This window comes from Tachysurus fulvidraco, chromosome 21 (assembly GCF_022655615.1).
Source record: "Tachysurus fulvidraco isolate hzauxx_2018 chromosome 21, HZAU_PFXX_2.0, whole genome shotgun sequence".
Classification (NCBI taxonomy): Eukaryota; Metazoa; Chordata; class Actinopteri; order Siluriformes; family Bagridae; genus Tachysurus; species Tachysurus fulvidraco.
Window position 1 is genome coordinate 18999087 of NC_062538.1, and position 144179 is coordinate 19143265.

At 36.5% G+C, this 144179-nt stretch overlaps 8 protein-coding genes, 2 long non-coding RNA genes and 3 pseudogenes across 11 annotated transcripts in view; 12 read left to right on the plus strand and 1 right to left on the minus strand.

Moving 5' to 3' along the window:
* Positions 1-5567, plus strand: part of zgc:64106 (uncharacterized protein LOC393348 homolog) — a 6680-nt gene extending 1113 nt beyond the window's left edge. Inside the window, exons 2-6 of the mRNA XM_027176209.2 lie at positions 1-64; positions 194-283; positions 380-568; positions 2455-2564; positions 2719-5567. The exon at positions 1-64 is cut by the window's left edge and continues 176 nt beyond it. Coding sequence (XP_027032010.2) covers positions 1-64; positions 194-283; positions 380-568; positions 2455-2564; positions 2719-2898 — 633 coding nt within the window. The 3' untranslated portion in view covers positions 2899-5567. The remainder of the gene's footprint in view (positions 65-193; positions 284-379; positions 569-2454; positions 2565-2718) is intronic.
* A 2396-nt stretch (positions 5568-7963) lies between these two features.
* LOC113661726 lies at positions 7964-15082 on the plus strand (annotated as a pseudogene).
* A 5347-nt stretch (positions 15083-20429) lies between these two features.
* Positions 20430-25232, plus strand: LOC125139891 (C-type mannose receptor 2-like). The gene is made up of 11 exons (XM_047805911.1): positions 20430-20454; positions 20557-20907; positions 20993-21367; positions 21448-21813; positions 22377-22760; positions 23075-23473; positions 23622-23987; positions 24127-24489; positions 24649-24660; positions 24787-24875; positions 25110-25232. The coding sequence occupies exons 1-11, from the start codon at positions 20430-20432 to the stop codon at positions 25158-25160; spliced, it is 2781 nt and encodes a 926-aa protein (XP_047661867.1). The 3' UTR covers positions 25161-25232.
* Positions 25233-27661: 2429 nt separating this feature from the next.
* On the plus strand, positions 27662-34067 carry LOC113661772 (annotated as a pseudogene).
* Positions 34068-38649: 4582 nt separating this feature from the next.
* On the plus strand, positions 38650-45353 carry LOC125139840 (C-type mannose receptor 2-like). Its single transcript, XM_047805569.1, has 13 exons — positions 38650-38688; positions 38833-38861; positions 39457-39846; positions 39959-40309; positions 40401-40775; positions 40857-41222; positions 42161-42544; positions 42746-43168; positions 43305-43679; positions 43808-44170; positions 44380-44391; positions 44541-44623; positions 44851-45353. The coding sequence occupies exons 1-13, from the start codon at positions 38684-38686 to the stop codon at positions 44929-44931; spliced, it is 3237 nt and encodes a 1078-aa protein (XP_047661525.1). The 5' UTR covers positions 38650-38683; the 3' UTR covers positions 44932-45353.
* Positions 45354-46231: 878 nt separating this feature from the next.
* LOC113646463 (E-selectin-like) lies at positions 46232-57996 on the plus strand. Its single transcript, XM_047805912.1, has 7 exons — positions 46232-46348; positions 53189-53253; positions 53436-53782; positions 53874-56164; positions 56350-56361; positions 57102-57184; positions 57448-57996. The coding sequence occupies exons 1-4, from the start codon at positions 46232-46234 to the stop codon at positions 54182-54184; spliced, it is 840 nt and encodes a 279-aa protein (XP_047661868.1). The 3' UTR covers positions 54185-56164; positions 56350-56361; positions 57102-57184; positions 57448-57996.
* A 9621-nt stretch (positions 57997-67617) lies between these two features.
* On the plus strand, positions 67618-75822 carry LOC125139892 (macrophage mannose receptor 1-like). Its single transcript, XM_047805913.1, has 9 exons — positions 67618-67976; positions 68673-69056; positions 69148-69579; positions 69872-70282; positions 70383-70745; positions 74234-74623; positions 74725-75075; positions 75167-75542; positions 75678-75822. Exons 1-9 carry the CDS (start codon positions 67652-67654, stop codon positions 75820-75822), a joined length of 3177 nt encoding a protein of 1058 aa, XP_047661869.1. The 5' UTR covers positions 67618-67651.
* A 374-nt stretch (positions 75823-76196) lies between these two features.
* LOC113661731 lies at positions 76197-76903 on the plus strand. Its single transcript, XR_007138961.1, has 3 exons — positions 76197-76211; positions 76338-76426; positions 76683-76903. It is a non-coding gene; the product is annotated as an uncharacterized LOC113661731 (long non-coding RNA).
* Positions 76904-78433: 1530 nt separating this feature from the next.
* On the plus strand, positions 78434-105802 carry LOC113661728 (macrophage mannose receptor 1-like). The gene is given in 12 exon segments (XM_047805558.1): positions 78434-78589; positions 92518-92546; positions 99881-100270; positions 100383-100757; positions 100887-101717; positions 102088-102483; positions 102657-103031; positions 103213-103587; positions 103735-104094; positions 104304-104315; positions 104781-104863; positions 105133-105802. Coding segments are annotated over 12 exon segments (3312 nt in total). The 5' UTR covers positions 78434-78584; the 3' UTR covers positions 105214-105802.
* Positions 86400-90322, plus strand: LOC113661730 (L-selectin-like). 2 transcript variants are annotated; one of them, XM_027176164.2, is made up of 8 exons: positions 86400-86453; positions 86688-86733; positions 87541-87660; positions 87752-87811; positions 88267-89415; positions 89550-89561; positions 89878-89960; positions 90185-90322. In XM_027176164.2, exons 5-8 carry the CDS (start codon positions 89040-89042, stop codon positions 90263-90265), a joined length of 552 nt encoding a protein of 183 aa, XP_027031965.1. In that variant the 5' UTR covers positions 86400-86453; positions 86688-86733; positions 87541-87660; positions 87752-87811; positions 88267-89039; the 3' UTR covers positions 90266-90322. The 2 variants fall into 2 exon arrangements, with proteins under 2 accessions (XP_027031965.1, XP_027031964.1); XM_027176163.2 differs by lacking the exons at positions 86400-86453; positions 86688-86733; positions 87541-87660; positions 87752-87811 and adding an exon at positions 87945-88005.
* Positions 105803-111924: 6122 nt separating the features above from the next.
* Positions 111925-112615, minus strand: LOC125139843. Its single transcript, XR_007138962.1, has 2 exons — positions 112418-112615; positions 111925-112337 (listed from the first exon to the last, which is right to left on the minus strand). It is a non-coding gene; the product is annotated as an uncharacterized LOC125139843 (long non-coding RNA).
* A 7624-nt stretch (positions 112616-120239) lies between these two features.
* Positions 120240-130706, plus strand: LOC113661727 (annotated as a pseudogene).
* Positions 130707-130817: 111 nt separating this feature from the next.
* On the plus strand, positions 130818-137969 carry LOC125138483 (macrophage mannose receptor 1-like). The gene is made up of 13 exons (XM_047805560.1): positions 130818-131312; positions 131460-131488; positions 132111-132500; positions 132610-132987; positions 133129-133503; positions 133584-133958; positions 134340-134735; positions 134909-135277; positions 135459-135833; positions 135977-136342; positions 136552-136563; positions 137044-137126; positions 137390-137969. The coding sequence occupies exons 1-13, from the start codon at positions 131308-131310 to the stop codon at positions 137468-137470; spliced, it is 3234 nt and encodes a 1077-aa protein (XP_047661516.1). The 5' UTR covers positions 130818-131307; the 3' UTR covers positions 137471-137969.
* The last annotated feature ends 6210 nt before the right edge of the window (positions 137970-144179 follow it).

Below are 144179 nucleotides of genomic sequence, written 5' to 3' on the forward strand. Positions count from 1 at the left end.
GCTGCTCGGATCCTTGAAGAGGAGAAAGAGCTTCATATACTAGTTAATAACGCCGGGGCTTCAGGTAATCAGTGAACAATATATGTTATTTCCATCCTGGAAATCTGTATGTATTTTATCTGTTTTAGCTCCTGGATAATCGTGTGTGTGTGTGTGTGTGTGTAATACACAACTGACACTGACTTGTATGAAGGTCTACCACAGGGAATCACTGCCGATGGGCTGGAATTGTCCTTCGCCACCAACCATATCGGGCCCTTCTTGCTCACCAATCTGCTTCTAGGTCAGACCTCACATCTGTCTCACCTCTGTTTCAGGACCTGGCTTCTGCCAACTCAGGTTTTCTAAAATATTCTTTTTCTCTTTAACTCTTTGGCAGATCTACTGAAGAAATCGGCCCCAGCTCGCATTGTGAACGTCTCCTCAGCTAACCACAAGAAAGGCAAGGTTGATTTCTCGCATTTCCGTGGTGAGAATTTGTCATACGAGATGGACACCACATACAACCACACAAAGCTTCACAATGTTATCTGGACCAATGAGCTGGCGCGAAGGTTACGAGGAACAGGTAAAATTCAACACTACATTATATTCATTAGTCATGCAGCTCAAGACCACTCAGATCACTTTTGATTGACTGATGGATGTGCCTTTAATAAAATGCATTTATTAATGGCACATCCTTTTTTTCTCCATTAAATATATATATATATATATATATATATATATATATATATATATATATATATATATATATATATATTATTTATTTATTTATTTATTTCATAAAATATGCGATTAAGAGAATATATGTTTGCTGATTGTGATAGGAAAATATCAGCCAGGATCAAGGGGAAGGTGTACAGTACAGTGGTGAGACTGGCCATGCTGTATGGTTTAGAGACAGTGTCACTGAAGAAGAGACAGGAGTCAGAGCTAGAGGTAGCCGAGGTGAAGATGTAGAGGTTCTCTTTGTGAGTGACAAGATTGGACAGGATTAGGAACGAGTACAGCAGAGGGACAGCTCATGTTGGACGTTTTGGGGACAAAGTTAGGAAGGCCAGATTAAGATGGTTTGGACATGTTCAGAGGAGGGAGAGTGAGTATACTGGTAGGAGAATGTTGGACATGAAGCTGCCAGGCATGAGACAAAGAGAAAGGCCAAAGAGGAGGTATATGGATGTAATTAATGAGGATATGAAGCTAGTGGGTGCAAGTGTTGAGGATGTAGAAGATAGGGATAGGTGGAGAGAGATGATGCACTGCGGCGACCCCTGAAGGGAAAAGCCGAAATAAGAAGAAGAATTATATGTATGCAGATATGTTTGCTTCTTCATAGACATAAAGAATGAAATGAAAGAAATCGGCATATAGAACAAGACGACAGTAGTGAAGATAGTAGAAATGTCCAGAAATAGTTTTAATAGTCATATCTATGGCTTATTCTATTTCCATCTAAATATATATATATATATATATATATATATATATATATATATATATATATATATATATATATATATAATATGATAGAAATATTTATAAATTTCCTTGAAAGGTTTATTTATCTGTAAGTTTATACATTTCTAAATTTACCATCAGGCAAACTCTCTTTATATATATATATATATATATATATATATATATATATATATATATATATATATATATATATATATATATATATATATATATATATATAGTAAACTTTCTTAATATAATGACTTCCTTTATAGATAATGTGTAAATTGAAATAAATGTTGTCCATAAAGAGTTTACACAAAAGGACTACGTATTTACAGCGGATTAAATGTGATTTTACGTGAATAATTAACATTTTTGTCAGCTTGAGCAGAATTTCAAGCAGGTACACCGTAAATGTGAGAAACAACTGTAAGCTTGTTCTATGCATGAAAAAACTACATTCAGCTTCAAAATATAACTGAGACATAATCCAGATCTTGTGGCACTTTCCCTGGATCCTTTATTATTTAAATATATTAAAGGGAAATAGGAAAGCTGGTTCTCAAAGTGTTCAAATCCAGAAAGACAGAAAGTATGCAAATATTTTAAACGAAAGCAAACGGGTTGAACCACATTTTTCAAAACCAGCAAGTTACGCATTTTATTAAACTGGTTTTCTAACAGTCATCACTATCACAGTTATCACTAACGTATATCTCTTTTTTCTTTTACACACACTTTTACAAAACATATTGGAAAGTGAAATTATATTGAATATCACCAAGCTGATCTAGCATTTATATTATAATAACTTAACTGTTTAATTTAATTTCAAGCTTGATATCATCTTCCTATAGTTCTAACGGCAGATTATTTGGCAAACAATTTAGCTAATATTTTCAGACTTTTGCAAATGTTTAATTAGTAAACAAGTCTTTCCTGTCACTCTAAATATTCTCTTAAATGTAAACTAAGCCTTGTTGTTTTTAGGAGTGACAGCAAACTCACTGCACCCGGGTATTGTTATGACAGAAGTTATGAGACACTATAACTGGATTATACGATTAATCTTCAACCTAGTGGGAATATTCTTCTTTAAGGTACAGTATAAACAGCTTCAGCATGTAACACTCACATAAGCCAGGGAAGAAAGCATCATATGTAGCAAAAGAAACATTTCTTCATGGTACATTAAATCAGATCAAGTAGGCATTTGAGAAGTATATTCAGTCAGATGCTGTGTGTTTGTGTTAGTCTTCTAAAGAAGGTGCAGTCAGCACAATATATTGTGCCGTGGCGGAGGAGACCGAGGGAATCTCAGGGAAATATTTTGACAGCGACTGCTCCCTTGTCCTACCAGCTCCAGAGGCTCGGGACCCAGCCATTGGAGAAAAAGAATTTGAATACTGCGAGAGGCTGACAGCTAAGCCCTAAGCCGCATAAACATGACTTCATGACAAAGTTATTATCATGAATTAGTGCTTTGTAAATACACTTAATAACTTAAGTAATAAGGAATAACTTCCTTTTTTATGCATTGTTTTTCCATTTTTAAGGTAGGGTCTACGAAGTTTGATGAATGCTTCAGAAAACTGTCAGAACGAAAAACTAAACAAAAATCAAAACAAACGTGTAGCCAATGAGCAGAAAGGAGCGTGTCTTGTCAATATGGGCGGAGAGAGTGTTCAGTGCGGATGTGTGACATTAGCAGAAAGCGGTTTTAACATTGACATGGAGGAAAAAAACAAAGAAAGCGAAGAAAGGCTTACGATAAGCCAAGAAGTAGGACCCGTGTTAATATAGGATCAGCGGGAAGGAGCGGGAAGTTGGCCGCATATTCACAGATTCGAGTTTCCCAAGTCAGAAACTCCTGAGCTAAACGCTGTTACTACACAAAACGCGGTTGTAGCTGCCTCTCTACATTACTTTGATAGAAAAGAGGTGTTATTTGTGTAGTAACAGCGTTTAGCTCAGGAGTTTTTATCCTCCATGTCAATGCTAAAAACACTTTCTGCTAATGTCACACATGCACACTATCCTTGAAACAACAAGCTTATTATGGTTATTCATCAGTGAATGTTTTAGCGAGGTTTTAAAATTGGGAAGTTGGACCTGAAGAACAACTAACTGCTCCAAGTTACATTGTGAGTTCACAGAATGGAAAACTGGGCTAATGGAAATTTTTCAGTAATCCAACAGAAAGGAAACAACATGGGGAACAATGACAAAACAAAAATCTTAGTGTAGATAACTATAACTATTGTTGCATATTAGATTAAATAGTTCAATCATTTAATATATTATTATAAAAATCCAACATAATTAATTAAAGGACAATGTTATTTGCCCCTGCTTTGGGTGTGTTTCAGATTTAAATTTCTTTGTCGTGTCACATTCCACAGAAGTGGTTAATGTTTCGTATAAAAGTGGACACTCAGGATTTTAAGAACCTGTAGTTGTTCATGAGTATTTCTTTTTAATATAAGTAATAACAGTAAACGAATATACTAAATAATTTGTAATAACAAAATGCACACAAATGCAATCTATACAAAAATATAAATAAAGATAAGATTTAAATAGCTATACAGTTAAAGCTATATTGTTGAACTGAGGAATTATACAGTCTGATGGACACAGGTAGGAAGGGTTTCCTTTGGTGACAAGGAAAAAGGAATTTTGAAACAAGAACTTGAACTTGAACCAAATGTAAGAATGTAATTTCTACAACAGTTTATAATTGTGTAACCAAGAGCTCCTGAGGAACCAATGTGTCAGGGCAAACTGTGAGTTCACCATGGACCCAACACTAATTCCTTCCAGCCTTCAAGTCTTCAAATGATTGCTGATAAAGTCCAGATCATACAGCTGACTAATGCTACACTGGATAGAAGAAGGCATGACAGTCTCCGGGTGGCCCCATCCACAACAATCCCATGAATCCTCCACTATGTCCACAGAGACACCATGGATGGAAACAGGGGTCACAGCCGTCTCTGTGCTTTTCTGATCCGGTTCATGTCTATGACCATTGTTTCTGTTTATCTCAGATTTCACACTTTTTGGATCATGTACTTTCATATTTGTTTGCTTTGCTGACTGTATATCCATTTTCTTATCTGAATCTAGATTGTTTGCTTTTTTTTTAATAAACACTGGGCCGCTTTAATAAACCCTTATTTTAATAAGGTGGTTTCGCGAGTGGTGCAACAGGATCAAAGTGTTTCTCAAGTTTCCGTGAGAAACTGTTTGTCTAAAAATAATTAGGAAAGTTAGCTACAGTGAGGTCTCCAGGTGGAATAACGTTTCAAAGATACCTGATGTTTTCTAATCCTAGCCATAGTGTTAAATTAATAGCAATACCTATGGTTGTATTGTAATTATTATTATTATTATTATTATTATTATTATTATTATTATTATTATTATTATTATTATTATTGATTGATTGATTGATTGATTGATTGATTAAATAAATACTAATTCGAATACTCAGTGAATGTTTTTTTACTATAAATTTATTTCCAAATTTAACCGTAGGGAAACTCTCAGATATAAGGGGTTGTTGCAGTAAGTAAACTTTCTTAATTCAATGGCTTCCTTTGTTTTTAATTATTATATAATATTCCTTATGTTACTTTTGTAGATAATGTGTTAATTGTTTATGTAGCGATCAAAATGTTGTCCAAAACGAGTTTACACAAAAAGATTATACATTTACAATGGATGAGATGTGGCTTTTTTTTTTTTTTTTTTTTTTTTTTAGGGGGGGGGGTGTAAATGAGTTTTTCAGTACATGATTATTTAACATTTTTGTTAGCTTCAGCAAGAATTGAGCAGGGTGGAAATTTCAAGAATCTACACTTTGAATGTAAGAAACATCTGTAAGCTCAGTCTACAAAGAAAAAAATACATTCAGGTTCAAAATATCAACTGAGACATGTTCCAGATTTTGTGGTGATTTATCTTTTATTTACTCACTGTATTTATTGTACTCATTTATTTACTCGCTGTTATGTAAAACAAGAATATAAATATTAAAATGCAGATATAAATGTCAAATGATTAAAAACATATATTAAAGATCTTTTTTTTAAAACAAATTGACTTTTTTGTGACAGAAATTACAATCAAATTTTGGTTTTGACACAAAAAATATTATACTGTTTTGTGAATTATTTGTGCTTTTCCTAGGTATAATATTCTATTGGGAAGAAAGTAAATCTTATGAATGGTATTCTCGAAATGAATTAAATAAACCACTGCATTTATTTATACAGAAGCTTGTATAGGGAAGTGTGATTTATAAGATTTTCTGATTTAAAGTATTCATATCAACAGTTTTCTTAGTGTGTTAATAATCTTGTGTTTTGTAACCTAATGTATAAAAAGGGCAAAAGAGGAATTTATATTGTTAGATTATTTTTCTGATTGAGAATTTAGGTCCCAAATCCTAAAAACACCAAAGTATGCTTGTAAAATGTACATCATGTTATATTACTTTAATACTGTAGTTGAAAACATAATTAGTAAGAAGCAGAACAGCAGAATTGGACCAGTTGATAAATTAGCCATATGCCACTGTATATTGTAATGGCTGGTTACAACTGCTGCAATAACTGCTTAAATATTGAACATTTTTTAGATAAAATAAGGCTCTAGATGTCAGTTTACTGAGTATGCAGTGAGTTTTGCAACATTTTGATCCATATAATGAATTAAAAAATAATACATTTTAGGTATTAAGTATACTGAAGATAAAGGCTTCAAGGCTTTAGGGCATCGTTGACCTTAAGAACAACCCAAACAACACAGCAGTGGAATCCAGTGTCATACTCATCATTATGAAATGATGTTTATCCAGTTTTTCTTGCTGTAGGTTAATTAACTCTCTTGTTTAAATGAACACAACAATAATAGGTACATGAACTATTTTTTTTAAATACCCACAAAGAAAAACATCAGGACTGTGCACATTTTGTCGCATACATAAGTACTACGTATAGTATATTATTACCACTGTGGCCTGTGTTTAAAAAGCAACTTATTAACCTTTCTATGTTACCAAGTGTAAACTTCAAAATAGTCTGCAGGCCCCACCCTAACAATGTCTATCGCCACTCATACATGGTAGTGATCGTTGAAACAGTAATGACTGTCAAATGTTAGGCAAACAGCAGAGATGAACGTATTTGTCATCATTCACAATCCTGCTGTCCACACTGAGCATGAATAGAACAGCAGAATAGCAGGAGAGTCCTGTGAATAAATTTCAATGCAGTCTACATGACTTTATGTGCATATATTATATTTAACATTATAGACTATCATACAAATTACAATATAAGTAGTACTGATCTGAAGAAACTTTCACATAGTGTGACAATTCAAAATCTCAACGACACGAACAAACTTAGATGCTTCATATCCCAGAACTGCCTGTATGTATATGTGTTGTGAAAACAAGGGTAATTGTGACTCGTCGTTAGTTGAAGTCATTATTTAAGTTAAAATTGTTAAAATAGTTCAAATTGTTTATGTCCTGTGTTCTGTATTGTGGTATTAAGTCCACGTTCCACACAGTCTTAGTATTAAGACAAAATAATGTTTTCTTTTTTGTGGGAAGAAAATAATAAACCATATTTTCATAGGTTTCTATCTGTTAAATTTAAGGTCTTACTCTGTGAAACAAATTACAGGGTTTTACCGTAAATTCTATGGTTAGTGCATATTTCGTGAAATACGGTTTTATACTGTATCATTTCTATGGTATTTTAAATCTACACATTTTTTTTACAGTGTGACCTAATACCAGTATATTTATTTCATATGCCTATTACGATATCACAGTATTACAAGGTACTCTCTCTGTCTTGCTCTCTCCCTCTCTCTTTCTTTCTGTCTCTGTCTCTGTCTCTGTCTCTCTCTCTCTCTCTCTCTCTCTCTCTCTCTCTCTCTCTCTCTCTCTCTCTCTCTCTCTAAAGTTGATTACAGCACAGTAATCAAATTGCATACTTACATACTCTTTTACTACTCACTCAAAATTGTGTATTTTTTTTTAAATAACATGCAACATTGACAAGCATTCTCAGTAAAGATTCTGCCATTTCAAAACTGTTCAGTGACAAAAACAGAACTTGATTTTGTCTCTGTATTTTGTCTGTTTTGTTTGTGTGGAGTTTTTGTTTTTTGTTTGTATTTAGATTGGCGTGAAGCATAACCTGTGTGTTCATTTGCCTTGATGGTGAGTATGCAGATATATATATATATATATATATATATGTATATATATATATATACGTATATATATATATATATATATATATATATATATATATATATATATATATATATATATATATATTGTGTGTGTGTGTGTGTGTGTGTGTGTGTGAGAGAGAGAGAGAGAGAGAGAAAGAGAGAAAGAGGGTGAGAGTGAGTGTTTGGTGTTTGTATGTGTATATTATGTAAATAGCTTTAAGTTCAGTTCACACTATTTGTAAAAGTACATCTCTTTTAGGCAAAGGGACTGGCAGTGAATAAATATGTAAATATGTAACCTGGCAACATTGCATAGACTCCTATTAACATATAATTAAGCCCTTCCCATAGGCTTTCTTTCATAATCTCTCATAGCTGCGCTGAAGTGTCAGTCAGGAGCAAACAGCAGACATCACAAATCCATGAGGTAAAATACTTAATTAGATACTATTTTGACTAATTTTGACTATTTTAATAATATAATTATGTTAATCATACTTTTTTTCTACTAGAGCCATGATTCAACTTCTGCTGCTATTGGGTAAGTTTTTTTTTTATTGTGTGTGTGTGTGTGTGTGTGTGTGTGTGTGTGTGTGTGTGTGTGTGTGTGTGTGTGTGTGTGCGTGCGTGCGTGTGTGTATATAAATGCCACAAGAATAAAACCTGTAAATATTCATGAAAATTAGACACTTCAACTTTTATTGGTCTTAATGTCTACCAAACCAAAATAGAATATGTCAGTACTGATGAAGGTCACGCCTATTTTTTAATAAAAGCTGTTAATGATGTAGTACATTTATCACCAGGAAAAGTGCTATTGAAAAAAATCATGATGATCCGGTTTTCTTACTGCAGATTAATGTACTGTCTGCTGTTGTTTTAATGAACACCACATGAATAGAACCTGTAAATATTCTGGTTTAACCAAAGTATATCAGAAGCGTCAGGACAAGTCTAATGTGCACATTTTGTTATTACACAATAATCTTTAGAAATTTGAAAGTACAAACAGAAGAGTGCTGATTTTCATGAAGGCAAATAAATTAAATTAACTAACAAATGTGAGTAAATGTGTATCAGTAGCTTGGCCTAATACCAGTATACTTATTTACTGGTATGTACATTAGAGTCTCACAGTATTAAGACCGGCAATGGCCGAGTCAAATCAGTGAGGTTAACACCTTTAATTATTCCGGATCGTTCATTGTATGATATCTGAATATTTTAATTCTGTCCAGAGACTTAAAAACAGTTCTTACAAAGAATTAATTTGCAAATGAATTTACTTGCATAAAAAAGAAATGTAAAAAATTAATAGAGTGGATATAAAAGATAGAACAAATACAAACCATATGTGGAATAATGTCAACATGTGCATTAGTGTATGTATTATGTGTATGTAATGAATTTCTATAAATTCATCGTAAATCACAACCAATTAGCTTGATGACCTTAGAGAAAAAGCGCTTTAGTGGTATATTCGTTATCTAAAACTGTTTTATGTCTTTTTCAGGGTGTTTCAGCCTAGGGATCTGTCTGCCTCGTCAGTACCACTTCATTAATGAGAATAAGACCTGGTCTGAAGCACAGAGATACTGCAGAGAGAATTATGTTGATTTAGCCTCTATTACTAACACAGAAGAGGACTTGGCCCTTACAAACATAATAGACATCTGGAACAGCAAGCGAAGCTGGATTGGACTGTATGATGATCTGAACAGCTGGAAATGGTCTCTGGGTGATGATTCTTTCTACAAGGAGGGAGAAAGAAGCTTTAGAAACTGGTATATAGAGAAGCCAAGAGACTGGTATGAAATCAGTTTGTGTGTGTATTTATCTAATTATGATGGAGCTTGGTGGGAGACATCTTGTTCCACAATGCTTCATTTCATTTGCTTTGATGGTGAGGATTGCAAATGTATATATGCTTTATGTATTAGCTTTAAATTCAGTACATATTTTCTGTAAAAGAACAGGTTTCCTATATTTTTATTGTCTTTTTTAGGCAGAGTGAATGCCAGTGAAAGATATGTCCCAGTTTATCAGTACATGAATTGGACTGAAGCTCAGAGATACTGCAGAGAACATTACACAGACCTGACCAGCGTGAGGAACGAGACTGAGAACCAGGAGATTAAATCGATGTTTAATAATACGTATTTTTCAAGTTTTTGGATCGGCCTGTACAGAACCAGATCTTGGTCAGATAAAAGCAACTCTTCATTCAGCAACTGGAAACCTGGACAACCAGATAATTACAGACAGAATGAATCCTGTACTGCTGTGTCATTTAATGATTCTGGGAAATGGACAGATGAAAACTGTAGCCATGCTTTTCCATTCGTTTGTTACAGCAGTGAGTAGATATCTGTATTGCAATTTTATGGCAAAAATTGTATTTCAATTTTCAGTAGAAAATGAGCACAGTAACTAACATTTTTGTTATTCCACTCTAGCAATGCCATCATTACCCTCTCATCAGTATCACTTTGTGAATGAGAATAAGACCTGGACTGAAGCACAGAGATACTGCAGAGAGAATTACACCGACCTGGCTACTATTGATAACATGGAGGAAATGAACACACTCCTTAACACAGTAAATGGCAGCTACTCAGGTTTAGCCTGGATTGGACTGTATGGTGATGAGGACAATTGGAGATGGTCTCTGGATGATGATGCTTTCTACCAGGAGGGAGAGAGAGACTTCAGAGGATGGGAACATCAACCTGATAACTACTTTGGAAACGAGCTGTGTGTTTATATTACATCTGATGGAACCTGGTCTGATGGAGACTGTAGAGGATATTTTCATTTTATTTGTTATGATGGTGAGAATGTTTAATCATTTTATAGGAATAAACTGAGTAAATTTCGGTTTATGTGTTACTGAGCCCATTTATTTTACCAGGAAAGAATGGAACAGAAAATTACACACGGATAAACCAGCCAATGCCTTGGACAAAAGCTCAGAATTACTGCAGAGAGCATTATACTGATTTGGCCAGTGTGAGAAATCCAACAGATAATCAAAGAATCTCAAACCTTACAGTTGGCACTGTGGCTTGGATTGGTTTATACAGGACCAGACTCTGGTCAGACAAACAGGTATCCACATATGAAAATTGGAAACCAGCCACCTATCAACAGCCAGACAATGGTATTAATAATCCCTGGGAATACGGAAATCAGCACTGCACTGCTGTCTCATTCAGAGACTCAGGTCATTGGACAGATGAGGACTGCTTATCCACCTTCCCCTTTATCTGCTATAACAGTGAGTTCTTCTAATCATACTTTATTCTTTTATTATTGTACAATATGAACCTTTATCCACTTGAACTATATAAATATCAGATTGTTTTTTTGCCTTCTCTGAACTCTTGCCACAAAGTTGTGCAGAGATTTCCCTTCACCATAGCTAAGACTTATTGTCCAAACCTGTTTCAGCCTGGCAATGCCTTTATTAATGTAGAATGTTCCATGAAGGGATGTTTTGCCGAAGTTTGTGTGGAAGAAATCTAGTGGCCTTCACAGAACCCTGAGCTCAACGCACCAGATGAATTAGAAACCTCTTTGCATATAAGACCTATTTACTAATCATCACTGCCTGATCTCACTCATGTCCTGGTGCCTGAATAGGTTCAAATCGCCATAGCCATGTTTCAAAGTTTAGTATTCGCTTTAAAATGGAGACTGCTTGGAGTTTTGAACTGGGATCATCAGTGAGGACACATTGGTGTGATGTCAGAATATACTTTTATGGTTAAAAAATAAGATTTAAAGGTTTAATGTCATTTAAATTAACAGTTTAATTCCACCCCAGTAAAACATCACTAATTTCATAAGTTTCATGAGAATACTTATCATTGCGAGTGCTTAGCCATTTTCAGTTGTGCATCTGTATGTACATCATAGGATTTTCATGAATATAAATATTCGTATATCATCTTTATAGTTAAAGAAATTAAAATACATGGAATATATATATATATATATATATATATATATATATATATATATATATATATATATATATATATATATATATATATATATATATATTTGGATTTTTGTAATTCACATCAATATTTACAAAAAACAAATTTTGTTTGTCTGCAAAATATTATATTATGGTGTTTTTCCTTTAAAGAATTCTGCACAGGATCATCATGCTCTTTCCATCAGTATCACTTTGTTAATGAGAAAAAGACCTGGACTGAAGCACAGAGATACTGCAGAGAGAATTACACTGACCTGGCAACCATTAATAACATGGAGGAAATGAACACACTCCTTATCACAGTAAATGGAATCTACTTAGGTTTAGCCTGGATTGGACTTTATGATGATCTGAAGAGCTGGAAATGGTCTCTGGATGATGATGCTTTGTACAATAACGGAAAAATAAACTTTAGTAATTGGTATATAGACAAACCAAGCTATTGGAATGGAAACAATTTATGTGTATATTTTGGTTATTCTGCCCTTTGGTGGGTATATTCATGTTCTACAACACTTCCATTCATTTGTTTTGATGGTGAGCACTGTAGTCTACACACACACACACACACACACACACACACACACACACACACACACACACACACACACACACACACACACACACATAAATATATATATTCTAAAAAAATTTACTTTAAATGAAAAGATTCTAGCATAAATATTCTACACAAATTCTATTTCCTTCTCTTTTAGGCAGAGTGAATGCCAGTGAGAGATATGTTCCGGTTTATCAGCACATGAACTGGACTGAAGCTCAGAGATACTGCAGAGAACATTACACAGACCTGGCTAGCGTGAGGAACGAGACTGAGAACCAGAAGATCAGATTATTATTAGCTAATGATAAGGATGACAATCATTATACCTCCAGTTATTACTATAGTAATTATTACGCTTTTTGGATCGGCCTGTACAGAACCAGTTTATGGTCGGACCAAAGCAACTCTTCTTTTAGCAACTGGAAACCTGGACAACCAGATAATTATGGACAAATTATATCATGTACTGCTGTGTCATTTAATGATGATTATTATTATGGGAAATGGGAAGATGAAAACTGTGGTCAAGCTTTTCCATTCCTCTGTCACAGCAGTGAGTGAAGAACAGAGTTTTCTGTTCTTAGTCTATTTATAGTTGCAATTTTTAGTAGAATTACTTGCTCTTAATGAACACAAACAAATATAATTTTTCAAAATAATGAGCACAGTAACCAACATTGGTGTTATTCTACTCTAGCAATGCCCTCAAACTCCTCTCATCAGTATCACTTTGTGAATGAGAATAAGACCTGGACTGAAGCACAGAGATACTGCAGAGAGAAATACACTGACCTGGCTACTATTGATAACATGGAGGAAATGAACACACTCCTTAACACAATAAATGGCAGCTACTCAGGTTTAGCCTGGATTGGAATGTATGATGACAGCTGGAGATGGTCTCTGGATGATGATGCTTTCTACCAGGAGGGAGAGAGAGACTTCAGAGGATGGGAACATCAACCTGATAATGATGGAAATGAGATGTGTGTTTCCATGGGTTATGGTGGTTGGTGGTTTGACAGACCTTGTACTGACAGAAGTTCATTTGTTTGCTATAATGGTAAGGTCTGACAGAAATGGAAACATTAACCATTAAATTATTTTAATCTGATATTGCAGCTTATACAATTAATAATGGATATTTATCATACAGATAATTACAGCTATTGTATGTATCTTTGTAATTCTCTCAACCTTAGGTATGAACAACACATATGTAATGATTTATGATCAAAAGACTTGGGAAGAAGCTCAGAGCTTTTGCAGAGTGAATTACACAGACCTGGCAAGTGTGAGAAATCAGACCGAACTTCAGCAAATACTGAGCATCACAAACAGTTCTGATGTATGGATAGGTTTGTATAGAAACCGATTATGGTCAGATCAGAGCAACTCAACCTTTACATATTGGAGACCAGAGATTCCAGAACCAACACCAGAACCTGATAATGGTTTGTATTTACCTGGAAAAAGTAGAAATCAACACTGTACAGCTGTGGACCATCTTGGCCGATGGACAGATGAAAACTGTTTCGCCAGATTCCCTTTTATCTGCTACAATGGTGAGTTGATCTCCACTTTGAATTCATTTAAAATATAAAAAAACATAAAGGAAGCTGGATGTCTAAATATGATTATGAACATTAGCAATAGCAATGTTTACAGATGGAATAAGATTACCAGATGTTTTCTAATCCTAACATGTCTTCCTTGTGCTCTGGCAGCATTCACTCCAGGTAAGCAAAAACACTATTTATGTGTAGATGAAAAATAAATAGAGATATTTATGATCCTTAGTTAACTAAGAGAATGCTTATTGAATGTCTGTTTTTTATTGGTTTAATTAACACTTTTATACAGGTGCTTTGATGGGACCGCATATGAAAATCACCGCTAATGAAAATCTGTTAAAGTCTCAGATTAAAAGACTGATGGAAAAGGTGATGGAAGTAAGTTAACGTTCCTATAATGTCTATCTTTATCTGTCCTTTTAATTCTTTAATTTAAAACTTTAATTTATATTAATACAATTTATTACATTGAGTTTATTTTGTAAATAATGTGTAAAAGTGTATTTAGCAAAATAAATAATGTTGTCCAAAATAAGTAAAAATTAAAGCATTATAAATTCATAATGGATGAGATGTGGCTTAAAGGATTTTACAATATTTACTGTAGTTGTATAATTATTAATATTTTTGTCAGCTTCAGCAAGAATTGAGCAAAGTGGCAGACTTTCAAGCAACTAAACTGTGAATGAGAGAAACATCCGTAAGCTCAATCCATGAAGGAAAAAGACTACAATCGGGTTCTAAATATAACTGAGGGAAATTCCAGGTTTTGTGGTGATTTATTTTTTATTTACTCATTTACTCAGCAATCTTTCTCTTCCAGAGCAGTTGGAAATTCTGTAAAGCTTTATTAAAAAGAGAATATAGGTATTAAAATGTTTGAACAAATTTAATAGTTTTATGTCAATGATTTTACAAATATTGAAATGCCTTCTGTAATGTTTCATTATTTATAACATTGACTGTACTTATAATGATATCTGAATGAGTCTGATTTCTTCAGTGTAATATTTTATTGGGTGTATTGCTTATTAATGGTATTCTTGAAATTAATTTCAGATGAATAAAAGAATCACTGAACTTGCTTATGAAAAATATTGCTATAAGCGTTAAGAGATACTATGTGATTTTCATTTATTAATTGTTTTCAGTATTTGGTTTCATGTAGTTTTGGTTGTGCTGATTAAATGTCAATCTAATAATAAACAGTAAATTAAGGCACGTGTGAAATGTTTTGTGTTGGGTGAAAGTAATGCTATTCAAAGAGAAAAATATATTTTATAATGTTTGAACAGATATTACATAGATCTGCACTCAAATTTATTTTCAAAGAGTCAAAATAATTGTCTAGAACTGTCTGGGACTTTCAAGCAACTATACACTGAATGTGAAAAAGCATCCATAAGATGCATTATTTTAAAATATTTATTTTTTTCAACAAAACAAATAATGTATACTGTATTGTATATTAAAGATGAAAGTATTTTATTGAAAACGGTTTCTAGTCTCCTTTACACACCTATCGCTATAGGGAACCAACAGCACAATCAAATACTGTATATGAAGCACCAATCATAAGTTTCCTGAGGCCATTCTGATATAATTTTACGTTTAAAAGTAAATATAAATTTGCATATGAATCTTGTATTTGTAAATAGCTTTATGTTCAGTTCACACTATCTCCAAAAGTTTTTGTTTCTATATTTCAATCATATCTTTTACGCAAAGGGACTGGCAGTGAAAGATACTGTAAATATGTACAGTAACCTGTCAAAATTGCATATAATCCTATTAACATATAATTAAGCCCGTCCCATAGGCTTTCTTTCATAATCGCTCATAGCTGCACTGAAGTGGCAGTCAGGAGCAAACAGCAGACATCACAAATCCATGAGGTAAAATACTTAATTAGATTTTATTTTGACTGATTTTGATTATTTTAATAATATAATTAATACAATCATGCTTTTTATTATACTAGAGCCATGATTCAAATTCTGCTGCTATTGGGTAAGTTGCTTGTGTGTGTGTGTGTGTGTGTGTGTGTGTGTGTGTGTGTGTGTGTGTGTGTGTGTGTGTGAATGCCACCAGAATAAAACCTGTAAATATTCATGTAATATTCATGAAAACTAGACACTTTATCTTTTATTGGTCTTAATGTCTACCAAACCAAAATAGAATATGTCAGTACTGATGAAGGTCACACCTATTGTTTAATAAAAGCTGTTACTGATGCAGTACATTCACCACCATGAAAAGTGCTATTAGGAAATGATGATGATCCGGTTTTCTTACTGCAGCTTAATGTACTGTCTTCTATTGTTTTAATGAACAACACATGAATAGAACCTGTAAATATTCCGGTTTAACCAAAGTATACTGTATCAGAAGCGTCGGGGCGAGTCTAATGTGCACATTTTGTTATTACACAATAATCTTTAGAAATTTGAAAGTACAAACAAAAGAGTGCTGATTTTCATGAAGGCAAATAAATTAAATCAGATAACAAATGTGAGTAAATGTGTATCAGTAGCTTGGCCTAATACCAGTATACTTATTTACTGGTATGTACATTAGAGTCTCACAGTATTAAGACCGGCAATGGCCGAGTCAAATCAGTGAGGTTAACACCTTTAATTATTCCGGATCATTTATTGTATGATATCTGAATATTTGAATTCTGTCCAGAGACATAAAAACAGAACTTACAAAGAAATAATTTGCAAATGAATTTACTTGAATAGAAAAGAAATGTCCCCTCCTTGAACCGCCACCTTATTGTGGTGGAGGGGTTTGCGTGCCTGAATGATCCTTGGAGCTATGTTGTCTGCGGCTTTCTGCCCCTGGTAGGGTCTCCCAAGGCAAACAGGTACTAGGTGACAGGCCAGACAAAGAGCGGTTCAAAAACCTCTTATGAAGAATATTAAAGCAAGGTCCGTGACGTCGCCCGGTATGGCTCAACCGGGGCCCCACCCTGGAACCAGGCCCGGGGTTGGGGCTCGCATGCGAGCGCCTGGTGGCCGGGTCTTACCCCACGGGGCCCGGCCGGGCTCAGCCCGAAGGAGCGACGTGAGCCGATCTCCTGTGGGCCCACCACCTGCAGGAGAAATCGTAAGGGGCGGGTGCAATGTGGATTGGGTGGCAGTCGAAGGCGGGAGCCTCGGCGACCGAATCTCTGGACACGGAATCTGACTCTAGGGACATGGAATGTCACCTCGCTGGGGGGGAAGGAGCCTGAGCTGGTGCAGGAGGTTGAGAGATACCGACTAGAGATAGTTGGGCTCACCTCCACGCACAGCTTGGGCTCTGGAACCCAACTCCTCGAGAGAGGCTGGACTCTCTACTACTCTGGAGTTGCCCACGGTGAGAGGCGGCGGGCTGGTGTGGGCTTGCTCATAGCCCCCCAGCTCAGCAGCCATGTGTTGGAGTTTACCCCGGTGAATGAGAGGGTCGTTTCCCTGCGCCTTTGGGTCGGGGAGAGGTCTCTCACTGTTATTTGTGCTTATGGGCCAAATGGCAGTGTGGAGTACCCAACCTTCTTGGCGTCTCTGGGAGGGGTGCTAGAAAGTGCCCCGACCGGGGACTCCGTCGTTCTACTGGGGGACTTCAATGCTCACGTGGGCAGCGACAGTGACACCTGGAGGGGCGTGATTGGGAGGAACGGCCCCCCCAACCTGAACCCGAGTGGTGTTCTGTTATTGGACTTCTGTGCTAGTCACAGTTTGTCCATAACGAACACCATGTTCAAGCATAAGGGTGTCCATCAGTACACATGGCACCAGGACACCCTAGGTCGGAGGTCAATGATCGACTTTGTGGTTGTTTCATCTGACCTCCGGCCGTATGTCTTGGACACTCGGTTAAAGAGAGGGGCAGAGCTGTCAACTGATCACCACCTGGTGGTGAGTTGGGTTCGATGGTAGTGGAGGAAGTTGGACAGACTTGGCAGACCCAAACGTACTGTGAGGGTCTGCTGGGAACGTTTGGCAGAGTCTCCTGTCAGAGAGATATTCAACCCTTACCTCCGGCAGAGCTTCAACCAGATCCCGAGGGAGGCTGGAGACATTGAGTCCGAGTGGCAATCCCCGAACCCGGTGGTGGACCCCAGAAGTAAGGGATGCCGTCAAGCTGAAGAAGGAGTCCTATCGAGCCTGGCTGGCTCGGGGGACTCCGGAGGCAGCTGATAGGTACCAGAGGGCAAAGTGAGCTTCAGCCCGGGTGGTTGCAGAGGCAAAAATCGTGCCTGGGAGGAGTTCGGTGAGGCCATTGAGAAGGACTATCGGTTGGCCTCGAAGAAATTCTGGCAAACCGTCCGGCATCTCAGGAGGGGGAAGCAATGCCCTGTTTACAGTGGGAGTGGGAATCTGCTGACTTCGACTGGTGACATTCTCGGACGGTGGAAAGAGGACTTTGAGGATCTCCTCAACCCCACCAACATGTCTTCCAGTGAGGAAGCAGAGGCAGAGGGCTCGGTTGTGGACTCGTCGATCCCCCAAGCTGAGGTCCATGAGGTAGTTGAGAAGCTCCTTGGTGGCAAGGCACCGGGGGTGGATGAGATCCGCCCTGAGTACCTTAAGTCTCTGGATGTTGTGGGGCTGTCTTGGTTGACATGACTCTGCAACATCACGTGGCGGTTGGGGACAGTGCCTCTGGACTGGCAGACTGGGGTGGTGGTCCCTCTGTTTAAGAAGGGGGACCAGAGGGTGTGTTCCAACTACAGGGGGATCACACTCCTCAGCCTCCCCGGAAAAGTCTATGCCAGGGTACTGGAGAGGATAATTCGGCCGATAGTCGAACCTCGGATTCAGGAGGAACAATGCGGATTTTGTCCTGGTCGTGGAACACTGGACCATTTCTATACCCTCACCAGGTTTGCCCAACCAGTCCACATGTGTTTTGTGGATCTGGAGAAGGCATTCGACTGTGTCCCTCGTGGTGACCTGTGGGAGGTGCTCTGGAAATATGGGGTGCGTGTCCCTCTGCTAAGGACTGTCCGGTCCCTATATGACCGGAGCAGGAGTTTGGTTCACATTGTCGGCAGTAAGTCAGACTTGTTTCCAGTGCATGCTGGACTCCGACAGGGCTGCCCTTTGTCACCGGTCCTGTTCATTATTTATATGGACAGGATTTCTAGGTGCAGTCGGGGACCGGAGGGAGTCCGGTTTGGGGACCACAGGATTTCGTCTCTGCTTTTTGCAGATGATGTTGTCCTGTAGGCTTCTTCAAATTAGGACCTTCAGCGTGCACTGGGATGGTTTGCAGCTGAGTGTGAAGCGGCAGGGATGAGAATCAGCACCTCCAAGTCCGAGGCCCTGGTTCTCAGCCGGAAAAGGGTGGCTTGCCCCCTTCAGGTTGGTGGAGAGCTCCTGCCTCATGTGGAGGAGTTTAAGTATCTTGGGGTCCTGTTCACGAGTGAGGGAAGGATGGAGCAGGAGATCGACAGGCGGATCGGTGTATCTTCTGCAGTGATGTGGTCGATATACCGATCTGTTGAGGTGAAGAGAGAGCTGAGCCGTAAGGCGCAGCTCTCTATTTACCAGTCAATTTACGTTCCTACCCTCACCTATGGTCATGAGCTTAGGGTCATGACTGAAAGGACAAGATCCCGGATACAGGCGGCAAAAATGAGTTCCTCCGTAGGGTGGCTGGGCACTCCCTTAGAGATAGGGTGATGAGCTCAGAGTAGAACCGCTGCTCCTCCACATTGAGAGGGGTCAGCTGAGGTGGCTCGGGCATCTGTTTCGGATGCCTCCTGGACGCCTCCCTGGGGAGGTGTTCCGGGCATGTCCAACCTGGAGGAGGCCCCGGGGAAGACCTAGGACACGCTGGAGGAACTATGTCTCTCGGCTGGCCTGGGAACACCTCGGTATTCCCCCGGAAGAGCTGGAGGAAGTGTCTGGGGAGAGGGGAGTCTGGGTGTCCCTGCTTAGACTGCTGCCCCCGCGACCCGGCCCCGGAAAATGGATGGATGGATGGATGGAAAAGAAATGTAAAAAAAATGATAGAATGTCTATAAAATATAGAACAAAAACAAACCATATGTGGAATAATGTCAACATGTGCATTAGTGTATGTATTATGTGTATGTAATGAATTTCTATAAATTCATTGTAAATCACAACCAATTAGCTTGATGACCTTAGTGAAAAAGCGCTTTAGTGGTATATTCGTTGTCTAAAACTGTTTTATGTCTTTTTCAGGGTGTTTCAGCCTAGGGATCTGTCTGCCATGTCAGTATCACTTCATTAATGAGAATAAGACCTGGTCTGAAGCACAGAGATACTGCAGAGAGAATTATGTTGATTTAGCCTCTATTACTAACACAGAAGAGGACTTGGCCCTTACAAACATAATAGACATTTGGAACAGCAAGCGAGCATGGATTGGTCTGTATGATGATCTGAACAGCTGGAAATGGTCTCTGGATGATGATTCTTTCTACAAGGAGGGAGAGAGAAGCTTTAGAAACTGGTATATAGAGAAGCCAATAGACTGGTATGGAATCAGTTTGTGTGTGTATTTATCTAATTATGATGGAGCTTGGTGGGAGACATCTTGTTCCACAATGCTTCATTTCATTTGCTTTGATGGTAAGGAATGCAAATTTGTATATGCTTTATGTATTAGCTTTAAATTCAGTACATATTTCCTGTAAAAGTACAGGTTTCCTATATTTCTATTGTCTCTTTTAGGCAGAGTGAATGCAAGTGAGAGATATGTCCTGGTTTATCAGAACATGAACTGGACTGAAGCTCAGAGATACTGCAGAGAACATTACACAGACCTGACCAGCGTGAGGAATGAGACTGAGAACCAGGAGATTAAATCAATGTTTAATAATACGGATTATTCAAGTTTTTGGATCGGCCTGTACAGAACCAGATCTTGGTCAGATAAAAGCAACTCTTCATTCAGCAACTGGAAACCTGGACAACCAGATAATTACAGACAGAATGAATCCTGTACTGCTGTGTCATTTAATGATTCTGGGAAATGGACAGATGAAAACTGTAGCCATGCTTTTCCATTCGTTTGTTATAGCAGTGAGTAGATATCTGTATTGCAATTTTATGGCAAAAAAAGTAGAAAATGAGCACATTAACTAACATTTTTGTTATCCCACTCTAGCAATGCCATCATTACCCTCTCATCATTATCACTTTGTGAATGAGAATAAGACCTGGACTGAAGCACAGAGATACTGCAGAGAGAATTACACTGACCTGGCTACTATTGATAACATGGAGGAAATGAACACACTCCTTAACACAGTAAATGGCAGCTACTCAGGTTTAGCCTGGATTGGACTGTATGGTGATGAGGACAGCTGGAGATGGTCTCTGGATGATGATGCTTTCTACCAGGAGGGCGAGAGAGACTTCAGAGGATGGGAACATCAACCTGATAACTACTTTGGAAACGAGCTGTGTGTTTATATTACATCTGATGGAACCTGGTCTGATGGAGACTGTAGAGGATATTTTCATTTTATTTGTTATGATGGTGAGAATGTTTAATGATCTTATAGGAATAAACTGTGTAACTTTTGGTGTATGTGTTACTGAGCCCATTTATTTTACCAGGAAAGAATGGAACAGAAAATTACAGATGGATAAACCAGCCAATGCCTTGGACAAAAGCTCAGCAGTACTGCAGAGAGCATTATACTGATTTGGCCAGTGTGAGAAATCCAACAGATAATCAAAGAATCTTAAACCTTACAGTTGGCACTGTGGCTTGGATCGGTTTATACAGGACAAGACTCTGGTCAGACAAACAGGTATCCACATATGAAAATTGGAGACCAGCCACCTATAAACGGCCAGACAATGGTATTAATAATCCCTGGGAATACAGAAATCAGCACTGCACTGCTGTCTCATTCAGAGACTCAGGTCATTGGACAGATGAGGACTGCTTATCCACCTTCCCCTTTATCTGCTATAACAGTGAGTTCTTCTTTATTCTTTTATTATTGTACAATATGGACCTTTATCCACTCAAACTATATAAATATCACTTTTTTTTGCGTTCTCTGAACTCTTGCCACAAAGTTGTGCAGAGATTTCCCGTCACGATAGCTAAAGGTTTTTGTCCAAACCTGTTTCAGCCTGGCAATGCCTTTATTAATGTAGAATGTTCCATGAAGATTTAAAGGTTTAATGTCATTTAATTAACAGTTTAATTCCACCCCAGTCAAACATTACTAATTTCATAACTTTCATGAGGATTCTTAGCATTGCATATTCTTAGCCATTTTCGGTTGTCCATCTGTGTGTACATCATCATTTTCATGAATATAAATATTTGTATATCATCTTCATGATTTTTTTTTTTTTTTTGTGATTTCTGAGTTGTATAACATTTTTCAACCTTTGATGCACTGTCTTTAAAAATGATATTATGACATTATATACACTTTAACATTTGTATTTTTGGTAATTCACATCAATATTTACAAAAAAATATGTTTGACTGGAAAATATTATATTATGGTCTTTTTCCTTTAAAGAATTCTGCACAGGATCGTCATGCACCTTCCATCAGTATCACTTTGTTAATGAGAAAAAGACCTGGACTGAAGCACAGAGATACTGCAGAGATAATTACACTGACCTGGCAACCATTAATAACATGGAGGAAATGAACACACTCCTTAACACAGTAAATGGAATCTACTTAGGTTTAGCATGGATTGGACTGTATGATGATCTGAACAGCTGGAAATGGTCCCTGGATGATTCTTTCTACAGTTACGGAAAAATAAACTTTAGTAATTGGTATATAAACAAACCAAGCTACTGGAATGGAAACAATTTATGTGTATATTTTGGTTATTCTGCTCTTTGGTGGGTGTATTCATGTTCTACAACACTTCCATTCATTTGTTTTGATGGTGAGTGGCACAGTGCATACACACACACACACACACACACACACACACACACACACACACACACACACACACACACACACACACACACACACACACACACATATGCTATGTATATATGTGTGTGTATATATATATATATATATATATATATATATATATATATATATATATATATATATATATATATATATATACACATATATATATATATATACACACATATATATATATATATACATATATATATATGATAAAATAATTACTTTAAACAAAGAGATTCTAGCATAAATATTCTACATAAATTCTATTTTTAGGCAGAGTGAATTCCAGTAAGAGGTATGTTCCAGTTTATCAGCACTTGAACTGGACTGAAGCTCAGAGATACTGCAGAGAACATTACACAGACCTGACCAGCGTGAGGAGCGAGACTGAGAACCAGAAGATCAGATTATTATTAGCTAATGATAAGGATGACAATCATTATACCTTCAGTTATAACTATAGTAATTATTACGCTTTTTGGATCGGCCTGTACAGAACCAGTTTATGGTCGGATCAAAGCAACTCTTCTTTTAGCAACTGGAAACCCGGACAACCAGATAATCATGTACAAACTGGATCCTGTACTGCTGTGTCATTTAATGATGATTATTATTATGGGAAATGGTCAGATGAAAACTGTGGTCAAGCTTTTCCATTCCTATGTTACAGCAGTGAGTGAAGATCAGAGTTTTCTGGGCTTAGTCTACAGTATTTATAGGGACAATTTTTAGTAGAATTACTTGCTCTTAATGAACACAAACAAATATCATTTTTAAAAACATGAGCACAGTAACCAACATTTGTGTTATTCTACTCTAGCAATGCCCTCAAATTCCTCTCATCAGTATCACTTTGTTAATGAGAATAAGACCTGGACTGAAGCACAGATATACTGCAGAGAGAATTACACTGACCTGGCTACTATTGATAACATGGAGGAAATGAACACACTCCTTAACACAGTAAATGGCAGCTACTCAGGTTTAGCCTGGATTGGAATGTATGATGACAGCTGGAGATGGTCTCTGGAAGATGATGTTTTCTACCAGGAGGGAGAGAGAGACTTCAGAGGATGGGAACATCAACCTGATAATGATGGAAATGAGATGTGTGTTTCAATGGGTTATGGAGGGTGGTGGTTTGACAGACCTTGTACTGACAGAAGTTCATTTGTTTGCTATAATGGTAAGGTCTGACAGAAATGGAAACATTTGGCCTAAATTATTTTAATCTGCTACTGCAGCTGATAAAAAATAATAATTGATATTTATCATACAGCTAATTACAGCTATTGTATGCATCTTTGTAATTCTCTCAACCATAGGTATGAACAACACATATGTAATGATTTATGTTCAAAAGACTTGGGAAGAAGCTCAGAGCTTTTGCAGAGTGAATTACACAGACCTGGCAAGTGTGAGAAATCAGACCGAACTTCAGCAAATAATGAGCATCGTGAACAGTTCTGATGTATGGATAGGTTTGTATAGAAACCGATTATGGTCAGATCAGAGCAACTCAACCTTTACATTTTGGACATCGGAGAGTCCAGAACCAACACCAGAACCTGATAATGGTTTGTATTCACCTGGACAAAGTAGAAATCAACACTGTACAGCTGTGGATCATCTTGGTCGATGGACAGATGAAAACTGTTTCGCCAGATTCCCTTTTATCTGCTACAATGGTGAGTTGATCTCCACTTTGAATTCATTTAAAATATAATAAATAAAGGAAGCTGGATGTCTAAATATGATTATGAACATTAGCAATAGCAATGTTTACAGATGGAATAAGATTACCAGATGTTTTCTAATCCTAACATGTCTTCCTTGTGCTCTGGCAGCATTCACTCCAGGTAAGCAAAAACACTATTTATGTGTAGATGAAAAATAAATAGAGATATCTATGATCCTTAGTTTACTAAGAGAATGCTTATTGAATGTCTGTTTCTTTATTGGTTTTAATTAACACTTTTATACAGGTGCTTTGATGGGACCGCATATGAAAATCACTGCTAATGAAAATCTGTTAAAGTCTCAGATTAAAAGACTGATGGAAGAGGTGATGGAAGTAAGTTAACGTTCCTATAATGTCTATCTTTTCTGTAACTTTAATTTATATTAATACAATTTATTACATTGAGTTTATTTTGTAAATAATGTGTAAAAGTGTATTTAGCAAAATAAATAATGTTGTCCAAAATAAGTAAAAATTAAAGCATTATAAATTCATAATGTATTAGATGTGGCTTAAAGGATTTTACAGTATTTACTGTAGTTATATAATTATTAATATTTTTGTCAGCTTCAGCAAGAATTGAGCAAACTGGCAGACTTTCAAGCAAATAAACTGTGAATGAGAGAAACATCCGTAAGCTCGATCCATGAAGGAAAAATACTACAATCGGGTTCTAAATATAACTGAGTGAAATTCCAGGTTTTGTAGTGATTTATATTTTATTTACTTATTTACTCAGCAATCTTTCTCTTCCACAGCAGTTAGGAATTCTGTAGATCTTTATTAAAAAGAGAATATAGGTATTTTAAGGCTTGAACAAATTTAATAGTTTTATGTAAACATATTTACAAACCTTGAAATGCCTTCTGTAATGACACATTATTAATAACAATGACTGTAATTGTTATGATCTGTGATTGAGCCTGATTTCTTCAGTGTAATATTTTATTGGGTGTATTGCTTATTAATGGTATTCTTGAAATGAATTTCAGATGAATAAAAGAATAATTGAACTTGCTTATGAAAAATATTGCTATAAGCGTTAAGAGAAACTATGTGATTTTCATTTATAAATTGTTTTCAGTATTGGGTTCCATGTAGTTTTGGTTGTGCTTATTAAATGTCAATCTAATAATAAACAGTAAATGAAGGCATGTGTGAAATGTTTTTTGTTGGGTGAAAGTTATTTAAAGAGTAAAATATATTTCATAATGTTTGAATATAAAGTATGTCTTCACTGGATGTCACATTGTTTTGTTTAAACATTCTGTCAAAATAGCTTTATATAATAAAGATTATACAGGTCTCACAAAAGTCTCCATACATGAGAGAAGTTAACATTTGTTAGTAAAAGGTAACTGAACCTCCTCTACATGATTACCATTTTTTTAAACACCCACACCTGAGAGTTATTATAACTTTGGCTCCTTGCCAGATCTTCACAATCCATCCATAACATTTCTATATTATGATTTCTACAAAATTGTCCATCAGACCACCTTAACAGTTGCCTGTACTGTATGTTTTAGGAATACTATGGGACTATTTAGTATTTAGTAATTCAATACATTTATTACTGAGATTTATGGATGCATTGGTTAAACTTTGACTAAATAACATGCTAATAAATAAATAAAACAAAAAAAAACTAAATAAAACTAAATAAACTAAATAAAGAATTGTGTCATTTGTTTTGTGATTGTGTTCAAACATAATGGATTTGAAATGAAATTTTAACTTTAATTTACACCTAAAATTCTGGCTCATATTTCAGTGTAGTGTTATTGATGTGAGCTCAACCCCACTGATGAATTAGAAATCTATCTGCATCGCAGATCTGTCTACAAATTGTCACTTCCTCGCTCATGTTTTTGTAGCCAAATTAGTTCAAATCCCCATAGCCATGTTTGCAAATTTAGTATTCCCTTTAAAATTGACACAGGAAATGGTGGTCAACTGTATATTAATGGGGGGGGGGGGGGGGGACACACTCCTCAACATGGTAAATGGAATCTATTCATGTTTAGCATTTATTATGCTATTTATTTAATAAATGTAGCATTTATTACAAATGTAGCACATAGTACTTGTAGCACATAGCACAGAGCACATGCTACAGTTGCTCTGTGCTGTGTGCGACATGTGCTATGTGTGACATGTGCTATGTGCTACATGTGCTATGTAGCTATTGCTAATGCTACTACAGTACGTTGATTACCTTTGGCATATATAAATTATATAGAATATTATATAACTTGTATAGACATTATCTTCTATTTTATATGTTGAAACTGGTTATATCTCTCCATGGAATTAGTTCTTTTTCTGTTAGATGGTAAACTGTACAATGTGCATAATGGCATGCATTCATTGCGTATTTACAGAAATGTGCAACAAATGAAGACTAATATGTTGTATTTTGTGCAAATTCAGGGGTTCTTCTAAAATATATTGGAGCATCTTATGGTACCAGTCAGGATGAAGAGACATCCATGTCTTTATGAGCCACTCACTGTCTGAACCTGAGGAAGAGGATCAGCATTCCACTTCTCCCCAGCAGCATTCCTGTGTGTGTGTGTGTGTGTGTGTGTGTGTGTGTGTGTGTGTGTGTGTGTGTGTGTGTGTGTGTGTGTGTGTGTGTGCGTGCGTGCGTGTGCGTGCGTGTGTGTGTGTGCACACGCGTGTGTGTGTGTGTGTGTGTGTGTGTGTGCGCACGTGTGTGTGTGTGTGTGTGTGTGTGTGTGTGTGTGTGTGTGTGTGTGTAATTTTATTTTGCAGATTTTGTTTACATATTGTAAGTAATATAACTAATCTATAGTACATGTAAATGAATGCCCATATGCTTTTTATTTAGATACTGATGCCAGTTTAATTGCTACATTATTTACTATTAATTTATTATTTTAGAATTTTTTCTTATTTTATTATTGTTATTTATTTTATAATATTTATTTGTATTGTATCAATTTCAAATAGTGTAATAAAAGTTAAATTGTGTAGCGGGTGGGGGGTCATCCTAGCTAGAACTACCACTGGGACTAAGTTCAGCGCAGGTCACAAATAATTAAAAGCTTTCAGCCCAAGAAAAAATATAGAAATCAGCTAAAACAAAACCGCAGATGGCCACCGGTTAGCTATATTGTACGAACAAGTGGCATGGAAATAAAAGTGCTGTCAGTGCAATCAAGATTACAGCATTCACAATGGAAACCTATAGAAAAGGAAAACAATGAATAAGTCAACAAACACAACGTCAACCACAGTCTCTTTCATAACGTATGACAAACAAACACACAAATATGTGACCTGGCAGTATCTCATAGAACCTTATTGTAGTTTCAGTTATTTTAATTAGCACCTTCATTTTGAATTGAATAATGGTGCATTCAGTAACCAGTTTTTTTCTTCCAGTTTTTTATTTCTAAGTCCTTCCCATATGCTTTTCTTCAGAATCTTTATTTAGTGTTGAAATTAAATCAAGTGGCAGACAGAAGCAAACAGCAGAAAGCACAGCTCCATGAGGTAAATATATTTAAATAGAAAGCTTCACTAATATTATTAATAATATGACACTTTTGAATATAAAAACATTTAATATTATTTAGCTAATGTTTTAAAATTCAATCACACTTTCTTTCTGTTTATTCTACCACAGCCATGTTTCGACTTCTGCTGCTTTAGGGTGAGTGTTATGTGTTATGTGTGTGTTATAAAATATATCTAATTTTTATAATGTGGATATTTCTATATACAATATAATGATGATTAGTTTATTTATGTAAAAGAAAAAAGATTTAATGAAATGATGAAGAGAGCACATTGTAACATTACAGAAGATTATTTTAAGATTATTGGCTTATTGAGTTTAACAGTCATTTTTAATAGGCGGTGATTCTTTATCCAACTCAGTTATTCAGATTTTTTATTTGAATTTCTTTTTTCTGACCTTTTACTGTTAGTTCTTTAACCTCGATGTTAAAAGTTGTATTGTGTTAATACAGATGGATAAAACAAAAGTTGTGTTTGTCATCATTTCACATTTCAAAGCTACAAATTGTGATTGTTTTGAAGGGGTGATTATATTTCATACCCACTGTATATGCATTAGTCGTATCTAATAACTTACAGATCAGTAAATTCATCTTAAATCACTACCAAGATGTCCAATAAGTACAAACGAGAAATTTATCTAATTGCAGATGCAAATTTGTTCACTTTATTGTTGATCTTAGTAAATCAGAGCTATATTCATTATGTAAAAACTGGTATTATGTATTTTACAGGGTTTTTCAGCCTTGGTGTCTGTCTTCCTCGTCAGTATCAGTTTATTAATGAGAATAAGACCTGGTCTGAAGCACAGAGATACTGCCGAGAGAATTATGTCGATTTAGCCTGGAAAAGCAGGCGAACCTGGATTGGACTGTATGATGATCTGAACGGCTGGAAATGGTCTCTGGATGATGATTCTTTCTACAAGGAGGGAGAGAGAAGCTTTAGAAACTGGTTTATACAGAAGCCAATAGGCTGGTATGGAATGAGTATGTGTGTGTATTTATCTACTTATGATGGAGCTTGGTACGATACATATTGTTCCACAATGCTTTATTTCATGTGCTTTGATGGTGAGTACCCATATTATGTAAATATCTTTAAATTCAATACACATTGAATCTGTAAAAGTATGCTGATCCTTTATGTCAATAATTTATTTTAGGCAGAGTGAATGCCAGTGAAAGATTTGTCCCGGTTTATCAGAGAATGGGCTGGACTGAAGCTCAGAGATACTGCAGACAACATTACACAGACCTGGCCAGCGTGAGGAACGACACTGAGAACCAGAAGATTAGATCAATGTTTAATAATACGTATTATTCAGGTCTTTGGATCGGCCTGTACAGAACCATGTCTTGGTCAGATACAGAACCATGTCTTGGTCAGATACAGAACCATGTCTTGGCTTCATTCAGCAACTGGAAACCTGGACAACCAAATGGTTATGGACAGATTAAAACCTGTACTGCTGTGTCATTTAACTATATTGATTATTATTCCTATTTTGATTATTATTATTATGGTAAATGGACTGATGAAAACTGTGGTGATGCTTTTCCATTCTTCTGTTACAGCAGTGAGTAGATTTCTGTTCTGTGTCTAACTATAGTGCAATTTTCAGTAGTATTATTTGCCCTTAATGAACACAAACCAGTTATAATGTACTTTGTCAAAATAATAAGCACAGTAACCGACATTTGTGTTATCGTACTCTAGCAATGTCATCATTACCCTCTCATCAGTATCACTTTGTGAATGAGAGTAAGACCTGGACTGAAGCACAGAGATACTGCAGAGAGAATTACACTGACCTGGCTACTACGATGGCCCCACGAACCTGATAACTATAATGGAAATGAGATGTGTGTTTATGTTAAATCTGATGGAACCTGGTCTGATGTAAACTGTAACAATAATTTTCAATTTGTTTGCTCCAGTGGTGAGAATATATAATAAGTTTAACAAAGGATTAAACTGTCATTTTTTGTTGATGTGTTACTGAGTACAATTATCATTTCAGGATGGAATGGAACAAAAAGTTTCACATTGATTAATCAGCGCATGTCTTGGACACAGGCTCAGCATTACTGCAGAGTGTATTATACAGACCTGGCCAGTGTGAAGAACCAAGCAGATAATGAACAAATCCTTAATCTCACAGGTGGCTATGACACTTGGATTGGTCTATACAGAACCAGACTCTGGTCAGACAAACAGGAATATGTGTATGAAAACTGGAGACCAGCCACTCAGTTTATACCTGAACAGCCAGACAATGGTTTATATGTTTATTGGGAATATGGTTTTCAGCACTGCACTGCTATATCTCTCACAGATTCAGGCTACTGGACAGATGAGAGCTGCATAACCACAATCCCTTTTTTCTGCTATAAGAGTGAGTTTATTTAATCAGCATCTAATTATTGATTATTGCACAATATGAAGATTACTTACAGCCAACATCACATTTGGGCAATTATTTAGGAATTCACATCTTTCAACAAATCATAGGATGTTCAGTGAGGTAACTGTTTAAAAAACACAGAAGTATAAATTTTATATGTAAATCTCTCTTATAAATAATATAAAGTAATTACTTTCTTGGTTTCTAAAACACTGCCTAAGCTTTAAAGCTTCGTCCCAAAAGCATATTTAAAGCAGTGAAACTTTATGGCCATTTGATGTTTTTATCATGTCACAATATTTAAATATTAAACATATATACACAACACTGCACCTTTATTAATTTGAGACTTTATGTTATTCTGTCTTTTAAAGAATCTTGCACAGCATCCTCATGTTCCCTCTACCAGTATCACTTTATTAATCAGTATAAGACCTGGATTGAAGCTCAGAGATACTGCCGAGACAAATACACTGACTTGGCTACCATTAACGGTATAGAAGATGTGACAAGACTCCTTAATACAGCCACAGCATATGAGATCTACTCAGGTTTAGCCTGGATTGGACTGTATGATGATCTAAAGAGCTGGAAATGGTCTCTGGGTGATGATTCTTTCTACAAGAATGGAGAGAGAAACTTTAGAAACTGGTATATAAACAAACCAACGAACTGGAATGGGAACAGTTTATGTGTAGTTTTTTCGATTTACTCTACACAATGGAGTGAGGAGCCTTGTGATCTTGAAGTTCCATTTATTTGTTTTGATGGTAAGCAAAGCAGCTCTGTATTTTTTAATTATAGTTTTATCATAGTTAATATAAAATATAATAACCAATAGCTTTGGATTTAAAGCTAGATTTAGATCTAAACAATTACATAGCACATATTCCATGTAAAGGTTTTTCAGTTATAAATATTGCATCCATCTCTTTTAGGTAGAGTGAATGCCAGTCAAAGCTATGTTTTGGTTAAACAGAACATGAACTGGACTGAAGCTCAGAGCTACTGCAGAGAACATTACACAGATCTGGTCAGCGTGAGGAACGAGACAGAGAATTACAGGATCAGATTATTATTAAGTCAATCTGATTATTATTATAATTATTATTATTATTCTTATTACCTTGTTTGGATCGGCCTGTACAGAACCAGGTCTTGGTCAGATCAAAGCAACTCTTCATTCAGCAACTGGAAACCTGGACAACCAGATAATTATGCACAGAATGAATACTGTACTGCTGTGTCATTTAATGATTCTGGGAAATGGACAGATGAAAATTGTAGTAAAGGTTTTCCATTCCTTTGTTACAACAGTGAGTAAATTTTTGTTTGCTGCTTTAAAAGTTTTCGGATTATGATCTGAACACTGTCTGATCATAACACTAATATTAACATTATTATAATGTTATATATATTCAAAGAATTCCCACTGCTATAAATATTTAAGTGAACAAATGTTTATTACATTTTTGTTACCTTTTTTAGCAATGTCCTCAAACCTTTCTCATCTGTATCACTTTGTTAATGGCAAGACCTGGACTGAAGCACAGAGATACTGCAGAGAGAATTACACTGACCTGGCTACTATTGATAACATGGAGGAAATGATCACACTGCTTAACACAGTAAATGGTAGCTACTCAGGTTTAGCCTGGATTGGACTGTATGATGATCTGAACAGTTGGAGATGGTCTCTGGATGATGATGCTTTCTACCAGGAGGGAGAGAGAGAGACTTCAGAGGATGGTACCATCAACCTGATAACTATAATGGACAAGAGCTGTGTGTTTCCATGAACAACAAAGGGGAATGGTTTGACAAGTCTTGTAATGACAGAAATCTATTTGTTTGTTGTATTGGTAAGAATCATAAACTATGTGTGTGGGAAAATTTGTGCAGTGTTTAAAGTTGCTATTATAGCTGATATTGGCTTATGAATATTAATAATAACACATAATTTGCCTATAGGTGACTATCACAATGTTTTCAATCTTAGGTACAAACATATATGTTCAGATTTATAACAGCATGACCTGGGAAGACGCTCAGAGATTCTGCAGAGAAAATTACATAGACCTGGCCAATGTGAGGAACGAGAATGAACTTCAGCAGATACTGAGCATTATGTATGGCTATGAGGTATGGATAGGTCTGTATAGGAACCGATTATGGTCAGATCAGAGCAACTCAAACTTTACATATTGGAGACCAGCATTTCCAGTACAGGGACCAGAACCTGATAATGGTTTGAATGTATATGGTCAATATGGAAATCAACAGGTGAGTAAACACTCTGTGACTGTCCTTAAACTTTAATAATATATTTGTGATTCACATCAGATTTAATAGTTCATTAAGTCAATGATAAAAACTATTAATTTCAGTAAAAACTGTTTTTATACACTATATGGCCATACTGTAAGTATGTGGAGACTTGAGCATCACCATCATATCAGCTACTCAGACATCCAAGAAAATTATTAGAGAGTTCAGGGACACTGATCTCCAAACTTCAAATTTATTTTAAAGTTTAGTTGGATTCTTTTCAGAGAAGTCATTTTACATTAACATTTACTTTATGAATATGTATAAGAGTGCTAGTGGAGAAAAGTACACAGAATAGAGGTTTCCGAGCTAGTGTAAATGAAGGTCAGCAAGCACCACTCCTTAGTTGGTTCGGAGATTGCTGGAGGGAACATAAACCTCTAGGAGAGTGTTGAGGACCAGACAAGGATGCTGTACCCGACAAGGTCTTGTATGTGAGTATCAAGGCCTTGAACTTAATGTGGGGAGCTACAGGAGCTGATATAGAGTCATTGTCATGCTATAGCATTTTTATACACCTTAGTTCCAGTAAAGTTAAATCTGTTAAATCAATGCTGTATACAAAGACATTCTAAACAATTATGTTTCCAACTTCGGTAAAAGTTTGTGAAAGGCTCATGAGTTTGTTGGTCAGGTATACTCCATATACTTTTGGCCACACAGTATATAAATACATTTCCATATGAGAAACAAACATGCTGCATAACACTTCGCATGTAAATTTGCATATGGAAAGAATACAAGTGTATGTGTTTATTGATCTTCATGCAAAATCTACATCGCAGCTGCTGTTATGGGAGTGCGACTAAAAACCAGATCTAATGACAATCTCTTATACTCTGAGGTTGCAGGATCTGTGCTGATGGCAGTGAGTAAACATTCCTGATCCTTAATCTGAAACAGATAGATGTTTATCCAGTTTTACTAAACATTAAAAGTTATTAAATATTATCATTAAATATCAATATTGACCATTAAACTTTACATTATGCTTATCTTGTAGAGGTGTCGCAATTTAGGTAACAACAGAAGTCTTTGTTGTCTATCATAATGAAGAAGTATACAGTACATTTTTATTTGATTAGTTGTGGTTTATTTACATATAAAAGACTTTGACAGAACTTACAGGATTTATTTCAGATATTATTACATTTTTTCAGCTTGAAGAACAAGTTAGCAGACTGGGACTTTCAAAGAACTGCACTGTGACCGTGAGACGCATCCGTAAGCTTGATCCATGAGGGAGAAAATCCACATTCAATGCATCCAGATTCAAAATATGATTTTATATATATATATATATATATATACATACACATATATATATATATATATATATATATATATATATGTGTATATATAAAGCATGTATGTATATATATATATATATATATATATATATATATATATATATATATATATATATATATATATATATATAAAACCCCACTGATGAATGATGATCTATCCCAGATCTGTTCACCAATCATCACTGCCTGAACTCATTCATGTTTTTGTAGCCAAATAAGTTCAAATCACCATAGCCATGTTCAAAAATTTATGAGCTATGTGCTACATGTGCTATGTCCTATGTGCTACATGTGCTATGTGCTATATGTACTATGTACTACATGTGCAATGTGCTATGTTTTACATGCTAAATGTGCTATGTGCTACATGTGCTATGCTCGAAGGAAGCTAAGATCATCAGAGAGAAAGAGGAAGAAATCACAACTTGCAGATCTTGATTCTTACCGTGCACTCCTGGCCAAGTTCTCCTCAGATGTCTCCTCCTTCTCTTTCCCACCCTCAGATACCACAGCTTCTGATCAGATCTCAGCATGTCTGGCAGAAATATCATCATGGATGACTGCTCATCAGTTAAAGCTCAATCCGAGCAAAACTGAGCTGCTGTTCATCCCAGGTGATTCATCCCCAGGTCATGACCTTGCTATATCCCTGCACAACAATCTGATCTCCCCTTCAGCCACAGCTCACAATCTTGGGGTAACCATGGACAATCAACTCTCCTTTTCCTCTCATGTTGCTAATGTGACTCGCTCATGTCGCTTTCTTCTCTACAACATTAGAAGGATTTGGCCATTTTTGTCCACACAGGCTGCTCAGGGACTTGTTCAGTCTCTTGTCATTGCTAGACTGGATTACTGCAACGGTCTACCTATGAACGCAATTCGTCCTCTGCAAATGTTCCAAAATGTAGCTCCACGGCTTGTTTTCAACCCTTGCATATCCCTCCACTGTTTTCCAGTAGCTGCACGCATCAGATTCAAAACACTGATGCTGGCCTACAAAGCCAAAAACGGACCAGCTTCTTCTTACCTCAAAGCCCTCATCACTCCTTGCACTGCACTCCACACCCTCCGATCTACCAGCACTGCTGACTGGTCCCACAATCTCTCAGGGTAAAAGGCAAGTATACTACAAGACTCTTTTCTGTTCTGGCACCAAGCTGAGTGACTGGCTATTTTTGAACGGCGGTTGAAAACCTACTTATTCAGTAAACACTTCAACTACCACTTCTTTCCGTATCTTTTGCCTTTCTATAAAAAAATAAAAAAATAAAATAAATAAAATTAAAAAATTAAAAAACATTTGAAACATTTTCATTGTAATTTTGAACAATTTTTGAACAGATTTATTCTCATTGTATCTTAAGTATGTAACCTAGTGAAACAGCATTAATGTATCCAATGTTAGAGGTTCACAATGCAAACCTACAGAAAGTGAAACCAAAGCATAAAGAAACCAAACCACCTCACAATCCCAACCATCTCACCAACGCCATCCACACAGTGAGGACACCCAAATTACAATCTGGAGACAGAGGCCAAGCCTAATATATCAAATGCCTTTTATAAGCCTATAAATTATAAAAATAATATATATATAAGTCCAAAGTATGTGGACACTTGACCATCACACCCACACTATAAAAATAATATTTAAAGGTTTAATTTCATTTAAATTAACAGTTTAGTTTCACCCCTAGTCAAAAATCATTAATTTCATAAATTTCATCAGGAAACTTTAAACTGAGCTGTGTGACCTCTTAGCCATATTAGTTGTGCATCTGTGTGGACATCATAGGATTTTCATGAAAAACATACTTACTGCATTTATATAAATATTTCACATTTTTGTCAGCTTCAGCAAGAATTGAGCGGACTGGGACTTTCAAGCAACTACACTGTGATCCTGAGAAACATTTGTAAGCTTGGTCTATAAAGGAAAACAATACACTCGGGTTTAAACTATATCTGAGTCATTTTCTAGATTTTGTGGATGATTTCTTTGGTGCAATTTTTTTTAATTTAGTTTATTACATTTTTTTAGAAACACTGTACTTGTTTGTGCAAAATAATGCTATGGGCGATAAAAGAGACAGTGTGTGGTTTTGTCCAAACATCCTGTCAAGTCGGTGTTGGGTGAACTGTCGGTTGCCCGCCACTAGGTGGCAGGCTGGTCGCTTTAGATGTTGTCTGAGGTCTTCTGTAGATTCTGTGGAATTCTTTCATCTGTTCCTGATCCTGAATCCTTTTCAATTCAGTTCAATTCAATTCAAGTTCATTTGTATAGCACTTTTTACGATTGACATTGTCTCAAAGCAGCTTTACAGAACATAAACATAGAAAAAATGTTATTATAAAGAATAATATAAAGATTAATATAATAGAAAATACAAGATTAATATTAGATATATTTAAATGTGTTTGTATTTATCTCCAATGAGCAAGTCTGAGGTGACTCAGGCAGCAGTGGCAAGGAAAAACTCCCTGAAATGGAAGGAAGAAACCTTGAAAGGAACCAGACTCAAAGGGGAACCCATCCTCATAAGGGTGTCACTGGAGGGTCTGATTATAAATATACATATTTATATCTGACAAATGTTGTATTTAGTATCACAGAGTCTAATTGGAGCTGGTAGATCTTTATGCCTCAGGATTCATGTACCTTCAAGAGAGGAAGGATTATTCCAGGGGCGGTTTTAGGCCTTTTTTAGGGTGGCTCCAGCCCTCCTGTCTGTGATCTCAGCCACCCTAAAACTATAAGTATAATTTTTACTTTCATAAATAAACAATAAAAATTACGTTAAATGCAGGACATGTCGTCGATGGGAAAGAAAATTATTTATCAGTTTGATCCAAGTTTTGTGACAGAACTTTCATTCATAAATTCACCCCGCTCTGCGTTGCGAACACAGACTGTGTTTGCGATTGCGAATCACTAACGTTGTTGGATTATTGGGGCTTCCGTGGCCTGTGACCTGATCTGACGTCACCTACCAAGGAGGAAAATCAGTTGCATGGCGGTCTTTTTTGGCGCAAATTTGAAATGAACTACCTAATGTAAAAGATATAAGATATAAAACGAAAGCAGACTCAAACTACACTCTGAGTGTTTTCGGAAGCCTGCGCCTAAAGCTACAGCAGCGTAGGGTGACATTTCACCCACAGCCCAAGTACAAATGTATTTGGAAAGCTTTGTAAACTACCAGTTCATTCAGTTCATAATATTCTGCAATGAAAGAGTGTTGGTGATAGAACTGAACAAATGTTTATTGTTCACTCTTAAACAGTGGTGTAGTCTAGTTTTTTGTAGTGAGTATACTGTGCCCCCCCCCCCCCCCCGCCTCTCAGAAAAAAATATAGACTATGAAAGTCAGTGGGTGCTGCCAACTGTCTGATTACCAACATTTTTCAAAATATTCTCTTTTGTGTTAAACAGAAGAAAGAAACTCATACAGTTTTGGAACAAATTGAGGGTGAGGAAATAACACAATTTTCATTTTTGGGTGAACTATACCTTTAAGAGCTACATTTAGCCTTAAATGTTATATGAATATAGGACATGTGTACATTTACAATATGGAGACAGAGGCTCAGTCTAATGTATCAAATGCTTTTTCTATATAGAGTTCATATGATGGGTGAAAATTCAGGATAGAAGAAAGGAGATAAATTTGGAAAGAGAAGGAGTGGTAAATTTGACAGACATGCACGGTCAGTGATGCCTGATTGAGCTGAGCAAGGTTACACTGAGGTGAAAGAAAGAGATAGGATTTCTTCCTGTTCAGGATTAAATGCCTTTGTCATGTCATGCTCCACAGTCATGGTTAATATGAAGCTCAAATGAAAGTACACACATAAGACTTGTAAGAATTTGTAGTTTTTCATAAGTATTTCTGTTTTTATCTAGCCTACTAGGAACATTACTTTCTTAGAAAAGTAAAAAAAAAATCTTACTTTTTTCACAAAATTTGATATCATCAATGCAAATGGTGATATCAAACCCAAGTGCTTGTCCATAAGGATGTAAATATTTAATCTTCAACCACGAAAACTGTGTAGGGTAAATAATGTCTCATACTGAAAACCATCAGTCATTCTGATTAATTTTATATCAGACTTTTGGAGATCAAATAACTTTTGTCCGTACTGATTGAAAATGCCCTATATGTCGATGCTAGATACTGTTAATGGCACTTATATTTGATTCTAACTCTGTTTCTTATAAAGCAGGACAAATGCTTATGCACTAAAAATTCCAAAAAATTATTCATGCACTTGAACAGTCCCAGTCATATGACAAACAAACATACAAATATGTGACCTGGCAGTATCTCAAAGAATCTTATTGGTTGAAAAGTTCACAATTTTTTTTCAGTTTCAGTTATTTCAGCTGGTGCCTTCATTTTGATATGGATCATGGTACATTCAGTAACCAGTTTTTCTACATATTTCTAAGTCCTTCACTTATGCTTTTCTTCCTTGTCTTTGTTTAATGTTGAAATAAGATGAATTGGCTGACAGAGGCAAACAGCAGAAAGCACAGATCCATGAGGTAAATATATTTAAATAGAAAGCTTCACAAATTTTCCATCATATAACTCTTTTGACTACAGAAACATTTAATGTTATTTGGTTATATTATTATTTTTTTAATTGATATAAATAGCTTAATCACACTTTCTCTGTATTCTACCAGAGCCATGTTTCGACTTCTGCTGCTTTTCGGTGAGTGGTACAGTATGTGTTATGTGTGTGTTATAAAAGATATCTAATTGTTATAATGTGTATATTTCTATATACAATATAATGATGATGATTAGTTTATTTACGTAATAGATAAATATTTGATATTTATGTAAGTGAAAAGACATTTTAATGAAATGATGAAGAGAGCACATTGTACCATTATGTAGGTTATTTCAAGCTTATTGGCTTATTGAGTTTACCAGTCATTTAAATTAGGTGGTGATCCTTTATCCAACTCACTGATTTTTTTATTTTTTCTGACCTGTTACTGTTAAATATTTTAAAGTTGCATTGTGTAAATATTTATGTTTACAATATTTGTTTCTCATCATTTTATGTTGCAAAGCTACAAATTGTGATTGATTTGAAGGGGGTGATTATTTTTCATACCCACTGTATATGTATTAGTCATATGTAATAACTTACAGACTTACAAGATGTCCAATGAATACAAAGAATACATTTATCTAATTGTACATGTAAATTAGTTCACTGTTTTGATCTTAGTAAATCAGAGCTTCAGTGATCTCAAGTTATATTCATTATGTAAAAACTGGTATTATGTATTTTACAGGGTTTTTCAGCCTTGGTGTCTGTTCTCCTCGTCAGTATCACTTTATTAATGAGAATAAGACCTGGTCTGAAGCACAGAGATACTGCAGAGAGAATTATGTTGATTTAGCCTCTATTAATAACACTGAAGAGGACTTGGCTCTTACAAACATAAATGACATCTGGAACAGCAGGCGAACCTGGATTGGACTGTATGATGATCTGAACAGCTGGAAATGGTCTCTGGATGATGATTCTTTCTACAAGGAGGGAGAGAGAAGCTTTAGAAACTGGTATATAGAGAAGCCAATAGACTGGTATGGAATCAGTTTGTGTGTGTATGTATCTACTTATAATGGAGCTTGGTGGGAGACGTCTTGTTCCTCAATGCTTTATTTCATTTGCTTTGATGGTGAGTAATGCAGATTTGAATATGCTTTATGAAGAAAAACAAGTTAGTTTTAAATTCAGTACATATTTTCTGTAAAAGTACAGGTCTCCTATATTTATATTGTCTCTTTTAGGCAGAGTGAATGCCAGTGAGAGATTTGTCCCAGTTTATCAGTACATGAATTGGACTGACGCTCAGAGATACTGCAGACAACATTACACAGACCTGGCCGTTGTAAGGAATGAGACTGAGAACCAGGAGATTAAATCAATGTTTAATAATACGTATTATTCATTTTTTTGGATCGGCTTGTACAGAACCAGATCTTGGTCAGATAAAAGCAACTCTTCATTCAGCAACTGGAAACCTGGACAACCAGATAATTACAGACAGAATGAATCCTGTACTGCTGTGTCATTTAATGATTCTGGGAAATGGACAGATGAAAAATGTAGCCAAGCTTTTCCATTCCTTTGTTACAGCAGTGAGCAGATTTTTGTATTGAATCTATCTTTTATGGCAATTTTCAGTAGAAAATGAGCACAGTAACTAACATTTGTGTTATTCTACTCTAGCAATGCTGCCATTAAACTCTCATCAGTATCACTTTGTTAATGAGAATAAGACCTGGACTGAAGCACAGGGATACTGCAGAGAGAATTACACTGACCTGGCTACTATTGATAACATGGAGGAAATGAACACACTCCTTAACACAGTAAATGGCAGCTACTCAGGTTTAGCCTGGATTGGACTGTATGGTGATGAGGACAGCTGGAGATGGTCTCTGGATGATGATGCTTTCTACCAGGAGGGAGAGAGAGACTTCAGAGGATGGCCCCATCAACCTGATAACTACTATGGAAACGAGCTGTGTGTTTATATTTTATCTAATGGAACCTGGTTTGATGGAGACTGTAGAGCATATTTAACTTTTATTTGTTATGATGGTGAGAATGTTTAATCGTTTTATAGGAATAAACTGTGTAATTTTTTGGTGTATTTGTTACTGAGCCCATTTATTTTACCAGGAAATAATGGAACAGAAAATTACACATGGATAAACCAGACAATGCCTTGGACAAAAGCTCAACATTACTGCAGAGAGCATTATACTGACTTGGCCAGTGTGAGAAATCCAACAGATAATCAAAGAATCTCAAACCTTACAGTTGGCACTGTGGCTTGGATTGGTTTATACAGGACCAGAGTCTGGTCAGACAAACAGGTATCCACATATGAAAATTGGAGACCAGCCACCTATCAACAGCCAGACAATGGTATTTATAATTCCTGGGAATCCGGGAATCAGCACTGCACTGCTGTCTCATTCAGAGACTCAGGTCATTGGACAGATGAGGACTGCTTATCCACCTTCCCTTTTATCTGCTACAACAGTGAGTTCTTCTAATCAGACTTTATTTTTTCATTATTGAAAAAATACAATATGAATCGGCTTGAACTATATAAATATCACAAACATTTTTAATCATTTTCTTTTATAATCCATGTGCTATAAGTCCAAAGTATGTGGACACTTGACCATCACACCGACATGTGGGCCTTCTCGAAACTGTTGCCACAAAGTTCTGCAGAGATTTCCATTCACCATAGCTAAGGGTTATTGTCCAAACCTGTTTCAGCCTGGCAATGCCTTTATTAATGTAGAATGGATACTGTTATAGCAGGAAATGGTGGTCAACTCTATATTAATGCTGGGAGTTTTGAAGTGGGATCATCAGTGAGGACACATTGGTGTGATGTCAGAATTTAATTTTATGTTTAAAACATAAGATTTAAAGGTTTAATTCCACCCCTAGTCAGACATCAGTAATTTCATAACTTTTGTAGCAGCAACCAGTAGCCGCTAAGAGGCTGAGTAGAGGGAGTTAAAGATGACGCGTTTCAGTTAACCTGCATCCACACGAAAACTCCCAGATTATATGCACCTGTGGACACTAAGTGACGTAACAAACAAAAAGTGGCAATTTCAAAATAAAATACATCAAATCCTTACAACTTTCATCAGGAAACTTTAAACTGAGCTGTGCAAGCTCTTAGCCATTTTCAGTTGTGCATCTCTGTGGACATTATAGGATTTTCATGAATATAAATATTCATATATAATCTGTATGATTAAAGAAAAGAAAACACTAGGAAATTTATTGTGATTTCTGTTTTATAAAATGTTTCAACCTTCGATGCAATGTCTTTAAAAAATCATAAAACATTATATGTACTTTAACATTTGTATTTTTGGTAATTCACATTAATATTTTCAAAAAATTGTTGTTTGTCTGCAAAATATTATATTATGGTGTTTTTCCCTTTAAAGAATTCTGCACAGGATCATCATGCACCTTTCATCAGTATCACTTTGTTAATGAGAAAAAGACCTGGACTGAAGCACAGAGATACTGCAGAGAGAAATACACTGACCTGGCAACCATTAATAACATGGAAGAAATGAACACACTCCTTAACACAGTAAATGGCATCTACTTAGGTTTAGCCTGGATTGGACTGTATGATGATCTGAACAGCTGGAGATGGTCTCTGGATGATGATGCTTTCTACAATAATGGAAACATAAACTTTAGTAATTGGTATATAGACAAACCAAGATACTGGAGTAGAAATGTATGCGTAGTTTTTGGTTATTCTGCACTTTGGTGGGTGTATTCATGTTCTACAACACTTCCATTCATTTGTTTTGATGGTGAGTGGTGCAGTTTATATATACACACACACACACACACACATATATATATATATATATATATATATATATATATATATATATATATATATATATATATATATATATATATATATATATATATATGCTAAAAAAAATTACTTTGAACAAAAAGATTCTAGCATAAATATTCTACCCAAATTCCATTTCCTTCTCTTTTAGGCAGAGTGAATGCCAGTCAGAGATATGTCCCAGTTTATCAGAAAATGAACTGGACTGAAGCTCAGAGATACTGCAGAGAACATTACACAGACCTGACCAGCGTGAGGAATGACACTGAGAACCAGAAGATCAGATCATTATTAGCTAATAATAGCAACAGGGATGATAATCCTTATACCTACAGTTATTACCATTACTATAACGGTTATTACTATAATAATTATTCCGCTTTTTGGATCGGCCTGTACAGAACCAGTTTTTGGTCGGATCAAAGCAACTCTTCTTTTAGCAACTGGAAACCTGGACAACCAGATAATTATGGACAGAATGAATCCTGTACCGCTGTGTCATTTAATGATGATTATTATGGGAAATGGTCAGATGAAAACTGTGGTCAAGCTTTTCCATTCCTCTGTTACAGCAGTGAGTGAAGAACAGAGATTTCTATATTATCTATAGTGGCAATTTTTAGTAGAATTTCTTGCTCTTAATTAACAAACAAATATAATTTTTCAAAAACATGAGCATAGTAACCAACATTTGTGTTATTCTACTCTAGCAATGCCCACAAACTCCTCTCGTCAGTATCACTTTGTTAGTGAGAATAAGACCTGGACTGAAGCACAGAGATACTGCAGAGAGAATTACACTGACCTGGCTACTATTGATAACATGGAGGAAATGAACACACTCCTTAACACAGTAAATGGCAGCTACTCAGGTTTAGCCTGGATTGGACTGTATGATGATTTGGGCCCTTGGAGATGGTCTCTGGAAGATGATGCTTTCTACCAGGAGGGAGAGAGAGACTTCAGAGGATGGTACCATCAACCTGATAACTACAATGGAAATGAGATGTGTGTTACCATGGGTTATGGAGGGTGGTGGTTTGACAGGCCTTGTACTGACAGAAGATCATTTGTTTGCAATAATGGTAAGCTCTGCCAGACAAATGAATAATTTGGGCTGAGTTATTTTAGCCCACATTTTTATGTACTAAAAACAATGTGGATAATTATTATACAGCTTTTGTGTGTAACTTTATAATTCTCTCAATCGTAGGTATGAACAACTCATATGTAATGATTTATGATCAGAAGACTTGGGAAGAAGCTCAGAGCTTTTGCAGAGTGAGATACACAGACCTGGCAAGTGTGAGAAATCAGACTGAACTTCAGAAAATACTGAGCATCATAAACAGCTCTGAGGTATGGATAGGTCTGTATAGGAACCGATTATGGTCAGATCAGAGCAACTCAAACTTTACATATTGGAGACCAGTGAGTCCAGAACCAACACCAGAGCCTGATAATGGTTTATATTCATTTGGACAAAGAGGAAGCCAACACTGTACAGCTGTGGATCATCTTGGCCGATGGACAGATGAAAACTGTTTCTCTAGATTCCCTTTTATCTGCTACACTGGTGAGTTGATCTCCATTTTTAATTATTTTAAAGAATAATACATAAAAACAATAATACTAATACAATATATTAGACTAATATAAGAATAAATCTACTGGAATCTCGATGTCTAAACATGATTATGAATGTTAGCGATAGTAATGTTTGCAGCTGGAATAAGATTACCAGATGTTTTCTAATCCTAACATGTCTTCCTTGTGCTCTGGCAGCATTCACTCCAGGTAAGCAAAAACACTAATTATATGTAGATGAACAATTAATAGAGATATCTATGATCCTTATTTTACTAACTGAATACTTTTTTGTTTTGTTTGAAGTTGAAGTTTTGTTTATTTCTTTTTTATTGGTTATAATGAACAATTTTATACAGGTGCTGTGATGGGATTGCGAATGAAAGTCACTGCTAATGAAAATCTGTTAAACTCTCAGATTAAAGGGCTGGTGCTGATTGAAGTAAGTAAACATTTCTATTATATCTTCCTTTATCTGTCCATTTAATTTATATTAATACATTTTATTACATTGAGTTTATTTTGTAGATAAATGTGTTTAGCAAAATAAATATTGTTGTCCAAAATGATTATACATTAAAACATTATAAATTCATAATGGATAAGATGTGGCTTAAAGGATTTTACAGTATTTACTGCAGTTACATAATTATTTCATATTTTTGTCAGCTTCGACAAGAATTGAGCAAACTGGGACTTTCGAGCAACTACACTGTGAATGTGAGAAACATCCGTAAGCTCGATCCATGAAGGAAAAAGTCTACATTCACATTCAAAATATAACTGAGAGAAATTCCATGTTTTGTGATGATTTATCTGTTATTTACTCATTTACTCAGCAAACTTTCTCTTCCAGAGCAGTTGGAAATTCTGCAGAGCTTTATTAAAAAGAGAATATAGTTATTAAAATGTTTGAACAGATTTAAAAATATTTACAAACCTTGAAATGCCTTCTGTAATGTCTCATTATTAATAACAATGACTAATTATACTGATCTGTGATCGAGCATGATTTATTCAGTGTAATATTTTATTGGGTTTATTGCTTATTAATGGTATTCATGAAATGAATTTCAAATGAATAAAAGAATCACTGAACTTGATTATGAAAAATATTTCTATGAACTTTAATGGATACTCTGTGATTTTCATTTATTAATTGTTTACAGTATTGGGTTCCATGTAGTTTTGGTTGTGCTTATTAAATCTAATAATAAACAGTAAATGAAGGAACATGTGAAATGTTTTGTGTTGGGTGAAAGTTATTCAAAGAGAAAAATATGTTTTATATTGTTTGAAAATAGAGTATATATTATTTTTTATTTAGAAACCAAGAAGGTCTGTTAGATCCAGCTCCTTATTGCTGTGTGACATTACACTGTGGATGTGAAGAACCACATTGTTTTGTTTAAACATCCTGTCAAAATAGCTTTATATAATAAAGATTATACAGGTCTCACAAAAGTCTCCATACATGAGGGAAGTTAACATTTGTTAGTAAAATGTAACTGAACCTCCTCTACATGATTACCTTTTTTTATACATCCACATCAGTGGTGTAGTCCTTAAAAAAAAGTGCCCTTAAACACCCTGTTCCCTGCCACACTGCCAAAACAAAAAAAGCAAAAACAACACACAGAACTCAATGTTTGCATTTACATGACATTAGCATTAATGCCTCCAGCACACTTCTTTTATCCAAATAAACTCACAGTGCATTTGAGTTACATACATTTTATCAGTATCTGTGTTCACTGGGAATCGAACCCACAACCATTGCGATGCTAATGTAAAGCTCTACTATAATGCACTCATACTATAATGCACTCTTATATAAAAACTATTTTGTCATTCAATTATATATTGTTTGTTCAGTTACAGTATGTTCCAAACATTTTTTCTATCTATTGTAACATGGACTTTGCAAAAGGGGCATAAGGTTAATTTTTTTATGAATCATCTATTGAACTGCATCCCAATCGTTGCAAATAATGCAGAAGACTTATTGGAACCCGCTTGGACCCAAGATTCACACATTTAACCAAAAATCATGGTTTGGGGTTACATTGAGTATGGGGGCGTGCGAGAGATCTGCAGAGTAGATGGCAACATCAACAGCCTGAGGTATCAAGACATTCTTGCTGCCCATTACATACCACAGGAGAGGGCAAATTCTCATACTTCAGCCTCCACCTTTCTGTCTTAATTAAGTAATTATAAATCATGGCTTGATAAGAATTTATTTTGGTATAATAAGCTTAATCTAAAGGCCTTTGCCTTTCATCTATGCCACTTCTGATTCCAAATGATCAACTGGAAGTCAAGTTATTATCTGTTGTTCCTACAACTTAGATAGGCGACAAGACTTTTGTTAGGGAGTGTATGGATAAATTTGAAGTAATTAAATATTTCAATTCAGAAGCACAAATACCGAGCGGACATATCCCTTGGTATTGTGCATTGTGCATTGATCTAAAGCAAGAACAGAGACCATAGAGTTTAAAAATATCTGTAATAGCACTTATATAAGCAGCAGGATTGCATATGTTTGACAAAAACTGATTTACAAATTGAAGTTTACATCACAGTGAAATGTATATTGTTGTATATTGTGTATAATGCAAACAATAAAAATAATCAGAAAGCACGGTTTCTCAAAATAAGTGTTGTAGTATACCTTTCAGGACATCAGTGGTGTGTGAGCTGAATTTGGTGACAGTAAAGTGTATTACAGGCAAGTCATTGTTTTTTTATGAAAAAGTCATAAAAATGATACAAAAGGACATTTCTCCCAAGTAAGTGTTGTAGTATAACTTTCAGTGATGTGTGAGCTGGTGACAGTACAGTGTATTACAGGCAAGTTATTGACTGTTTTTTAGTATTCGCCTTTCGGGTTTTGCACTTTGCAGACGGTCCCTTGGAATCTGTTTCTCAGTCGTCTGCACATAGAGACTTATGTACAGTATTTTGTCCACCAGAGGTGGGAAGTAACGGAGTAAAAATACTTCGTTACTGTACTTAAGTAAATTTTTCTGGTATCAGTACTTTACTACACTATTTATTTTCCAGACAACTTTTTACTTTTACTCATTACATTTGTACACAAATATATGTACTTTTTACTTCTTACAATTTCAAACCGACTCGTTACTTTTAGTATTATTTCTTCTCATTGCGCACTGTTTCTAGCCTATCATCCTATCATTGTGCGGCTTTTCCCCCATGTGACTGGTGTACTGTATTATTTACTGGCTATCAGACATAGACTAAGGATAGCGGAGCTAATGAGCAGCACGCCTAAAGGAATGGCTAATGTTAATTCAGAGGGAGTCACCGATGTTAAAATAACTAACAACGAGGACATTCCTGAACACACATAGCCATATATGAGTGAGATGTTTGAAATAATCGGCGTCAAAAAGGATTCCTGGCGAATGCGTTGCGAATTGTGTCAACCAGGGGCGGTTCTAGACCTTTTTTAGGGTGTCTTCAGCCCCCTGTCTGTAATCTCAGCCACCCTAAAACTATAAGGATAATTTTTACTTTCATGAATAAACAATAAAAAATTCCGTTAAAATGCAGCACATGTCATCGTTCGGAAAGAAAATTATTTATCAGTTTGATCCAAGAGCGTTTTTTTTTTTTATTTTGCTTTTACACGCGTGTTGTAGTCTTTGAGTGCGTAATCAGCTGTCTGCTTTATTTGAACGGAAAAGCACAGGTATGCGCAGCGTGCACGCGCAGTCAGAGCTGGAGGCGTTTATCTATAACGTTAATCGGCGGAAAAACGCAAAGACGGCAACCAAAAGCAGTGAAATTTCACTATTCTTATTACCAGAGTTGTAATATGATATATAATATGAAACTCTTCTTGTTTTAAATTCTCACTGAGGGCTAAAACCCCTAAAGATGAAATCCTAGAACCGCCCCTGGTGTCAACCCAAAAAAAACGAAGTGCTTAATTTAATTAACATTACTTTTGTCATTTGTAAAACATCACAATAATTTTAAGTTGTTTTCAAGGACAGAGCTGGAATCTCCCTACAGTTTGGGATATGGCCTTGGTGATACACGGTATACATTATATTTCCAAAAGTATTGGGTCACCTGACCTTTCCTGCTATATGTGGTTGTTTTCTGATCTCATCCCTACTGAACACCTTTGGGATGAATGTGAACGCTGACTCCACCCTACCTCACCTACATCAGTGCCTGCCTTTGGTAACACTCTTGTGGCTGATGAACACAAATATCCATCAGCACTCTCCAAAATTATCACGTTTCAATACGCGCTTGTGAATTGCGTTTTTTTCGGTTTTACGTTTAAATAATTTGTGCTTTTTATTTCTCTCCGAACTGACTGTGTGTGCCTCAAGGGCGTCGATTTGGGTAGGGACGGTAGGGACATGTCCCTACCAATATCCAGGGAACACTCAATTGTCCCTAGCAATAATTCGACCGATTTATACATAACCACTGATATCCGCCTGTGTCTTGTGCTTTTTTACTTATTTCATTTAACATTTATCCAGGAATCATTAAATAAGATGAAAATATTTTACAACGGCGTTCTGTAAAAAATTGCGCAACTTGTGGAACACAATCACGTTGCATATTGCTTCATACAACGGAATATAGCTGCAGCTGTCCTCAACACATTAGCGAGAAAGACAAAGCCAATCAAACAGCGACGTGGGTTTGAGAGGCAGGACTCAAAAAAGGCAAAGGCCAATCATTTTAGAGAGGTATTTTACAGAGGCGGGATTCATTGTAGGGGGTAAATCTGTTAACCGTTTGTGTTCCACAAGTTGCGCAATTTTTTACAGAACGCCGTTGTAAAATATTTTCATCTTATTGAATGATTCCTGGATAAATGTTAAATGAAATAAGTAAAAAAGCACAAGACACAGGCGGATATCAGTGGTTATGTATAAATATATATATAGGCTTGGTCGAAGTATTGCTAGGGACAATTGAGTGTTCCCTGGATATTGGTAGGGACATGTCCCTACCGTCCCTACCCAAATCGACGCCCTTGCTGATATTATATTTAAGCAGCTGCACAGGACTATTTTAATTCAATTAAATTTTATTTATATAGCACTTTTAACAATGGATATGGAATAAAAACACTGTCAATAATAATCGTACGTAATTCAAAGCATTTGTGTGTAAATTTTAATTTTGCGGAGTTGGATCATAAAATTTACGGCCACGACAGTTTACAGATACAAGATTTTGTGTGTTTGTTCAAATACAACTCCAAAATGTACGACTATGACAGTTTACACAAACAACGCTTGTTTTCACAACACCTATTTTTCACACACGATCACAAACGGTCTGCGAAACAACTGTCAAAAATACGTCATCACGTTCACAGACATTACTATCCGAGGGAAGATGAATCGATTCCACGAAATGCGCATGCGCCTCGCCCTCTTTTAAACCACTGGCGCCGAAAAGGCGGATCAGCAGCCAAGCGCTCACTCATCGTCAGTGTTGTATAAAGTATTAGAAAGCAATACTTGAGTAAAAGTACAAGTATCATACTAGAAAAAGACTTTGGTAGAAGTGAAAGTCACCTTTTAGAATACTACTCAAGTAAAAGTCTTAAAGTATCTGATATTTACTGTACTTAAGTATCAAAAGTCATTTTCTGATATTCAATGTACTTAAGTATTTGAAGTAAAAGTAAAATTTCAGTGATTCTCGGTAGGTATTTGAACAAACACACAAAATCTCGTATCTGTAAACTGTCGTGGCCGTAAATTTTGGGATCCAACTCCGCAAAATTAAAATTTACACACAAATGCTTTGAATTACGTAAGATTATTATTGACAGTGTTTTTATTTCATAATTATGCAGGTTACCGGTATGTGAAGAAGAAAGTATTCTTATAACAACAGTTTTATGCACAAAATACGGGGAATGTTGTCCCCACCAATGTCAAATAAATTATGTCCCCACCAATGTCAAATAAATTATGTCCCCACCAATGTCAAAATCAAACTTTTGCCATTGTATTATATACTGTAAATAGTATAGAAATAATCTTTTGTTTTGTATGTTGAGACTTTGTTTTATATTTATGACCCTTTAGCCACAAAGTTTGCCCATCCCTGTTATACATTTTTATTGATTAAATAACTTTTTTCTTTCCAGCAGATGGCGCTGAAGTCACAGCATTAACGTGAGTGAAGCGCTCAGTAACTCATTATAAAATGAACTTACTATTTATCATATATTTAATATGACTCAGCCCCCAAAATGTATCTGTCCGCACCTCTGTCTCTATGGAACCGGGCAGGAATTAAGCGCGTCTCAGTACTTAGTCGAGCCTGACACTTATCAGCCAATCAAAAATGAAGCTACAGAATAGCCAATCAGAAAATAGCACTATTGTTTTACAGCCTGTTCACTGACAAGACCTGCTCTGAACAAGTAGTCTAGTGCCAGTGGTTCTCAAACTGGAGGCCCTGAGATGGTGCCAGGGGACCCCAGCTTTATGACATTTTATAAAATAACGAATTTATCATAAATTCTGTGTAATTAAATCTCAGAAAAATAAGGCTACTAACCAACAACACTACATTGTATACTATAATATGTTCTGTTTAATTCAAATATTAAGTTTTGGAATGTTTATGTCATAAATTTTTTTTTTCGGGAGGGGCCCGAAGTGGGACCAAGTTAAGCATAGGTCACAATTAAGAGCTCAAGAAAAAAATATAGAAATAAACTAAAACAAATACGCAGATGGCCAAGATTACAGCATTCACAATGCAAACCTACAGAAAGGGAAACCAAAGCATAAAGGGACCAAACCCCGTTGGGATTGTGAGTATTTGTTTTAGTTTATTTCTATATTTTTTCTTCAGCTCTTAATTAATTGTGACCTATGCTTAACTTGGTCCCAGCATATTCACACGGTGAGGACACCCCGGCAGCCACTGCTGGTTAGAATGAAATCCCTATAAAACCTAAATGAATAAAAGTCAAATACACAGTAAGTAGTGCCCCAAACACATTCCATTACAATCTGGAGACAGAGGCCCAGCCTAATACAGTATATCAAATGCCTTTTCGATATAGAGTTCATACGATGAATGAAAATTCACGATAGAAGAAAGGAGATAAATGTGGAGAGGAAAGGAGTGGTAAATTTGACAGTCATGCACGGTCAGTGATGCCTGATTGAACTGAGCAAGGTTACACTCAGGTGAAAGAAAGAGATAAAAAAGCAGGCTCAGTGGCTTAGTGTTTAGCAAGTGTTGTAGTGATAAGAACAACCAGACCAGGGGTGAACAATCTAAATCAGAGATGATTAAGATCAATTCTTTATCTCTTTTTACCAGAAATGATCTCTTGTAATTATATGAAACTCGTATGAAAATACACACTTTTAAGAATTTGTAGTTTTTCATAAGTATTTCTGTTTTTTATCTAGCCTACTAGGAACATTGCTTTCTAAGAAAAGTAAAAAAGAAAATCTTACATTTTTTTTCACAGAATTTTATATCATCAAAGTAAATGGTGATATCAAACCCAAGTGCTTGTCAATAAGCATCTAAAAATTTAATCTTCAACCACTAAAACTGTGTAAGATAGCAAATAATGTACACTGAAAAGCAACAGTGTTCTGATTAATTTTATATCAGACTTTTGGAGATCAAATAATTTGTTTGTCCATACTATCCATACGTCGCTCTGGATAAGGACATCTGCCAAATGCTGTAAATGATTGAAAATGCCCTATATGTCGATGCTAGATAATGCTCATAGCACCTACAGTATATTTGATTCTAACTCTGTTTTTTTATAAAGCAGGACAAATGCTTATGCACTGAAAATTCAAAAATCTTTCATGCACTTGAACAGTCCCAGTCATAACATATGACAAACAAACGCACAAATATGTGACCTGGCAGTATCTCATAGAATCTTATTGGTTGAAAAGTTCACAAATTTTTTCAGTTCTTTTCTTCCTTGTCTTTGTTTAGTGTTGAAATAAGATGAATTGGCTGACAGAGGCAAACAGCAGAAAGCACAGATCCATGAGGTAAATATATTTAAATAGAAAGCTTCACAAATATTCCATCATATGACTCTTTTGACTATTGAAACATTTAATGTTATTTAGTTATATTATTATTTTTTTAAATGATATAAATATCTTAATCACACTTTCTCTGTATTCTACCAGAGCCATGTTTCGACTTCTGCTGCTTTTGGGTGAGTGGTACAGTATGTGTTATGTGTGTGTTATAAAAGATATCTAATTGTTATAATGTGTATATTTCTATATACAATATAATGATGATGATTAGTTTATTTATGTAAGTGAAAAGACATTTTAATGAAATGATGAAGAGAGCACATTGTACCATTATGTAGGTTATTTCAAGATTATTGGCTTATTAAGTTTACCAGTCATTTAAATTAGGTGGTGATCCTTTATCCAACTCACTGATTTTTTATTTATTTATTTTTTCTGACATGTTACTGTTAGATCTTTTAAAGTTGCATTGTGTAAATATTTGTGTTTACAATATTTGTTTCTCATCATTTTATGTTGCAAAGCTACAAATTGTGATTGATTTGAAGAAGGTGATTATTTTTCATAACCATGATGTCCAATGAGTACAAAGAATACTGTTTTGATCTTAGTAAATCAGAGCTTCAGTGACCTCAAGTTATATTCATTATGTAAAAACTGGTATTATGTATTTTACAGGGTTTTTCAGCCTTGGTGTCTGTCTTCCTCGTCAGTACCACTTCAGGAGCTTCTCGCCAGCATACTGACTACACACACCTGACACTCATTTGCACACTCATTACTCCACCTATATATACACTCCCGTCACACACTCTCCTCGTCCTTTATTATCCGTACTGCTCCGGAGTGTTACTGTGTGGATTACGTTCTCCCGTTTCCAGCACCGTGCCGCGATTCTTCTACGCGCCCGTGTGCTTTCTTTTACGGACTGCCTCTTGTCTTCTCAGGACATAGTGGGCACACCAGAGCACTACAGAGCGCACCACCGGATTATCCCTGCATTGCTCCGCAGGTATTTGTTTTGGCTCCACCTTTAGTTTGTATTAAACTGTTTTCACTGCTACTTCTGCTTCCGCATAACAGTAAAGCAGATTTGAATATGCTTTTATGAAGGAAAAACAAGTTAGTTTTAAGTTCAGCACATTTTCTGTAAAAGTACAGGTCTCCTATATTTCTATTGTCTCTTTTAGGCAGAGTGAATGCCAGTGAGAGATATGTCACGGTTTATCAGTACATGAATTGGACTGAAGCTCAGGGATACTGCAGACAACATTACACAGACCTGGCCATTGTGAGGAATGAGACTGAGAACCAGGAGATTAAATCAGTGTTTAATAATGCGTATTATTCCATGTTTTGGATCGGCCTGTACAGAACCAGATCTTGGTCAGATAAAAGCAACTCTTCATTCAGCAACTGGAAACCTGGACAACCAGATAATTACAGACAGAATGAATCCTGTACTGCTGTGTCATTTAATGATTCTGGGAAATGGACAGATGAAAAATGTAGCCAAGTTTTTCCATTCCTTTGTTACAGCAGTGAGTAGATTTCTGTACTGAATTTATCTTTTATGGCAATTTTCAGTAGAAAATGAGCACAGTAACTAACATTTATGTTATCGTACTCTAGCAATGCCATCATTACCCTCTCATCAGTATCACTTTGTGAATGAGAATAAGACCTGGACTGAAGCACAGAGATACTGCAGAGAGAATTACACTGACCTGGCTACTATTGATAACATGGAGGAAATGAACACACTCCTTAACACAGTAAATGGCAGCTACTCAGGTTTAGCCTGGATTGGACTGTATGATTATGAGGACAGCTGGAGATGGTCTCTGGATGATGATGCTTTCTACCAGGAGGGAGAGAGAGACTTCAGAGGATGGGAACATCAACCTGATGACTATAATGGAAAAGAGCGTGTATTTCCATGAACAACAAATGGTTTGACAGTCTTGTAATGACAGAAATCTATTTGTTATAATGGTAAGAATGATAAACTGTGTGTGGGGAGATTTGTGCAGTGTTTAAAGTTGCTGTTACAAACCCTTTTTGTACATTATATCTAACCTCATATCCCCCTTGGAACCAGAGGAAACAGGTGAAAATGGATCAGACGGCGGAAGGACGGTCCTAACCACATACTCTGCGCCAGTTCCGGAGAACGGCTCACCTTGCACATTCTCTCTATCAGTTATATCAGGACTAGAAATGCCTTCCGCACCAACTAACACCGAGTCTCAATCCGAAGCAACCAGAATTTTTAATTCAAGCAAATGATTCCACACAACATCCTTAATCTCTTTCTTAAGCGATTGTCTCACTACCGGAATTTGGAAATGACTTGCAATGGCTAGTAAATCATCCTTTCTACATTTGTCAAATAGCCCCACCGTGGGGTTATCAACAAAAGGTTTTTAAATCAAACGAAGTCATGATTACTACTCCTATCCAACAAACAGCAACCCACAACTTTTCTAACACTCCCCAAACTGTACCATCACATGATTTCCAGTACATGAACAGTGCTTAATTGTTCGGGACCAGCTGTTATTTATTATTGATCCCGGACGAGCCCCCACTAATGTTACAAATCCTTTTTGTATGTGCCTAGGGGTCAAGGGTGCAACATTAAAACACTGAACGTGTCCTTGAAATAAGTACTAACTAGAAACCACCAAGTCCACATATATACATTATAATGTTTACAAAACTATGTACAGTCGAGAAACAAACCCCAAAATAATTCACATCAAAACAGGGACAAGAGAAAAGAACAAGACCGTGCCAACTCAGGGAAAGAAACAAAACAAAACAATCTTACTAAACCGGAAACAAAACTTCTAATCTAACTCAGTCACGATAAACCATACGTTAAACGAAAAGAAACATCTTCAGCGGGCAAGACGCCCTAACTACATTACACTTACTAGAAACAAAAATACAAGGGGTGGCACGTGTCACTAACCTAGTGTTCTAAACAAGTAGCTGTGGCTCAGTGTTGCATATGTACATCACGTGATGTCTTACCTGTTCTATCTCTTTCCCCGTTTATGGTGTGATTTGATATTTAATCAGCCAGATAACAGTCGGTAGGAAACATCAGAGAGACAGGACCAGAATGAGGCATGGAACACTGATACAGCACAGAACACAGACTTAACCAACAAATTAACACAAGGATGGTACAGGACAAAACAAAAACCACACGAGTCAACCACCAGACAAACAAAAGACGCCGCGTGCCAGAGAACTCCCGCCTCCTGCACAGGTGTGCCTTTTAAATCCCACGTAGGGCGCCCCCATTGGTGGAGCTGCACATTGTCATCACCATGCATCACGGTGATTGGCAGACACACCCTGGCCTGTTAAAACAAAAGTGAGGGCAAAAGAGAAGGGAAGAAAAACAACAACAATACGCCATTCCAAAAAAACCGAACAATAATATGGGGACGTAACAGTTGCTATTATAGCTGATATTGGCTTATGAATATTAATAAAAACACATAATTTGCCTATAGGTGACTATAACAATGTTTTCAATCTTAGGTACAAACATATATGGTAAGATTTATAACAGCATGACCTGGGAAGATGCTCAGAGACTCTGCAGAGAAAATTACATAGACCTGGCCAGTGTGAGGAACAAGAATGAACTTAAGCAGATACGGAATATCATGTATGTCTATGAGGTATGGATAGGTCTGTATAGGAACCGATTATGGTCAGATCAGAGCAACTCAAACTTTACATATTGGAGACCAGCATTTCCAGCACTAGGACCAGAACCTGATAATGGTTTGAATGTATACTGTATGATCAATATGGAAATCAACACTGCACAGCTGTGGATCATTCAGGCCGATGGACAGATGAAAACTGTTCAGACCGCTTACCTTTCTTCTGCTACACTGGTGAGCGTATTTCTTCTCTGAGTAGTAGAAACAATAATAAAATGCAATTTATGAGCAAACTCTATTACTGTATGACACTCATGTAAGACTCAGTTAATGGCCACTAAATGAAACTCATGAAATTGTCAATCAAATGTTTTCTGTGAGTTCCAAAATTCTAATTTTGATTTCCTTTTTCTTGACAGAATTTACTCCAGGTGAGTAAACAATTACTGTGACTGTCCTTAAACTTTAATAATATATCTGTGATTTATATCAGATTCAATAGTTCATTAAGTCAATGTTAATGTTAAACTATTACTTTCAGTAACCACTGTTTTTATACACTATATGGCCATAAGTATGTGGAGACTTGAGCATCACCATCATATTAGCTACACAGACATCCAAGAAAAATATTAGTGAGTTCAGCGGCACTGATCTCCAATCTTGTTGTTTAGTGGGATTTTGTTTGCATTTACATTTAAATTATAAATATGAGTGCTTGAGGAGAAAAGTAAACAGAGTAGAGGTGTATGAGCTAGTGTAAGTGAAGATCAGCAAGCACCACTCCTTTATTTGTTTAGGAGATTGCTGGAGGGAACATAAACCTCTAGGAGAGTGTTGAGGACCAGACAAGGATGCTGTACCCGACAAGGTCTTGTATGTGAGCATCAAGGCCTTGAATTTGATGTGGGGAGCTTCAGGAGCTGATAGAGAGTGACTGTCATGCTGACGCATTTTTATACACCTTAGTGTATAAAATTGTCATTTGTCAAAATTCTCATGAGTTTGTTGGTCAGGTATACTCCATATACTTTTGGCCACACAGTATATAAATACATTTCCATATGAGAAACAAACATGCTGCATAACACTTCGCATGTGAATTTGCATATGGAAAGAATACAAGTGTGTGTATGTATTTATTGATTTTAATGCAAAAACTATATCGCAGCTGCTGTTATGGGAGTGCGACTAAAAACCAGATCTAATGACAATCTCTTATACTCTGAGGTTGCAGGATCTGTGCTGATGGCAGTGAGTAAACATTCCTGATCCTTAATCTGAAACAGACAGATGTTTATCCAGTTTTACTAAACATTGAAAGTTATTAAATGTTATCATTAAATATCAATATTGACCATTAAACATTACATTATGCTTATCTTGTAGAGGTGTCGCAATTTAGGTAGCAAAATAAGTCTTTGTTGTCTAACATGATGAAGTATTTGATTAGTTGTAGTTTATTTACATATAAAATCATTTTACAGTACTTACAGGATTTATTTTACATTTTTCAGCTTTAAGAACGAGTTAGCAGACTGGGACTTTCAAAGAACTGCACTGTGACTGTGAGACGCATCCATAAGATCGATCCATGAGGGAGAAAGTCCACATTCATGCTCAGATTAAAAATATGTTTATGTTCCAGATTTTTCTTCATTTATTCAATCATTCAATCCAGAAGCATTCAGGAATGCTGTAGAGATCTGTTCATACAAAAATACACATCATATGCTACTTATTTTATCACAAGTATTTTATAAATACTTTACAATTCATTTAAACACTCACACTACTGTAACTAATATATTTACAGATCTCAAAAGCTTCTTAATGCCTTCTGGATTTGACAATAATAATGAATTTAATTATAATATTCTAATTAGTAAATGAGTGTGATTTACATGTAATCTTATATTTGGTGTTTTGGAATTAAATTTATACTCGTATATTGTTTTTCCTCAAATTAATTTTAACCAAACTTGATGTATTACATTTCCTGATTTGCTCCAATCACTTTGTTAACAGTTGCCTGTTTTAGGAACACTACAAGACTATTTAGTAATTGAATACATTTATTACTGAGATTTATGGATGCATTGATTAAAGTATGACTAAATGACATGCTAATAATAAAAAAAACACTAAATAAAGCATTTGTTTTGTGATTGTTTTCAAACACACTGGACTTGAAATTAAATTTTAATTAACATCAAAACTTTAATTTATACATAAAACACTGGCTCATATCTCAGTGTAGTGTTATTGATGTGATCTCAATCCCAGTGATGAATTAGAAATCTATCTGCATCCCAGAACTTTTCACCAATCGTCACTTCCGGAACTCACTTATGTTTTTGCAGACAAAGAAGTTCAAATCCCCATAGCCATGTTTGAAAATTTAGTATTGCTTTTAAAATGGAGACAGAAAATGGTGGTCAATTCCATATTAATTTGGGGTGTGTGTGTGAGAGTGATAACACACTCCTTAACATAGTAAATAGAATCTACTCAGGTGTACCATTTATTATGGGAAATGGACAGATGAAAAACTGTGATCAAGCTTTTCCATTCCTCTGTTAAAGCAGGGAGTAGATTTCTGTTGTGTCGTAAATAAAACTGTCAAAGCTCTTAAATATAATTAGAATTACTTACACATAGTTACAACACCTTCAATGTGTTTGGAAAAAAAGAGCAAATAATTTTATTACCTCCTTTAGCAATGTCCTCAAAAACCTCTCATCAGTATCACTTTGTTAATGAGAATAAGATCTGGACTGAAGCACAGAGATACTGCAGAGAGAATTACACTGACCTGGCTACTATTGATAACATGGAGGAAATGAACACACTCCTTAACATGGCAGATACTCAGGTTTAGCCTGGATTGGACTGTATGATGATGTGGACCATTGGAGATGGTCTCTGGATGATGATGCTTTCTACCAGAAGGGAGAGAGAGACTTCAGAGGATGGGAACATCAACTACAATGGAAATGAGATGCGTGTTACCATGGGCTATGGAGGGCAGTGGTTTGACCGGCCTTGTAATGACAGAAATTATTTCGTTTGCTATAACGGTAAGCTCTATCAGAAAAATTAAACATTTGGACTGAGTTATTTTAACCTGCATTTTTAGCTGATAAAAACAATATGGATCATTATTATCAGCTAATTATAATACAGCTAGAAGCTCATAGCTTATGCAGAGTGAGTTATATAAACCTGGCCTCTGTGAGAAATCAGACCGAACTTCAGAAAATAATGAGCATCGTGACTGTGTATGAGGTATGGATAGGTCTGTACTGTATAGGAACCGAGTACAGAACCAACACGAAAACCTGATAATGGTTTGTATTCATTTGGACAAAGTGGAAATCAACACTGTAAAGCTGTGGATCATCTTGGCCGATGGAGAGATGAAAACTGTTTTGCCAGATTCCCTTTTATCTGCTACACTGGTATGTTGATCTCCATTTTGATCTCCATTTTTAATTTAAAGAATAATAAATAAAAAAAAGCTGGATGTCTTAATAGGATTTTAAAAGATAGCTATAGCAGTGTTTGCAGCTGGGATAAGATTACCAGATGGTTTCTAATCCTAACATGTCTTCCGTGTGCTCTGGCAGCATTCACTCCAGGTAAGCAAAAAAACTATGTGTATATGAAAAATAAATAGAGATATCTAGGATCCTTAGTTAACGAAGCGAATGCTTATTGAATGTCTGTTTCTTTATTGGTTTTAATTAATACTTTTATACAGGTGCTTTGATGGGACAACGTATGAAAGTCACTGCTAATGAAAATCTGAGATTAAAAGACTGGTGCTAATGGAAGTAAGTTAAGTTCCTATAATGTATAATTATTTCATATTTTTGTCAGCGTCCAGGGTGTATCCTGCCTTGATGCCGCCTGAGATAGGCACAGGCTCCCCGTGACCCGAGGTAGTTCGGATAAGCGGTAGAAAATGAATGAATTGTTTTCAGTATTGGTTTCCATGTAGTTTGGTTGTGCTGATTAAATGTCAATCTAATAATAAACAGAAAATGAAGGAATGTGTGAAATGTTTTGTGTTGGGTGAAAGTTATTCAGAGAAAAATATATTTATATTGATTAAAAATAGAGTATATGTTATTTATAGAGAAACCAAGAATGTCTGATAGATTCAGCTCCTCATTGCTATGGATGTGAAGAACCACATTTTGTTTAAACCTCCTGTCAAAATAGCTTTATTTAATCAAGTTTAATTAAACAGGTCTCACAAAAAAGTCACCATACACAAGGGAAGTTAACATTTGTTAGTAAAAGGTAACTGTCTTGTTAAGACAAAGGCGAGTGAGGATCCAAATGCAGTTTTAAACAAAAACATAGATAAACAGGCAGGCAAAACAAGGCTGAACACAGCTAACAGGAAACGGGAACATCGACATAAACACACCACATACCAACAACGACTAACACCAGGAAAGTGAACAAACAAAGTTGATATAGCAAACAGGAACCAATCACAAAGCGGAGACAATCAGAGACTAAGACAACACACCTGGGGAAAGGATTGAGAGCAATTAGTGTCCATGGTGACAAATGAGTGGGCAGAGCAAACAATTAACAGCAGGGCAAGACAGCAGACAGAAACAGGGCAAAAACACAGACAGACTCATTACACCCCCAGCATTATTATGTTTAATTGTATAACGTTGCTGACATCCAGGAACACGAATCAAACTGGATGGGCGGGTTTGCTGACAGTTTCCACCTCTTTTGGTGACAATGACTAGATGGCGCAGTCCAAACAACAGTGTTCCAATTGAAATCGAATAAAAGTTTTCTTTACTTTTTAGGTACTTTTTGGGTTTCACATGTAATTTATACTATATAAATTATAAATAGTATAGAAATCATCATTTTTGTATTTTGAGACTTTGTTTTATATTAATGACCCTTTAGCCACAAAGTTTGCCCATCCCTGTTATACATTTTTATTGATTAAATTGCTTTAATTTCCTCCCAGCAGATGGCGCTGAAGTCACAGCATTAAGGTGAGTGAAGCGCTCAGTAACTCAATATAAAATGAATAAATAAGCAGAACCATGTCATAACCAAACACGGGACAATAAAGTCCACTGACATTTATCACAACATCCCTCAGAATTGTTATGTTTAATTGTAAAACGTTGTAGACGTTCAGGACCCAGAATACACCTGTATTCTTACTGGGCAATACGAAAAGCCATTATTGGCTTTTATCAGTAAGTTAAAATAACTCAGCCCAAATGTTTCCACTTTCTGGCTGACCTTACCATTATGTATAAACAAATGATTTTCTGTCAGTACAAGGCTTGTCAAACCACCACCCTCCATTTCCCATGGAAACACACATCTCATTTCCAGTATAGTTATCAGGTTGATGTTCCCATCCTCTGAAATTTCTCTCGCCCTCCTGGTAGAAAGCATCAGCATCCAGAGACCATCTCCAGCTGTCCTCATCACCATACAGTTCAATCCAGACTAAACCTGAGTAGCTGCCATTTACTGTGTTAAGGAGTGTGTTTATTTCCTCCATGTTATCAATAGTAGTCAGGCCAGAGTACGTCTCTGTACAGTATCTCTGTGCTTTAATCCAGAACTTATTCTCATTCACAAAGTGATACTGATGAGAGGATGTTGATGGCATTGTTAATAATGAATAACAAAAATATTTATGCAGAATTAAAATTAATATCTATGTTATATTACACTCAAATGTGTACTTAACTAATTGAACACCAGTTTAAAGGTTTTTTTAATGTAAAATTAAATTTCTAAATTTCACTTTATTGGTTGATGAATGTCGTTGCTATTTAAAATGTGTAAACCAATTATACATTAAGAGTATTTAAATATATACATATTTACATTGGATGACATGTTACTTGTTTGTATTTACAAGGTACTTAATGCATTTATATACATTTTTCACATTTTTGTCAGCTTCAGCAACAATTGAGCAGACTGGGACTTTCAAGCAACTACACTGTGATCCTGAGAAACATTTGTAAGCTCGGTCTATAAAGGAAAAAAAATACATTTTTTTTATATTTATATATTTATATATATTTATTTATATTTATATAATTTTTTTATAGACATTTTTTATATTTTGTGGTGCTTTATCTTTTATTTAATCATTGGGTCAATAATCTTTCTTTTCCAGAGCAGTTGGGAATGCTGTAAACTTCTATTAAATTATTAGTGTCAAAAATTATGACTGAAATTATAATGACCTGTGATTGAGCATGATTTCTTTGGTGCATTTTTTTTAATTTAGTGTGTTACATTTATAACTGAATGGTAATGACAAAAGAAACACTGTACTTGTTTGTGCAAAATAATTCTATGGGTGATAAGAGACAGTGTGTGTTTTTCATTTTATTATAGTTGGCATCCAGCTTCTTATTGGTGTGGATTTGATGAGACATTGATTTGTTCAAATGTCAAGTTGGTGTTGGGTGAACTATCGGTTGCCCGTCACTAGATGGCAGGCTAACAGGTCCCCTTGTGTCATGAGTTGCCTCCTGTGTCTTCTTTGCTATATACAGGTGCTGGTCATATAATTAGAATATCATCAAAAAAGTTGATTTATTTCACTAATTCCATTCAAAACGTGAAACTTTAATATTATATTCATTCATTACACACAGGCTGATATTTCTAATGTTTATTTCTTTTAATTTTGATGATTATAACTGACAACTAAGGAAAAAGCCCAAATTCAGTATTTCAGAAAATTAGAATATTACTTAAGACCAATACAAAGAAAGGATTTTTAGAAATCTGGGTCAACTGCTCAGGTGTTATGAGAGCCCAGGTTGCTCTGATGGTTGCCTTCAGCTCTTCTGCATTGTTGGGTCTGGCACATCGCATCTTCCTCTTCACAATACCCCATAGATTTTCTATGGGGTTAAGGTCAGGCGAGTTTGCTGGCCAATTAAGAACAGGGATACCATGCTACTTAAACCAGGTACTGGTAGCTTTGCACTGTGTGCAGGTGCCATGTCCTGTTGGAAAATGAAATCTTCATAAAGTTGGTCAGCAGCAGGAAGCAGGATGCTCTAAAACTTCCTGGTATACAGCTGTGTTGACCTTGGACCTCAGAAAACACAGTGGACCAACACCAGCAGATGACATAGAACCCCAAACCATCACTGACTGTGGAAACTTTACAATGGACCGCAAGCAACGTGGATTGTGTGCCTCTCCTCTCTTCCTCCAGACTCTGGGACACTGATTTCCAAAGGAAATGCAAAATTTACTTTCATCAGTGAACATAGCTTTGGACCACTCAGCAGCAGTCCAGTCCTTTATGTCTTTAGCCTAGAGGCGAGATGCTTCTGACGCTGTCTGTGTTTCCGGCTGCTGACCAACTTCATGGAGATGCAGAGTTCATTTTCGTTACAGTGACTTACTCATTGTATTTATTGTACTAATTTACTTACTCACTGTAATGTAAAACAAGAATATAAATATTAAAATGCAGATATAAATGTCAAATGATAAAAAAAAATACAATTAAAAGATCTTTTTTTTTAAAACAAGACTTTTTTGTGACAGAAATTACAATAAATGTTTGGCTTTGACACAAAAAATATTATACTGTTTTGTCAATTATTTGTGCTTTTGATAGTGTAACTCCCTCCAAGCTCACACAGACACAAGCGGTTCTCCAAAAACTGATTTATTTGAAGACTGGTCTACAAATCCACTGTGAAAACTAAACAATACTAACAACAAAATAAAGTAATCACATTAACTTGACAAAAAATGAAATCAAAAGCTAAGTGACATCTTACAAAACAGAAAATAAAGCAAATACCTCGTTGGCTGCATGCTATGAGAAAGAGAAATAGTCTTTAATTCTTCCTTATGACCATTCAAGTCCTTTTTGACTGGAACAAACTTTATCGGAGCATAAAAATGTCCGTCCTTGCTGCTAGCCCTTAATGACTAGAAGTCTCACGTCAATTAAGCTTTTGAGCACACTCAAAATAAAAAATAAAAGTCCCACAACATACAGTAAATTGAATAAGTCTAAACAACAAACACAGCTTATATTCAATGAAAATTGTTATCAAAAGGTAACCAAATAAAATATTATAGCAGCAGTTACACTCCCACCAAATCGCACAAACCTTAATGTGAGATTTCTGTAATGCTTGATAACGTCATTAATCAAGTTAAAATTGTTAAACTAGTTCAAATTGTTTATGTCCCGTGTTCTGTATTGTGGTATTAAGTCCACGTTCCACACAGTCTAAATATCAATACAAAATAATGTTTTCTTTTTGTGGAAAGTAAATAATAAACCATATTTTCATAGGTTTCTATCTGTTAAATTTAAGGTCTTAATCTGTGAAACAAATTACAGGGTTTTACCGTAAATTCTATGGTTAGTGCATATTTCGCGAAATACGGTTTTATACTGTATCATTTCTATGGTATTTTACTGTTAAATCTACAGATTTTTTTTCACAGCATGACCTAATACCAGTATACTTACTTACTGGTATGCTTATTACAATATGACAGTATTATAAGGTACTCTCTCTCGCTCTCTCTCTCTCTCTCTCTCTCTCTCTCTCTCTCTCTCTCTCTCTCTCTCTCTCTCTCTCTCTCTCTCTCTAAAGTTGATTATAACACAGTAATCAACTTGCATACATACATACTCTTTTACTACAAACTCAAAATTTTGTATTTTTTTTAATAATAATGACAAGCATTCTAATTAAAGATTCAGTATTTTCAAAACTGTTCAGTGACAAAAAACAACTTGATATTGTCTGTGTATTTTGTGTGTTTGTTTTTGTGTGGAGTTTGTGTGTATTTAGTTTGGTGTGAAGCCTAACATGTTTGTTGATTTGCTTTGATGGTGAGTATGCAGAAATGTATATATATATATATATATATATATATATACATATATATATATATATGTATATATATATATATATATATATATATATATATATATATATATATATATTTGTGTGTGTGTGTGTGTGTGTGTGTGTGTGTGTGTGTGTGTGTGTGTGCGTGTGTGCGTGCGTGCGTGTGTTTGGTGTTTCTACATGTTTCTATATTTCAAGTCATCTCTTTTAGGCAAAGGGACTGGCTGTGAAAGATAAATATGTAACCTGTCAACATTGCATAGACTTCTATTGACATAATTAAGCCCTTCCCATAAGCTTTCTTTCATAATCTTTCATCGTTGTGCTGAAGTGTCAGTCAGGAGCTAGAGCCATGATTCAACTTCTGCTGCTATTCGGTAAGTTGCATGTGTGTGTGTGTGTGTGTGTGTGTGTGTGTGTGTGTGTGTGTGTGTGTGTGTGTGTGTGTGTGTGTGTGTCTGTGTCTGTGTCTGTGTCTGTGTCTGTGTGTATGTAAATGCCACCAGAATAAAACCTTTAAATATTCATGTAATATTCATGAAAACTAGACACTTTATCTTTTATTGGTCTTAATGTCTACCAAACCAAAAGAGAATATGGCAGTACTGATGAAGGTCACTCCTATTTTTTAATAAAAGCTGTTAGTGATGCAGTACATTCATCACCATGAAAAGTGCTATTAGGAAATGATGATGATCTGATTTTTCTTACTGCAGCTTAATGTACTGTCTTCTATTGTTTTAATGAACACCACATGAATAGAACCTGTAAATATTGTGGTTTAACCAAAGTATATCAGAAGCGTCAGGGAGAGTCTAATGTGCACATTTTGTTATTACACAATAATCTTTAGATATTTGAAAGTACAGACAAAAGAGTGCTGATTTTCATGAAATCAAATAAATTAAATCAGCTAACAAATGTGAGGAAATGTGTATCAGTAGCTTGGCCTAATACCAGTATACTTATTTACTGGTATGTACATTAGAGTGTCACAGTATTAAGACCGGCAATGGCCGAGTCAAACCAGGGAGCTTTTTAATTTAACACCTTTAATTATTCCAGATCATTCATTGTATGATATATGAATATCTGAATTCTGTTCAGAGACATAAAAACAGAACTTACAAAGAATTAATTTGCAAATGAATTTACTTGCATACAAAAGAAATGTAATATATTCACCTTAGTGAAACAGTGCTTTAGTGGCCTCAAGTTATATTCGTTTATCTGAAACTGGTATTATGTCTTTTTCAGGGTTTTTCAGCCTTGGGGTGTGTCTGCCTCGTCAGTATCACTTCATTAATGAGAATAAGACCTGGTCTGAAGCACAGAGATACTGCAGAGAGAATTATGTTGATTTAGCCTCTATTAATAACACTGAAGAGGACTTGGCCCTTACAAACTTAATGGGCATCAGGAACAGCAGGCGAACCTGGATTGGACTGTATGATGATCTGAACAGCTGGAAATGGTCTCTGGATGATGATTCTTTCTACAAGGAGGGAGAGAGAAGCTTTAGAAACTGGTTTATACAGAAGCCAAGAGACTGGTATGGAATCAGTTTGTGTGTGTATTTATGGTATTCTAATGGAGTTTGGTGTGAGGCCTCGTGTTCCCTAACACGTCCGTTCATTTGCTTTGATGGTGAGTATTGCATTTATTTATGCATATATTTGAGTGTGTGTGTGTGTGTGTGTGTGTGTGTGTGTGTGTGTGTGTGTGTGTGTGTGTGTGTGTGTGTGTGTGTGTGTGTGTGTGTGTTTACATTCTGTAAAAGTACAGGTTTCCTATATCTCTATCATCTCTTTTAGGCAAAGTGAATACAAGTGAGAGATATGTCCCAGTTTATCAGAACATGAACTGGAATGAAGCTCAGAGATACTGCAGAGAACTTTATACAGACTTGGCCAGCGTGAGGAACGAGACTGAGAACCAGAAGATAAGATCAATGTTTAATAATACAGATTATTCAAGTTTTTGGATCGGCCTGTACAGAACCAGATCTTGGTCAGATAAAAGCAACTCTTCATTCAGTAACTGGAAACCTGGACAACCAGATAATTACAGACAGAATGAATCCTGTACTGCTGTGTCATTTAATGATTCTGGGAAATGGACAGATGAAAACTGTGTAGATACTTTTCCATTCCTCTGTTACAGCAGTGAGTAAATTTCTGTTTTGTGTCTGTCTTTAGTGCCAATTTTCATTAGTATTAATTGCTCTTAATAAACACATACCAACTATGATGTACATTGTCAAAATAATGAGCATTGTGCTATCCTACTCTAGAAATGCCCTCAACATCCTCTCGTCAGTATCACTTTGTTAGTAAGAATAAGACCTGGACTGAAGCACAGAGATACTGCAGAGAGAATTACACTGACCTGGCTACTATTGATAACATGGAGGAAATGAACACACTCCTTAACACAGTAAATGGCAGCTACTCAGGTTTAGCCTGGATTGGATTGTATGGTGATGAGGACAGCTGGAGATGGTCTCTGGATGATGATGCTTTCTACCAGAAGGGAGAGAGAGACTTCAGAGGATGGGAACATCAACCTGATAACTATAACGGAAACGAGATGTGTGTTTATATTAGATCTGATGGTGCATGGTCTGATGGAGACTGTCAAGCATATTTAACATTCATTTGCTATGATGGTGAGAATATTAAATCTATTTATGAGAATAGATTGTGTAGTCTTTGGTTTAGGTGTTACTGAGCCCATTTATTGGCTTTTCTTTTCAGGAAACAATCGAACAGAAAATTACACATGGATAAACCAGCCAATGACTTGGACAAAAGCTCAGCAGTACTGCAGAGAGCATTATACTGACTTGGCCAGTGTGACAAATCCAACAGATAATCAAAGAATCTCAAACCTTACAGTTGGCACTGTGGCTTGGATTGGTTTATACAGGACCAGACTCTGGTCAGACAAACAGGTATCCACATATGAAAATTGGAGACCAGCCACCTATCAACAGCCAGACAATGGTATTAATAATCCCTGGGAATCCGGAAATCAGCACTGCACTGCTGTCTCATTCAGAGACTCAGGTCATTGGACAGATGAGGACTGCATATCCACCTTCCCTTTTATCTGCTATAACAGTGAGTTCTTCTAATCAGACTTTACTTTTTCATTATTGTGCAATATGAAACATTATCCGCTCAAACTATATAAATATCACAACATTTTGAAATCTTTTTTATTACTCATATGGTAAGAATCCAAAGTATGTGGACATCTGAGCATTATACACATATGTGGAGCTTCAATAAACTGTGGCCACAAGCTTGTCAAGGTTTGTGTGGAAGAAACTATTGGCCCTCATAGAACCCTGAGCTTAACCACACTGATGAATTATCTGATAAAAATCTGTCTGCATACCAGACCTGCTTACCTATCATCACTACCTGGACTCACTCATGTCCTTGTCCCTGAATGGGTACATATCCCCATAGCCATGTTCCAAAGTTTAGTATTCGTTTAGAGTGAAGACTGTTATAGACGGAAATAGGGGTTAAATCTATGTTAATGCTTGTAGTTTTGAAGTGGGATCATCAATAAGGACATATGGGCAAAAAAGATTATTAAGGGTGGAAAAAGGTCATTAAGGGTTTTGTTTCATATGAAAATTCAATGACAGCTTATTTCCATAAATGTTCGAAAATAAAGTAGCATGAATATTATATGTATTTTTCCATAATTACAGCAATAAAAACACAATGCTATTTGCATTTAAGATGTTTTATATCTGCAGTAATATATTTTATGATGTTTGTCCTTTAAATAATTATGCACAGGATCATCATGCACCCTCCATCAGTATCACTTTGTTAATGAGAAAAAGACCTGGACTGAAGCCCAGAGCTACTGCAGAGAGAATTACACTGACCTGGCAACCATTAATAACATGGAGGAAATGAACACACTCCTTAACACAGTAAATGGAATCTACTCAGGTTTAGCCTGGATTGGACTGTATGATGATCTGAACAGCTGGAGATGGTCTCTGGGTGATGATGCTTTCTACAAGAATGGAGAGAGAGACTTTAGAAGATGGTATATAAATGAACCGAGGAACTGGAATGAAAATAGAGAAAATTTCTGTGTATATTTTGCAGTTTATGAAGCAGTTTGGAAAGAAGCCTCTTGTTCTACAACACTTCCATTTATGTGTTTTGATGGTAAGCAGTTGTATATATACTGAAAGAAATAAACAAAACGATTCTAGTTTGAATAAATAATCTAGACAAATTCAATTTCCTTCTATTTAAGGCAGAGTGAATGCCAGTGAGAGATATGTCCCGGTTTATCAGCACATGAACTGGACTGAAGCTCAGAAATACTGTAGAGAACATTACACAGACCTGGCCATTGTGAGGAACAAGACTGAGAACCAGAAGATCAGATTGTTATTAGCTAATTATAATAAACTAGATGATAATCATTATTATAATTACTATGGTGATAACTATTATTTTTATTATTATTATTACTATTATAAGCATAAACCTTATTGGATCGGCTTGTACAGAACCAGTGTTTGGTCGGACCAAAGCAACTCTTATTTCAGCAACTGGAAACCTGGACAATCAGATAATTACACACAGAATGAATCCTGTACTGCTGTGTCATTTAATGATGATAATTATGGGAAATGGACAGATGAAAACTGTGGCCAAACTTTTCCATTCCTCTGTTATAGCAGTGAGTAGATTTCTGTTGTCTCATAAATAAAACTGGCAACGCCCTTTAGATATAAACTGTACAGTGTTGATATTGATAGGTGATGGACTACTAATCAGAAGTTCATGAGTTCAAAGCCCAGGCCCCTGCTGGGCCCCTAAGTAAGGCCCTTAACTCTCATAAATAAATTGTAAGTCACTCTGGATAAGGGTGTCTGCTAAATGCCAGAAATTTGAATGTAGTGCAGATATTCTTTCTTTACCATTACTTATATCTAATGAAGAAAAAACATCTTTAATGTATCTTTTATTAGCAATACCATCAACATCCTCTCATCAGTATCACTTTGTGAATGAGAATAAGACCTGGATCGAAGCACAGAGATACTGCAGAGAGAATTACACTGACCTGGCTACTGTTGATAACCTGGAGGAAATGAACACACTCCTTAACACAGTAAATGGCAGCTACTCGGGTTTAGCCTGGATTGAACTGTATGGTGATGATGACAGCTGGAGATGGTCTCTGGATGATGATGCTTTCTACCAGGAGGGAGAGAGAGACTTCAGAGGATGGGAACATCAACCTGATAACTATAATGGAAATGAGATGTGTGTTTCCATGGGGAATGGAGGGCTGTGGTTTGACAAGCCTTGTACTGACAGAAAATCATTTGTTTGCTATAATGGTAAGCTCTGTCAGAAAGTGGAAACATTTTGGTTGAGTTTTTTTAATTTACTGATAAAAGCCAATAATGGTTAATAATCATAAGGCTAATTATAATACAGTTATTGTTTGTATATTTATAATTCTCTCAACCTTAGGTATGAACAACAGATATGTATGGATTTATCATCAAAAGATTTGGGAAGAAGCTCAGCACTTTTGCCGAGTGCATTACACAGACCTGGCCAGTGTGAGGCATGAGGCTGAACTTCAGAAAATACTGAGCATCATGAACGAGGACGAGGTATGGATAGGTCTGTATAGGAACCGATTATGGTCAGATCAGAGCAATTCAACCTTCACATATTGGAGACCAGAGAGTCCAGAACCAACAGCAGAGCCTGATAATGGTGTGAATTCACCTGGACAAATTGGAAGCCAACACTGTACAGCTGTGGATCATTCTGGCCAATGGACAGATGAAAACTGTTTAGCTAGATTCCCTTTTATCTGCTACACTGGTGAGTGTGACTTTGTTTAAATAATTAAGTCGAAGTCAAAGTCGGTAAAGAATAATTTAAAAAAAACAACAACATAATACTAATCCATGTCTGAACATGATTATGACAGTTGGCAATAGCAATGAAGCTGGACCAGATATTATCGTAACCTAAACCTGTCTTCCTTGTGCTCTGGAAGCATTCACTCCAGGTGAGCACAAACACCATTCATATGTTTATGCAACATTAATATTAAAATCTATGATATTATATTATATTTGATTGTAAAATATTTAATGTTTTTTTTTTAATGTAAAATTAAATATTTCTAAATTTCACTTTATTGGTTGATGAATGTCGTTGCTATTGAAAATGTGTAAACCAATTATACACAAAAGAGTATTTAAATATATACATATTTACATTGGATGACATGTTACTTGTTTGTATTTGCAAGGTACTTAATGCATTTATATAAATATTTCACATTTTTGTCAGTTTCAGCAAGAATTGAGCAGACTGGGACTTTCAAGCTACACTGTGATCCTGAGAAACATTTGTAAGCTCGGTCTATAAAGGAAAAAATACACTCGGGTTTAAAACATATCTGAGACATTTTCTAGATTTTGTGGTGCTTTATCTTTTATTTAATCATTGGTTCAGCAACCTTTCTTTTCCAGAGCTGTTGGGAATGCTGTAAACTTCTATTAATTTAATAGTGTCAAAAATAATGATTGAAATTATAATGACCTGTAATTGAGCATGATTTTATTTAGTTTATTACATGTTTAATGCTTATGAATGGTATTTTTTAAATGACAAAAGAAACACTGTGTTTGTTTGTGCAAAATAATGCTATGGGTGTTAAGAGACAGAATGTGTTTTTCATTTTATAATTGTTTTTAATCTCAGAATTTTTGGGAATATTGTCGTTTTCTAATAAAAATATCACTTAAATGAAGAAACGTGTGAAATGTTTTTGAATTTATTTTACGTGAAGGTGCCACATGGCATTAAGCTCCTTATTGGTGTGGATGTGATGAGACATTGTTTTCTTCAAACATCCTGTCAAGTTGGTGTTGGGTGTTGGGGAGGGGAGATTTCATTTCCATACTGTAGGGGGCCACAATTTTTAATGATCTGAGAAACAGACATTCACTCATATTCATTATAATTATAATAGACCACGTTCAATATTTAAACAAAACGCCAAAACACAAGACAATCATGTTCTATTCCATGATTCAAATACTTTTCCATATGATCAACTTCTCTGTTTATTTTCTCTTAACATTTGTATTGGTACAGTATATTTTCTTATATCCATGGCTTTGCTGTACACAATGGGTTGTTGCTGCGCAAAGGAATTAATTACATAACATTATAAACAATACTGTATACTTAACTATATTATTTATATCTATACATATGCAACACACACACTGAATATTGTCATTTTAATAAATGGTAATGGTACTTCTAACACAAAAATATACATATTGAAAGATCTGCTAACCTTCTAGATAGTATTCTTTTGCTAGTCTTTCAATCAAACTACAATATGAACACAATGCTCACTTAGACTTCATCAAATGACATCTTCACTGTCAAGATCTATATTTTAAAGAGCACTCATGCACCTGAGCCCTGACAACTGATGCTGATAGATAATAAAAATTCTAGCTGTAGAAAATAAAAAAATCTAAAAAAAAAAAAAAAATACAAGGGATAAAAAAATAGAAAGTTATATATGCAGTTATTATATATGCATTATTCATATATGATAACACATCAATAAAACAAAAGCCGAGTATATAATCTCTAAACAGATATTCATCCCAGCTTGAAAAAAAAAGTGTAAATGGTACCAAGTTAAGCCCAGGTCACAATAAATTAAGAGAAAAATAAAACAAAACCACCGATGGCCAAGATTACAGCATTCAAAATGAAAACCTACAGAAAAAGAAAACAAAGCATAAAGTGACCAAACCACCTCACAATCCCAACCACCTCACCACTGCCATCCACACAGTGAGGACACCCCGGTGACCACTGCTGGTTAGAAAGAAATCCCCTAAAAACATAAAAGAAAAAAGAATAATGTTAAATACACAGTAAATAGTGCTCCGAACACATCCCATTACAATCTGGAGACAGAGGCCCAGCCTGATATATTAAATGCCCTTTCTTCATGTGAAGAAAGGAGTGGTAAATTTGACAGACAGGCACGGTCAGTGATGCCTTATTGAGCTGAGCAAGGTTACACTGCGGTGAAAGCAAGAGATAAGAAAGCAGGCTCAGTGTTTTTAAGGTGTGGTGAAACAGAACAACTAGACCAGGGGTAAACCATCTAAATCTGAGATGATCTAGATAAATTCTTTATCTCTTTTTTCCAGAAAGTATCTCTTTTTTTCATGTTCAGCATTAAATGCACACACATTAAGACTTTTAAAACGTTTTTCATAAGTATTTCTGTTCTTGCCTAGCAAACTAGGAACATTTCTTTTCCGGCAAAACTTTATATCATCAAAGTAAATGGTGATATCAAACCCAACCCTTCATTTTGATATCAATCATGGTACATTCAGTAACCAGTCTTTCTACATGTTTTTAAGTCCTTCCTTGTCTTCAGAATCTTTATTTAGTGTTGTCCATAAGCATCTAAAGATTTTATGTGTTACCTTCAACCACTAAAACTGTGTAAGATGGTAAATAATGTCTTACACTGAAAACCAACAGTGTTCTGACTAATTTTATATCAGACTTTTGGAGATCAAATCATTTGTTTGTTTGTACTGATGAAGCCCAATATATCAATGCTAGATAATGTTCATGGCACCTATATTTGATTCTAACTCCTTTTTATACAGCAGAACAAACACTTATGCAATCAAAATGAAAAAATCCTTCAGGCTTGAACAGTCTCTGTTATAACGTATGACAAACACACAAATATGTGACCTGGAAGTATCTCATAGATTTTTTTTTTTTTTTCATTTCAGCTGGTACCTTCATTTTGATATCAATCATGGTACATTCATTAACCAGTTTATCAACATGTTTTTAAGTCCTTGCTTTTCTTCAGAGTCTTTATTTAGTGCTGATATTAAAATGAAGTGGCAGACAGAAGCAAGCAGCAGAAAGCATAGATCCATTAGGTAAATATATTTAAATCTTAAGATCTTTAAAAGTCGCAATGTGTAAATACAGATGAATAAAACAAAATTTGTGTTTGTCATCATTTCACGTTGCAAAGCTACAAATTGTGATTGTTTTGAAAGGGGTGATTATTTGTTGTTCCCACTGTATATGCATTAGTCGTATATGATAACTTACACATCAATAAATACATCTTAAATCACTAGCAATATGTCCAATGAGTACAAAGAAGAAATTTATCTAATTGCAGATGAAAACTAGCTCAATTTATTCTTGCTCTGAGTAAATCAGTGCTTCAGCGACCTCAAGTTATATTCATTATGTAAAAACAGGTATTATGTATTTTAAAGGGTTTTTCAGCCTTGGGGTCTGTCTTCCTCATAAGTATCACTTCATTAATGAGAATAAGACCTGGTCTGAAGCACAGAGATACTGCAGAGAGAATTATGTTGATTTAGCCTCTATTACTAACACAGAAGAGGACTTGGCCCTTACAAACATAACAGACATCTGGAACAGCAGGCGAGCCTGGATTGGTCTGTATGATGATCTGAACAGCTGGAAATGGTCTCTGGATGATGATTCTTTCTACAAGGAGGGAGAGAGAAGCTTTAGAAACTGGTATATAGAGAAGCCAATAGACTGGTATGAAATCAGTTTGTGTGTGTATTTATCTACTTATGATGGAGCTTGGTGGGAGACGTCTTGTTCCACAATGCTTCATTTCATTTGTTTTGATGGTGAGGAATGCAACTTTGTATATGCTTTATGTACTAGCTTTAAATTCAGTACACATTTTTTTAAAAGTACAGGTTTCCTATATTTCTATTGTCTCTTTTAGGCAGAGTGAATGCAAGTGAGAGATTTGTCCTGGTTTATCAGAACATGAATTGGACTGAAGCTCAGAGATACTGCAGAGAACATTACACAGACCTGGCCATTGTGAGGAACGAGACTGAGAACCAGGAGATTAAATCGATGTTTAATAATACGTATTTTTCAAGTTTTTGGATCGGCCTGTACAGAACCATATCTTGGTCAGATAAAAGAAACTCTTCATTCAGCAACTGGAAACCTGGACAACCAGATAATTACAGACAGAATGAATCCTGTACTGCTGTGTCATTTAATGATTCTGGGAAATGGACAGATGAAAACTGTAGCCATGCTTTTCCATTCGTTTGTTACAGCAGTGAGTAGATTTCTGTATTGAGTCTATCGATTGTGGCAAATTTCAGTAGAAAATAAGCACAGTAACCAACGTTTGTGTTATCTCACTCTAGCAATGCTGCCATTACTCTCTCATCAGTATCACTTTGTGAATGAGAATAAGACCTGGACTGAAGCACAGAGATACTGCAGAGAGAATTACACTGACCTGGCTACTATTGATAACATGGAGGAAATGAACACACTCCTTAACACAGTAAATGGCAGCTACTCAGGTTTAGTCTGGATTGGACTGTATGGTGACAGCTGGAGATGGTCTCTGGATGATGACGGGTTCTACGAGGAGGGAGAGAGAGACTTCAGAGGATGGGAACATCAACCTGATAATGATGGAAATGAGATGTGTGTTTCCATGGGGTACGGAGAGTGGTGGTTTGACAGACCTTGTACTGACAGAGGATCATTTGTTTGCTACAGTATAATGGTAAGGTCTGACAGAAATGGAAACATTTGGCCTAAATTATTTTAATCTGCTATTGCAGCTGATTAAAAAATAATAATTGATATTTATCATACAGCTAATTACAGCTATTGTATGCATCTTTGTAATTCTCTCAACCTTAGGTATGAACAACACATATGTAATGATATATGTTCAAAAGACTTGGGAAGAAGCTCAGAGCTTTTGCAGAGTGAATTACACAGACCTGGCAAGTGTGAGAAATCAGACCGAACTTCAGCAAATAATGAGCATCGTGAACAGTTCTGATGTATGGATAGGTTTGTATAGAAACCGATTATGGTCAGATCAGAGCAACTCAACCTTTACATATTGGAGACCAGAGAGTCCAGAACCAACACCAGAAGCTGATAATGGTTTGTATTTACCTGGACAAAGTAGAAATCAACACTGTACAGCTGTGGACCATCTTGGCCGATGGACAGATGAAAACTGTATCGCCAGATTCTCTTTTATCTGCTACACTGGTGAGTTGATCTCCACTTTGAATTCATTTAAAATATAATAAATAAAGGAAGCTGGATATCTAAATATGATTATGAACATTAGCAATAGCAATGTTTATAGCTGGAATAAGATTACCAGATGTTTTCTTATCCTAACATGTCTTCCTTGTGCTCTGGCAGCATTCACTCCAGGTAAGCAAAAACACTATTTATGTGGTCATGAAAAATAAATAGAGATATCTATGATCCTTAGTTAACTAAGCAAATGCTTATTGAATGTCTGTTTCTTTATTGGTTTTAATTAACACTTTTAAACAGGTGCTTTGATGGGACCGCATATGAAAATCACTGCTAATTAAAATCTGTTAAAGTCTCAGATTAAAAGACTGATGGAAAAGGTGATGGAAGTAAGTTAACGTTCCTATAATGTCTATCTTTATCTGTCCTTTTAATTCTTTAATTTAAAACTTTAATTTATATTAATACAATTTATTACATTGAGTTTATTTTGTAAATAATGTGTAAAAGTGTATTTAGCAAAAGAAATAATGTTGTCCAAAATAAGTAAAAATTAAAGCATTATAAATTCATAATGGATGAGATGTGGCTTAAAGGATTTTACAGTATTTACTGTAGTTATATAATTATTAATATTTTTGTCAGCTTCAGCAAGAATTGAGCAAACTGGCAGACTTTCAAGCAACTAAACTGTGAATGAGAGAAACATCCGTAAGCTCGATCCATGAAGGAAAAAGACTACAATCGGGTTCTAAATATAACTGAGGGAAATTCCAGGTTTTGTGGTGATTTATATTTTATTTACTTATTTACTCAGCAATCTTTCTCTTCCAGAGCAGTTAGGAATTCTGTAGAGCTTTATTAAAAAGAGAATATAGGTATTAGAAGGTTTGAACAAATGTAATAGTTTTATGTAAAAATATTTACAAACCTCGAAATGCCTTCTGTAATGTCACATTATTAATAACAATGACTTTAATTGTAATGATCTGTGATTGAGCCTGATTTCTTCAGTGTAATATTTTATTGGGTGTATTGCTTATGAATGGTATTCTTGAAATGAATTTCAGATGAATAAAAGAATCATTGAACTTTCTTATGAAAAATATTGCTATAAGCGTTAAGAGAAACTATGTGATTTTCATTTATGAATTGTTTTCAGTATTGGGTTCCATGTAGTTTTGGTTGTGCTTATTAAATGTCAATCTAATAATAAACAGTAAATGAAGGCATGTGTGAAATGTTTTTTGTTGGGTGAAAGTTATTTAAAGAGTAAAATATATTTTATAATGTTTGAATATAAAGTATGTCTTCACTGGATGTCACATTGTTTTGTTTAAACATCCTGTCAAAATAGCTTTATATAATAAAGAGTATACAGGTCTCACAAAAGTCTCTCTACATGAGAGAAGTTAACATTTGTTAGTAAAAGGTAACTGAACCTCCTCTACATGATTACCATTTTTTTTCAACACCCACACCTGAGAGTTATTATAACTTTGGCTCCTTGCCAGACCTTCACAATCCATCCATAACATTTCTATGTTATGATTTCTATGAATTATTCCTTTAACAAAGGCATTCTTAAAGGCTATCTGAAATAATTGTTTGAATTGTAATGTATGTAGATTTTGAAAGACATTTTGCCATGAAGTTAATTTCTCCCATGTATGGAGACTTTTGAGACGCCCTGTATAATTAAGAGCATCTCAATACAGAAATTCATCATAATATCTTTATATCAGTGGTGTGCAAACATAAGGCCTGTTGAGGAATTTAATCTCACCACTCGATTATTTACAAAATTGTCCATCAGACCACCTTAATTTTGCATTTTTATTGCAATACTTTATTCCAGTTCATTCCACTAGAATGAAACTGAATAAAAGTTTTCTTTACTTTTTATGTACTTTTTGGGTTTCACCTGTAATTTATACTGTTAAAATTATAAATAGTATAGAAATTATCTTTTGGTTTGTATTCTGAGACTTTGTTTTATATTTATGACCCTTTAGCCACAAAGTTTGCCCATCCCTTTTATACATTTTTTTGATGAAATAAATTTTATTCCTCCCAGCAGATGGCGCTGAGGTCAGAGCATTAACGTGAGTGAAGCGCTCAATAACTCAATATAAAATGAATAAATAAGCAGAACCATGTCTTAACCGAACACGGGACAATAAAATCCACTGACATGTACCACAACATCCCTCAGAATTGTTATGTTTAATTGTAAAACGTTGGAGACGTTCAGGACCGCCGAATCAAAACGAACACACCTGTATTATTACTGGGCAATACGAGAAGAATGGCGGGTTTGCTGACAGTTTCCGCCTCTTTTGGTGACAATAACTTCTGTAATGAGAGTCACAGGGAGCTGCTACAAGCGAGATTAATAGTTAGTTTGACATGAATCATGGTACATTCAGTAACCAGTTTTTCTACATAGTTCTAAGTCCTTCCCATATACTTTTCTTCCTAATCTTTATTTATTGTTGAAATTAAATCAAGTGGCAGACAGAAGCAAACAGCAGAAAGCACAGATCCATGAGGTAAATATATTTAAATAGAAAGCTTCACAAATCTTCCATCATGTGACTCTTTTGACTATAAAAACATTTAATAATATTTAGTTAATATTTTAAAATAATCATGCACAGGATCATCATATGGTCCATCATGGATCATTAAGAGTTTTGTTTCATCTGAAAATTCAGTGACAGCGTATTTCCATAAATGTTTAAAAATGTTGCAGCATAAATATTATATGTACTTTTCCATAATTACAGAAATAAAAAAACAATGATTTTTGCATTTAAAATGTTTTATATCTGCAGAAATATATTTTATGATGTTTGTCCTTTAAAGAATTATGCACAGGATCATCATGCACCCTCCATCAGTATCACTTTGTTAATGAGAGAAAGACCTGGACTGAAGCACAGAGATACTGCAGAGAGAAATACACTGACCTGGCAACCATTAATAACATGGAGGAAATGATCACACTCCTTAACACAGTACATGTAATCTACTCAGGTTTAGCCTGGATTGGACTGTATGATGATCTGAACTGCTGGAGATGGTCTCTGGATGATGATGCTTTCTACATGAATGGAGAGAGAGACGTTAGAAGGTGGAATATAAATGAACCGAGGAACTGGAATGGAAATAGAGAAAAATTCTGTGTGCATTTATGATGCAGTTTGGAAAGAAGCCTCTTGTTCTACGACACTTAATTTATGTGATTTGGTGGTGAGAAGCGCAGTTGCAGATATGCTGAAAGAAATAAACATAATTATTTTGAACAAATTCTATTTCCTTCTATTTTAGGTCGAGTGAATGCAAGTGAGAGATATGTTCTGTGTTTATCAGCATATGAACTGGACTGAAGCTCAGAAATACTGTAGAGAACATTCCACAGACCTGACCAGCGTGAGGAACGACACTGAGACCCAGAAGATCGGATCACTATTAGCTAATAATAATAAATTAGACGATAATCATTATTATAATTACTATGGTGATAACAAATATTTTAATTATTATTATTATTATTACTTTTATAAGTATAAACCAGTTTGGATCGACTTGTACAGAACCAGTTTTTGGTCGGACCAAAACAACTATTTTTTTCAGCAACTGGAAACCTGGACAATCAGATAAATAATAAATAATGTCATTTAATGATGGTAATTATGGGAAATGGACTGATGAAAACTGTGTACAAACTTTTTCATTCCTCTGTTATAGCAGTGGGTAGATTTTGGTTGTGACATAAATAATACTGCCAACACGCTTTAGATATAAACTGTACAGTGTTGATATTGATAGGTGATAGTGATAGTTGATAGAGCTGTAGTCTTAGTCACACACAATTTGGCCTTGGTAATTTTTTTAAAAGTAAAAGTTTTGTCCTTCTACAAAAATGCTAATGCAGAGGGATGTGTGATTTCATTTAAATTTCGGTAGGCTCCATAGGAGACGGTGTATAAGTGTAAGTATATAAATATTACAGATTGTAACTATAATTACATCTTTATATTATTTATATGTGTAAGTATATCTTTATGACAGGTTGTAACTGTAATTACACCTTTATATTGTTTATAAGTGTAAATATATCATTATGACAGGTTGTAATTGTAATTACACCTTTATATTGTTTATAAGTGTAAATATATCATTATGACAGGTTGTAACTGTAATTACACCTTTATATTGTTTATAAGTGTAAATATATCATTATAACAGGTTGTAACTGTAATTACACATTTATATTATTTATATGTGTAAGTATATCATTATTAGGCAAGGCAAGGCAAGTTTATTTGTATAGCACATTTCATACACAGGGAAATATTACAGGTTGTAAGTAATGATTTTTTATTTGAGGATTGACAAACCATCCATCCATCTTCTAACAGACCGGTATATCGACCACACCACTGCAGAAGATACACCGATCCGCCTGTCGATCTCCCGCTCCATCCTTCCCTCACTCATGAACAAGACCCCAAGATACTTAAACTCTTCCACTTGAGGCAGGAGCTCTCCGCCAACCTGAAGGGGACAAGCCACCCTTTTCCGGCTGAGAACCATGGCCACGGACTTGGAGGTGCTGATTCTCATCCCTGCCGCTTCACACTCGGCTGCAAACCGTCCCAGTACACACTGAAGGTCCGTCCTGATTTGAGGAAGCCAACAGGACAACATCATCTGCAAAAAGCAGAGATGAAATCCTGTGGTCCCCAAAACGGACTCCCTCCGGCCTCTGACTGCGCCTAGAAATCCTGTCCATATAAATAATGAACAGGACCGGTGACAAAGGGCAACCCTGTCGGAGTCCAACATGCACTGGGAACAAGTCTGACTTACTGCCGGCTATGCGAACCAAACTCCTGTTCCGGTCATATAGGGACCGGACAGCCCTTAGCAGAGGGCCCCGGACCCCATACTCCCAGAGCACCCCCCACAGGTCACCACGAGGGACACAGTCGAATGCCTTCTCCAAATCCACAAAGCACATGTGGACAGGTTGGGCAAACTCCCATGCACCCTCCAGCAACCTGGCGAGGGTATAGAGATGGTCCAGTGTTCCACGGCCGGGACGAAAACCGCATTGTTCCTCCTGAATCTGAGGTTCGGGTATCGGCCGAATTCTCCTCTCCAGTACCCTGGCATAGACTTTTCCGGGGAGGTTGAGGAGTGTGATCCCCCTGTACTTGGAACACACCCTCCGGTCCCCCTTCTTAAACAGAGGGACCACCACCCTAGTCTGCCAGTCCAGAGGCACTGTCCCCAGCCGCCACGTGATGTTGCAGAGGCGTGTCAACCAAGACAGCCCCACAACATCCAGAGATTTGAGGTACTCGGGGCGGATCTCATCCACCCCCGGTGCCTTGCCACTGAGGAGCTTCTCAACTACCTCAGTGAGCTTGGAGGATCAACGGGTCCACAACCGAGCCCTCGGCCTCTGCTTCCTCAGTGGAAAACATGTCGGTGGGGTTGAGGAGATCGTCGAAGTACTCCTTCCACCATCCGATAATGTCCCCAGTCGAAGTCAGCAGATTCCCACTACCACTCTAAACAGTGTGTGCAGGGCACTGCTTTCCCCTCCTGAGGCGCCGGACGGTTTGCCAGAATTTCTTCGAGGCCAACCGATAGTCCTTCTCCATGGCCTCACCGAACTCCTCCCAGACCCGAGTTTTCGCCTCCGCAACCACCCGCCCCCCGGTACCTATCAGCTGCCTCCAGAGTCCCCCGAGCCAACCAGGCTCATTAGGACTCCTTCTTCAGCTTGACGGCATCCCTTACTTCCGGGGTCCACCACCGGGTACGGGGATTGCCGCCACGACAGGCACCGGAGACCTTACGGCCACGGCTCCGAGCAGCCGCGTCGACAATGGAGGTGGAGAACATGGTCCACTCGGACTCAATGTCTCCAACCTCCCTCGGGATCTGGTTGAAGCTCTGCCGGAGGTGGGAGTTGAAGATCTTTCTGACCGGAGACTCTGCCAAACATTCCCAGCGGACCCTGGGAATGTCCAACTTCCTCCCCTGCCATCGGATCCAACTCACCACCAGGTGGTGATCAGTTGACAGCTCCGCCCCTCTCTTTACCCGAGTGTCCAAGACATACGGCAGGAGGTCAGATGAAACAACCACAAAGTCGATCATCGACCTCCGACCTAGGGTGTCCTGGTGCCACGTGTACTGATGGACACCTTTATGCTTGAACATGGTGTTTGTTATGGACAAACTGTGACTAGCACAGAAGTCCAAAAACAGAACACCACTCGGGTTCAGGTCGGGGGGCCATTCCTCCCAATCACGCCCCTCCAGGCATCACTGTCGCTGCCCACGTGAGCATTGAAGTCCCCCAGTAGAACGACAGAGTCCCCGGTCGGAGCACTTTCCAGCACCCCTCCCAGAGACGCCAAGAAGGTCGGGTACTCTACACTGCCATTTGGCCCATAAGCACAAATAACTGTGAGAGACCTATCCCCGACCCGACGGCACAGGGAAACGACCCTCTCGTTCACCCGGGTGATCTCCAACACATGGTAACTGAGCTGGTTGGCTATGAGCAAGCCCACACCAGCCCGCCTCCTCTCACCACGGCCAACTCCAGAGTAGTAGAGAGTCCAGCCTCTCTCGAGGAGTTGGGTTCCAGAGCCCAAACTGTGCGTGGAGGTGAGCCCAACTATCTCTAGTCGGTATCTATCAGCCTCCTGCACCAGCTCAGGCTCCTTCCCCCCAGCGAGGTGACATTCCATGTCCCTAGAGCCAGATTACGTGTCCGGGGATTGGGTTGACAGTTGGCAATAGCAATGAAGCTGGACCAGATATTATCGTAACCTAAACCTGTCTTCCTTGTGCTCTGGAAGCATTCACTCCAGGTGAGCACAAACACCATTCATATGTTTATGCAACATTAGCATAGAGAGCATTATACTGACTTGGCTAGTGTGAGAAATCCAACAGATAATCAACGAATCTTAAACCTTACAGTTGGCACTGTGGCTTGGATTGGTTTATACAGGACCAGACTCTGGTCAGACAAACAGGTATCCACATATGAAAATTGGAGACCAGCCACCTATCAACAGCCAGACAATGGTATTAATAATCCCTGGGAATACGGAAATCAGCACTGCACTGCTGTCTCATTCAGAGACTCAGGTCATTGGACAGATGAGGACTGCTTATCCAACTTCCCTTTTATCTGCTACAGCAGTGAGTTCTTCTAAATTAGATTTTATTTTTTTCATTATTGTACAATATAAACCTTTAGCCACTCAAACTATATAAATATCACAAAGATTTTTGCCTTCTCTAAACTGTTGCCACAAAGAGATTTCCCTTCACCATAGCTAATAATTCTTTTCCAAACCTGTTTCAGCCTGGCAATGCCTTTATTAATGTAGAAAGTTCCATGAAGGGATGTTTTGCAAATATTTGTGTGGAGGAAATCTAGTGGCCTTCAAAGAACCATGAGCTCAACTCACCAGATGAATTAAAAAAGTTATTTGCATACAAGATCTATTTACTAATCATCACTGCCTGATCTCACTCATGTCCTGGTGTCTGAATGGGTTAAAATCCCAATAGCCATGTTCCAAAGTTTAGTATTCGCTTTAGAGTTGAGAAAAGTAGGAAATAGCAGGAAATGGGGGTCAACTCTCTAGTAATGCTGGGAGTTTGAAGTGGGATCATCAGTAAGGGCATATTAGTGTTATGTAAGTATATACTTTTATGGTTAAAAGTAAGATTTAAAGCTTTAATTTCATTTAAATGAACAGTTTAATTCATCCCCAGTCAAACATCACTAATTTCATAGAGGATACTTACCATTGCAAGTTCTTTGCCATTTTCAGTTGTGCATCTGAGTGTACATCATAGGATTTTCATGAATATAAATATTTGTATATCTTTATGATTAAAGAAATAAAAACACATTTAAATTATTTTGTGTTATTTCTAAGTTGTATAAAATTTGATACACTGTCCTTAAAAAAAAAATAAAACATTATAGCTACTTTAACATTTGTATTTTTGGTAAATCACATCAATATTTACAAAAAAAAATTGTTTATCTGCAAAATATTATATTATGGTGTTTTTCCTTTAAAGAATTCTGCACAGGATCGTCATGTACCTTCCATAAATATCACTTTGTTAATGAGAAAAAGACCTGGACTGAAGCACAGAGATACTGCAGAGACAAATACACTGACCTGGCAACCATTAATAACATGGAGGAAATGAACACACTCCTTAACACAGTAAATGGCAGCTACTCTGGTTCAGCCTGGATTGGACTGTATGATGATCTGAACAGCTGGAGATGGTCTCTGGATGATGATGCTTTCTACAGTTACGGAGAAATAAAATTTAGTAATTGGTATATAGACAAACCAAGCTACTGGAATGGAAACAATTTATGTGTATATTTTGGTTATTCTGCCCTTTGGTGGGTGTATTCATGTTCTACAACACTTCCATTCATTTGTTTTGATGGTGAGCATTACAGTATATATATATATATATATATATATATATATATTATATATATATGCTAAAAAATTTACTCCAAACGAAAAGATTCTAGCGTAAATATTATACACAAATTCCATTTCCTTTTTTTAGAGATATGTTCCGGTTTATCAGCACATGAACTGGACTGAAGCTCAAAAATACTGCAGAGAACATTACACAGACCTGGCCATTGTGAGGAACGACACTGAGAACCAGATGATCAGATTATTATTAGCTAATGATAAGGATGACAATCATTATACCTCCAGTTATTACTATAGTAATTATTACGCTTTTTGGATCGGCCTGTACAGAACCAGTTTTTGGTCGGACCAAAGCAACTCTACTTTTAGCAACTGGAAACCTGGACAACCAGATAATTATGGACAAATTATATCATGTACTGCTGTGTCATTTAATGATGATTATTATTATGGGAAATGGGAAGATGAAAACTGTGGTCAAGCTTTTCCATTCCTGTGTTACAGCAGTGAGTGAAGGACAGAGTTTTCTGTTCTTAGTCTAATTTTTAGTAGAATTACTTGCTTGTAATGAACACAAACAAATATCATCTTTCAAAATAATGAGCACAGTAACCAACATTTGTGTTATTCTACTCTAGCAATGCCCTCAAACTCCTCTCATCAGTATCACTTTGTTAATGAGAATAAGACCTGGACTGAAGCACAGAGATACTGCAGAGAGAATTACACTGACCTGGCTACTATTGATAACATGGAGGATATGAACACACTCCTTAACACATTAAATGGCAGCTACTCAGGTTTAGCCTGGATTGGAATGTATGATGACAGCTGGAGATGGTCTCTGGAAGATGATGCTTTCTACCAGGAGGGAGAGAGAGACTTCAGAGGATGGGAACATCAACCTGATAATGATGGAAATGAGATGTGTGTTTCCATGGAGTATGGAGGGTGGTGGTTTGACAGACCTTGTACTGACAGAAGATCATTTGTTTGCTATAATGGTAAGGTCTGACAGAAATGGAAAGATTTTGCCTAAATTATTTTAATCTGCTACTGCAGCTGATAAAAAATAATAATTGATATTTATCATACAGCTAATTACAGCTATTGTATGCATCTTTGTAATTCTCTCAACCTTAGGTATAAACAACACATATGTAATGATTTATGATCAAAAGACTTGGGAAGAAGCTCAGAGCTTTTGCAGAGTGAATTACACAGACCTGGCAAGTGTGAGAAATCAGACCGAACTTCAGCAAATAATGAGCATCGTGAACAGTTCTGATGTATGGATAGGTTTGTATAGAAACCGATTATGGTCAGATCAGAGCAACTCAACCTTTACATATTGGAGACCAGAGAATCCAGAACCAACACCAGAACCTGATAATGGTTTGTATTCACCTGGGCAAAATAGAAATCAACACTGTACAGCTGTGGACCATCTTGGCCGATGGACAGATGAAAACTGTTTCGCCAGATTCCCTTTTATCTGCTACAATGGTGAGTTGATCTCCACTTTGAATTCATTTAAAATATAATAAATAAAGGAAGCTGGATGTCTAAATATGATTATGAACATTAGCAATAGCAAAGTTTACAGCTGGAATAAGATTACCAGATGTTTTCTAATCCTAACATGTCTTCCTTGTGCTCTGGCAGCATTCACTCCAGGTAAGCAAAAACACTATTTATGTGTAGATGAAAAATAAATAGAGATATTTATGATCCTTAGTTTACTAAGTGAATGCTTATTGAATGTCTGTTTCTTTATTGGTTTAATTAACACTTTTATACAGGTGCTTTGATGGGACCGCATATGAAAATCACTGCTAATGAAAATCTGTTAAACTCTCAAATTAAAAGACTGATGGAAGTGGTGATGGAAGTAAGTTAACGTTCCTATAATGTCTTTCTTTATCTGTCCTTTTAATTTATTTTAATACAATTTATTACATTGAGTTTATTTTGTAGATAATGTGTAAAGTGTATTTAGCAAAAGAAATAATGTTGTCTAAAATAAGTAGAAATTAAAGCATTATAAATTCATAATGGATGAGATGTGGCTTAAAGGATTTTACAGTATTTACTGTACTTATATAATTATTAATATTTTTGTCAGCTTCAGCAAGAATTGAGCAAACTGGCAGACTTTCAAGCAACTGAATGTGAGAAACATCCGTAAGCTCGATCCATGAAGGAAAAAGTCTACATTCACAAATATAACTGAGGGAAATTCCAGGTTTTGTGGTGATTTATCTTTTATTTACTTATTTACTCAGCAATCGTTCTTTTCCAGAGCAGTTGGAAAATCTGTAGAGCTTTATTAAAAAGAGAATATAGTTATTAAAATGTTTGATCAGATTTACAAATATTTACAAACCTTGAAATGCCTTCTGTAATGTCTCATTATTAATAACAGTGACTGTAATTATACTGATATGTGATCGAGCCTGATTCCTTGGGTATATTTTATTGGGTTTATTGCTTGTTAATGGTATTATTGAAATGAATTTCAAATGAATAAAAGAAACAGTAAAGAAACTTTATTATGAAAAATATTGCTATGAGTGTTAAGGGATACTATGTGATTTTTATTTATTAATTGTTTTCAGTATTGGGTTCCATGTAGTTTTGGTTGTGCTGATTAAATGTCAATCTAATAATAAACAGTAAATAAAGTACGTGTAAAATGTCTTGTGTTGGGTGAAATTTATTCAAAGAGAAAAATATATTTTATCTTGTTTGAAAATAAAGTATGTGTTATTTTTTCATTGAGAAACCAAAAGGTCTGACAGATTCAGCTTCTAATTGCTGTGGATGTGAAGAACCACATTTTTTTGTTTAAACATTCTGTCAAAATAGATTTATATAATAAAGATTATCCAGGTCTCACAAACGTCTCCATACATGAGGAAAGTTAACATTTGTTAGTAAAAGGTAACTGAACCTTTGTACACCCTCATCTCTCCCAGACTTATCGTAATTTTACGATATCAAATCAAACCGGATGGGCGAGTTTGCTGACAGTTTCCACCTCTTTTGGTGACAATAACGTACGAGAGCCACAGGGGGCTGCTACAAGCGAGTTAATGGTTAGTTTGAAATGATTCATAGTACATTCAGTAACCAGTTTTTCTACATATTTCTAAGTCCTTCTCATATACTTTTCTTCCTAATCTTTAGTGTTGAAATGAAACCAAGTGGCAGACAGAAGCTAACAGCAGAAAACACAGATCCATGAGGGTAAATATATTTAAATAGAAAGCTTCACTAATATTCCATCACATGATTCTTTTCAGAATCAAAGTCAGAATCAGAATCAGCTTTATTGCCAGGCATGTTTTCACATGCGAGGAACTTGTTTTAGTGACAGAAGGTCCACAGTGTAACAGAATAAAATATACAGTATAGACGAAATTGTATGTACACATTTACAGGTATGAAATGTGCAGTATTTAAATGTGCAGTCTATACAAATATAGACAATCTGTATGTACGAATTTGCAAGTGTGAGAAATGTGCAATTGAAGTATACAATATATACAGTTTGTATGTATGTGCAGTTGTGAAATGTGCAATTGAAGTAAACAGTAAACATTTAGACAATATGTATGTATGTTTAGATGTGCAAGTATGAAAACCATACTAAAGAAACATTTAATATTAGTTAATTAATGTTTCAAAATCATCATTCACAGGATCATCATGCACCCTCCATCAGTATCACTTTGTTTATGAGAAAAAGACCTGGACTGAAGCACTTAGATACTGCAGAGTCAAATACACTGACTTGGCCACTATTAATAACATGGAGGAAATGAACGCACTCCTTAACACAGTAAAAGGAATCTACTCAGGTTTAGCTTGGATTGGACTGTATGATGATCTAAACAGCTGGAGATGGTCTCTGGGTGATGAGGCTTTCTACAGTAATGGAGAGAGAAACTTTAGGAGCTGGTATATGAATGAACCAAGGAACTGGAATGGAAATGGAGAACATTTCTGTGTATATTTTGCAGTTTATGAAGTTAAAAGAGTTAATTGACCTACAGCAAGAAAATTAGTAATAATTTCAAAATAAACTTTTTTACTGTCAGTCAGAGATTATTGTCTGCTTGAACATTTCAGCCAAACAGTATGCTGCCAAATACCAATGATTACACTGGTGTGTACTTTGGGTTGTTTTTGAGGTGAAGGGTGGAGAACATGTAGATTGATTGACTACTGTACATGGGGTTGAGACTTCTCTGACAGGGAAAGGATTCTAACCTTCTAGATAGCATTCTTTTGCTATTCTTACTTACTTTATTTTTGTTCTTTATTTTTCTTTACTTTATTTTGTTTATTTATTCTTAGTCAATCAGAGCTTCAGTAACCTCAAGTTATATTTGTTATGTCAAACTGATGATGATCCTTTCTACCAGGAGGTAATAATAATAATATATATTTTTGCCTATAGGTGACTATCACAATGTTTTCAATCTTAGGTACAAACATATACGTTGAGATTTATTATAGCTTGTCCTGGGAAGAAGCTCAGAGATTCTGCAGAGAAAATTACATAGACCTGGCCAGTGTGAGGAACGAGAATGAACTTCAGCAGATACTGAGCATCATGTATGGCTATGAGATATGGATAGGTCTGTATAGGAGCCGATTACGGTCAGATCAGAGCAACTCAAACTTTACACATTGGAGACCAGCATTTCCAGCACTAGGACCAGAACCTGATAATGGTTTGAATGTATTTGGTCAATATGGAAATCAACACTGCACAGCTGTGGATCATTCAGGCCATTGGACAGATGAAAACTGTTTAGACCGCTTACCTTTCGTCTGCTACACTGGTGAGCGTATTTCTTCTCTGAGTAGTAGTAATTTATGAGCTAACTCTATTACTGTATGTCACTCATGTAGTGAAGATTTTCTGTGAGTTCCAGGTGCTTTCTAATTCTAATTTTGATTTCCTTTTTCTTGACAGAATTCACTCCAGGTGAGTAAACACTCAATTACTGTGACTGTCCTTAAACTTGAATAATATATCTGTGATTCACATCAGATTCAATAGTTCATTAAGTCAATGTTAAAAACTATTAATTTCAGTATGTTTCCAACTTTGCAAAAAGTTTGTGAGAGGCTCATGAGTTTGTTGGTCAGGTATACTCCATATACTTTTAGACACACAGTATATAAAAACATTTTCATATGAGAAACAAAGTGCTGCATAACACTTCGCATGCTAATTTGCATATGGAAAGCATGCAGGTGTATGTGTTTATTGATCATAATGCAAAACCTATATATCGCAGGTGCTGTTATGGGAGTGCGTCTGAAAACCAGATCTAATGACAATCTCTTATACTCTGAGGTTGCCGAATCTGTGCTGATGGCAGTGAGTAAACATTCCTGATCCTTAATCTGAAACAGACAGATGCTTATCCAGTTTTACTAAACATTAAAAGTTATTAAATGTTATTAAATATCAATATTGACCATTAAACATTACATTATGCTTATCTCATAGAGGTGTAGCAACATTGGTAATTGATTAGTTGTGGTTTATTTACATATAAAAGACTTTTACAGCACTTACAGGATTTATTTTACATTTTTCAGCTTCAAGAACAAGTTAGCAGACTGGGACTTTCAAAGAACTGCACTGTGACCGTGAGACGCTTCCGTAAGATCGATCCATGAGGGAGAAAGTCCACATTCATGCTCAGATTCAAAATATGTTCATGTTCCAGATTTTTCTTCATTTATTCAGCAATCATTCAAGCTGAAAGCATTCAGGAATGCTGTAGAGATCTGTTCACACAGAAATTCACATATCATATGCTACTTATTTTATATCACATAAGTATTTTATAAGTACTTTACAATTGATTTAAACACTCTAACACTACTGTAACTGATATATTTATTGATCCCAAAAGCTTCCCAATGCCATCGGGATTTGACATATAATAATGACTATAATTACAATATTCTAATTAGTAAATGAGTGTGATTTACATGTAATCTTATATTTGGTGTTTTGGAATTATACTTATACTACTTGTATATTGTTTTTCCTCAAATTAAACTAATGAAAGTTTAATTTTGATGTGTTAGATTTCCTGATTTACTCCAATCATTTTGTTAAAAGTTGCCTGTACTGTATGTTTTAGGAATACGTACTATGGGACTATTTAGTATTTAGTAATTCAATACATTTATTACTGAGATTTATGGATGCATTGGTTAAAGTTTGACTAAATAACATGCTAATAAATAAATAAAACTAAATAAAACTAAATAAACTAAATAAAGAATGTGTCATTTGTTTTGTGATTGTGTTCAAACAATGGATTTGAAATGAAATTTTAATTTATATCATTATATCATTTATATCAATATATAATTGAATATATTTATTACAGAGATTTATGGATGCATTGATTAAAGTATGACTAAATAACATGCTAATAAAGAAACACTAAATAAAGCATCATCATTTGTTTTGTGATGTGTTTGAAAACACATTGGACTTGAAATGAAATTTTAATTAACATCAAAACTTTAATTTACACATAAAACACTGGCTCATATCTCAGTGTAGTGTTATTGATGTGATCTCAACCACACTGATGAATTAGAAATCTATCTGCATCGCAGATCTGTCTACCAATCGTCACTTCCTGAACTCACTCATGTTTTTTCAGCCAAATAAGTTCAAATCCCCATAGCCATGTTTGAAAATTTAGTATTCCCTTTAAAATTGACACAGGAAATGGTGATCAATTCCATATTAATGGGGGGAAAAAATAACACACTCCTTAATATGGTAAATGGAATCTATTCAGCTTTAGCATTTATTATGCTATTTATTTAATAAATGTAGCATTTATTACAAATGTAGCACATAGTACTTGTAGCACATGGCACAGAGCACATGCTACATGTGCTATGTGCGACATGTGCTATGTGCGACATGTGCTAAATGTGCTTTGTAGCTATTGCTAATGCTAATAGTGTGTGTGTGTGTGTGTGTGTGTGTGTGTGTGTGTGTGTGTGTGTGTGTGTGTGTGATTTTTTTTTGCAGATTTTGTTTACATATTGTAAGTAATATAACTACTCTATAGCACATGTAAATGTATGCCCATATGCTTTTTATTTAGATACTTATGCCAGTTTATTGCTAAATTATTTACTATTAATTTATTATTTTAGAATTTTCTATTATTTTATTATTGTTATTTATTTTATAACATTTATTTGTATTGTTTCAATTTCAAATAGTGTAATAAAAGTTAAATTGTACAGGGGGGGTTCATCCTACATAGAACTACCACTGGGACAGGCAGTTCAAGTTCAACGCAGGTCACAATTAATTAAAAGCTCTCAGCCTAAGAAAAAATATAGAAATCAGCTAAAACAAAACAGCAGATGGTTAGCTACATTGTATGGTCAAGTGGCATGGACATAAAAGTACTGTCAGTGCAATCAAGATTACAGCATTCACAATGGAAACCTACAGAAAAGGAAAACAAAGCAAGTGAACAAACACAACGTCAACCACAGTGTCTGTCATAACATATGACAAACAAGCACACAAATATGTGACCTGGCAGTATCTCATAGAACCTAATTATAGTTTCAGTTATTTTAATTAGCACCTTCATTTTGAATCGAATCATGGTACATTCAGTAACCAGTTTTTCTTCATATTTCTAAGTCCTTCCCATATGCTTTTCTTCAGAATCTTTATTTAGTGTTGAAATTAAATCAAGTGGCAGACAGAAGCAAACAGCAGAAAGCACAGATCCATGAGGTAAATATATTTCAATAGAAAGCTTCACTAATATTCCATCATATGACACTTTTTACTATAGAAAGATTTAATATTATTTAGTTAATGTTTTAAAATGTATATAAATATCCTAATCACACTTTGTGTATTCTACCAGAGCCATGTTTCGACTTCTGCTGCTTTTGGGTGAGTTATGTGTGTGTTATAAAATATATCTAATTGTTATAATGTGTATATTTCTATATACAATATAATGATGATTAGTTTATTTATGTAAAAGAAAAAAGTTTTAATAAAATGATGAAGAGAGCACATTGTACCATTACAGAAGATTATTTTAAGATTATTGGCTTATTCAGTTTACCAGTCATTTTTAATAGGCAGAGATCCTTTATCCAACTCAGTGATTCAGATTTTTTATTTGAATTTCTTTTTTTCTGACCCGTTACTTTTAGTTCTTTTGCTTGGATGTTAAAAGTTGTATTGTGTTAATACAGATGGATAAAACAAAAATTGTGTTTGTCTTCATTTCACATTTCAAAGCTACAAATTGTGATTGATTTGAAGGGGTGAATATTTTTCATACCCACTGTATATGCATTAGTCGTATGTGATAACTTACAGATCAATAAATTCATTTAAAATCACTACCAAGATGTTCAATGAATATGTGGCCGGGTGTAATAAATAACACAACACACCGGAAGCAACAATGCTTTTCTCAAACTTGGGGTTTAATCTAACTACTGTTTGTAAGAAGGAAAAGAATACAGCGGTCGATGGGAGCAAATTTGAACAAAACAAAAAGTCTGATTTAAACAATTTTTACAAAAGGAAGAAACTAGTGGGAATTGAGAGGACAAGTTTAAATCTCACTTAAATCAAACCAAAACATCTCAGAAGGCCATATTCTACCAAAAAACAAGATTCAACTATTATTTGAGATACTTAAGTCAGGTTAAACAAAAACACATACTTGGAACATTCTAGCAAATTCTCCTAGCTTATGCAAGCTAATACTAACTAATAATACAGTCAAATACAAAAAAGATACGAAGAAAATACTATTTAACCCCCAACAAATACGGTAGTGGCTAATGTACAAAAGAAATAAAAGCACATTAGTTCAGCCGTCTCATCTTTGTTTCTTTCATTAAACAATCATCATGCAACACATATTAAACTATGCAGATACACATTTCACACGCACATTTTTCAGAATCATTATGAAAACATTCATGCTTAAAAGATAAACTTGGTAATTAAACCTTTTACATATGAAAATAATGAAGTTTACATACCTAATCTGTTAAATTACCACGAGATTCACTGTCACAGGCACATTAGATCCAAATGTGTCCAAAACAATCAGCAATCCGCAACGAGCACAAGAAACAAACTTCTCTCACCACGTGAAAAAGATGGCTTCTCCGAATTAGCCCACAGCTTCAAAACTCGCAAACTTTATTGAAAAAAGGAAGAAAGTGCGTCTCTTAAAGGAGCCATGACCCTTTTTTAAAACACCACGATAATGTACATTTTAGCACCTGGCTAGATTCTCCCCTGCTGAGAAATCATTGTCCTCAATGATATCAATACATATTCTTAACCTCTTTCACAGCTTCTCTGAAGAACACACTACCAAGACTTGTCAGAACCTGGGAATAAACTTCAGGACTGAGTGAGACAGAATTACAAGTTGATCGTGGTTCACTGAATGGGTTTGAATGCATACCAGCATTTGTTCTGCATGTTCTTCTAGGCATGGGAACAGGCCTCCTAGGCAAAGGTGCATCAGGTGGAGGAACAGGGCACTGTTCATGCACCACCGATAGCTCTGACTCCTCTGGCTGTCCCACACTGTCTAAAACAGAAACAGGTTCAACACCTAAGGCTTCCTCATCTGAGCTGGTGAGGTCGACCTCTACACTGCTTGCTTCTTTCAGGCGAGGAAATGTAACCTCCTCCAACACCACATACCCTGGGTCAGCATCTTCGACTTTACTCTGCTCAACCCAACACTCTGACACTGATGAGGGCAAACTACGTTCAGTAACCACAAGTTCCTCATCAGAATTCTCACAAGGACGCAAATCAACTCTGTGAACTCTCTTACTGGGACCACCTTCCAGAGGCACAACTGTATACATGGTGTCCCTTACATCCATGACTCTATACACTGTAGGAGACCAAGCATCCTGTATCTTGTTCCTACCAGCAGGACGGTGACGCAAATAAACGGTCTGACCAACGACAACATTAGGACAGTAGACTTTGTCATTTAATGGAGCTAGTCGCTCCGCAGCCTTGCGTTCTGCATATTCTTTCGCTCTATCGTGAGCTTCTCCGAGTCGATACTGGTGTGTTTCTAACCAATCCTGCCTACCATCCACCTCCTTGCCTAAAAATGCATCAACAGGAAGACGTGGTTCTACACCAAACAGCAAGAAATACGGTGAGTAACCAGTTGTTGTGTGAGGGGTTACGTTGTAAGCGTAGATTAACTCTGGCAGGTGTGCTGGCCACCATCGTTTCTTTTCAGGAGGTAATGTTCTTAACAATTCATGGAGCGTTCTGTTAAATCACTCACATTGGGCATTACCTTGTGGACGGTAAGGAGTCGTACGCGTTTTTCTTACTCCATACAGCCGACACAATTCAGCTATCACCTCACTTTCAAAATTCCTTCCTTGGTCTGAATGTAACCTCTCAGGTACCCCATACTTCATGAACCACTCTTTTAGCAAAATCTTGGCTGTGGTATCAGCTCGCTGGTCTTTGGTAGGGAATGCCTGTGTGAACTTGGTAAACACATCTGTAACAATCAACACATTCTCCCTACCATCTGAGGCAGGTTCAAGAACTGTATAATCCACTGCCACCACTTCCAAAGGCCGTGAAGCTAAAAACGGTTTCGTGGGCGGGCGTATTCTCGGTTGTGGCATTTTGGTTAGAACGCATCGTTGACACTTTTTAACCCACTCCTCAACATCTTCGTACATGCCAACCCAAAAACACCTCTGCCTTAACAGGTCAAGTGTACGTTCAATGCCCTGGTGTCCCATCTTATTATGGACACTCTCAAGGACTTGATTCTTAAGGCAGACCTGAGACGTAGTCCCCCCGTCTCTAGACCCACACTCCACAGCACGAATCTGCCTAACTTTACAGCACGGATCACCAGCTGTCAACAGTTCTGTGTCTAGGGGCATACCCTTGTTGGGAAATCAAAAACCGCTAATTGGGCCACCCATCTTTGCTCGATGGCACCCAGTTTTGCTGTTTTCAGATGACATAAAGGGTTGTTATCTGTGACCACTACAAATTTTGAGCCTAATAAATACCCCCAGAACTTTTCAAAAACAGCCCATTTGAGAGCTAGTAATTCGAGCTTCATACTACTATAGTTCCGATCATTCTTCTCTGCATTGCGTAGCCTTCTACTAGCATAGGATATTACCCTCCGACAGTCACCCTGTTGCTGGAAGAGGACTGCACCTAGCCCTTCATTACTAGCATCAGTCTCTACTATAAACGGAAGAGAAAAGTCTGCATAGCCTAATATTGGAGCCGATGTTAACTTCTCCTTCAACAACTCAAAGGCTACCTGACACTCTGCGGACCATAATGAACAAAACTCGAGCTTTCTCACAATTCCATGTTTTTTCAGGCACCAGTTTACCAAATCATGAAGAGGACCTGCTATCTTGGAAAAACCTTCAATGAACTTTCTGTAATAACTGCAGAAGCCTAAGAAAGATCTTAACTCCTTCACTGTACTTGGAATTTTCCATTGCTTTACAGCCTATTTTTTTCCAGGGTCAGTACCAATGCCCTGAGCAGATATCTCATGGCCTAAAAACTTCACTTTCTCTTGAAGAAAATGGCATTTTCCTAGTTTAACCTTAAGACCGGTCTCCTTTATTCTACTGAAAATGACATCCAGTCTCTGGAGATGTTCATGAAACGTGGATGAATACACCAGTATATCTTCCAGATAAACCAGCATGATCTGGAAGATCAAATCCTCCATTGTAGATTGCATAAGACGTTGGAACGTGGACGGTCCATTACAAACTCCAAAAGGCATACGAGAATACTCAAATATACCAAACGGGGTAGTAAACGCAGTCTTCGGTTGGTCTTGTTCACGCACAGCCACCTGATGATACCCGCTAGCCAGATCTATAGTTGAGAAGAACTTGGCACCTTGCAATGCATAAAAACTCTCGTCAATGCGAGGCAAAGCATCTCGCTTTGTCTTAGAGTTTAACAGTCTGTAATCGACACACAGTCTAAGGCTACCATCCGTCTTCCTCGCAAGTACTATGGGTGATGCATAGCCACTATTACTTGGTTTGATAACCCCCTTCTTAAGCAACTTGGCGATATGTTCCCTAGCCTCACTATACTGGTTTGGTGGGATACGCCTATAGGGCTGAGAAATGGGAACATCATCTACCAAATGGATCTCATGTTGCACTTTGTCAGAAAACCCTAGCTCTTCATCGTCAAGTGCGAACGCATCCACATACCTCAACAGCAAAGCCTCAAGTTCTGCCCGCTGCTCAGGGGTACCACCTAACTGTAACTTCTTAAGGAAACCTGGGGATGTACCTGACAATCCCAGTCTCTCTTTTGCGTTTACCGTTATTTCCTCTACTCCAGCTGAAATTCTCTGGAACTTCACTTCACAACCCTCAGCAGGACTTAAGGATTCAACAGGACAGAGTGTACCCAGCCAGGTGCGAGGCGACAACCATACATCCTCTGCAGAGAGATTTACAACCTGTACTGGAAACAATGGTTTTACTTTGGACACAAGAAAAGGTACTACAATCAAGCCTTCAGGTAAAGGTACATTTCCAGGCTCTAACAACAGTTTTGAACCCTCAGGTAGTGAACTCTTTACACCCCTTACCATTAGAGTTGCAACTGATAAGGCAGGTATGTGCACTGTCTCCTTACCAGCTACCCGTACCACAACTCGTTTCTCAAGCTGACCAGCACTTTGCATTTGCTGGAAAGCTTCTCTCCGGTCAGACTGTAACTCCCCTCCTAAGGTGGTATTGAACTCAGCAGGAACTAACTGTCTACACCGGCCTATGATATTCATACCAATAAGAGCTGGCACAGCTGAAGAGTTTTGAGCATCTCGCACTACTAGGAAACCACAGTCTGGCAAGGTGATGCCCATGATTTCAACCGGTAACTCAAGATAACCTAGGTACGGGATATCTAACCCATTTGCAGCAATAATTTTGAGCCACCCAGATGTGGAAAGCATATCGTCTACTTCACCTGCTAAATGCTCTTTAAAGAAATGCTCTGTAATTGTACTGACTTGACTCCCTGTGTCGAGTAAACATGAAACACTTACTCCCCCAATTCTCAAGTCAACTACAGGACATTTCCCCACGGCATGTTGGAGTAACCTATCACGATCTGAATCCATGGTGGTCGAGCCAACAGACTGCCCTCGCGTAGCCTGGCTCACAGCGACCAAGGGTGTGCATTTCCCTGCGACATAGACAGAGATGCATCCTCCTGGACCGTTTGTTTGTCCCTCTTCACACTCTTCAAGCAGTTTTTGGCTATGTGCCCCACATTATTGCGCTTAAAGCAAATAGGCTGTCCATCATCAGTAAACCTAGGTTGCACCTTAGATTTTGTACGATTCACAAACTCGGGCTTAGTGCAGTGTAAATTCAGTTTTTCAACTGCTTGAGTCAACTCTCCTATGGCCTTGCCCTGTTCCACTACTATCTTTAGAACTTCATCAAGCATAACAGAGCTTGTTGCAGGCATAGCCATAGCTGCACACTGGGCTTCTGTAGCCTCAGAGCTTACATTACGGTTAAGAGCTACTTTACTAGCACGCAGTTTAGAATCTTCAAGAGACCACATTAATGCTTCATCTCTTACTTCAATCAAAGTTGACTGTGGCTTGTCCCTCACTAACTTACGAAGTTCTCTTCTAAGTGCTGCATCTCTTACTCCCTCAATGAACTGGTCTCGTAAAGCAACATTTACATTTGCAACAGCATCGGGCAACTGATTCAAGACAGAGTTCAATAGTTGTGACAAGGCATGAGAATATGCACGAAGGTCTTCACCTTCCAACTGTTTGCGGATATAAAATGTCTGCAATAACTGAGCAAGACTAAACTTTTCCCTAAAGGCCTCCCTAAGGTAGGAAAAGACATCTGCTATTCTCTGAGGTTGGTTCCCCCCTCTTAACCTTACTTCTTCTGACGCAGCACCTTTTATTAGGGAAATAAAGTCTGTTTGATCTTCTGGAGACTGGTTTCTTACAAGCAATACCCTTTCTACCTCCTCAATATTCCTACCGTCTTTACTAAAATCACCACTGAAAGACTGAATGTGACGTTCTCTTGGCACATATACATAAGACCTAGTTGGCTCTCTACTTAGGTTGGCGATAACTGCCATAGCTTCAGCATGCTTTCTGCTGAGCTCTTGGATCTGTCTCTGCACATCGTCCATATCATGACTCACACTTGCACCAGCAGTACCCTGAGCTACTGGATTTACATCAGATTGTGACATGTTAAATTAAAATGTCTTTTCAACAATACAAAGTCTTTCAATGTCCCCTTTTTTCCAGTTTCAAGGATATATGACAGAGAAGGTCTGTTTAACACTGCTTCTGCAGGACACACGCAGCAGTCTTCTAGTAGACAGTATGCCCTTGAGCATCGACCCCGGACAGCGATAGCCCCTCTTCATCCAGCGATCCAGTCCCTTGGCCACGAAACTTGAGCCGACTTCGTCACACTGGAAACTCCTAGCACGGTTGACACCTCCAATCCGGGTCCTTGCAGCTCACGTACCCACCACTACCGTATTTTTAAAAAACAAAAATTCCCTAAAAGCTCCCAACTGTCAGATACCCCACTCCTGCAAAGAATACAGCAGTCGATGGGAGCAAATTTGAACAAAACAAAAAGTCTGATTTAAACAATTTTTACAAAAAGAAGAAACTAGTGGGAATTGAGAGGACAAATTTAAATCTCACTTAAATCAAACCAAAACATATCTCAGAAGGCCATATTCTACCAAAAAAAAGATTAAACTTATTTGAGATACTTAAGTCAGGTTAAACAAAAACACATACTTGGAACATTCTAGCAAATTCTACTAGCTTATGCAAGCTAATACTAACTACTAATACAGTCAAATACAAAAAAGATACGAAGAAAATACTATTTAACCCCCAACAAATACGTCTTATCTTTTATGGCTTCTCCGACTTAGCCCACAGCTTCAAAACTCGCAAACTTTATTGAAAAAAGGAAGAAGGGCGTCTCTTAAAGGAGCCATGACCCTTTTTTAAAACACCACGATAATGTACATTTTAGCACCTGGCTACAAATACAAACGAGAAATTCTATTTGCAGAAAATCTAATTGCAGATACAAATTTGTTCACTTTATTGTTGATCTTATTAAATCAGAGCTATATTCATTATGTAAAAACTGGTATTATGTATTTTACAGGGTTTTTCAGCCTTGGTGTCTGTCTTCCTCGTCAGTATCAGTTCATTAATGAGAATAAGACCTGGTCTGAAGCACAGAGATACTGCAGAGAGAATTATGTTGATTTAGCCTCTATTAATAACACTGAAGAGAACTTGGCCCTTACAAACATAATAGACATCTGGAACAGCAGGCGAACCTGGATTGGACTGTATGATGATCTGAACAGCTGGAAATGGTCTCTGGATGATGATTCTTTCTACAAGGAGGGAGAGAGAAGCTTTAGAAACTGGTTTATACAGAAGCCAAGAAGCTGGTATGGAATGAGTTTGTGTGTGTATTTATCTACTTATGATGGAGCTTGGTGGGATACATATTGTTCCACAATGCTTTATTTCATTTGCTTTGATGGTGAGTACCTCAGTTATGTCTACTGTATGTATATTATGTAAATAGCTTTAAATTCAATACACATTGAATCTGTAAAAGTATGAAGATCCTTTATGTCAATAATTTATTTTAGGCAGAGTGAATGCCAGTGAAAGATTTGTCCTGGTTTATCAGAGCATGGGCTGGACTGAAGCTCAGAGATACTGCAGAGAACATTACACAGACCTGGCCAGCGTGAGGAACGAGACTGAGAACCAAAAAATTAGATCAATGTTTAATAATACATATTATTCAGGTCTTTGGATCGGCCTGTACAGAACCATGTCTTGGTCAGATAAAAGCAACTCTTCATTCAGCAACTGGAAATATGGACAACCAGATGGTTATGGACAGACTAAAACCTGTACTGCGGTGTCAATTAATTATAATGATTATTATTCCTATTCTGATTTTGGGAAATGGACAGATGAAAACTGTGGTGGTGCTTTTCCATTCTTCTGTTACAGCAGTGAGTAGATTTCTGTTCTGTGTCTGTCTATAGTGCCAATTAGTTGCCCTTAATGAACACAAACCAGCTATAATGTACTTTCTCAAAATAATAAGCACAGTAACCCACATTTGTGTTATCCTACTCTAGCAATGCTACCATTACACCCTCATCAGTATCACTTTGTTAATGAGAATAAGACCTGGACTGAAGCACAGAGATACTGCAGAGAGAATTACACTGACCTGGCTACTGTTGATAACATGGAGGAAATGAACACACTCCTTAACACAGTAAATGGCAGCTACTCAGGTTTAGCCTGGATTGGACTGTATGGTGATGAGGACAGTTGGAGATGGTCTCTGGATGATGATGCTTTCTACCAGGAGGGAGAGCGAGACTTCAGAGGATGGGAACATCAACCTGATAACTATAATGGAAACGAGATGTGTGTTTATATTACACCTGATGGAACCTGGTCTGATGGAAACTGTAACAGTTATTTTCAATTTGTTTGCTCTGATGGTGAGAATATATAATAAGTTCAACTAGGATTAAACTGTCATTTTTTTGTTGATGTGTTACTGAGTACAATTATCATTTCAGGATGGAATGGAACAAAAAATTTCACACTGATTAATCAGCGCATGTTTTGGACACAGGCTCAGCATTACTGCAGAGTGTATTATACAGACCTGGCCAGTGTGAAGAACCAAGCAGATAATGAACAAATCCTTAATCTCACAGGTGGCTCTAACACTTGGATTGGTCTATACAGAACCAGACTCTGGTCAGACAAACAGGAATATGTGTATGAAAACTGGAGATCAACAACTCAGTTTATACCTGAACAGCCAGACAATGGTTTAAATGTTATTTGGGAATATGGTTTTCAGCACTGCACTGCTGTATCTCTCACAGATTCAGGCTACTGGACAGATGAGAGCTGCATAACCACAATCCCTTTTTTCTGCTATAAGAGTGAGTTCAATTAATCAGCTTTTGATTATTGATTATTGCACAATACGATTACTTACAGCCAACATCACATTATTTAGGAGTTCACATCTTTCAACAAATCATAGGATGTTCAGTGAGGTAACTGTTTAAAAAACACAGGAATATAAATTTTATATGTAAATCTCTTTTATAAATAATATAAAGTAATTACTTTCTTGGTTTCTAAAACACTGCCTAAGCTTTAAAGCTTCATCCCAAAAGCATATTTAAAGCAATAAAACTTTATGGCCATTTGATGTTTTTATCATGTCACAATATTTAAATGTTAAACATATATACACAACACTGCACCTTTATTAATTTGAGACTTTATGTTATTCTGTCTTTTAAGAATCCTGCACAGCATCCTCATGTTCCCTCTACCGGTATCACTTTATTAATCAGAATAAGACCTGGACTGAAGCTCAGAGATTCTGCCGAGACAAATACACTGACTTGGCCACCATTAACAGTATAGAAGATGTGACAAGACTCCTTAATACAGCCACAGCATATGACATCTACTCAGGTTTAGCCTGGATTGGACTGTATGATGATCCAAAGAGCTGGAAATGGTCTCTGGGTGATGATTCTTTCTACAGGAATGGAGAGAGAAACTTTAGAAACTGGTATATAAACAAACCATTGAACTGGTATGGGAACAGTTTATGTGTATATTTTTGGAGTCGCTCTACACAATGGAGTGAAACCTCTTGTTCTCGTGAGCTTCCATTAATTTGTTTTGATGGTAAGCAATGCAGTAATGTATTTTTAATTAAAGTTATATTTAATTATAGTTTTATAATAGTTAATATAAGATATAATAGATAATAGTTTTACAATCAATTACATATTCACATATTCCATGTAAAAGTACAGTTTTTCACATAAAGTTTTATATATTGCATCCATCTCTTTTAGGTAGAGTGAATGCCAGTGAAAGCTATGTTTTTGTTAAACAGTACATGAACTGGACTGAAGCTCAGAGATACTGCAGAGAACATTACACAGATCTGGCCAGCGTGAGGAATGAGACAGAGAATTACAGGATCAGATTATTATTAAGTCAATCTGATTATAATAATTATTATTATAATAATTATTATGCTTTTTGGATCGGCCTGTACAGAACCAGGTCTTGGTCAGATAAAAGCAACTCTTCTTTCAGCAACTGGAAACCTGGACAACCAGATAATTACAGACAGAATGAATCCTGTACTGCTGTGTCATTTAATGATTCTGGGAAATGGACAGATGAAATTTGCAGTAAAGGTTTTCCATTCCTCTGTTACAGCAGTGAGTAGATTTTTGTTTCCAGATCTTTAAAACATTTTCAACATCTTTACAGTGTCTAATCATAACACCAATATTAACATTATTATAATATTTTATATATTCACTAAATGCCCACTGCTAGTCTACTGGAAAAAAATGTAATTAACAAATGTTATAAATCAAACTTTTGTACCTCCTTTAGCAATGTCCTCTACATCCTCTCGTCAGTATCACTTTGTTAATGAGAATAAGACCTGGACTGAAGCACAGAGATACTGCAGAGAGAATTACACTGACCTGGCTACTATTGATAACATGGAGGAAATGAATACACTCCTTAACACAGTAAATGGCAGCTATTCAGATTTAGTCTGGATTGGACTGTATGATGATGTGGACAGCTGGAGATGGTCTCTGGATGATGATGCTTTCTACCAGGAAGGAGAGAGAGACTTCAGAGGATGGCCCCATCAACCTGATAACTATTTTGGAAACGAGATGTGTGTTTCCATGAACTACAAAGGGGAATGGTTTGACAAGTCTTGTAATGACAGAAATCTATTTGTTTGTTATAATGGTAAGAATGATAAATTATGTATGTGGGCATGTGGTGAAATTATTTCAGTGTTAAAAGTTGCTAGTATAGCTGATATTGGCTTATGGATATTAAAAATAATAATAATAATTTGCCTATAGGTGACTATCACAATGTTTTCAATCTTAGGAACAAACATATATGTTCAGATTTATAACAGCATGACCTGGGAAGAAGCTCAGAGATACTGCAGAGAAAATTACATAGACCTGGCCAGTGTGAGGAACGAAAATGAACTTCAGCAGATACTGGGCATCATGTATGGCTATGAGATATGGATAGGTCTGTATAGGAACCGATTATGGTCAGATCAGAGCAACTCAAACTTTACATATTGGAGACCAGCATTTCCAGCACAAGGACCAGAACCTAATAATGGTTTGAATGTATTTGGTCAATATCGAAATCAACACTGCACAGCTGTGGATCATTCAGGCCAATGGACAGATGAAAACTGTTTAGACCGCTTACCTTTCGTCTGCTACACTGGTGAGCGTATTTCTTCTCTGAGTAGTAGAAACAATAGTAAAATGCTATCTGTGCGCTAACTCTATTACTGTATGACACTCATGTAAGAATACAGTCAATGGCCACTAAATGAAACTCATTAAATTGTAAATCAAATGTAGATGTTTACAGATTTTCTGTGAGTTCCAGGTGCTTTCTAATTCTAATTTTGATTCCCTTTTTCTTGACAGAATTTACTCTAGGTGAGTAAACACTCAATTACTGTGACTGTCCTTAAACTTTAATAATATATCTGTGATTCACATCAGATTCAATATTTCATTAAGTCAATGTTAAAAACTATTAATTTCAGTAACCACTGGTTTTATACACTATATGGCCATAAGTATGTGGAGACATGAGCATCACCGTCATATGGTCTACTCATACATTCAAGAAAAATAGTTCCAATTTTTTCCAAAACCTTCCAATTTATTCCAAATTTGTTTAGTGGGGTTTTTTTTAGATGAGTGATTTTACATTATGATTATGTATAAGAGTGCTAGAGAAGCAAAGTACACAGAGTAGAGGTGTAAGAGCTAGTAAAAAAGTTTCTTTTTATCATATGAGGAACAAACATGCTGCTTAACACCTCGCATGTGAATTTGCATATGGAAAGCATGCAGGTGTATGTGTATATTGATCATAATGCAAAATCTACATTGCAGGTGCTGTTATGGGAGTGCGACTGAAAACCAGATCTAATGACAATCTCTTATACTCTGAGGTTGCAGGATCTGTGCTGATGGCAGTGAGTAAACATTCCTGATCCTTAATCTGAAACAGACAGATGTTTATCCAGTTTTACAAAACATTAAAAGTTATTAAATGTTATCATTATTGATCATTAAACATTATATTATACTTATCTCGTAGATCAGTTTTAGCAATTTAGGTAACAAAAGAAGTCTTTGTTGTCTAACATGATGAAGGAATATACATTGGTAATTGATTAGTTGTGGTTTATTTACATATAAAACCCTTTTACAGCAATTACAGGATTTATTTCACATTTTTCAGCTTCAAGAACGAGTTAGCAGACTGGGACTTTCAAAGAACTGCACTGTGACTGTGAGACGCATCCGTAAGATCGATCCATGAATGAGAAAGTCCACATTCATGCTCAGATTCAAAATATGTATATGTTCCAGATTTTTCTTCATGTATTCAGAAATCATTCAATCTGAAAGCATTCAGGAATGCTGTAGAGATCTGTTCATACAAAAATACACATATCATAAGCTACTCATCTTATATCACATATAAGTATGTTATAAGTACTTTACAATTCTTTTAAACACTCAAACAATACTGTAACTAATATATTTATAGATCCCAAAAGCTTCCCAATGCCATCAGGATTTGACACATTATAATAATAATGACTATAATTACAATATTCTAATTAGTAAATGAGTGTGATTTACATGTAATCTTGTATTTGGTGTTTTGGAATTAAATTTATACTCATATATTGTTTTTCCTCAAATTAATTTTAACTAAGAAAATCTTGATGTCTTAGATTTTCTGATTTGCTCCAATCATTTTGTTAACAGTTGCCTGTACTGTATGTTTTAGGAACACTATGGGACTATTTAGTATTTAGTAATTCAATACATTTATTACTGAGGTTTATGGATGCATTTATTAAAGTCTGACTAAATAACATGCTAATAAACACTAAATGAAGGATTGTGTCATTTGTTTTGTGATTGTGTTCAAACACAATGGATTTGAAATTAAATTTTAATTTACATCAAAACTTAAATATACACTTAAATACTGTTTCAGTGCTACTGTTGTGAGCTCAACCCCACTGATGAATTAGAAATCCATCTGCATCCCGGATCTGTTCACCAATCATCACTGCCTGACCTCAATAACTCAAATTAGTTCAAATCACCATAGCCATGTTCAAAAATGTATGTGCTATGTGCTACATGTGCTACAGTATGTGCTATGTGCTACATGTGCTATGGTCGAAGGAAGATAAGATCATCAGAGAGAAAGTGGAAGAAATTACAACTTGCAGATCTCGATTCTCACCGTACACTCCTGGCCAAGTTCTCCTCAGATGTGACTTCTGCCAAGACTTCCATCTACAAGGAAAAGCTTGAAGCTTTGTCACAAGAGAAGCTCCACAACATCATCTCTTCTCTACTCAACCCGCCTGCTCCACCTTCTTCATCCTCCCTGACTGCAGAAGACTTTGCATCTTTCTACCAAGAGAAGATTGAGGAAATCTTCAGGACCTTCACTTCTGCCCGACTGCACTAACATCTTCACAGTATGGATTTCCCCACTCTTTCGTTGTCACATTTCTCAACTGTAGCAGCAGAAAAGATTTTACAACTCATCCAGTCGTGCAATCCTACCACCTGCCCATTGGATCTACTCCTTTCCACTATGTTCCAGACCATCTCGCAAGAATTTCTTCCCTTCATTACCACTATCATCAATAGATCCACAGCATCTGATCAGGTAACAAATACTTGCAAGAGACCAAGGGTTATTCCCATCCTAAAGAAACCTGCTCTGAATCCATCAGACATCAGTAACTACAGACCTGTATCACTTCTCTCGTTTCTTTCGAAAATTCTTGAACGAATTGTCTATAATCAACTGTCTGTCTAACTCTCACAGAACAACCCTCAAGATCCCAAACAGTCTGGCTTTAAAGCAGCTCATTCCACAGAGACAGCCCTTTTTAGATGTCTCTGAGAAACTACATGCTGCTAGATCAGCCAAACTGTCATCCGTCCTTATCCTCCTTTACATTTCAGCAGCGTTTAATACGTTCAACCGCAAGACTCTCTCGTTCACCCTCAAGAGTCTTGGGATTTGTGGATCAGCTTGGGAATGGTTCACTTCCTACCTGGAAGGACGCTCATATCAGGTAACATGGAGGCGAGTGACATCTGCTCCATGCAGACTCTCCACTTGGTCCTCTTCTTTTCTCCTTATATCCTCACTATCTTGGTGAAGTTATTTCCTCACATGGGTTCTCTTACCACTGCTATGCTGGTGATACCCAACTTATCTTCTCTTTCCCACCCACAGATACCACAGCTTCTGATCGGATCTCAGCATGTCTGGCAGAAATATCATCATGGATGACTGCTCATCAGTTAAAGCTCAATCCGAGCAAAACTGAGCTGCTGTTCATCCAAGGTGATTCATCCCCAGGTTATGACCTTGCTATATCCCTGCACAACAATTTGATCTCCCCTTCAGCCACAGCTCACAACTTTGGGATAACCATGGACAATCAACTCTTCTTTTCCTCTCATGTTGCTAATGTGACTCGCTCATGTCGCTTTCTTCTCTACAACATTAGAAGGATTCGGCCATTTTTGTCCACACAGGCTGCTCAGGTACTTGTTCAGTCTCTTATTATTTCAAGACTGGATTACACCCCACACCCTCCGATCTACCAGCACTGCTCGACTGGGCAAAAGGCAAGTATACTACAAGACTCTTTTCTGTTCTGGCACCAAGCTGAGTCACTGGCTATTTTCAAATGGCAGTTGAAGGCCAACTTATTCAGTAAACACTTTAACTAGCACTTCTTTACGTATCTTTTGCCTTTAGATAAAAATAGATAGATAGATAGATAGATAGATAGATAGATAGATAGATAGATAGATAGATAGATAGATAGATAGATAGATAGATAGATAGATAGATAGATAGATAGATAAAACTTTGAAATTTTTTCATTGTAATTTTGAACAATGTTTTAAACTCATGGTATCTAAAGTATATAACCTAGTGAACCAGCATTAATGTATCCAATGTTAGGGATTTAAGCACTTATGTATGTCGCTCTAGATAAAGGCGTCTGCCAAATTATGTAAATGTAGATGTATGTGCTATGTGTTATGTACTATTGCTAATGCTACTACATTGATTAACTGTGGCATAAATAACTTATATACAATGTTGAAACTGGTTATCTTTTTATGGAATTCTTTTTTATGAAGTTCTTTTTCTGTTAGATGATAAATTGTACAATGTGCATAATGACATGCGTTCATTGTGTATTTATAGTAATTGTGCAACAAATGCAGACTAATATGTTGCATTTTGTGCAAATTCAGGAGTTGTTCTGAAATATTTTGGAGCATCTTCTGGTACCAGTCAGGATGAAGAGACATCCACATCTTCATCAGCCACTCACTGTCTGAACCTGAGGAAGAGGATCAGCATTCCACTTCTCCCAAGCAGCATTCCTGTGTGTGTGTGTGTGTGTGTGTGTGTGTGTGTGTGTGTGTGTGTGTGTGTGTGTGTGTGTGTGTGTGTGTGTGTGTGTGTGTGTGTGTGTGTGTGTGTGTGTGTGTGTGTGTGTGTGTGTGATTGTGTGATTGTGTGAATGTGTGAATGTGTGATTTTATTTTGCAGATTTTGTTTACATATTGTAATTTAACTAATTCATGGCATGTGTAAATGTATGCCCTTATGCTTTTTATTTAGATACTTATGCCAATTAATTGCTAAATTACTTGTTATTGAAGTATTTATTATGTTATGATTTTCTATTATGTTATTGTATTGTTATTTATTTTATGATATTTATATGTATTGTTTCAATTTCAAATCGTGTTAAAAAAAAAGGTTAAAGCGTATACATCATATATATATATTGTGTATGGATATATATACGATGTGGACACTTGACCATCACGCACATGTGGGCCAACTTCACCATAGTTAAGGTTTGTTATCCAAACCTGTTTCAGCCTGGCAATGTCTTTATTAATGTAGAAAGTTCCATGAAGGGGTGTTTTGTTGAAATTTGTGTTGAAGAAATCTAGTGGCCTTCACAGAACCCTGAGCTGAACTCACCAGATGAATTAGAAAGCTCTTTGCATAAAATACCTATTTTCCAATAATCACTGCCTGATCACACTCATGTTCTTGTGCCTGAATGGGTTCAAATCCCCATAGCCATGTTCCAAAGTTTAGTATTCGCTTTAAAATTTAAACTGCAGGAAATGGGCGTCAACTCTATGTTCATGATGGTAGTTTTAAAGTGAGCTCATTAGTAAGGACACATTGGTGTGATGGCCAGCATATACTTTTATTGTGGAAAAATAATATTTAAAGGTTTAATTTCATTTAATAGTTTAGTTCCACCCCTAGTCAAAAATCCAAATCTATGTGTGACCTCTTAGCCATATTCAGTTGTGCATCTGTGTGGACATCATAGGATTTTCATGAAAAACATACTTACCGCATTTATATAAATATTTCACATTTATGTCAGCTTCAGCAAGAACTGAGCGGACTGGGACTTTCAAGCAACTACACTGTGATCCTGAGAAACATTTGTAAGCTCGGTCTATAAAGGAAATAAATACATATCTAAATCATAAATCATAAATTAATATCTAAGATATTTTCTAGATTTTGTGGATGATTTCTTTGGTGCAATTTTTTTATTTAGTTTATTACATTTTTAATGCTTATGATTGGTATTTTTTAAATGACAAAAGAAACACTGTACATGTTTGTGCAAAATAATGCTATAGTGTTAAGAGACAATGTGTGGTTTTCATTTTATAATTGTTTTTATTATGGTGATTTTTGGGAATATTGTAAGTTTCTGTTGTCTTGATTTTTTTAAAATATATTTTATTGAAAATTCCAGTGCAGCACTAAGATGTAGGGAAACCAAGGTGCAATCATGGCGTCCAGCTCTTTATTGGTGTGGATGTGATGAGACATTGTTTTGCCCAAACATCCTGTCAAGTCGGTGTTGGGTGAACTGTCGGTTGCCCGCCACTAGATGGCAGGCTGGTCGCTTTAGATGTTGTCTGAGGTCTTCCAGGGCTTTTGGTGTTGCTGGGCTCACCAGTGAAAAGTCTAATGATGGCATGCTTCACTTGCTTCGAGAATCCAAATGCAGGTAGAAGATTCGAATGAAACAAAAGCACAAAGTAACCCAGGCAAGGGCAATAGCAAAACAGGATCATGAGCACACGAAGCAGACAGCAACTGACAAACAACATGGCAAACAAATAAAATATAGATTATTCAGGTGTCCCAAAAGTCTCCATACATAGGAGAAATACACATTTGCTAGTGTAACTGAACATTCTCTACATGATTGATATTTTTACATTTAAACACCCACATCTCTCCCAGAGTTATCTTTCACCACTTGCATCACCTTTTACAGTAAAACTTCTTCCTTTGACAAAGGCTATATAATATATATTAAGATTTAGATTTTTCTATATGGTGCTTTTTTCCAGACTTTTGTTTCCTTGCAGAAGTCCTAACCATATCGTTATACTGATATATTTTTCTTGATTAATAATAACACTTTATTTTTTCATCTCAGCAGACAGAATGAATCCATGAGTTAAAATATTTTTATATACACAATTTTACTAATGTGCCATCATATGATGGACCATTTTGACTGCAGAAACATAATTTAATTTTATAATTGATATAAATATGTTAATCAGATTATCTTTCCATGTATTCTCTCAGAGTCATGTTTCAACTTCTGCTCCTTTTGGATGAGTTGTATGTGTTATCTGTGTGTTATAAATGTATATAAGAAAGTTTTCATAAAATGATGAAGAGTGCACATTGTACCTTTACAGAAGATTATTTCAATTTTATTTAGTACAATGGATGATCTGGAATGACTACACGTGTTAACCATAGTTGACCAATCCTTATCCTTCAGTTATAGTTTTCCTAGGTCAGATACAAACCCAAGAAAATATATAGTTTCCATTTTTTAACTGAGAAACCAAAATATTTCCTGGTTCTATTTGGTGGTCTTAAATTAAACAAGAGAAGAGATTTAATTGACCTACAGCAAGAAAAATAGTAATAATTTCAAAATAAACTTTTTTACTGTCAGCTCGTGTCAGAGATTATTATCTGCTTGAACATTTCCGCCAAACAACATGCTGCCAGTGATTACACTGGTTTAGGTTGTTTTTGAGGTGAAGCATGGAGAAAGTGTTGACTGACTGACTACATTCTTTGACAGGGATAGGCTGCTAACCTTCTAGATAGCATTCTTTTGTCTCAACCTAAAATCCTATGCCTGCAGAATGCTTTCAATCAAACTACAATATGAACACAGTGCTCAGTTAGTCTTAAACAAATGACAAGTTCACTGTCAAGATTTATATCTTAAAGAGCACTCATGCACCTGAGCCCTGACAGCTGATGTTGATAGATAGTTATATAGTTGTAGGAAATAAGAAAATAAAAAAATCTAAAAATGTAACACAAAGCATAAAATATATAAAAAGTACATAGGGCCCTATATATATGGATCAGCAATTTCACTTTGATCTATCAAATAAGTGAAGGACACACTAATATTTCAGTAGTGAAATTTGGTTTATTGGATTAACAGAAAATGCACAATATGCATCAAAAACTGAAATTAGACAGGTGCATAAATTTGGGCAAACTTGCCATATTGTTCATTTGAATACCTGTAACTTCTTAGCACTGATGAATTGGAAAAGACAACTGGTTTGGTGAGCTCATTAAACCTTGAACTTCACAGACAGGTGCATCCAATCATGAGAAAAGGTATTTAAGGTGGCCACTTGCAAGTTGTTGTTCTCTTTGACTCTCCTCTGAAGAATGGCAAAATGGAGGCCTCAAAACAACTCTCAAATGACCTGTGTAACCCTTGTTTTTAGGTTAACGTAACTAATACCTAATTTAAGTATTAAAAAATTAAAGCTGGGCTAGTATCAGAAGCTCTAGACACGACCATGGAGCCTGAAATAGTGAATGGTCATCAGAGAACAGACAACACAAAACAGATAAATTTAAACATTGTATTATACCAAATGAATGACAGTTCTTTATAGTCCCTGCCTACCTAAACCGGCTTCCTGAGTGCACAGCGCACAATAAAATCAAAATAAAACTCAAATAAAGAAGTCCATGGAAGTCCTTGATGTGTGTGTGTGTGTTTCTTACAGTATGTTCTTTTCACTACCCAGGTAGGTTTACGTGTGTTCTTATCTATATCACAATTGAAGGTACAGGATGATGCTGGTTCCAAAGATGCCACGGCTGGCCACACCGGGCTCTTGATCCGTTCACTCCTGCGGTTGGCTCGCCACTGACTGCTAGGGTCAGATTCAGATGGTCTATCCCTTTCTAAAAACCAATCGGAGGTATCTTGAGAAGCTCGCTGCCATGCGGCTTAACTCTCTCTCACAGCTTTTATCCTAATGGACACACAGTATTTCAATATATAGTACAAGATTCTCCTTTTAATTTTTTGTTCTTTAGAGGATATTTCACATACCAGTCCTTGTTTGCGTCTAGCAACGTCTTTACCGGAAAAACCGTGTTGTTAAGTGAACTCCCGGGGTGTATGCGCCACCCGCAGGTAGAGTAGAGAGTTGCACTCCAGTAACCTTGTGTGGGTTACACTCTCCCCTCCTAACTTATGCACGTCCCTGTGCATGTCAATGTTCAAACAGTTATCACCGGAGGGGGCAGAACAGGAGGACAAACTGATGCATCACTCTCACTTATGAGGTCATTCCACACAGTGGTCAACCCTTGAAAGAATGACTTCACCACTGTGACTAAGGGGATTCCCAGCTCAGTGTAGTCCAACCGCCTAGGTGGCTGACGATTCCTCATAGATCTCCTGACTAGGTCATCAGTATCAGCCTGTTCCTCTGTCTCCTTAATCTCCTCTTCTCCTTCATTTTCAAGAACGTTTGTCTCATCACATTCTGGCATGTCGGAGGGGACTGGAAGTTGTTCAGGGCAGTCCTCGTCCAAGCCTTTTACAAGGTTACCATTGTCAGATAAGTTTGTCTCTCGTTCCACAGATTCACTTCCAGTTAGGTCTTCTATTTCCACCGGTTCATTTCCAGGTATGTTCGGGTTCTGTGTTACTTGGTTGACTGGAGCAGCGTCGAGTAGGCTACCCTCATTAGCTGTAACATCATCAATCACCTTGTTGAGGTTCGTCGTCAGATTCTCTTTAGAATGGTTTGGACCATGGTGTCTTGGAACATCTCGCGAGACAATATATCTGGTTACTTCTGGAACTGGTTCTTTTTGAGACCAGGTAACAGGTGTGATATCATCCTCATCAGAGGACTGATCAACCTCTTTTGGGTCACTGCAAATGTTCTGGCGTGTCTTGCGGCGCTCGAGTGGTTTGGGTTGTTCTTCTGGTGTTACATGAAGGAACCCACATGGGAGCAAGAGGTCTCGATGCAGGGTGCGCCAGGGGCCTTCTCCGTTCTCTGGTTTTACTGTATAAACAGGGAGGTCTCCAGCTTTCCTCACTACCACATGGACGGTGGACTCCCATTTATCAGCAAGCTTGTGCTTTCCACGAATGCGCACGTTCCTGACAAGTACTCTGTCTCCAATGTCCAGAGCAGAAGGAGTCACACGCTTATCAAACCTTGTTTTGTTCTTTTCAGCTACCTTGGCAGCACTCCTTGTAGCTATTTTGTAGCTCTCCTCGAGGCGGGATTTGAGCTGCTTTACATACTGGGAGTGTGACTTCTGTCGCTCTTCTTTGACAGGTAAGCCGAATGCAAGGTCGACTGGCAGGCGTGGCTGGCGTCCAAACATTAGCTCATAGGGTGTGAACCCAGTCACTTCACTCCTAGTACAATTATACGCGTGGACCAAAGGCTTTACAAAGTCCTTCCAGTGTGACTTATCCTGGTTTTCCAGAGTGCCAAGCATGTCTAACAGAGTGCGGTTAAAACGTTCCACTGGGTTTCCCCTTGGGTGGTACGGAGTTGTTCGAATTTTCTGTATGCCTGCAACTTCACACAGTTCTTTGATTAACCGTGACTCAAAATCAGGACCTTGGTCGCTGTGCAGTTTCTCTGGAATACCATAATGGATGATGAAATTGTCCCATAAGCACTTTGCAACCGTTTGAGCCTTTTGGTTTTGTGTTGGGATAGCCACTGCGTATTTTGTAAAGTGATCTATGATCACTAGAATGTCCTTTGTGTTACTTCTGTCCGGTTCTATAGACAAGAAGTCCATGCAGACAAGTTCAAGTGGTCTTGTTGTCACGATGTTAACTAAAGGTGCTGCCCTCTCAGGTAGGGTTTTCCTGAGCACACACCTGTTACACATCTTGACTTTCTTCTCAATGTCAGATGCCATCCTCGGCCAGTAGAATCTGGCTCTGACCAAGTCCAGCGTGCGGTCTTTTCCCATATGACCCATATTGTCATGTAGGCTCATTAAGACCGTCTCACGAAGTTCTTCAGGTAAGACTAGCTGGTACTGTGTTTGGCCTTCTTCTTGGCGTGTTCTATAGAGGATGCCGTTCTGCAGTTCAAGCCTGGTCAACTCTCTCAACAACAGAGGTAGGTCTGGAAGCAAGGTTCTCACAGTAGGCGGTGGTTTCTCGCCATGCTCAATCTGGAAGATAACATGGTTAATGCATTGGTCGGCTCTCTGTTTGTCTCTGAGCTCCGCCTCTGATAGGTGTGGGATGATGGGAAGCCCACCAAGCTCATTTTCCTGCTCGAAACTATCAGGTACAGCATCTCCAGAAATGGCTAGGCTCTCGACGAGGGAGATACTTCCATCTCTGCCCGTTCCATCATTGGAACCATAAATCAGTTGTCTCTCACGGATGGCACGAACAACCCCTGATCCACAGCCTCAATGTTATCTGGATCGGATAGATGGTGTTGTGTGAACTGCCGGATCCTGTCCCACTCTTTTTGAGATGCGGGGTCGTCATGCAGGTTGCCATGGGGACGTCGCGATAGTGCGTCAGCATCTCCATTCTGCTTTCCTGGCCAGTACTGAAGCTTAAAGGAGAAGGTAGAGAGAGCAGCTAACCACCTGTAGCTGGTTGCATCAAGTTTGGCTGAAGTAAGTATGTAGGTGAGGGGATTGCTGTCAGTGACTACTGTGAACTGATTGCCATAGAGGTAGTCACTGAACTTCTCCGTTACAGACCATTTCAGTGCTAAAAATTCAAGCTTGTGAGCTGGATAACGAGACTCACTACGTGATAACCCTCTGCTTGCATAGGCAATGACACGCAGCTGTCCCTCCTGCTCCTGATATAAAGCTGCTCTGAGGCCAGTGGAACTTGCATCCGTGTGAATGATGTAAGGGAGTGCAGGATTTGCGAAGGCCAGAACTGGAGATGTTGTCAACTTGCCGATGATCATCTCAAATGCCTCTTGGCAGGCAGGAGTCCAATGGCTAAGCAATGGTTCCTTGGGGTGGTAGTATTGGCCACTCCTTTCTTTGGACTTTGGATGCTTCCTTAGAGGTGGGTAGCCAGATGTTAAGTCGTTCAGAGGTTTCATTATACTTGAATAGTCTTTAATGAACTTTCTATAATATCCACAGAATCCAAGAAAGGCTTTCAACTCTTTTAGATGCTGAGGGACTGGCCAGGTCTTTAGTGCTGCAATCTTTTCTGGGTCGGTCTCCACACCATGCTCTGAGACCACATGCCCTAAGTAACGGACTGAGGACTGGAAGAACCTACATTTTTCCGGAGACAACTTAAGCCCATACTCCTTCAGGCGGTTAAGAACCTTGGTGAGTCTGGCTTCATGATCTTCTAAAGTTTTCGAGAAGACTATCAAGTCATCCAGGAAAACGACAACTTTCTTTAAGTTCATGTCTCCCATGCACTTTTCCATCAGTGTCTGGAAGGTGCTTGGGGCATTTGTCACTCCCTGAGGCATGCGATTGAACTCCCAGAAACCAAGTGGGCATACAAAGGCGGTTTTTTGCCTGTCGACCTCGTCGACTTCAATCTGATAGTAGCCAGACTTTAGGTCAAGGACGCTGAACCACTTGGAACCGGAGAGTGCTGTGAAGGTGTCATCCATCCTCGGAAGTGCATAGGCATCTTTCACCGTCTGTAGGTTCAGTTTCCTGTAATCTATACAAAGGCGTACCTGGCCATTCTTCTTCCTGACTACAACGATTGGAGAGGAGAATGGGGACTCACTTTCACGAATCACCCCAGCATCAAGAAGCTCTTGAATATGTTGACGAACAGGTTCTACGTCGTGTGGGTGTATCGGCCGAGCTCTTAGTTTGAACGGTGTTTCATCAAACAGTTTGATGCGATGCTTGACTTTGTCTGTCCTTCCAAAATCAGTGTCGTTCTGGGCAAAGACCTCAGGCATGCTATTCAATTTTCGAATAATTCTGTCTTTCCATTCTGGAGGAACCGAAGACTCACCAAAGTCAAAAGCTAGGTCAGCTGCCTTTGAGGGTCCTGGTTCAGCTGGATTGATCACGCTCTGTTTATGAGACAGAATAGCCTGGATTGCACTGAGCTCAGCAATCACACTCTCAGCTGGGATAATAATGTCGTCATTTGAGACCACAACTGGTAGTTTGCCTGATAGATCTATGAGACATGGCTTTACTAGCAGCCCTCCCGGCAAAGAAGAGGATGAGGGGTACTCCATGATAGCAGACCTCTCAGTATGGAACTGTTTAACTGATGTCACTACCTCCAAAACAACTGTTTCACCAGCTGGAATTAGTTTTCTGTCTTTGCCTTGCATCCTCACCAGTCCGATGTTACTGTCATGGCTTTGCTCTTGTCTCAGTTGAAGTACTTTCAGCACCGTTCTGTACCCTTTTGGGACGGGGTGGAAGCTTGCTGGACTTTTCTCTCTGCACATACCATATGCTACATCGAGTGTGTTTGTTCCCACAAGTATCTGGTATCCTGAAGTGCCACCGTCTGGAACAACCAAGGCCAACGTTGGGACTTTATATTCAGCTCCAAGGAATTGTTTTGGGAAAGTGATCGCGACCGCGACATATCCAAGATAGGGCACAGATTGACCATTGGCCCCTTCAACTTCCAGAAGGTTATAGAGTGGTTTAATCTGTTGCTCATGTAGGTATTCATCATAGAAGGACATGGTGACTGTGGTTACTTGTGAACCTGTGTCAAGGAGACAGGTGAACTGTTTGCCTTGGATGGTAATTTCGCCTGTGCTTTTCGTGCCTATAAGTTTTTTCGGAACTCTGAAGGGATGTTTTCTTACATTAGATTGGTTCAGGGCAGCACTGAACTTGGGTTTGGTATCACTGTTATACTTAGCAGGGCATTGGTGAACTGCTTCAGCCTCAGTTTGCCCTGCAACTGAGACTCCATCTAAAAATCCCTATTGTCTGGTGAGTATTCTTTAACCTCCCAGAGGCGGCGCTTTTCTTTCAATTTATCTCTTTTTTCATTGACAAGGGTGGGGTTTGGATTGTTACTGCAAGCTGAGGAAATGTGACCATCTTCGCCGCAGCTGAAACAATACCGAGGTCTCGGCTGGGTGCTTGCCTTTGAGCTGGTAGGTTTCCAGCTTGGTGCCCTGGGGTCAAGTTTAGATGCTGGCCCCCCTGATTGATAATCAGGGTTTCCCTTGATCTTTGGGGCTTTCTTGGCTTTCTTAGACATCAGTGTGGTAAGTTGGCTCTGGAGAGACGCCACCTGCTGTTTAAGCTCTGTCAGTGGGTCAGACTCAGGCTGGAACACTGCTTGTTGACTGCAGACACATGCATTTTGAGAACTTGCCAAGGTGCTTCTTCATACGTGTGGCCTTAGCTGCCTGTCTATCCTCCTCAGTGCGAACTAATAACAAGAGCTCTGAAAATGCTGGTGGGTGACGTTTCTTTTCTTCGAGGTTGAGGTCAGAGAGCAAAGGGTTGTCCCAACACCCATGACAAAACTGTTTGAGGATGTGTCTATCTGCTTCTCCAGCAGCAGCTCCTCCTCTCTTAACAGCAAGGTTCAGGGCAGCTTGAAGGCGGCAGAGGTAAGTAGAGGCCTTTTCGCCAGGATCCTGCAGAGTATTCATAAACTGGGCGAAAAGCTCCTCGCCGTCCTCAACAGTTCCAAAGGCTGCGTCCAGCAGTTGAAGGTAGGTTTCAGGAGTAGCTTCAGGGCCTAGTCTTTTGACAATGTCCGCTGCAGGGGAGAGCAAACTTTCAAAGATTTTCCGTGATTTCTGAAGATTAGACAGGGTGGGGTCTTTCCTGAGAAGCTCAACATGAGAATGCCAGTGTCATAGTCTGTCTCACTACTGGGTCTGGGGAGCTTGCCTGAGAATGAACGAAGCTTGATGGGAAAGTGTGAATGTGTGTTTAATTCATCTTTCCTCACAATGTGCTCAACAATGACCTTTTGAATTTCAGGTGGATTCAGGTCGCTCTCCACAATGGACAAACTTTGCTTCGTAAAAGCTGGTGGGCATGGCTTAGCACCACTATGAATGAACCTTTCCCGAGAAGAATCTGTGAGCAGCTGGGGGTGTGAGGGTTCAAATCTGTCAAGAGACGTGTTGAGCTGTCTAGCTCCAATCTCATGGTCACCACTACCATCAGTCTCGGTTGTCTCACTGATCTCTGACATCATATCTTTCAGCACCTCTTCAAAACCTCGTCCACTCAGTTTTGCTAACTTCTTTATTTCATCAAGGCAGGCTTTGGTAACACTGCTGCCAATTTTAGTTGTGTACACACTTGCCAGAGCTTGAACGTAGTACTTTACATCTGGATTGTCCCTAAGTTCATGTGTGTAGGGCAGAAGAGGGGCTAAGGCTTCAATAGCAGTAGCATCTTGATACTCAATAATCAGATTTTTATAAAACTCTGAGTTAATGTCAGTAACTGGGACAAGTCTCATGGAGCCATACTTCTTAAGGAAGTCTATGATCTCTTCATCTTCTGGTGATTCAAGCAAACCACTCACCACTACTGCATTGGGGATTTTGACACCTGAGCTCATTATGAACTCCATGTTAGGTAAAGAGTGATCTATAAACGTGAAAATTACTTACACACTTAAAATGTTTCACACACGTGTAATGTGGTTCACTGATGACACATATCTAGGCTCCTGGCTGGCTCGCCACTTGTAACCCTTGTTCTTAGGTTAACGTAACTAATACCTAATTTAAGTATTAAAAAATTAAAGCTGGGCTAGTATCAGAAGCTCTAGACACGACCATGGAGCCTGAAATAGTGAATGGTCATCAGAGAACAGACAACACAAAACAGATAAATTTAAACATTGTATTATACCAAATGAATGACAGTTCTTTATAGTCCCTGCCTACCTAAACCGGCTTCCTTAGTGCACAGCGCACAATAAAATCAAAATAAAACTCAAATAAAGAAGTCCATGGAAGTCCTTGATGTGTGTGTGTGTGTGTGTGTTTCTTACAGTATGTTCTTTTCACTACCCGGGTAGGTTTACGTGTGTTCTTATCTATATCACAATTGAAGGTACAGGATGATGCTGGTTCCAAAGATGCCACGGCTGGCCACACCGGGCTCTTGATCCGTTCACTTCTGCGGTTGGCTCGCCACTGACTGCTAGGGTCAGATTCAGATGGTCTATCCCTTTCTAAAAACCAATCGGAGGTATCTTGAGAAGCTCGCTGCCATGCGGCTTAACTCTCTCTCACAGCTTTTATCCTAATGGACACACAGTATTTCAATATATAGTACAAGATTCTCCTTTTAATTTTTTTGTTCTTTAGAGGATATTTCACATACCAGTCCTTGTTTGCGTCTAGCAACGTCTTTACCGGAAAAACCGTGTTGTTAAGTGAACTCCCGGGGTGTATGCGCCACCCACAGGTAGAGTAGAGAGTTGCACTCCAGTAACCTTGTGTGGGTTACACCTGCAAACAAAGATTGTTCAACATTATGGTTTAGGGAAGGGGTCGGCGACCCGCAAGTGTCTCTTTCAGCCCTCTGCTGCGGCTCCCTGTAGATTTGGAAAATAAATATTTAATTTCAATTTATTTTTTTTTAGTTAGTTAGTTTTATTTTTTAATGAAACTATACGATTATAATCTTGTAACATTAAAATAAACTGTGTTTAATTTTGTGTCTCAAACAGGATGGCCCCATCAACCTGATAACTATTTTGGAAATGAGCTGTGTGTTTATATTACATTTGATGGAACCTGGTCTGATGGAAACTCTAGCGGATATTTAACTTTTATTTGTTATGGTGGTGAGAATGTTTAATCATTTTATACGAATAAACTGTGTAAGTTTTGAGAATAGATTGTACGGTCTTTGGTTTAGGTGTTACTGAGCACATTTATTGGCTTTTCTTATCAGGAAACAATGGAACAGAAAATTACACATGGATAAACCAGCCAATGCCTTGGACAAAAGCTCAGCATTACTGCAGAGAGCATTATACTGATTTGGCCAGTGTGACAAATCCAACAGATAATCAAAGAATCTCAAACCTTACAGTTGGCACTGTGGCTTGGATTGGTTTATACAGGACCAGACTCTGGTCAGACAAACAGGAATACACATATGAAAATTGGAGACCAGCCACCTATCAACAGCCAGACAATGGTATTAATAATCCCTGGGAATACGGAAATCAGCACTGCACTGCTGTCTCATTCAGAGACTCAGGTCATTGGACAGATGAGGACTGCTTATCCACCTTCCCCTTTATCTGCTACAACAGTGAGTTCATCTAATCAGACTTTACTTTTTTCATTATTGAACAATATGAATCTTTATCCACTTGAACTATATAAATAGTAAAAAAAAATATTTAATCATTTTCTCTTATAATTCATATGCTATAAGTCCAAAGTAGGGGGATACTTGACTATCACACCCACATGTGGGCCTTCTCTAAACTGTTGCACAAAACGTGCAGAGATTTCCCTTCACCATAGCTAAGTGTTATTGTCCAAACCTGTTTCAGCCTGGCAATGTCTTTATTAATGTAGAATGATCCATGAAGGGATGTTTTGCCAAAGTTTGTGTGAAAGAAATCTAGTGGCCTTCACAGAACCATGAGCTCAACTCACCAGATGAATTAGAAAGCTCTTTTCATACAAGACCTATTTTCCGATCATCACTGCCTGGTCTCAGTCATGTTCTTGTGCCTGAATGGGTTCAAATCCCCATAGCCATGTTCCAAAGTTTAAAATTTAGACTGCTATAGCAGGAAATGGGCGTCAACTCTATATTAATGATGGTAGTTTTGAAGTGGGATCATCAGTAAGGACACATTTGTGTGATGTCAGGATATACTTTTATGTTTAATAAAATAGGATTTAAAGGTTTAATGTTATTTAAATTAACAGTTTAATTCCATCCCTAGTTAGACATCACTAATTTCATAACTTTCATCAGGAAACTTTAATCTGAGCTGTACGACTTCTGAGCCATTTTCAGTTGTGCATCTGTGTGGACATCATAGGATTTTCATAATTCATATATAATCTTCTCTTTTAGGCAGAGTGAATGCCAGTGAGAGATATGTCCCGGTTTGTCAGAACATGAACTGGACTGAAGCTCAAAGATATTGCAGAGAACATTACACAGACCTGGCCATTGTGAGGAATGACACTGAGAACCAGAAGATCGGATCATTATTAGCTAATAACGAGGATGATAATCATTATACCTCCAGTTATTACTATTACTATAACGGTTATTATTATAATTAATACGCTTTTTGGATCGGCCCGTACAGAACGAGATTTTGGTGTTGATAAAAGCAACTCTTCTTTTACCAACTGGAAACCCGGACAACCAGATAATTATGCACAAACTGTATCCTGTACTGCTGTGTCATAATGATTATTATTATTATGGGAAATGGGCAGATGAAAACTGTGGTCAAGCTTTTCCATTCCTCTGTTACAGCAGTGAGTGAAGAACAGAGATTTCTATATTATCTATAGTGCCAATCTTTAGTAGAATTTCTTGCTCTTAATGAACACAAACAAATATAATTTTTTTAAAAACATGAGCACAGTAACCAACATTTGTTTTATTCTACCCTAGCAATGCCCACAAACCCCTCTCATCAGTATGACTTTGTGAATGAGAATAAGACCTGGACTGAAGCACAGAGATACTGCAGAGATAATTACACTGACCTGGCTACTATTGATAACATGGAGGAAATGAACACACTCCTTACCACAATAAATGGCAGCTACTCAGGTTTAGTCTGGATTGGACTGTATGGTGATGTGGACAGCTGGAGATGGTCTCTGGATGATGACACGTTCTACCAGGAGGGAGAGAGAGACTTCAGAGGATGGGAACATCAACCTGATAACTACTTTGGAAACGAGCTGTGTGTTTATATTACATCTGATGGAACCTGGTCTGATGGAGACTGTAGAGCATATTTTCATTTTATTTGTTATGATGTTGAGAATGTTTAATCATCAAATAGGAATAAACTGTGTAATTTTCAGTTTATGTTATTACTGAGCCCATTTATTTTACCAGGAATTAACAGAACAGAAAATTACACATGTATAAACCAGCCAATGCCTTGGACAAAAGCTCAGCATTACTGCAGAGAGCATTATACTGTTTTGGCTAGTGTGAGAAATCCAACAGATAATCAAAGAATCTTAAACCTTACAGTTGGCACTGTGGCTTGGATTGGTTTATACAGGACCAGACTCTGGTCAGACAAACAGGTATCCACATATGAAAATTGGAGACCAGCCACCTATCAACAGCCAGACAATGGTATTAATAATCCCTGGGAATACGGAAATCAGCACTGCACTGTTGTCTCATTCAGAGACTCAGGTCATTGGACAGATGAGGACTGCTTATCCACCTTCCCTTTTATCTGCTACAGCAGTGAGTTCTTCTAAATTAGATTTTATTTTTTCATTATTGTACAATATAAACCTTTAACCACTCCAACTATATAAATATCACAAAGATTTTTTGCCTTCACTAAACTGTTGCCAAAAAGTTGTGCAGAGATTTCCCTTCACCATAGCTAATAATTCTTTTCCAAACCTGTTTCAGCCTGGCAATGCCTTTATTAATGTAGAAAGTTCCATGAAGGGATGTTTTGCAAATATTTGTGTGGAAGAAATCTAGTGGCCTTCAAAGAAACATGAGCTCAACTCACCAGATAAATTAAAAAAGTTATTTGCATACAAGATCTATTTACTAATCATCACTGCCTGATCTCACTCATGTCCTGGTGTCTGAATGGGTTAAAATCCCAATAGCCATGTTCCAAAGTTTAGTATTCGCTTTAGAGTTGAGAAAAGTAGGAAATAGCAGGAAATGGGGGACAACTCTCTAGTAATGCTGGGAGTTTGAAGTGGGATCATCAGTAAGGGCATATTAGTGTTATGTCAGTATATACTTTTATGGTTAAAAGTAAGATTTAAAGGTTTAATTTCATTTAAATGAACAGTTTAATTCATCCCCAGTCAAACATCACTAATTTCATAACTTTCATGAGGATACTTACCATTGCAAGTTCTTTGCCATTTTCAGATGTGCATCTGAGTGTACATCATAGGATTTTCATGAATATAAATATTTGTATATCTTTATGATTAAAGAAATAAAAACACATTTAAATTATTTTGTGTTATTTCTAAGTTGTATAAAATTTGATACACTGTCCTTAAAAAAATTATAAAACATTTTATCTACTTTAACATTTGTATTTTTGGTAAATCACATCAATATTTACAAAAAAAATAGTTTATCTGCAAAATATTATATTATGGTGTTTTTCCTTTAAAGAATTCTGCACAGGATCGTCATGTACCTTCCATAAATATCACTTTGTTAATGAGAAAAAGACCTGGACTGAAGCACAGAGATACTGCAGAGACAAATACACTGACCTGGCAACCATTAATAACATGGAGGAAATGAACACACTCCTTAAGACAGTAAATGGCAGCTACTCTGGTTCAGCCTGGATTGGACTGTATGATGATCTGAACAGCTGGAGATGGTCTCTGGATGATGATGCTTTCTACAGTTACGGAGAAATAAAATTTAGTAATTGGTATATAGACAAACCAAGCTACTGGAATGGAAACAATTTATGTGTATATTTTGGTTATTCTGCCCTTTGGTGGGTGTATTCATGTTCTACAACACTTCCATTCATTTGTTTTGATGGTGAGCATCACAGTATATATATATATATATATATATATATATATATATATATATATATATATATATATATATATATATATATATATATATATACATGCTAAAAAATTTACTCCAAACGAAAAGATTCTAGCATAAATATTATACACAAATTCCATTTCCTTTTTTTTAGGCAGAGTGAATGCCACCGAGAGATATGTTCCGGTTTATCAGCACATGAACTGGACTGAAGCTCAAAAATACTGCAGAGAACATTACACAGACCTGGCCATTGTGAGGAACAACACTGAGAACCAGATGATCAGATTATTATTAGCTAATGATAAGGATGACAATCATTATACCTCCAGTTATTACTATAGTAATTATTACACTTTTTGGATCAGCCTGTACAGAACCAGTTTTTGGTCGGACCAAAGCAACTCTTTTTTTAGCAACTGGAAACCTGGACAACCAGATAATTATGGACAAACTATATCATGTACTTCTGTGTCATTTAATGATGATTATTATTATGGGAAATGGGCAGATGAAAACTGTGGTCAAGCTTTTCCATTCCTCTGTTACAGCAGTGAGTGAAGGACAGAGTTTTCTGTTCTTAGTCTAATTTTTAGTAGAATTACTTGCTTATAATGAACACAAACAAATATCATTTTTCAAAATAATGAGCACAGTAACCAACATTTGTGTTATTCTACTCTAGCAATGCCCTCAAACTCCTCTCATCAGTATCACTTTGTTAATGAGAATAAGACCTGGACTGAAGCACAGAGATACTGCAGAGAGAATTACACTGACCTGGCTACTATTGATAACATGGAGGATATGAACACACTCCTTAACACATTAAATGGCAGCTACTCAGGTTTAGCCTGGATTGGAATGTATGATGACAGCTGGAGATGGTCTCTGGATGATGATGCTTTCTACCAGGAAGGAGAGAGAAACTTCAGAGGATGGGAACATCAACCTGATAATGATGGAAATGAGATGTGTGTTTCCATGGAGTATGGAGGGTGGTGGTTTGACAGACCTTGTACTGACAGAAGATCATTTGTTTGCTATAATGGTAAGGTCTGACAGAAATGGAAAGATTTTGCCTAAATTATTTTAATCTGCTACTGCAGCTGATAAAAAATAATAATTGATATTTATCATACAGCTAATTACAGCTATTGTATGCATCTTTGTAATTCTCTCAACCTTAGGTATAAACAACACATATGTAATGATTTATGATCAAAAGACTTGGGAAGAAGCTCAGAGCTTTTGCAGAGTGAATTACACAGACCTGGCAAGTGTGAGAAATCAGACCGAACTTCAGCAAATAATGAGCATCGTGAACAGTTCTGATGTATGGATAGGTTTGTATAGAAACCGATTATGGTCAGATCAGAGCAACTCAACCTTTACATATTGGACACCAGAGAGTCCAGAACCAACACCAGAACCTGATAATGGTTTGTATTTACCTGGAAAAAGTAGAAATCAACACTGTACAGCTGTGGATCATCTTGGCCGATGGACAGATGAAAACTGTTTCGCCAGATTCCCTTTTATCTGCTACAATGGTGAGTTGATCTGCACTTTGAATTCATTTAAAATATAATAAATAAAAGAAGCTGGATGTCTAAATATGATTTTGAACATTAGCAATAGCAATGTTAGCAGCTGGAATAAGATTACCAGATGTTTTCTAATCCTAACATGTCTTCTTTGTGCTCTGGCAGCATTCACTCCAGGTAAGCAAAAACACTATTTATGTGTAGATGAAAAATAAATAGAGATATTTATGATCCTTAGTTTACTAAGTGAATGCTTATTGAATGTCTGTTTCTTTATTGGTTATAATTAACACTTTTATACAGGTGCTTTGATGGGACCGCATATGAAAATCACTGCTAATGAAAATCTGTTAAACTCTCAAATTAAAAGACTGATGGAAGAGGTGATGGAAGTAAGTTAACGTTCCTATAATGTCTTTCTTTATCTGTCCGTTTAATTTATTTTAATACAATTTATTACATTGAGTTTATTTTGAAGATAATGTGTAAAGTGTATTTAGCAAAAGAAATAATGTTGTCTAAAATAAGTAGAAATTAAAGCATTATAAATTCATAATGGATGAGATGTGGCTTAAAGGATTTTACAGTATTTACTGTACTTATATAATTATTAATATTTTTGTCAGCTTCAGCAAGAATTAAGCAAACTGGCAGACTTTCAAGCAACTGAATGTGAGTAACATCCGTAAGCTCGATCCATGAAGGAAAAAGTCTACATTCACAAATATAACTGAGGGAAATTCCAGGTTTTGTGGTGATTTATCTTTTATTTACTTATTTACTCAGCAAGCGTTCTTTTCCAGAGCAGTTGGAAATTCTGTAGAGCTTTATTAAAAAGAGAATATAGTTATTAAAATGTTTGAACAGATTTACAAATATTTACAAACCTTGAAATGCCTTCTGTAATGTCTCATTATTAATAACAATGACTGTAATTATACTGATATGTGATCGAGCCTGATTTCTTGGGTATATTTTATTGGGTTTATTGCTTTTTAATGGTATTCTTGAAATGAATTTCAAATGAATAAAAGAAACAGTAAAGAAACTTTATTATGAAAAATATTGCTATGAGTGTTAAGGGATACTATGTGATTTTTATTTATTAACTGTTTTCAGTATTGGGTTCCATGTAGTTTTGGTTGTGCTGATTAAATGTCAATCTAATAATAAACAGTAAATAAAGTACGTGTAAAATGTCTTGTGTTGGGTGAAATTTATTCAAAGAGAAAAATATATTTTATCTTGTTTGAAAATAAAGTATATGTTATTTTTTCATTGAGAAACCAAAAGGTCTGACAGATTCAGCTTCTAATTGCTGTGGATGTGAAGAACCACATTGTTTTGTTTAAACATTCTGTCAAAATAGATTTATATAATAAAGATTATTCAGGTCTCACAAACGTCTCCATACATGAGGAAAGTTAACATTTGTTAGTAATGTAAGGTAACTGGACCTTTGTACACCCTCATCTCTTCCAGACTTATCGTAATTTTACGATATCAAATCAAACCGGATGGGCGAGTTTGCTGACAGTTTCCACCTCTTTTGGTGACAATAACGTACGAGAGCCACAGGGGGCTGCTACAAGCGAGTTAATGGTTAGTTTGAAATGATTCATAGTACATTCAGTAACCAGTTTTTCTACATATTTCTAAGTGCTTCTCATATACTTTTCTTCCTAATCTTTAGTGTTGAAATGAAACAAGTGGCAGACAGAAGCTAACAGCAGAAAACACAGATCCATGAGGGTAAATATATTTAAATAGAAAGCTTCACTAATATTCCATCACATGATTCTTTTCAGAATCAAAGTCAGAATCAGAATCAGCTTTATTGCCAGGCATGTTTTCACATGCGAGGAATTTGTTTTAGTGACAGAATGTCCACAGTGTAACAGAATAAAATATACAGTATAGACGAAATTGTATGTACACATTTACAGGTATGAAATGTGCAGTATTTAAATGTGCAGTCTATACAAATATAGACAATCTGTATGTACGAATTTGCAAGTGTGAGAAATGTGCAATTGAAGTATACAATATATACAATTTGTATGTATGTATAGTTGTGAAATGTGCAATTGAAGTAAACAGTAAACATTTAGACAATATGTATGCATGTTTAGATGTGCAAGTATGAAAACCATACTAAAGAAACATTTAATATTAATTAATGTTTCAAAATCATCATTCACAGGATCATCATGCACCCTCCATCAGTATCACTTTGTTTATGAGAAAAAGACCTGGACTGAAGCACTTAGATACTGCAGAGTCAAATACACTGACTTGGCCACTATTAATAACATGGAGGAAATGAACGCACTCCTTAACACAGTAAAAGGAATCTACTCAGGTTTAGCTTGGATTGGACTGTATGATGATCTAAACAGCTGGAGATGGTCTCTGGGTGATGAGGCTTTCTACAGTAATGGAGAGAGAAACTTTAGGAGCTGGTATATGAATGAACCAAGGAACTGGAATGGAAATGGAGAACATTTCTGTGTATATTTTGCAGTTTATGAAGTTAAAAGAGTTAATTGACCTACAGCAAGAAAATTAGTAATAATTTCAAAATAAACTTTTTTACTGTCAGTCAGAGATTATTGTCTGCTTGAACATTTCAGCCAAACAATATGCTGCCAAATACCAATGATTACACTGGTGTGTACGTTGGGTTGTTTTTGAGGTGAAGGGTGGAGAACATGTAGATTGACTACTGTACATGGGGTTGAGACTTCTCTGACAGGGAAAGGATTCTAACCTTCTAGATAGCATTCTTTTGCTATTCTTACTTACTTTATTTTTGTCTTAGTCAATCAGAGCTTCAGTAACCTCAAGTTATATTTGTTATGTCAAACTGATATTATGTATTTTACAGAGTTTTTCAGCCTTGGTGTCTGTCTTCCTCGTCAGTATCACTTTAATGAGAATAAGACCTGGTCTGGAGCACAGAGCTACTGCAGAGAGAATTATGTTGATTTAGCCTCTGTTAGTAACACTGAAGAGGACTTGGCCCTTAAAAATGCAATAGACATCTGGAACAGCAGGCGAACCTGGTTTGGACTGTATGATGATCTGAACAGCTGGAAATGGTCTCATGGGCATACAGTATGTTTATTGGGAATATGGTTTTCAGCACTGCACTGTAGCTCTCACAGATTCAGGCTACTGGACAGATGAGAGCTGCATACTGTAACCACAATCCCTTTTTTCTGCTATAAGAGTAAGTTAATTTAATCAGCCTTTGTTTATTGATATGACGATTACAGTATGACGATTACTTACACCAACATTGCAAAGCTTAATTCATTTGTAACTTCCTAGAGAAATACTTCAATTTAAATTTTGCCAATTATTTAGGAATTCACATCTTTCAACAAATCATAGGCTGTTCAGTGAGGTAACTGTTTGAAAGTACAGGAGTATAAATTTTATATGTAAATCTTTCTTATGTACAAATTAAAGTATCATTTTTTAGTTTCTAAAACACTGCCTAAGCTCTAATGCTTTGTTCGAAAAGCATATTTACAGCAGTGAAACATTATGGCCAATTCATGCTTTCATGTTACATAATACTTAAATGTAAAATATACTTACACAATACTGACATCTTTATCTGAGACATTTTGTTATTCTGTCTTTTACAGAATCCTGCACAGCATCCTCGTGGTTCCTCTACCAGTATCACTTTATTAATCAGAATAAGACCTGGATTGAAGCTCAGAGATACTGCCTGAGACAAGATCTGGTCAGCGTGAGGAACAAGACAGAGAACGACAAGATCAGATTATTATTAGATCAATTTGATTATTATTATTATAATTATTATTATTATAATAATTATTATTATAATAATTATTATTACCTTGATCGTATAGAACCAGGTCTTGGTCAGATCAAAGCAACTCTTCTTTCACCAATTGCAAACCTGGACAACCAGATAATTATGCACAGAATGAATCCTGTACGGCTGTGTCATTTAATGATTCTGGGAAACGGACAATTGTAGTAAACTTTTCCATTCCTCTGTTACAGCAGTGAGTAAATTTCTTTTGCTGATTTAAAACATTTTCCACATCTGTACAGTGTCTTATCATAACACTAATATTAACATTATTATAATATTATATATATTCAGTGAATGCCCACTGCTAATCTACTTGAAAAAAAAATTAAATGAAATATGTTATAAATTAAATTTGTTGCCTCCTTTAGCCATGTCCTCAACATCCTCTCATCAGTATCACTTTGTTAATGAGAAAATTTAGTATTCCCTTTAAAATTGACACAGGAAATGGTGGTCAACTCTATATTAATGGGGGGGAAAATAACACACTCCTCAACATGGTAAGTGGAATCTATTCAGGTTTAGCATTTATTATGCTATTTTTTTACATGCTACATGTGCACTATGCTATGTGTGACGTGTGCTATGAGCGACATGTGCTATGTGCGACATGTGCTATATGCTACATGTGCTATGTGCTACATGTGCTATGTGCTACATGTGCTACATGTGCTAAATGCTACATGTGCTAAGTAGCTATTGCTAATGCTACTACATTGATTACCTGTGGCATATATAACTTATATAGAATATTATAGAACTAGTATAGACATTATCTTCTATTTTATATGTTGAAACTGGTTATATCTCTCCATGAAATTAGTTCTTTTTCTGTTAGATGATAAACTGTACAATGTGAATTATGGCATGCATTCATTGCATATTTACAGAAATTGTGCAACAAATGCCTTCTAATATGTTATCTTCTGGTACCAGTCAGGATGAAGAGACATCCACATCTTCATCAGCCACTCACTGTCTAAACCTGAGGAAGAGGATCAGCATTCCAGTGTGTGTGTGTGTGTGTGTGTGTGTGTGTGTGTGTGTGTGTGTGTGTGTGTGTGTGTGTGTGTGTGTGTGTGTGATTTTATTTTGCATATTTTGTTTACATATTGAAAGTAATGTAACTAATCTATAACACATGTAAATGTATGCCCATATGCTTTTTATTTAGATACCTATGCCAGTTTATTGCTAAATTACTTACTATTAAAGTATTTATTATTTTATGATTTTCTATTACTTTATTATATTGTTATTTATTTTATAATATTTATTTGTATTGTTTCAATTTCAAATCGTGTAATAAAAGTTCAATTATGTAAGGGGGGGGGGGGGTTCATCCTAGCTAGAACTACCACTGGACAAGTTCAGCACAGGTCACAAATAATTAAAAGCTTTCAGCCCAAGAAAAAATATAGAAATCAGATAACAAAACTGCAGATGGCCACCGGTTAGCTATATTGTACGGACAAGTGGCATAGAAATAAAAGTGCTGTCAGTGCAATCAAGATTACAGCATTCACAAAGGAAACCTACAGAAAAGGAAAACAAAGCAAGTGAACAAACACAACCTCAACCACAGTGTCTGTCATAACGTATGATAAACAAACACACAAATATGTGACATGGCAATATCTCATAGAACCTTATTGTAGTTTCAGTTATTTTAATTAGTACCTTCATTTTGAATTGAATAATGGTGCATTCAGTAACCAGTTTTTCTACATAGTTCTAAGTCCTTCCCATATGCTTTTCTTCAGAATCTTTATTTAGTGTTGAAATAAAATCAAGTGGCAGACAGAAGCAAACAGCAGAAAACACAGCTCCATGAGGTAAATATATTTCAATAGAAAGCTTCACTAATATTCCATCATATGCCATTTTTGACTAAAGAAACATTTAATATTATTTAGTTAATGTTTTAAAATGTATATAAATACTGTATCTTAATCACACTTTCTTTCTGTGTATTCTACCAGAGCCATGTTTCGACTTCTGCTGCTTTTGGGTGAGTGTTATGTGTTATGTGTGTGTTATAAAAGATATCCAATTGTTATAATGTGTATATTTCTATATGCATTATAATGATGATTAGTTTATTTATGTAAAAAGAAGAAAGTTTTAATGAAATGATGAAGAGAGCACATTGTACCATTACAAAAGATTATTTTAAGCTTATTGGCTTATTGAGTTTACCAGTCATTTTAATAGGCAGAGATCCTTTATCCAACTCAGTGATTCTGATTTTTTTATTTGAATTTCTTTTTTCTGAACCGTTACTGTTAGTTCTTTCTCCTGGATGTTAAAAAGTTGTATTGTGTTAATACAGATGGATAAAACAAAAATTGTGTTTGTCTTCATTTCACATTTCAAAGCTAAAATTGTGATTTATTTGAAGGGGTGATTTTTTTTTTTATACCCACTGTATATGCATTAGTCGTATGTGATATCGTATGTGAGTCGTATGTGACAGATCAATAAATTCATCTAAAATCACTACCAAGATGTTCAATGAATACAACAACGATAAATTTATCTAATTGCAGATGAAAATTTGTTCACGTTATTGTTGATCTTAGTAAATCAGATCTATATTCATTATGTAAAAACTGGTATTATGTATTTTACAGGGTTTTTCAGCCTTGGTGTCTGTCTTCCTCGTCAGTATCAGTTCATTAATGAGAATAAGACCTGGTCTGAAGCACAGAGATACTGCAGAGAGAATTATGTCGATTTAGCCTCTATTACTAACACTGAAGAGGACTTGGCCATTACAAACATAATAGACATATGGAACAGCAGGCGAACCTGGATTGGACTGTATGATGATCTGAACAGCTGGAAATGGTCTCTGGATGATGATTCTTTCTACAAGGAGGGAGAGAGAAGCTTTAGAAACTGGTCTATACAGAAGTCAATAGGCTGGTATGAAATGAGTATGTGTGTGTATTCATCTATTTTTTATGGAGCTTGGGGGGAGACATCTTGTTCCAATATGTTTTATTTCATTTGCTTTGATGGTGAGTACCTCAGTTATGTATGTATGTATATTATGTAAATAGATTTAAATTCACTACACATTGAATCTGTATAAGAATGATGATCCTTTATGTGAATAATTTATTTTAGGCCGAGTAAATGCCAGTGAAATATATGTCCCGGTTTATCAGCGGATGGGCTGGACTGAAGCTCAGAGATACTGCAGAGAGCATCACACAGACCTGGCCAGCGTGAGGAACGACACTGAGAACCAGAAGATTAGATCAATGTTTATTAATACGTACATGGATTATTCAATTATTTGGATCGGCCTGTACAGAACCATGTCTTGGTCAGATAAAAGCAACTCTTCATTCAGCAACTGGAAACCTGGGCAACCAGATGGTTATGGACAGATTAAAACCTGTACTGCGGTGTCATTTAATTATAATGATTATTATTCCTATTATTATGGGAAATGGACTGATGAAAACTGTGGTGATGCTTTTCCATTCTTCTGTTACAGCAGTGAGTAGATTTCTGTTTTGTGTCTATCTATAGTGCCAATTTTCATTAGTATTAGTTGCCCTTAATGAACACAAACCAGTTATAATGTACTTTCTCAAAATAATAAGCACAGTAACCAACATTTGTGTTATCCTACTCTAGCAATGCTACCATTACCCTCTCATCAGTATCACTTCATTAATGAGAATAAGACCTGGACTGAAGCACAGAGATACTGCAGAGAGAATTACACTGACCTGGCTACTATTGATAACATGGAGGAAATGAACACACTCCTTAACACAGTAAATGGCAGCTACTCAGGTTTAGCCTGGATTGGACTGTATGGTGATGAGGACAGCTGGAGATGGTCTCTGGATGATGATGCTTTCTACCAGGAGGGAGAGAGAGACTTCAGAGGATGGTACCATCAACCTGATAACTATAATGGAAATGAGATGTGTGTTTATGTTACATCTGATGGAACCTGGTCTGATGGATACTGTAACAATTATTTTCAATTTGTTTGTTCTGATGGTGAGAAAATATAATAAGTTTAACTAGGATTAAACTGTTATTTTTTGTTAATGTGGTATTGATTACAATTATCATTTCAGGATGGAATGGAACAAAAAATTTCACATTGATTAATCAGCCCATGTCTTGGACACAGGCTCAGCATTACTGCAGAGTGTATTATACAGACCTGGCCAGTGTGAGGAACCAAGCAGATAATGAACAAATCCTTAATCTCACAGGTGGCTTTAACACGTGGATTGGTCTATACAGAACCAGGCTCTGGTCAGACAAACGGGAATCTGTGTATGAAAACTGGAGACCAACCACTCAGTTTATACCTGAACAGCCAGACAATGGTTTAAATGTTATTTGGGAATATGGTTTTCAGCACTGCACTGCTGTATCTCTCACAGATTCAGGCTACTGGACAGATGAGAGCTGCATAACCACAATCCCTTTTTTTTGCTATAAGAGTGAGTTTATTTAATCAGCTTTTGATGATTGATTATTGCACAATACGATTATTTACAGCCAACATCACATTTTGGCAACTATTTAGGAATTCACATCTTAACAAATCATAGGATGTTCAGTGAGGTAACTGTTTAAAAAACACAGGAGTATACATTTTATATATTCAATTTTATAATCTCTTTTATAAATAATATAAAGTAATTACTTTCTTGGTTTCCAAAACACTGCTTTAAAGCTTCGTCCCAAAAGCATATTTAAAGCAATGAAACTTTATGGCCATTTGATGTTTTTATCATGTCACAATAATTAAATGTTAAACATATATACACAACACTGCACCTTTATTAATTTGAGATGTTATGTTATTCTGTCTTTTAAAGAATCCTGCACAGCATCCTCATGTTCCCTCTACCAGTATCACTTTATTAATCAGAATAAGACCTGGACTGAAGCACAGAGATACTGCCGAGACAAATACACTGACCTGGCAACCATTAACAGTATAGAAGATGTGACAAGACTCCTTAATACAGCCACAGCATATGACATCTACTCAGGTTTAGCCTGGATTGGACTGTATGATGATCTAAAGAGCTGGAAATGGTCTCTGGGTGATGATTCTTTCTACAGGAATGGAGAGAGAAACTTTAGAAACTGGTATATAAACAAACCAACGAACTGGTATGGGAACAGATTATGTGTATATTTTGGGAATCACTATGCACAATGGAGTGAAACATATTGTTCTCTTGAACTTCCATTAATTTGTTTTGATGGTAAGTAATGCAGTAATGTATTTTTAATTAAATTTATATTTAATTATAGTTTTATAATAGTTAATATAAGATATTATAGCTAATAGTTTTAGAAACAATAACATATTCACATATTCCATGTTTAAGTACAGTTTTCCACTTAAAGTTTTATATATTGCATCCATCTCTTTTAGGTAGAGTGAATGCCAGTCAAAGCTATGTATTTGTTAAACAGTACATGAACTGGACTGAAGCTCAGAGATACTGCAGAGAACATTACACAGATCTGGTCAGCGTGAGGAATGAGACAGAGAATTACAGGATCAGATTATTATTATATCGATCTGATTATTATATCTATAATTATTATGACCCTGTTTGGATCGGCCTGTACAGAACCAGATCTTGGTCAGATAAAAGCAACTCTTCATTCAGCAACTGGAAACCTGGACAACCAGATAATTATGCACAGAATGAATCCTGTACTGCTGTGTCATTTAATGATTCTGGAAAATGGACAGATGAAACTTGTAGTAAAGGTTTTCCATTCCTCTGTTACAGCAGTGAGTAGATTTTTGTTTCCAGATCTTTAAAACATTTTCAACGTCTTTACAGTGTCTAATCATAACACCAATATTAACATTATTATAATATTATATATATTCACTAAATGCCCACTGCTAGTCTACTGAAAAAAACTTAAATAAACAAATGTTATAAATCAAACTTTTGTACCTCCTTTAGCAATGTCCTCTACATCCTCTCGTCAGTATCACTTTGTGAATGAGAATAAGACCTGGACTGAAGCACAGAGATACTGCAGAGAGAATTACACTGATCTGGCTACTATTGATAACATGGAGGAAATGAACACACTCCTTAACACTGTAAATGGCAGCTACTCAGATTTAGCCTGGATTGGACTGTATGATGATGTGGACAGCTGGAGATGGTCTCTGGATGATGATGCTTTCTACCAGGAGGGAGAGAGAGACTTCAGAGGATGGCCACATCAACCTGATAACTATAATGGAAACGAGATGTGTGTTTCCATGAACTACAAAGGGGAATGGTTTGACAGGCCTTGTAATGACAGAAATCTATTTATTTGTTATAATGGTAAGAATGATAAACTATGTATGTGGGCATTTGGGGAAATTTGTGCAGTGTTAAAATTTGATAGTATAGCTGATATTGGCTCATGAATGATAATAATAAAATATTTTGCCTATAAGTGACTATCACAATGTTTTCATTCTTAGGTACAAACATATATGTTCAGATTTATAACAGCATGACCTGGGAAGAAGCTCAGAGATACTGCAGAGAAAATTACATAGACCTGGCCAGTGTGAGGAATGAGAATGAACTTCAGCAGATACTGAGCATCATGTATATGTATGTCTATGAGATATGGATAGGTCTGTATAGGAGCCGATTATGGTCAGATCAGAGCAACTCAAACTTTACATATTGGAGACCAGCATTTCCAGCACAAAGCCCAGAACCTGATAATGGTTTGTATGTATATGGTCAGTATGGAAATCAACACTGTACAGCTGTGGATCATTCAGGCCAATGGACAGATGAAAACTGTTCAGACCGCTTACCTTTTGTCTGCTACACTGGTGAGCGTATTTCTTCTCTGAGTAGTATAAACAATAATAAAAAGCTATCTGTAAGCTAACTCTATTACTGTATGACACTCATGTAAGAATACAGTCAATGGCCACTAAATGAAACTCATGAAATTGTAAATCAAATGTAGATGTTTACAGATTTTCTGTGAGTTCCAGGTGCTTTCTAATTCTAATTTTGATTTCCTTTTTCTTGACAGAATTTACTCCAGGTGAGTAAACACTCAATTATTGTGGCTATCCTTAAACTTTAATAATATATCTGTAATTCATATCAGATTCAATAGTTCATTAAGTCAATGTTAAAAACTATTAATTTCAAGTAACCACCGTTTTATACACTATATGGCCATAAGTATGTGGAGACAAGCATCACCATCATATTGGCTACTCATACATTCAAGAAAAATAGTTCAGAGGAACTGATGAGAGGTGGAGATGCGTCAACCTTCCAATTTATTCCAAATTTGTTTAGTGGGTTTCTTTTTAGATGAGTGATTTTACATTATGATTATGTATAAGAGTGCTAGAGAAGCAAAGTACACAGAGTAGAGGTGTAAGAGCTAGTAAAAAAGTTTCTTTTTATCATATGAGGAACAAACATGCTGCTTAACACTTCGCATGTGAGTTTGCATATGGAAAGCATGCAGGTGTATGTGTATATTGATCGTAATGCAAAATCTACATTGCAGGTGCTGTTATGGGAGTGCGACTGAAAACCAGATCTAATGACAATCTCTTATACTCTGAGGTTGCAGGATCTGTGCTGATGGCAGTGAGTAAACTTTCCTGATCCTTAATCTGAAACAGACAGATGTTTATCCAGTTTTACAAAACATTAAAAGTTATTAAATGTTATTGATCATTAAACATTATATTATACTTATCTCGTAGATCAGTTTTAGCAATTTAGGTAACAAAAGAAGTCTTTGTTGTCTAACATGATGAAGGAATATACATTGGTAATTGATTAGTTGTGGTTTATTTACATATAAAACCCTTTTACAGCAATTACAGGATTTATTTCACATTTTTCAGCTTCAAGAACGAGTTAGCAGACTGGGACTTTCAAAGAACTGCACTGTGACTGTGAGACGCATCCGTAAGATCGATCCATGAATGAGAAAGTCCACATTCATGCTCAGATTCAAAATATGTATATGTTCCAGATTTTTCTTCATGTATTCAGAAATCATTCAATCTGAAAGCATTCAGGAATGCTGTAGAGATCTGTTCATACAAAAATACACATATCATAAGCTACTCATCTTATATCACATATAAGTATGTTATAAGTACTTTACAATTCTTTTAAACACTCAAACAATACTGTAACTAATATATTTATAGATCCCAAAAGCTTCCCAATGCCATCAGGATTTGACACATTATAATAATAATGACTATAATTACAATATTCTAATTAGTAAATGAGTGTGATTTACATGTAATCTTGTATTTGGTGTTTTGGAATTAAATTTATACTCATATATTGTTTTTCCTCAAATTAATTTTAACTAAGAAAATCTTGATGTCTTAGATTTTCTGATTTGCTCCAATCATTTTGTTAACAGTTGCCTGTACTGTATGTTTTAGGAACACTATGGGACTATTTAGTATTTAGTACATTTATTACTGAGGTTTATGGATGCATTTATTAAAATCTGACTAAATAACATGCTAATAAACACTAAATGAAGGATTGTGTCATTTGTTTCGTGATTGTGGTCAAACACAATGGATTTGAAATAAAATTTTAATTTACATCAAAACTTAAATATACACTTAAATACTGTCTCAGTGCTACTGTTATGAGCTCAACCCCACTGATGAATTAGAAATCCATCTGCATCCCGGATCTGTTCACCAATCATCACTGCCTGACCTCAATAACTCAAATTAGTTCAAATCACCATAGCCATGTTCAAAAATTTATGTGCTATGTGCTACATGTGCTACAGTATGTGCTATGTGCTACATGTGCTACAGTATGTGCTATGTGCTACATGTGCTATGGTCGAAGGAAGATAAGATCATCAGAGAGAAACTGGATGAAATTACAACTTGCAGATCTTGATCCTGGCCAAGTTCTCCTCAGATGTGACTTCTGCCAAGACTTCCATCTACAAGGAAAAGCTTGAAGCTTTGTCACAAGAGAAGCTCCACAACATCATCTCTTCTCTACTCAACCCGCCTGCTCCACCTTCTTCATCCTCCCTGACTGCAGAAGACTTTGCATCTTTCTACCATGAGAAGATTGAGGAAATCTTCAGGACCTTCACTTCTGCCCTGTCTGCACTAACATCTTCACAGTATGGATTCCCCCACTCTTTTGTTGTCACATTTCTCAACTGTAGCAGCAGAAAAGATTTTACAACTCATCCAGTCGTGCAATCCTACCAACTGCCCATTGGATCTACTCCTTTCCACTATGTTCCAGACCATCTCGCAAAAATTTCTTCCCTTCATTACCACTATCATCAATAGATCCACAGCATCTGATCAGGTAACAAATACTTGCAAGAGACCAAGGGTTATTCCCATCCTAAAGAAACCTGCTCTGGATCCATCAGACATCAGTAACTACAGACCTGTATCACTTCTCTCGAAAATTCTTGAACGAATTGTCTATAATCAACTGTCTGTCTAACTCTCACAGATCAACCCTCAAGATCCCAAACAGTCTGGCTTTAAAGCAGCTCATTCCACAGAGACAGCCCTTTTTGGATGTCTCTGAGAAACTACATGCTGCTAGATCAGCCAAACTGTCATCCGTCCTTATCCTCCTTTACATTTCAGCAGCGTTTAATACGTTCAACCGCAAGACTCTCTCGTTCACCCTCAAGAGTCTTGGGATTTGCGGATCAGCTCAGCGGAATGGTTCACTTCCTACCTGGAAGGACGCTCATATCAGGTAACATGGAGGGGAGTGACATCTGCTCCACGCAGACTCTCCACTTGGTCCTCTTCTTTTCTCCCTATATCCTCACTATCTTGGTGAAGTTATTTCCTCACATGGGTTCTCTTACCACTGCTATGCTGATGATACACAACTTATCTTCTCTTTCCCACCCACAGATACCACAGCTTCTGATCGGATCCCAGCATGTCTGGCAGAAATATCATCATGGATGACTGCTCATCATCCCAGGTGATTCATCCCCAGGTCATGACCTTGCTATATCCCTGCACAACAATCTGATCTCCCCTTCAGCCACAGCTCACAACTTTGGGGTAACCATGGACAATCAACTCTCCTTTTCCTCTCATGTTGCTAATGTGACTCGCTCATGTCGCTTTCTTCTCTACAACATTAGAAGGATTCGGCCATTTTTGTCCACACAGGCTGCTCAGGTACTTGTTCAGACTCTTGTTATTTCAAGACTGGATTACACCCCAACTGGATTACACCCTCGAATGGTTCCACCATCGCTCAGGGCAAAAGGCAAGTATACTACAAGTTCTTTTCTGTTCTGGCACCAAGCTGAGTCACTGGCTATTTTCAAATGGCAGTTGAAGACCTACTTATTCAGTAAACACTTTAACTAGCACGTCTTTCCGTATCTTTTGCCTTTATATAAAAATAAATAAATAAATGAAAAATTAAATAGATAGATAGATAGATAGATAGATAGATAGATAGATAGATAGATAGATAGATAGATAGATAGATAGATAGATAGATAGATAGATAGATAGATAGATAGATAGATAGATAAACCTTTGAAATTTTTTCATTGTAATTTTGAACAATGTTTTAAACTCATGGTATCTAAAGTATATAACCTAGTGAACCAGCATTAATGTATCCAATGTTAGGGATTTAAGCACTTATGTATGTCACTCTAGATAAAGGCATCTGCCAAATTATGTAAATGTAGATGTATGTGCTACAAGTGCTACATGTGCTATGTACTATTGCTAATGCTACTACATTGATTAACTGTGGCATAAAAAACTTATATACAATATTATATAAATAGTCTAGACATTATCTTTTGTTTTGTATGTTGAAACTGGTTATCTTTTTATGGAATTCTTTTTTATGAAGTTCTTTTTCTGTTAGATGATAAATTGTACAATGTGCATAATGACATGCGTTCATTGTGTATTTATAGTAATTGTGCAACAAATGCAGACTAATATGTTGCATTTTGTGCAAATTCAGGAGTTGTTCTGAAATATTTTGGAGCATCTTCTGGTACCAGTCAGGATGAAGAGACATACACATCTACATCAGCCACTCACTGTCTGAAACTGAGGAAGAGGATCAGCATTCCACTTCTCCCAAGCAGCATTCCTGTGTGTGTGTGTGTGTGTGTGTGTGTGTGTGTGTGTGTGTGTGTGTGTGTGTGTGTGTGTGTGTGTGTGTGTGTGTGTGTGTGTGTGTGTGTGTGTGTGATTGTGTGATTGTGTGTGATTTTATTTTGCAGATTTTAATTTAACTAATTCATGGCATGTTTAAATGTATGCCCTTATGCTTTTTATTTAGATACTTATGCCAATTATTTGCTAAATTACTTGTTATTGAAGTATTTATTATGTTATGATTTTCTATTATGCTATTGTATTGTTATTTATTTTATAATATTTATATGTATTGTTTCAATTTCAAATCGTGTTAAAAAAAAAAAAAGGTTAAAGCGTATACATCGTATATATATATATTGTGTATGGATATATATACGATGTGGACACTTGACCATCACGCACATGTGGGCCAACTTCACCATAGTTAATGTTTGTTATCCAAACCTGTTTAAGCCTGGCAATGTCTTTATTAATGTAGAAAGTTCCATGAAGGGGTGTTTTGTTGAAATTTGTGTTGAAGAAATCTAGTGGCCTTCACAGAACCCTGAGCTGAACTCACCAGATGAATTAGAAAGCTCTTTGCATAAAAGACCTATTTTCCAATAATCACTGCCTGATCACACTCATGTTCTTGTGCCTGAATGGGTTCAAATCCCCATAGCCATGTTCCAAAGTTTAGTATTCGCTTTAAAATTTAGACTGCTATAGCAGGAAATGGGCGTCAACTCTATGTTCATGATGGTAGTTTTAAATTGAGCTCATTAGTAAGGACACATTGGTGTGATGGCCAGCATATACTTTTATTGTGGAAAAATAATATTTAAAGGTTTAATTTCATTTAATAGTTTAGTTCCACCCCTAGTCAAAAATCCAAATCTATGTGTGACCTCTTAGCCATATTCAGTTGTGCATCTGTGTGGACATCATAGGATTTTCATGAAAAACATACTTACCGCATTCATATAAATATTTCATATTTTTGTCAGCTTCAGCAAGAACTGAGCGGACTGGGACTTTCAAGCAACTACACTGTGATCCTGAGAAACATTTGTAAGCTCGATCTATAAAGGAAATAAATACACATCTAAATCATGAATCATAAATAAATATCTAAGATATTTTCTAGATTTTGTGGATGATTTCTTTGGTGAAATTTTTTTATTTAGTTTATTACATTTTTAATGCTTATGATTGGTATTTTTTTAAATGACAAAAGAAACACTGTACATGTTTGTGCAAAATAATGCTATAGTGTTAAGAGACAATGTGTGGTTTTCATTTTATAATTGTTTTTATTATGGTGATTTTGGGAATATTGTAAGTTTCTGCTGTCTTAATTTTTTTAAAATATATTTTATTGAAAATTCCAGTGCAGCACTAAGATGTAGGGAAACCAAGGTGCAATCATGGCGTCCAGCTCCTTATTGGTGTGGATGTGATGAGACATTGTTTTGCCCAAACATCCTGTCAAGTCGTGTTGGGTGAACTGTCGGTTGCCCGCCACTAGATGGCAGGCTGGTCGCTTTAGATGTTGTCTGAGGTCTTCCAGGGCTTTTGGTGTTGCTGGGCTCACCAGTGAAAAGTCTAATGATGGCATGCTTCACTTGCTTCGAGAATCCAAATGCAGGTAGAAGATTCGAATGAAACAAAAGCACAAAGTAATCCAGGAAAGGGCAATAGCAAAACAGGATCATGAGCACACGAAGCAGACAGCAACTGACAAACAACATGGCAAACAAATAAAATATAGATTATTCAGGTGTCCCAAAAGTCTCCATACATAGGAGAAATACACATTTGCTAGTGTAACTGAACATTCTCTACATGATTGATATTTTTACATTTAAACACCCACATCTCTCCCAGAGTTATCTTTCACCACTTGCATCACCTTTTACAGTATAACTTCTTCCTTTGACAAAGGCTATATAATATATATTAAGATTTAGATTTTTCTATATGGTGCTTTTTTCCAGACTTTTGTTTCCTTGCAGAAGTCCTAACCATATCGTTATACTGATATATTTTTCTTGATTAATAATAACACTTTATTTTTTCATCTCAGCAGATACGGCTCAAGTCAGAGCATTAGTGTAAATGGTGAGCTCAATAAATCAATGTAGAATGAATAAATAAGCAGAACAACATCATGACTAACGATGGGGCAACAAAATCCACTGACATTTACTACAACAGCTCACAATGAAAAAAATATATTAAATTTTTTTATATAGAAATGCATTTAATTAATTCAATTTAATTTAATTTTATTTTATTTATTTATTTATTTATTTATTTATTTATTTATTTATTTGTTTGTTTGTTTGTTTGTTTATTTATTTATTTATTTATTTATTTTATTTTATTTGAAAAAGTCAATCATCTGGTTCAACACACTAACAGTGATGCAGGGTCAATTCAACCCAGTTCAGATGTCCATAAATCACCAAAGTATGGTTCAATTGTCCTAAAAGGCACAAACTTTATCCACAGTCTTAACTAACATTTTAATTATTTAATTAAAGTATTTGGAAGCATTTATGTAACTTCTCACAGACAGAGACAGGTGCCAATCCAATTCTTATTTTTTAATCAGTTGTTCTTGTCTTTTATTAGACTCTGGTGTGGCTTCTGCTTTTTTGGAATGAAAACCTGCACCCACACTGGCCATTTCTGCATAAGATTGGACACCGCTGCTCTAGAGAATGCTCCTCACACTAAAATCTGTTAATATCAAACCAAGATGAAGTTAACAGTGTTGTGAGTAATTTTAAATCAGACTGCCGGCGATCAAATAAATAGAAAAGGGTGAATGACAGCTAATGTACATAGCAACTAAATATAATTCTCAATGTGATCAGAAGAAATCAAAACAAATAATAACCAGTCTTTCTACATATTCAAATGCCCTTCCTATGTTCTTTTATTCATAACCATTACTTAGCTATGTTGACATAAATTCAAGTGGCAGATAGGAGCAAACAGCAGACAGAATGAATCCATGAGTTAAAATATTTATATTTAAATACACAACTTTACTAATGTGTCATCATATGATGGACCATTTTGACTACAGAAACATAATTTAATTTTATAATTGATATAAATATGTTAATCAGATTATCTTTCCATGTATTCTCTCAGAGTCATGTTTCAACTTCTGCTCCTTTTGGATGAGTTGTATGTGTTATCTGTGTGTTATAAATGTATATAAGAAAGTTTTCATTAAATGATGGAGTGCACATTGTACCTTTACAGAAGATTATTTCAATTTCATTTAGTACAATGGATGATCTGGAATGACTACACGTGTTAACCATAGTTGACCAATCCTTATCCTTCAGTTATAGTTTGCCTAGGTCAGATACAAACCCAAGAAAATATATAGTTTCCATTTTTTAACTGAGAAACCAAAATATTTCCTGGTTCTATTTGGTGGTCTTAAATTAAACAAGAGAAGAGATTTAATTGACCTACAGCAAGAAAAATAGTAATAATTTCAAAATAAACTTTTTTA

Excerpts from the sequence above, each read along its gene's own strand:
- LOC125139891 (XM_047805911.1), top strand. The coding sequence starts at position 20,430 with ATGCTTCATTTCATTTGCTTTGATG. Across the intron at positions 23,474-23,621 it reads TCCATTCCTATGTTACAGCA|CAATGCCCTCAAATTCCTCT; the intron begins GTGAGTGAAGAT and ends ATTCTACTCTAG. Across the intron at positions 23,988-24,126 it reads TTCATTTGTTTGCTATAATG|GTATGAACAACACATATGTA; the intron begins GTAAGGTCTGAC and ends TCTCAACCATAG.
- LOC125139840 (XM_047805569.1), top strand. Across the intron at positions 41,223-42,160 it reads CCCTTTTATCTGCTACAACA|AATTCTGCACAGGATCATCA; the intron begins GTGAGTTCTTCT and ends TTCCCTTTAAAG. Across the intron at positions 43,680-43,807 it reads ATCATTTGTTTGCAATAATG|GTATGAACAACTCATATGTA; the intron begins GTAAGCTCTGCC and ends TCTCAATCGTAG.
- LOC113646463 (XM_047805912.1), top strand. The coding sequence starts at position 46,232 with ATGGTTTGGGGTTACATTGAGTATGGGGGCGTGCGAGAGATCTGCAGA. Across the intron at positions 53,254-53,435 it reads ATCCCTGCATTGCTCCGCAG|AGTGAATGCCAGTGAGAGAT; the intron begins GTATTTGTTTTG and ends TCTTTTAGGCAG. Across the intron at positions 53,783-53,873 it reads TCCATTCCTTTGTTACAGCA|CAATGCCATCATTACCCTCT; the intron begins GTGAGTAGATTT and ends ATCGTACTCTAG.
- LOC125139892 (XM_047805913.1), top strand. The coding sequence starts at position 67,652 with ATGACTTGGACAAAAGCTCAGCAGTACTGCAGAGAGCATTATACTGAC. Across the intron at positions 69,057-69,147 it reads TCCATTTATGTGTTTTGATG|GCAGAGTGAATGCCAGTGAG; the intron begins GTAAGCAGTTGT and ends CTTCTATTTAAG. Across the intron at positions 70,283-70,382 it reads AGTGGAAACATTTTGGTTGA|GTATGAACAACAGATATGTA; the intron begins GTTTTTTTAATT and ends TCTCAACCTTAG.
- LOC113661730 (XM_027176164.2), top strand. The coding sequence starts at position 89,040 with ATGTTTTCAATCTTAGGTACAAACATATACGTTGAGATTTATTATAGC. Across the intron at positions 89,961-90,184 it reads CCGAATCTGTGCTGATGGCA|CTTCAAGAACAAGTTAGCAG; the intron begins GTGAGTAAACAT and ends TACATTTTTCAG.
- LOC125138483 (XM_047805560.1), top strand. Across the intron at positions 135,834-135,976 it reads TCTATTTATTTGTTATAATG|GTACAAACATATATGTTCAG; the intron begins GTAAGAATGATA and ends TTTCATTCTTAG. Across the intron at positions 137,127-137,389 it reads CAGGATCTGTGCTGATGGCA|CTTCAAGAACGAGTTAGCAG; the intron begins GTGAGTAAACTT and ends CACATTTTTCAG.